Here is a 136,074-nt window from a genome sequence, read left to right on the forward strand (position 1 = left end):
ACACGGCGGCATGATTGTGGCTTCCGCTGGAGGGGGAGAGTCGAATGCTATCATCACTCCTAGGGCCATAATCAATAGTGTCAGTAATGGCGATGGCGGGAGGAGAACAGTGGATTGCTGCGGGGTCCTCAGAGATCATATTGGAGGGCTTTGTCTTTTCTCTGGCTCTCCCCACACTCCTGTGAGATTATTCTGCAGACATTCCCGATGTCAGTCTCACTCCACTGAGGGCTGCAGGAGGGGAAACACTATTTTGTTCCAGAGAGTTTGGAGATAATGTTGCCTGTTGACATGCTTCCAAATATACAGTTTTTAGCAAAGGTGCGCTACTATATCAAAATACGTGAATTTATACCATGACTAATTTCAGCCATGTTACGGCTGTATTCGGAACTGCTGTTAAGGCCAAAATGTAGCATCTACCTCATCTACTGTATCCCACAATGCAACGCGCTGGAACGGCATAGCCTATGATCACAACAACAGTGGCCAAAAACCATTAAGTATCTTATAGGTTTAAAATAAACAAACAATGGTCATAAACAAAAAATAAATAAAAGCTCAATAAGTTGTATTTTTGGATAAAATTGCAATAGTGGTATGAGTTTGTTTTGTCCAGTGTTAATACTGCATACTACTGATGAACACAGTATGCAGCATGCACTGTATACTGCATATTTAAGTAGTATCTAGTAGACGGTTTCAAATACATGTTTGGTCAGAGATGCATTCCAATATTTCCCAGTTAACTTTTATTAACATTCACTAATTGATGTAATTTTTTTCTTTTTACTGGCATAATGAGCATTTTAGTGCAGCCTGCAGTACTCAACCCATACGCGATGAGTTACTATTGCTCCTATAATCACATAAAAATGCACTTGCTGGTGTTATTACCACATTTTTTAAAAGGCTACAATATTATGTTTCACTTGCAGGAACGATCCTCAGAAACATTTTCATGGGGAAAGGATTTATAGCAGGCCGTATGTCTCACCAACATTCTGTGCTGCAGAGAAAGTAAATCACAGGAGAAAGACACAGCAGTGGGCTAAGCTCACACTTTGAAAATCATTCCAGGTGGTAAATCAGACGAGCCATAATAATGATCCATGCTTGACTTTGAACCTCAGTTTTAGTGCTTTTAGTATATAGTGCTTTTAGTATATCACCACAGAAAAAGATGACTTCCCAGCTGTGTCTGCTCAATGTTCAGCATTTTAGTTGACCTCTGATGTCACGTCCAGTGCAGAACTAATTGAAAGCAGCAGTCGTGCCTCGAGCAGTCAGACCGTACAATACAGAACTGAATGGAATGCTGACGTTCTACAGGTTTGTTGTTTGATTTTCTCTTTTTAGTGTGTTTGCGTTGTATACGTTGACTTTTTTTTTTTAAATGTATGCATGGTTGTATTTTGTACAATAAATTATTATAAAAATATTATTGTATTTGTATATGTCTATGTACGTGTATAAATATATATATATATATATATATATATATATATATATATATATATATATATATATATTAGTGCTGGGCAAGTTAACACGTTATTATCGGGTTAATGCATAAATTAATTAATTAACTTCCTTAAAAAATGCAATACACACCGTTGATGCCAGCAAATCACCCAAACAAACAAACGGTGGAGGGAGGCTTCGGCAGACTACGTTGGATGCAGCGTGTGGAAGAAGTATAGATAAACAAAAACAAGACAAGCTAACAAATGCCACAGCGAAGTGGATAGCTACAAACTGCAGGCGTTTAGTATTGTGGAAGATGTCGGTCTGAGGAATGTTCTTAGGATCGCAATGAATGACGGCACGTATGAGCCTCCCTCAAGACGCACCATCACAAGAAGAATATGAAAAGGAGAGGACTACAAAAGCGACGGCGTTACAATGTGCACCAGCTGTTGCCCTCACTGGAGACTACTGGACATTGCTGGGTAACCATCATCACCTCGGAGTTACAGTGTATTATATTGATGAACAGTGGGAGCTGCATTCACATGCTCTGACCAAATCATGTATCGACTGAGAAAGTTGGTGGCACCAGTACTACCAGTGGAAAAGTAAGTCTGGAGCCCTGCAAAGGCTGATTATTGACTTTTTTTCAAATTAACATAATGTGTTTGTTTGGCTGCACTGTAAACAGATACAACACAACACACAGCTGGTGCCGCAGCTTACCCCAGAATCTGGCACCAAGAGTATTAAATCACACTTGCTGTTTCCACCAGTAACCACGAGGGTCACCAAATCATCAAAGACTGAAATCTTAAGAATTATAACTTCAACCTGACCTCGTGACAATTTTGTATATATCACTACTGTGATATGAGTAAAAGCAAATGAAGTATGTGGCACGTGAGGAGGAGCCCTGTGAGTTATGTATTCCAGCGTTGTATGAGCCATAAAACTCCAGGCAAAGTGCTGCTGTCTTGCCCCCCTGGCAGTGTTGAGAGGTGTGGAAGAGCTATCTGTTCTCACTGGGGAAGCCAGAGAGAAAATAGGGCATGGGAGAAGCCACAGAGGATCTGCGTAGGATTAGGTAAGCAGGCCTCAAGCTGCCTCACTGCACCAGCTAAACATCTCAGACTTAATTTCAAAAGGTGCTCAAACTACCTCGTAATGTTAACAGATGGCACCTTTTTGCCATGCTTTCATTACGTCTCAATTCACATGTCCCCAGATGGGGCTTTTTAAGCTTTGTGTTTGATTCATTTCCTCTGAGTGCTCTTACAAGACGACATTAGCACAGTCGTCCGGTAACATGAGAAGTCAGCCACCTCGACTCGTGACAGCAGCGTACAGCCGTTGTTCTGCGGTGTCGAGGGGTTTCTGATCCCTTCATTCGTAGCTGCAGAACACAGAAGCAGGCACGTGATTATTAAGCTGTGGAGCAGAACGGCTTCACCTCACAACAGGAAGCATTGCTCCTTTTCTTTCCTTTCTTTTTTTTTAAAGCCAAAGAAAAAGGCATTTTGCCATCCTGTCGGAGGACAGGGAGAGGAGCTGGTGGGACGGGGCGGAGGGAGCAGAAAATATACAATTTCACAGCTGAGCACGCCCGCTTGGTTCTCCGGCATGAGCAGGAAAGGATTTCACACCTGAGGTAATAACAGAGCGAAGGTAGAAGATGGGATCACATTTTTACACCACTACCCATCTGTTTCTCTTCATCAGGGAAGACGGTGTTGCCCTTTACAAGGTCTTAAAATAGCACACGCTTTAAAAGAGCAACACAGTGTCTTACATTCACTTAACTCCATTTGTGCTCATTTTTCTCCCTGTAGACCTTATTCATCTGGTGAGATTACTCAACACAAAAGGCAGATTTACAAGTGTTTTTGTATCACTCTAATGACTGAATTTAATATCCGTGTTTGGATTTCAGGATGTTTTGTAATCATCCTTTACCTTTAATGACCAGTGAAGCCTGAAGCTTGTTGTTTCCTCTGCTCTTTGTCGCACAAATGAACTGATCAGATATTGTTCTCAAAATGACCACCAAGTGAGTTTTCAAGTCTGGAACAAAGTGGGAGTGTCACTAATAACACGTCTTGTGGCTGCATTGCATGGTCTACTGAGGCTATTGTTAGTGGAGAAATTCATATCTCTGCCTCTTCCACGATGGGGTTCTGCCTGTACGATGTCAGACATCTAACGATTATCTTTCAATCAATCTAATGATCAATTAGTCAACTAATTCAACAATTAATTTAGCAATTATTCTAAAGTTTACAATTAAGATAACATTTAATTTACTCAAAATAAATATAAACTTGTCTGAGCATATTTAGGATTTAGATAATCCTAAAATCCTTTTGATGCCTGATCAGAACACTGACCACTGACTTTACGAGATGAATTGATTTCATCACTGGAGTAATATGCGGTTTATAATAATCACTGGCAATGTATTTTTGCATCAGCGTGGCAAGGAAAATAACAAACAATTTATAGATGTAACAACAGTCCGTACCGTTAATTAGAGTCATCTACTCACTCTACACAGCCGTTTAAGTACAGAAAATAGAAAACAAATCTGATAAAAGCGTTCAATGACATTTTTGTGACACGTGTTTGGACGTATAAATCGAGGAACCGCTCCAGCCCTAATCAGAGAACCAGAGTCTATAGACAGGTATTGTGTTTAGCATCTTAACTATTTTAGTCTAGTGCAGTGGTTCTCAAACTTTTTCTGTCACGCCCCACTTTGGAGGAAGAAAAATGTTCATGCCCCACCGCCCCAACTAAATTGTAACAAAATGGTCCATGTTGAATTTTTATTGAAATAACAACATTTTGTGACTCCTCCATCTCTGCTTTTTCAAATAATAGAATAAAGAAAATTGCAATCACTTTCAAGTAAACCAGATTGCTCCATCAGACAAAAACAAATACAATGTGCAATCACTTTGTTAGAACAATGCAAATAAAGTTCTATCTGTGCAAAAAAGAACTAATATTTGGCAAAAAATAGCGTATTGTGGCTGCAATTAACCTGTTTTACACTGCATATTTTTTCAAAACAACAATAACGTACAACCTGTGCAAAAGAAAACAAAATTAGTGCAAATATGTGTGAGCCATCAAGTTGTATCAGTATTCGTAGCTGCAATGAGCCTGCTTTCTACTACAAATCTTTTTAAAATGGGGTTACAGACTTGATACGGCCACTCTCAATTCATGCTCAATGTTGAGCTTAGATCTGTATTTTGTTTTGAGAGAGGCAGAAAAGCTGATCTCACAGTGGCGAAGGGAAGCAGAATGCCCACAGCCCTCTGTCCGATGAGTGGAGCTCACATGTGAGTCGCCAAGGATCTTGGCCGTCGCGTAACCTGTTAACGGTGTAACGTAAACATTTACACGAAAGTACAGGCATTTTGCCATGTATTTATTAATGACTTAGTTTTATGTCCGTGTAATATGAATATGTGAAGTTCTCAATAAAGTTATTGAAATAAAAAAATTCTCCATTTCCCCCTGCGCTCCACCTGTAATACCACTGCGCCCCACTAGAGGGGCGCGCCCCACAGTTTGATAAATACTGGTCTAGCGTGGTCACGCTAACATTTGCTCATTAGGAGTGTTGACACAAAGTACAGCTGAGGGCCTAAGACTGATGGGAGTATCATTAGTTTTACAGGTATTTCGTCATAAATCTAAATATTGAAACATCTCGACTTGCTCACGCTAGATAAAAAGTTAAGTAATCACTAAACTGATTGCATTTCCTCCTGAGGGGAGGCAATCCATCCAATAGTTGAAGTTCACTCAAAGCACAAATGTGAATCTTCCTTTAGGTTTCCAACCTTATGTGCATGGTGAACTTTGAGCGACGACCTGAAGCAAAGAAACACACACGAACACACATGCCTGCACATCCATTCTCACCAACAATAATGCACTTATGACCATTTTCATATTTTCTGTTCATCCTGCGATGCTGCTGCCTCTCATCGTTATGCAGATGAAGCTCATTAGGTGTCAGTCAGTCAGGAGGCTAAACACAGTCCTCAGCGGAGGAATCAATCTGCCATTTCTACGGGCCCACCGGTGAAGCAACACACACACACACACACACACACACAGATACACCTTATAGCTGCGGTGGAGGATAATCAAAACCATAATTGCTTTTTAAATCACAACGCTAATGACAAGATCTCTCGATTGTAATGCATTGTAATCACGTCATTAATATGGATATGACTGCGGCATTGGGAGCCATCTGTTTGGCTGAGGCAGCGCTGGACGTTTTCCAACAGACACACTCATTTCAAGGACTGTATGTTGGCCAGCGATCACAGGCAACATAATCAATGTGAATGCCGCCACCGGTGCGAGGAAACGAGGGACCTAAATTGATCCATCAATCACCTATTCAGACAATGTTTATTCAGCTTTGCCTCACTTCGCGCTTATTCACACTCGCAGATGAAAGCTCAAAAGGCAGGGACTAGAGAGCAATAGCATGGCACAAACACAGGCGCTCTTTACACAGAGCTTTAGTGTTCGCTTTTGGTGGGGTAGGTGATTGCCTTGGGTTACCTCTGGGTGGAATCAATTATACAAGCTTTTTAAAAGGGCCCTCTTTGGTCTTCACAGGAATGTGCAAAGCGAGCAAGCTCCCGAGGTATCTAGCATTATTCCTTTTTATGTTCTTACATCAAACTTTCTCTTTCTTCTCAAACTTTTCCGTACTTACTGCCAGAGTGGAAATGTGGGGCATTTGAGTTGTTATTGCAAAACTTCAATTGCCCCCCTTTTCTGCCTTACCCTTATGACTAATGTATTTCCAGTACAAAAGCATATGTTGCTTTTAAAGAAGCTCTGCAGCAACTCCTGCATGCTGTCGCAGTGTTTGTGGTTGCTGGGGGGGGGGGGGGGCAAAAGTACTTATTTTGCCTCAGGGTATTTCTGACAGCTCCACTTTGTGTTTCAGCATTAAAGGACTGAGCGAGCCAAACCATTGCTTTGTTGTGACATGGGTCTCTCTCAAAAACTCTGGGGAGGCCAGCGGCTGGAGGCTCGGGCATGTGGGTTATTAGGGGCATCCCAAGGGGAAGAGAAAGAGTGGAGCCACATTTAACAAGTGGAGATGCTGGAGAGGAAAAAAAAAATGTAGGACTCTGCAGTTTAATCAAAATAAGAAAAGAAGCATGCGCTGAAATAAATCAACATATCAACAAGGACAGTTTGCCAGACAGAGATGCTTCATTGCCTCATTTCTTTTACTGAACGTGTACTGTGTTTCATTAATTCCAGAGATATAAATAGTCCAAGAGTCTAGACGGGGAAGACTGTGGGATGTCGATGTAACTGCTCCCTTGATGATGAATGCCAGACAGACTTTAGGGTGACTTAAATCACATTTCCCTGGTTCGGTTCTTTTAGTTATACATTGAAGAAAAGCTCATTTTATGATAAAAGCAGAAGCAATTGGGGCCCTTCACTTATTGCATACTGCACTTACAGTTTATGCCTTCCCTGCACCCAATTTGCTATAGTTTCCTGGAGTTGCAAAACTCTTGAAAGAGAACATTTTATTACATCTTCCGAGTGTAGCTCGAAGCACACAAGTATGCAAACCACATGCTACTTTCTGTCTGTTACATCTCCTGCCAGGCACTTTAAATTTGGGCCTTTTTACCTGCTGCAACATTGGAGCTTTGGGTCTCTTTTTGTCTGCACTTAATTGGCACGCCTGCCTACACTCCCTTAGAGCAGAAGACAGTCTGCAGGGGGGGCAACCAGCTCAACGCATCTCATCTCTCTGCAGATTTCTTCAGCTCTTGTAATTAATTGCATCTTTAAAAGAACAAAATGTAAATACGCCGCTGACACGCTGCCAATTAATTTGAAATCACCGTCTTCCTGACGTTTTTTCTGCTCAGCCGAATGGAAAATCAAAAGTTTTAGAGGATGTTACGAAAGCTTTAATAGTGTCCCTTTGTTCCTCGTGACACATTGTGAAAAATGCATCCAGGCCTGACAAAGTGCTCCTGCTACGTGTAATCAATTCTGTCAGCTTCCACCGGCCGAAAAGGACGGGGCGGAGGGAAGATCTGAGAGAAACTATCGTCTCACTCGTCTCCTCTTGTTCTTTGATCAGGCAAAACAAGTTTCTTTTCACATCGAAGAAATGTAGATAAAGAGAAAACCACCTCATCTGAGCAGGACAAATATTCATTCACTTGGTTATGTAGCTGGTAATTAAACAGCCAGTAATCATCAACCTCTGGTCTATCATCACTGTAAGATCAGCAAGCATGCCAACCAAACCTGTTCATGTTTTTAATGCCTTAAAGCGTTGATACACAATGAGGGTAATGGTGGTTTCACCTTTAACTAGATTTTGTACCCAGCATACATCTTCACACAGGCACATACACACTACACAGTGTTGTAAGTCCAACAGAAACCTCTACTACAATCTCAGCATTTGTTTAATCAACATATCCATATGGTCACCAATATTTTTGATTTGTTTGACCTGGATTGTCTCTATAAATATAAATCTTTTTTTTAAGAATGTCCTGGCCAAAATATCAGTACAATAGAACTGATTACTTTGCATCATGAAAAGAGGACACGCTAAGAAAAGACTATTGTTTATATAAACAATTTCTCACATTTCATAAACCAAATCAAATTTGCTAAAACCGTTTACTGAGAAGCGCGATGGATATCTGCTCAAAATGTCCCTGACTATGATAAGTAGATTAACTGTACATTACTGCGCGAGTCAGCTCAAATTATACTGAAAATGTTCTCATTTTTAAACTCTCATAAATGAATTAAATACATGTTTTTCTTCAGAGGTTTGCTGACATGTTCAATGTAATCGTGTTCAAGATGACCCAGACTGTGACCATGTCAAATCAGTCATTTTACTATCTCACTCTAAACTAATTAAAGAGTTGGCAGCCATAACTTGATACAGAAAAATGTGCTGTGTAAAGCACAATAAAGCACCATTCAAAATATAATGTTAGTTAGTTGAATGTTTTCAGCGTGCAATTGTTTCAGAGAGGCAAACCTAACTCAGCAAATTTGACATGTACTCTTTTGGATCAAAGATTGATCTGGGCTGTGTGAAAAGATAGTAGTGGTGTCAGCAGGCACAGTGGTAAACGGTCTACATTGATCTGCAGACGGCTGCGTGATCTATCAAATAAAACAGGCGCTTCTTATAGTGTCTGTCGTCCCTTTGTCCAAGGTGCTGGGGAGGTTGTGCTCTTGTCGCACTTGCCGTTACTAAGCAACCAAAACCTACACGCTGCGATGATGACGGAGTCACTGTAATTTAGCAGAAAGCCTCACTGACTAAACCAAACAAAGTCAAAACTAAGATAAATGGATTTCCAACACTGTAAATTTCTTACAGTAAGAAACGCGGCTCGTGTCCCAGTACTTAACTGTACGGAAACATTCTCCTTTAGCTCCATACATTCCTGCAGCAGGCAGTGGGACAGATGTCACATGTTCTTCTTATGATCCATCACAAAGCAAACCCTGCTGTGTCACATTTTAAGATATGACATATGCATTTTCATCTTGAAATATAGCAGAATTCTGATGGAATAGCAGGACTGATGTGATTGTACGAACTGCTTCACCAAACTACTTTTTCAGTATGCGTTTCTGCCATCAGTCGTACTAATTAACTGTTAACACCGTCTGCCTCCGGCGGCAGATTTGTGTGTTCACATCGTGCTGCTTTGCCCCATCCAAAGGCCAACGCTTCACTTGTTGAGCCGTTATCGTCATGCATCGCTGTGATTGGTTCAGCCGTTCCACAGCAATGAGGCCAGTGATGTGACTGGCTGAGAGCATATTTATTAATCACCTCTGATCTATATTCACCTTGATTACAGCCCATTTGCACTTCTTGCTGCTGCTCATGCATGAACCAAACTAGCGCTTGGAGATGCCCACATAATAATACTTGTGCCCTAGACCTCCCGCTGTGTATTTGTTGTTGCCATAGCACAATTAAAACAGGGCCCTAAGAATCTACTGACGCTCTCCGAGGCTAACATGCCGATGTTAAGCAGGTATCACTTCCAGTTTGGAAAAGAAACGAATGAGACATCTGGTGCTTTTCTCTAAGTATCATGAAGAAATATGGTGCCGAATGAGGGACCTTCCTTCCAAATTCAAAGAGCAGGTTTGAAAAGTCAAACACCCAAAGAGCACCAGAGAGACACACACTGTCCTTGTGGATGGCTTAGCAGTAGTCACAGCAGTATGTGGGTGTTTTACTGCATTATACCTGAAGAGCCACTGAGGGCCAACAGGGAAAGAAATGCTCTGCTAAACTCAATGACTCTTGTAACAAGCTGAAGTGGGATTTTTTTTTCTGCTGCCTCTCAAGAGCCTGTCTTTTATTACTAGCAAGTAAACAGAAGCAAATAGACCTGGAGTGTGATGTGAATTAGAAAAGCTGGAGGTAGTGTATACCTAGCTAAGTGCATTAGGAACACAATTTAAGTGCTTCCCTCTGGTGCTCATGGGGAGATTTCTAAAGAGGTAAAGGCATTGATGAGAAACAGTTGTTTTTCTCAATAAGGTTAGTGTTTACACTTCCTTGGCTTAAGTGCAAGGCCTGGGAAAGCAAAAGACTACACCACAAATAAGAGATTTAGCACAAACTCCACAGACTTTACACAGTCCACCCCCTCGCACTGAATCCCAATTACCACCACGTGTCTGTAGAGAGTTCTTAACAAGAAACTCTGTTGGTTAGCTCTGTAACCACCAAATAACACAATTCAGTTTATTTATAATGAACGACAAGAAATATTAAGTCACCTTTTGATCATAACAGACATGTTTCATATCCCTGTAGAATATTTAAGCACACTCAGTACGTCTTTTACACTTCCTCCAAAGATATTCATCGAAGACTGGGACTCTAATCAGAGAATGTGTGATGTTGTAAACAAAATAGCTGTTGCCAGAGATCTGACATGATATCTTATTTTAATATGACTTTAAGGGGATGAAAAGCCTCCTCGTTAGCTGTGATCCTCTTAGCTTCTTGTTCAAAAAACATGCAGTGAATCCTTTGCCAGCATGAACTCGCCACTTCCTGATTAGTGTGTCGTGTGTGTGACTGGATGCCACACTTTAATGTAAAACTTGCAGGATGCTCTGTGTCTATAGATAGATCTGCTGTTTACATTGTCAGGATGAACGTTCTGTCTCACATTCGTGACTTAATCAGCTCAGTCTGTTTGATACGTTGCAATGCAATCAACTTGTTAATGGACTGCAGCATGAGAGCTCGTGTCTAATTACAAAATGAATGTCATCAGCAGGTCTTTCCAAAGTAGCTGACGATTGTCGGCATCACACAACGAGCTCATCGTGTTTCGCGCGCTAGGTGCTTGGAAGGTGGCACAGCGGTGTTGCCGGTGAAAACAAAACTGCTCTGTGATTTCGCCCTCACTTGCTTCAGGCATCTCTCACAACATTGGGAAACTGCAGCAACATAAACTACAACAGAGCGCTTCATAAATGCCGCCACAACACAGACACAAACGAGGAACTTGGTTTTGTGGACGCAAGTCACTCACACCTCAGTACATAAAAGCACAGTACATATTATCTACCAATCTGCATGGTATCATTACCTCTTTAGAATATGAATGTCTCCCTGTGTCATTCCCTGGTAATTCTTTCTTATGTCAAGATCATTCTAGTTGCTCATACAGGAGTGAATTACTGTGTATAGAGGCAGGGAACTACCTTAAATGTTAATGTAAAAAATATTTTTCTCACAACATCTTACTATTTATTACCACAATCATAGACCATCTTCCACTGTAACTCCTGTAACAGTGATGGTTTTATATTTCAGCATAATGTGTGCAAAGCTGGAAAACTATGCTCAGGTTCTTCACGTGTGACTCTTGAAGGTTTATGTAATTAATGGGTTCAGTCTGACGGGAAGGCTCTGTTGTTTTTAGTGTGGCAAGACTGCCCTCTGGTGAATTACCTCAAGATGTCTATTACAATGTGATAGTAGCGGCACAGCTGTGATAATATGGATTCATATGTGGGGTAATAAGTGCAGTGAGTGAGTGGAATAAAAGAAAACAAGGCAGTCGCCTAAAATAAGGCTCTATAACAGTCTGTTAACAGTCGGTTTCAGTTATAGTAAGCCTCTATATCATACACCGTGGGTATTAAATGTTGAACTCAAAATCACAACGGGATTGAAAATACTTTAGGCCCTTTAACAATCTCTCCAAGTACAGTATTAGCCATATGTATAATATATAGTCAGGGGTAGTGTTGAATGTGAGAGAGCAATTGCAACAGAAAGCTGTAAGCAGTAAAATGCTTTTACGACATGAGCCACAAATATAAGACCAACAGAGGCTCTGTGTTTGAAGATGATTCTGGAATATGTACAGACAGCGAAAACAATTCTAGCTCCTTCCAAAGACTATCCATCTCTCCTCAATATGACAATGAGCCAAACCAGTGAATGCCTGTTACTAGCAGGGCTATAGGCAATACCAGCTAAGTATAGTAAAAATGAACCAGTCAAGACGGGACCAAGCCTGAACAAGGATTTTAACGGTGTCCATTTAATAGTGTTGTTATTCAAGAGTTAAGTGGTATTCAACTTAAAGAAGCTGAATTTAAACATGCAGCATCAGGAATTCACCAGCAGAGCAGTACCAAAATATGGAGCAGCCTCTAATTACATATTTGCTAATGTAGCTACTTCTACATAAATTCAACTGATCCCCTGGTTTACAGTGAGCATGCAGCGTGCAATGACTGCCATCTGACAGAACCACTCCAGGAAGTCACAGATCACTCACTTCACGTGGCCTCACTGGTTGCACTTGATGCCAATGACATGAACCCCATGCACAGATCAGAATCATTTCATATTCTCTGATCAAGGACATACAACTATAAAATACACTTCAGAATATTAAAATCTCTACAGACTTCCCCCTCTATTTCACACACAGGTGCACACAATCAGGGCCACAGAGCTTTAAGGACACTGAGGTTCCTACTGGGAATTTTCACAACCCAGTACTTAAATTGGATCATTTCAGTAGTTTGGAACTGCATTTCAAACTGTTACACAACATATAAATAAATAAAGTATGCAGTATTTCTCCATCAGCACTTCATTCCCACTTGAAGGGGAGAAGTCTTTGGAACAGCTTTTAGAACTCCATATTAAGAAATAAATTGGCAAAAGAATAAGACTTTGATTCTTTTTCTCTCTATATAAGTTGATTTACTTTGACTGAAATCTTTAGTAATGTAAGTTTGTAAGTGGGAGTTAAAGTGAAGGGTTTTTAATTCCAAACATGTGACTTTTGACGTTAGCAGCTTCACGCGCTGGTCTCCTCTCAGCAGACATTGGAGCGGTCTCTCTTCCTCGTTAGCCTCCACAGGCATGGATGCATTTTCTCTGGCTTTTCATTCATGGCCGAGTTTACGGTCGCTTACATATAGTGCGTTACCGACTTGTGGTCGTAACCTTAACACATCCGCTCCTCTCCTCCTCAGAGTGAACACGTGTCGAATCTAATAATGCTGGTTTGCAGTGACATTAGCTAATGCTAATGTCGAAATTATAGTAGCACAAACTTAAAAAAAAAAAAATCACGAGAACCAGGGACGGCGGGAGAAAACCGAGTAAACCGTGACCATAAGAGCTGTCAACGAACTCGTCCAGACCGGAGACTGTAACAAACTAAACCGGAGGCCAAAAACACGAGCGTCTGAGTCTGGAAACCCACGAGACCAAGACAAGCTTGAGACGAAATACAAAACATCTGGATACCAGACAAGATTTGGATTTCCAACCAAGTGATAGATGGACACAACACATGCATACATGATGCAAAATGATGACCCCCCTTTGTCCCAAATAAACCTCGTCAATGAAAGGGTTTCTTTGTTTTACTACAAACAAACAGTACAAAAGCTCTTCATACTATTTCAACATTTTCCATTTTTCAGTGGCTGAGTAAAGGTCACAGCTTAGAAAAATATGCCTGTAAAAGGTCAATAAAATGAACCCATTCAACATTTTTTGTATTTAACTTTCTACAAACTGGCAGAGCACATGAACATACATTTCTAAATAAATTGCAAATAATGATTTATTTACAAGGTGTCAAATGTATTTCTCAGTCCAGACTGAACATGGATATACGGTACAACAATCATACATTGTGTGAAAGCCAGTGACAAAGGGGACATCGGTCCATGTGTTCAAGAAGAATGAATGTGTGTGTTGACAATAGATCCTCTCAGCAATACGAATGTCTTTCAGAGGCAGTGTTTAGAGTTGTTGGTTTAAGTCCAGTCCCCTCCTCTTCCTCTAGAACATGCGTGTCTATAGTCCATGAAGGGTGGAGCTAATGATGTCCATGAACGTGGCCTCTACACAGTAGCAGAGCTGGACATCAGGGTCAGCTCCACCATGTTCCTCTGCTGTCCTCTGGGGTAAAGTCAGCTTGGAGAAACCTCCTCCTGGAGCCGCACCCCCCTGAGGCTTCTCCTTCAGATACTGCAGGCCTGAGGCAGGAACATGACAAACTTCTTATTAATGTTATTATGACTTAAACACTGTTAGATCATTTATACTATACTCTTTGTCATATGTCCTCATTACAATTTTATGATTCAGACTGATCTACAGTACAGAAATGGACATCACTTTTCAAAATCTACACGCTTTATACATAATATCTATAATTAGAGTTGTCCCAGAGGCAATCTGCAAGATCAGTATTTAAGGCTAATTAAGGCTTTATTTTTACATGAGATCCCTACTTGATAAGCTAGTATACTACTATCTGTACAAACAGTGTTTCTACACTGGTGGTCACAACGATGAAAAGGAATCGTTACAAATTGTATACTGATGAAAAAAGCCACCCAAGTGACTAACTATACTTACGGGCGATAAGAGGGTCAACGTCCCTGGCTTTGGTGGCAACATCGGAGGCACAGACCTGGCCAACTTGTACTAGCAGACCTGCGACGTCGTCATAGAGTGGAGGGAAGGCCTGGCAGAAGGCCACGAGGCATGGCAGGATGGGCATGAAGAAGGAGAAACGCTTGGCACGAGTCAGCACTAAAAAGACAGAACGCACAGTACACAAAAGGACCGCATTAACAACGAAATGCAGTGGCTGATAGGCTGGTACACAGTGTGCACTTATGTAATGGAGAGAGGACGCTGCACTAACAGTCGAAGGACAGATGGTGGCAGCCAAATATAGGGATAGAATTATGAAGACATACTGTATCACAACAGCCGACACGTGTACAGACTGCACTGTGATTTACGGTATACAGCGAGTCTACTTGGAGCAAATTCAATGATGGGGACACAAAAAGTAGATACAAAAAAAAAAGAAGTATGATGAGTAAAAGAGGCCACACCCAAAAGCATGAAACAGTTCAGTTCACTGACCTGTGAGGAGGGTGCCCATGACACTGATGGCCAACCTGGCCACACTGAGAGACTTGGGTAGAGCGTACTGGGTGCACAAGTACGACAGCAACTGGATTGCGAAGATCTGTGTGGACACATATATTTTTCACCACATATTTATGGAGCAAATATGCAAACAGAGAGCACCCAATAGAGCTACTTTAAAAAAAAACTAAACATGTATGTGTAAGAGAGGCTCTGGCACAAGCCCAGGGCCAGCAAGGATTCAAAGCCAGGAAAAAGAGGGGAGATGAGAGGGGAAGGGAGGGCTCACCTGCTTTTCCAGCTGGGGCTGGGCCAGCAGCTCTGGGATGAAGTCCAGACAGATATGGATGGAGGGGATGCCTGCCACAGTTAGAGGCAGCAGAGCTTGAGGGTAACCCTGACAGACAGAGGCACAGAAGACGGAGAAAGCAGGAAATATAAATCTTAGAATGAAGAACAGAGGGATAAGGAATACACAGTAAATTCAATCAAGTTATCATTTAAGCACACAAGTACGTCTAAATGGAACACGTGTGTGTAAATACAAAAGCACACAGCAGCTTCTGCTCGGCAGTGTGGATTGGATTGGTGGGTGGGTGGATTAGAGTGACAGAGGGGGATTGGATTGATGAAGTTCACCATATGGCTGTCTGCTACTTTTGGGAGTGCTGCAGTCACTTACCACTAATGCCATGGCAGAATGTGATGACTAATGGGGTCAACATGACTCAGAGGTATTTTCAGTGATGGGGCACTATCCACTCACACAAAGGGTATTTGCATGATCACATTCATTTCTAACGGCAAAAATTTGGAGGGGAGCAAGAAAATCGAAGCACGCAGTAATGTGAGAAGAAAGAGCCTGAACAACACATCCCCCTGTTAGCTTTTGATTCAGACCTGTCACAACACCCAATTATCAATTCAACTGGCTTTAATGGCATGACGTCTGACATGTGCTGCCAAAGCACAATTACGATTATGAAATACAGTGAATAACATCAACAAAAGCAAAATAAAACAGAGCGAGAAAAAAACTAGTGAATAACAATTTTATACAATAGAATAAAATGGAAAATCTGGTACTTCTGTATGCCTCTTTTGTTGCGGAAGGAAAGGAACTGACATATTTAGCAGCAAACACTGCACATTCTTTCTTTTGAGGGGTAATTTCTCCCTTTCTGCCAGACTTTGGAAATCAGGGAAAGTGTAATTCTGTCTCTACAGCTCCCTCATCACAGCCTGTCTTCTCTGTGTCTATGGTCACTTAGTCTGTATTGTGCCCCAGTATACTGTCTGTTTAGGGACTTCTATGTTTGTGTTGTGAGTGTGTAATATCATTCCAAGGGATGATTTTTTTGTCTAATCATCTGAGTGACAGTGTAACTGCTCTAAAGGCATTTTGAAAACTTAGCACAGCCTATCAGCTTAATTCTGGCCTAAAGGGTTTTGGGAATAGAATACTTTTTTAGAATACTTTTGCAGAGCTCTGCATGCAGGATTTCAAGTGAATTGTTGTCCAATCATTTTGTAGTAAGGGACCCCATACCTCACTGCCATATAATGCAATCGATACTATAACTGATTTAAATATTTTGAGCCGTGTCCTAATTGGAATTTGGATATGAACTGAACACTCAACGACATAAAAAGCCCTGTTTGCTTTCTCTTTGAGTTCCTTCACGGCAGAGCAGAAGTTTCCAGTGAAATCAATTTGTAAACTGAGGTACGTATAGGTATTTGTCTGATCTATTATAAATGTTGAGTTATTTCTCTGTAACCTTGATCTTTTCTGGAAGATCTCTGTTCGTGACTCTGTAAACCTGCCAGCCTTCTGACTATCACAGTAAAACAAAAAAAGATCAAGTGTACGGTCCACTTCATCGTCCCCCCATTGCGTTACCTGAAAGTGGACCAGCTTGGCAATGTTTGGGTCGGCAATGAACATCTGATGAAGCAGACAACAGATGAGACATTGCACCTCCCTCAAGTCACTGAGTAGGCCTCCCTCTGGCTTGGCGTCCTCCACGCCCCCTCTGGCTCTCGGCCCCAGGCTTCCCTGTTTCAATTTCCCGGTCAAGGGGGTCCTAATGCTACTCAGCAGGCTCTCTGTGTTGGCCCCCAGCTGCTGCTGCTCTTCAGAGGTTGGCAGACACACTTCCAGGAGAATCTGGACTGCTGCACTGTCCTGAGGTTAAATAGAAAAGAAATGTTACCATGGTTGGATGTGAAAGATAATCTCTGACATATTTGTTTGGTGCAATTTCATGCCATATCATTTCTGCACCATGCTTCACAAAAACCGAGTGTGTGAGAGAGGCGAAGTGTGCCTGTGTGTCAGTTGGTGGTTGAAATACCTGCGCAGCAAGAAGGGCGTTTTTCAGCTCCTCCCTGGTGACCTCGGGTGTGTCTGGCTGTCCGGGCACGCCCAAGTTTGAGACCGTCTGGCTCTGTCGATCAAAGTCAGCCGTCTCCTTCAGGTGGCAGTGTAGGTAGGCTTTTGAGGCCAGCAGGTAGCCATTCAGCATGTGAAGCACAATGTCCATCAAAGGAGGACACCTAGCAAAACAAAGGTTTATCATTGACCCTGCAATTTTTTAAATAAAAAATAAAAAAAAACACTACCTTTGTCAATTCCATTTGTCTTGGTAGACGATTACAAAATCGAAACACATACCGACATACAGCTACAATCATTATTTGATCGCTAAAATTTTGAAAACTTCTTAAATTTAAAGTTTAACCATTTCTTTCAAGCTATCTTAAATATATCTTATATATCATGAAAATAAATGCAAGCCATTGGTGTGGCTCCATGTGGTATACATTGTGTCATCTGCCCATGTCTTTGCTGATTGTACACATGCAGTCCAAAGCATCTGACCAAAAGGAAATGTGTGAACAGGTCTGTGTATATGCAGACATCCAATGTAGCGTAAACAGAAGTGCCTCCATGTGCTGTACGTGTCTATGTATGAGCCGTAGTTACCTGTACACCCGCTGATCACAGCGCAGCACAATGAGAGGGTCCACCATAAGGTCGTTCTGAGTGTATTGCTGCTGCCTGAGCAGCTTAGCTGAAGGTTGGAGGGCGTTTACCGTCATCACCCACAACCTGCAACACAGACACCAGTTTCAACGTTTCCCCCTTATCACTCGTTTGTTTTTTTTGCCCAGTGCTTGGAATAACAAAGAATTTCATTTAAAATTGAGATGTCTAACATTGGTTAAGTCTAACATGTGACAAGAGTGACAGACATTATTGCAATTTTTAATAGATGATCGTAAATTGCTGGTTGACAAAATATCGTTGTTATCCATCTTAACTAACCATAAACTGTCAACGTTTTTTTCCAATGGATTTATTCTATTTTGACGCTACTAAAATATGAGACTCACTTCAGTAGGGGTTTGATTCAGTTACTCACAAATTAGCCTGTGGCAGCTTTTCACCCTCAATCTCTCTTATCAGACCGATGCTAAACTATGAACAGCGGGGTACGATTGGAGCGCCAAGCCTTCCTGCAGCTTACCGCATTGGCATAAATCAGTGGATCTGTGTGAAATTTGATACTGCTCCCTTGCTGCTGGGTAAATCAGAGCCCAGCCCTCTGCAACATTCAATACTATGAGAGGGAGTGAGGAGGAGAAGAGTGGAGGGGGCAACAATCCCTTACATGTCCCTCATGGAGAGTCTCCCTCAGCTTTCTTGCCCTGAGCTCTTCTGCTTACAGAACACTTTTGGATCGATAGGATGTCTGCTCAGAGCTTTGGTAGCTGTGCTCCTGTGGGCCCCGGGGCAGAGTGAGGGTCGCCCTTTTCTGTCCAGAGAGTTTGCTCAGGCTGACAGAGTTGTTTGGCTCAATACCTCTGATCTATTCACACAATAATCGGTGAGCGAGCAGCCTCGGGTGAAGGGCAACAACTCTTGTTGCACAGGTCTCCCTTTAATCCATTTACCTAGTCTCACAGCAACTTTACACAGCCTTGGGAGAGATGCCACCAAGTCAAGCGCTACTGTTTAACCTTTGACTGAAAATACATACAATTATAAATCTAACCAGCAGGCGACAATATTTATTTATATATAATAATATTTATAGTTTTCTTATTACTTTCAGCAAAATATCTCAAATGCTAATGAGTGAAGACAAGATACTAATTTGGACTATTTATTGATTTTGAGCCCCAATACTCAAGCGATGTCATTAATGTGAGGCCTTAGGCAATTTGCACCTCAAGGTAGAAAAACTATATCCACTAGGTATATCAATTATCTGGATCTTATGTGAAATTTAAGGTAAACTAATTTAATTTCCAATTACCACAATGTATTATTCCCATGTGACATTCAGTGGTAATCTCACTTGAGGCTGCCACTGTAGCCTTTTCTATCCTTTGTCACAACATTGAATCGTGTCCAGAGCACGTACCTGCGGGGCATCACAGTGTTGAGGCCCATCCAGAGCTTGTTAAGTGTCTGCAGTATTCGGCAGGGCACAGCGGGCTCCAGCAGCAGAGCCATGCTGGCTGTGAGGGCCTCCGCATAAGGGATCAGGTCTCCAGGTGAAAGCAGCGTTAAATGCTCCAGGATCCGCATCAGCCTGGGACTGCTGGATGGTAACTTCTGGAAGGCTGGGGGGGGAATGACAGTTTAATTAATCTTCAAATTTGAAACAAATGTGCACACTGAAATTGAACAGAAAAAAAAACAGAAAAAGGAAACTTCTGGAGCAAATAGACAGTTATAATGTCTGGAAAACACTTTTTTATTAGTACTTAATGGTGGTGAGAATAAAATTAAACTACAGCAATGTTAACCTTAATCTATAAAGAAAGTGTCAATACACAGTTGTGCATAGTTCCATAATAACAAAATATGAATTTGTAATGGTGTGTGTGTGTGTGTGTGTGTGTGTGTGTGTGTGTGTGTGTATGTGTGTATATATATATATATATATATATATATATATATATATATACACACATACATACACACACACACACACACACACACACACACACACACACACACACACACACACACACACAGGGCTTGTGTTGTTCGTTCAATTCACACACACACACACACACACACACACACACACACACACACACACACACACACACACACACACACACACACACGTGTGTGAAACCGATTATCCGTCACACGTTTGCATTTTGTCAAGGATCTCTCAAAGAAAAGCCAATTACAGCATAATCCTCTAAACCTGGAAGGATTAACCATTGAGATAAGATCTCAGTTTGATAATGGCTTGCACCTGTAAATGTATTACACAATATTAAGTGTCTCTTCCCTGTTACACTCAAACACTGCTCTCTTACTTACACAACCCTTACCATCACTGCTGTTTGACCGGCTTTACTCTGAGAATTCTCTTTTCAATCTCAGATTACATTTGAATTGCATCTATAATCCATAAAATAATTTGTTTCTATTCACCTTTTGCAAGGTCAATTTTAGCAAAAGCATGGGGGTGGAGAACTACCAGCCTGAACCCTATTTCTTTCATCCATTATTCCCATCCTCCTCACCCTGGTGGAGCTGGCTCTCAGTGTATCTGCAGGTGTTGCTGGGGAGCATCATCTTCCTCAGCAGGGGCAGGGTACCAGTCACCTCCTCTTCACACACCCAGTCCTCCACTAGACATAGATGGGGGTAGTTGGTGGCCAGCAGCCTCAGCAGGGAAGAGTGCAGACCTGGGAACAGGGAAAGAGAAAGACGGGTTATTTGTAAGTCTATTACCCACAATATTTGTGTATTTTACGTTTCTTTTTTGTGTGTTTTTCCAAACATAAAAGTCGTATTTGTTTCCAACAAGGGATGATCGTTCACAATCTTTATCACTTCCCACAAAACAGATTACAACAATTACAATTACAGTTGAGAGTAAGACAAACAAACCGGAAGCTTTTCCGGTGGAGTTGTGATATTTACTGTGATATGTAATGCAGGGTTATCACTGCAACCTTGGTTTGTAACCTGTGTGCTCCCTATGCAATACTATAATAGTAAAATAAAATGTGGATTTAAGTCCATGTCTCACCCCCTAGTTCCTGCTGCAGTCCTTGGGCCTGTGTAACCAAGTACTTAATGGGGATCTGGTCCATCAAGGCTGCAGAGTACGACTTTGGCTTCTTCTGCATCAGGGCTTAAAAAAAAGAAAGAGGAAAATGGTGAGTGAAGCAAAGAAACTATAAGACAGGAAATAGAGAGGGTGATAACATAAAGCAAGAAAAGGACAAGACGGAGCATAAGTGTTTTATTTGGCAGTGTAAGGACGCCAGAGCCACTGTGCCGATGCGTTAAGAGGAGCGGAGGTGATTTTTCATTGACGTGGGTTCATTACCACTGCTGATGGGCTTCATTACTCCTTCCTTGAAGGCTGCGGGAGCACTTGGGTAAACACAGCAATTAAAGAGATGGGCATAAACTCTCACATAAATCTGGCCTAATGAAGGGCAAGAGGAGAGCTCGTCATGGGAGAGAATAAACACTGACTAGGCTAACTGCTAATGCTCAATCTAACCTACAGCTGTCCTAGTTAGCTCAGTTCCCGCAGCCATTGTACTTGGCTCTTTGTCAGCCCTCCATTTATTCTCTTTGAAGCGGCCAACATTCAGTGCCAAGAGAGAAAAGGATGAATGACTGCACATCCAGAGTGAGAGCATCTCCTACAACTTAACAGAGGACAAAAGCTGCCTTTCTCCTCTCACTGCCTGACAAATTCCCTCTATCTCACATACAACGCCTCCTTCATTGGAGGAGATGACAATGAATGCACTTTAGACAGGCAGAAGAAGAGAAAATAAGAAATGGGAAGGAAGTGAGCCAACAGCACAGAGGGAAGTCTGGCACAGTGCGGTGGTATATGGGACACAGTTATTGTCTTGTACATACCCAGTTGTTTGGTGCTCGCCAACAGGTTCTCCTCATAGGACAGGATGTAGTAGAGGATAAGGAGTCGGGTGGTGATGGAGTAGCGTTGCCGTCCTCCTCGACTACCCTCCCCTTGCTAACCAATGGCGAAAGAAAAGCAAAACAACAGCTACAGGTGAGGGACGGGCAGCAAAGCGGGGCTCTGCATCATCAGTGGATGAGTGATGGATACATTCACAACAATTAATCTGCGATATAAAACCTGGAAGGCTTGGAATTATACCTGGAATGCTTGTTTTTAAATACAAAAGAGTTTTAAAGACAAAAACAAATCTGATAATAAAGGCAATATTCTAGAGCCACTGAAGAGAAGGGACAAACTCCAGTCATTCTGGTCAAGGAAAATGTTATAATACTTACACACACACACACACACACACACACACACACACACACACACACACACACACACACACACACACACACACACACACACACACACACACACACACACACACACACACACACACACACACACCGTCAGATATCATCAAAATAGCATATGAAGTATTAAGAACACACCACTGAAAGAAAAAACACTTTGAGTTTCAGGTTTTTGCAGTTTCTGTGAATCCCTGAGGCAGACTCACCTCAGCTGAGCTCTGGAAGACATTGAGGATCTCCTGCTCAGTGATGGGCTGGTTGGTGGCCTCTGGGTTGGCCTTGGATGCTGGAGTGAGGATGGAGTTGATATAGGCGTCAATGAGGGGAATCAGTTGGGTGTGCATGGGGGTGGTTGTCTCACAGAGCTGGCGATAGATCCAATCCTGGAAGACGCACACAAGGAAAGCACCGGATGGCAAAATAAAAAAATAATTAAAAATAGACATCTACCCATCATTGAGTGCACATTTCCTACCTTGATGGACACTTTGTGCTTGGTGAAGGCTCTGCTCCGGAGCAGCTGGTAGATACAGTGAATTGGAAGGAATCCTGTGATGATGGCACTTAAGTTGTTGGTCACTGCAACCCTCACCGCATGTGCTGTAACCACCTGAACACCAGAAATACAAAAACAAGTTATTTAAAAAACAACAATGGAAAATAGACAAAGCACAGCTACAAATCCTGTACAGTTCAACGTCACATTTTAGTGACAATGTGCACAAAAAATATTTTTTTTCTTTTTCTGGCTGCTTCACTGCCAATCTCCTTTCGATCTTCTACTGAGAGTATGACAAGGTGAACATTCTTGATCGCTAAATACCATGAGCAACATACATGTGCACAAACATAACTTACAACACCATATATGATGATTATATGCAGTGAGATTTTGTTATACTGAAGTATCTATACCTTTACCCAAAACTGCTGTTTAGTGTTAAAAAAATGTACATGAAAGTGATTTATGGCCACTTTCAGTGGAGCATTTTGCTTAGTTTTACAAGTTGTTGAATCTTCTTAGAGAGTTTACAGTAGCTCTCATTAGGGAAAATCATTGAACGTTGATGATAAAGAAAGACCAAAGCCCCGAGAGGCAAAAAAATGTTTTTATTTTTAAAACAACGCAAATTATTTTTTTTGGTTACGATAATTTTTCTTATTTCTGAACTAAAATCCCAGACAAACATACAAATAAATCACTGAACACTAGAATTAGCAGGAAGAAAATGTGCAGGATTTAAGGATGACACCTTATGTACCTGTTCTGTGAAGATCTCCTGTGTGAAGATCGTCTTCATCTTGCTTAGAGAGCTGGGCTTGATGGCAATCTGAAGAAAGTTGAAAATTGACAAAAAAATATATATATATATTTATATATATGTGTGCAACATCAACAGTGGTAGGTTTACTGTGAGTGAAAACAACCTGCAGGCAACAGTGCTGGTATTTTGTAATTCCCTCCTTTCATATTTCATAAGAAAAATTCTACATGGCAGGCGCAACATTGAATTGAGAGGATTGCCCTTGGGGTGGAAACAAACAGGCTCTAAATCCAATTACATTACACATCTTAGTGGAAATACACTGAGACAGGAAAACTACTTAGCACACAGGCAGGAAACAATAGTGCACTTAATAAGAAATAAAACAGCAAATTGGCCATGGGGTATAGAGTGTTTTGGTAGATATGTGTATGCTGCAAGTGTTTCATCAGTGATATGGTCTTTCTATGCTTCACTGCTGCAGTGGAGGAGTCGGGCCAGTAGCTGGTCTGCCAGACTGATGTATTGATCGCTGCCCCCCCTCCCCCTCCCACCTACCACCTTACCTTCATCCCCAAAGTAGAGCACACCAACTCAATAATGGAGCTGAGCTGGTTGCTATGGAAATACATGGCAACCAGTAATAGCATCTCTCCAAAAGAAGCGGATACGCCTGCAGCGCTGTAAGGAGGAGGACACACATAAGCATGCGAGGCTAGTGAGAAAAGACACTTGGGCTTGTCGTTAATCCTGCATGTTACAGGACAGAATGTTAATAAACTGATTAAGCTAGTGGCATCAACCCACACACGTGCACATCACACCTTCTATCAGCCCGCATCCCTTTAATCGCCCGTCAAGTCACTGAAGACTGATTTATGGCGTCACAAACTAACAAACATTCATATGTACTGCTGCAGTTATAAGTCGTTGTTAAGACAGGCCATATTAACTTCATTTTAACAAACAAAAGCTTTACTGAATTTATGAATCCCATAATAATAAGACATTTGCTGAAGACGCCAACAGAATGCTAACAAGATCAAACTGTTTTAAATATTAGATGGGAGTAAAAGCGTAGAAATCTGACAAATCAAAGTGTTAACCAAGTAATACACTGCCTGGCCAAAAAAAAAGTCGCCACCTGGATCATCATGCCTAGTGCCTACTGTACAAGCCTGTGGGGGCAGTGCTATGATCTGGGGTTGCTGCAGTTGGTCAGGTCTAGGTTCAGCAACAGTATGTGCTCAAAGAACGAGGTCAGCTGACTACCTGAATATACTGAATGACCAGGTTATTCCATCAATGGATTTTTTTCTTCCCTGATGGCACGGGCATATTCCAAGATGACAATGCCAGGATTCATCGGGCTCAAATTGTGAAAGAGTGGTTCAGGGAGCATGAGACATCATTTTCACACATGGATTGGCCACCACAGAGTCCAGACCTTAACCCCATTGAGAATCTTTGGGATGTGCAGGAGAAGGCTTTGCGCAGCGGTCAGACTCTACCATCATCAATACAAGATCTTGGTGAGAAATTAATGCAACACTGGATGGAAATAAATCTTGTGACATTGCAGAAGCTTATCGAAACAATGCCACAGCGAATGCGTGCCGTAATCAAAGCTAAAGGCGGTCCAACGAAATATTAGAGTGTGTGACCTTTTTTTTTGGTGGTGACTTTTTTTTTGGCCGGGCAGTGTATAAAGAGCCTTGTCAAAATGAGCACGTCTGTCAGAACTACAAATCATTTCAAAAAATGCTAAAGTTGCTTAATGCTGCATTATAAGTCACTAATTACAAGGTACAAAATGTATGTAGGACATACCTCTCAAAGTATTCCTCCTCTTTGATCATCCAGCTGAGCCACATGACCATCAGCTGTTCCTGCTCTGGAGTGCTGGACACACACACACACACACACACACACACACACACACACACACACACAGAGAGAGAGAGAGACAGAGACAGAGACAGAGAGAGAGAGAGAGAGAATAATGCTCACACTCCATGTAACAAAGTGACAGTGTTCAATTCCAAAAGCTACAGAAAAGAGTTCTGGCTGGCAGCTTACATTGGCAGAAGATCAAAACTCAAGACCACTGTTAATTGAATAGGGTTTGTGATCCAAACCTAATGATTTATTTGTGTTTGCCGAATAAAACAAAAGACCTCAATAAGACAGTCTAGCTTTATGTACCTGACCAGCGTAGGGAAGGCCAGCAGCTTGCAGAAGGACAAAGAGACAAAGCGGACGCCGGCAGGAGTGGCCGGGGGCCGACTGGTCATCAACTGAAGGAGCTGCTCTGCCTCTTCATCTGTGGGTCTGTAGAGGGATCACATTGAGAATACCATCACATGAATGTTTTAGAGTTAATACTTTAAACAAACTCACTGACGTGGAACATTTCTAATCCAAAAACTAAACTCTTGGGGAAAAAAAAAAAAGAAAAAAAAGAAAAAAGAAAAATGTAAATCCTGATTTTCCGAATCGCAGATGAAATATCAGGAGAGCCTCTGCCTCCTCTTTGACTTACCTGAGGCCGGCGATGCCCATGAGGGCACAGTAGAGTCGGAGCAGAGCGCTGGCCTTCACCACATGCTCCTCTCGGAGGCCAGAGTAGCCCGAGCTAACCTCCTCTTCCATACCGCCGTCATTGGGCACGTGGGTGCTGCGTGAGCGTGGCAGGATGGCGACAAGCTCCAGCAGCAGCTGTCTGCGCATCTGCCACAGCACCGAGCTGCTTTCTCTCTTCCGCTGGCAGCACAAAAAGAATGACATCAGTTAGCTGCTGCGCCTCCACGCCAGTGCTTACACCTGAGCTCCGACCAGTGAATGTTTGGCTTTGTTTATGATAAATGACAAACGTATAACAGGTTAACAAAATTGTCAACAATTCATTTTCTGTTGATCGCTAAAAACACCAACTTGGATGCAAATCATGTAAACATGAACTAGTTTAACTTAACCCCATTACATCCAGCAGACTCAGAGGAGGAGTCCGCTCTAACATGGTGAGACTCATGTAACGTGCACCATAAAGACACCACAACATCTTGTCCTGTCAGCTCACACAGACTACTTTTGCTTCTGCTCAACATGCTGAAACTAAATGATCTTAGTGGATCTCACTGCATTGCAATCTTCTCGGTGTTAACTTACCAAACTTCTTCTGCGACCAGTTTAGTGTCTACAAACTGGAGTGTTTGTGTGCGCGCGCCTAAGCAAACTATTACTGGAGTACAGAACAAAGCCTGCTCCCTCACCTGTTGTCCGTTGCGAATGAACATGCCGAACCAGGTGCGCACTTTGCTATTGGTACCCAGTAGCAGACCACTGACATAAGAGACTAGCGGACTGACTGCCTCATCTGGTGTATCTGGTCTGTAGTCCAGAGTCAGAGCCACCCCCAGACCAGGCAGGTGACACTCCTCTACCTGGGAATACACAGAATAAACAAAAACACTGTCAATTATATAATTTTCTTAGTAAATGCTTCTGATGGCATACGATTATGTTGAAAAACAAACAAACGACACTCCACACTGAAAATTGGCATCTGTGTTTTGTTCTACAACCCACTCTTTTTGTTTATGTCTTCTAGTGTACTCCAAAATCAAAGTAATACATCATGTTTGAGTTACTAAAACAAAAAAGACTCCTCAGAGTGCAGTATGTTGAAAAGCAAATATTTGGCATTTTTGCTTGAAATATGACAAATAATGAATTGAGTACCACAACATATATCAGTGAAAACCTTTCCAACCCATGTTTGTGTGAAATAACTAGAGAATATAATGTTTCTGGCTAAACTGAGCCAATCACTAATCAATTAATGTGCTTATTATTTTCTTGATAAATCGATTAGTTGCTTCGTTGATGAAACGTCAGTAAATTGTAACAAATGCTCGTCTTAATTTCATGTTTAAGACGAGCATGTTTGTTGTATTGTCCCACTAACAGGTGAAAACACAAATATATTAAGTTTTCTATCACAAAAGACAAATAATCCTCAGTTAAGATGCTACAACCAGAGAAAAATTGACAGCCTTGCTTATAAAAAGCTGAAACCATTATTGCCGTCGATTCAGTTTTTCTGTCGATTGGCTAATTGATTAATCAACTAATAGTTTCAGCTCTAGTTGGTGTCAAAAAATAGTCTTTGTGTGTAAGATTGTTGTTCTGAAATAACAACTCAACATTGTTGTATTTGTTTAATCATTCTTAAACAAATCTGTGTAACACATGGCGCTGAATTATTGTACAGAATATAAATCAATTCTAACATTAAGAAGATCAGGTTGATGACACTACTCATGTAAAACCTGCAAAGCTGATTTTTTTTTATTTTTTTGGGCAACTTGGGGAAGAAAACAACATTGACATATCATCATTTTTTAAGTTCATCTGGCAACATTATCATTCATTGATGTTGTGTTTGTATCTGGCTCTTTAGCTGCTAAATGCTCCACTTTGGTCACTGTGTCTGTCTGCTGTTAGGTGCGGAGCATGTAGTGTTGGTGACAATAAAGTTGTGGGTCTAAATTATTGGCTGAAAGTTGCTATAAAGCTTTGTAAAGGTGCGGGGAGCTGCAGATCTAGGTGATAATTCTCTGTTAACAATGTTTCAAATAAAAATGTGAAACCTGTGACGATGTGATCATAAAATATCAATTATAGTCCCTTTAAAGCCATTATGTTCAGCGTTTGAAAATTCACAACCGTGGCACTTTTGAGGAGGCATAAACGGGGAGGCATGGCTCGAATGCTGACTTAAATGTCTTAGGTGTTAAGAGAAGCTGCGAAATCAAGAAAATTAAAACACGTTACAGTAAATACTTGTGTCGAGATCATACTTACTGTTTTTATGCAACCACGTTTTTGCAAATAATTGACAAAATTCTAAACAAACATGTAACAAGTATTACTTTTAGTTTACACATGCATAATTAATGTGAAAAATAGAACAGAATAGCAGGAGAAATTCAGCGCAAATGCATCTCAAGCCGAACACAGCCGCATTGATGGATTCTCTCATCTGAAATAAATCAACTTTGGGAGGTTATGTATAAAGTAGGACGCTGGTGTTAAATTTGTGATTGTATAAATAGTGTGACTGACCACCATAGCTCTGATGTTGAGGGCCTGTGAGGGGTTCATCTGACAGAGCTGCCTGAGGGCTTCGGTCCTGCGTCGACCACCCACACTCTCCTCATCCTGACGCTCTCCATTCTTTATCAAACCTCGACAAACTGCAAAGACACACATGCATATTTAAGGAAACAAGCAGCATAGATCACCCTCAAAAATAACATAATTTTTACATTTTGATACTCCCATTAACAACATGCTTACTGAGTTTTTCCAGAAAGTAAGGGAGATACTATACAATCAATACATTATAATGTTATGTTTGCTTAAAGGCAGTAAGATTGTATCATTTCTCCAATGTCCAAGTCATGTTCCTCCATAAATACCCCGAACTGTAGAATCATGACTCATTTATTTGTCTGTAAATAAGATTTAACAGTCATCCCAAGACAGCATTACCAGACCCTTATCTCATCTCATTTCTACTCGTACTTTCCCACGGCTGACAGCTTAAAAGGCAAACTGTTCATGGTCGGTTGGGACTATGGCATGCACTGAAGTGATTTTAGTTCCCATCTCTGCCACTTCTGGATGATGGCATATGCCACAGAGGAGCCGGTGCAGTTAGGTCTGGTAACCAGCTCTTGTTCAACATGACAAACCTTGATGCTTCTAGACAGAGACATTTCCCACACTTCACCCTGAGATCAATTCATTTCACTTTCAATTCAATGAAACAAAGTCTTTTTCCCTGTAACAGAGCCAAAAGGATGTTGACTGCTATGTAGCACACACAAAAACTACCGACTTAGATCTGACCCTCTTTGTGGTCAGGAAGCACTGGAGACAGCGGGCGTTTTCTTATAACGAGTCTCTCGTTATAAGAACGAGAGACCGCGCACAAGCACACACACACACACACACACACACACACACACACACACACACACCCGTCAATCAAAGACAAATACACACACCCTTGGACCAGTGGCATTCCTGGAAACAGCTAAATTGGGAAAGAAAACATGTGATGGCAACTCAATAGTGATCTGCCTATGACTATAATGAAGCGATCACAGAAAGCTTCAATGGTAACGTTAAGTAAAGCCTGATTTCTGCCTCAGTAGGAACACTCACTAACCATATGAAGCTCGTACTGGCAATCAAACAGACCCTCTACCTCACATTATCAGCAGAAAGTATGTGCAGTGTTATGAGACAGATGAATTATTGTACCTTCATTGAAGCTGTCAGGGACGTTGGCAACCAACAGACACAGGAACCAGTCTCCATTGCGGACATGCAGCAATGCCTCTGCCACGTCCACAATGGGGAGCAAGGAAGGCAGCTCTAAGAAAAGGAAAAATAAACACATTCAAGACATTCATTTGTCAACTGCAGAGGACAAATATCACCGAGGTGGGATATTTTCAGGCTGGCTTTACCATTAGGTAGTTTTTCCTAATATACAGCTAATGATGCAGCTAATGTTTGCTTGTATAGATAGATATGTATATGTGTACAGAAGCCATTATACTCAGCACCATCCCACTTCCACAGCACATTTAAGGTAAACTACAAAGAAGATAAAAGGAGTCGGGTACCTGCTTGTAAAATGCAGAGGACATCAGCGACCTCGTCCAAGTAAACAGGGCTTTCAAATAGTTCAGAGGACTTTAAGAAAAACTCTCCATTTGAGTCTACAACCTGAGAAACAACAAGGGAATGGGAAACATGGTGTGGATCAATCATCCGAGTCATCCTATTAGATGAAGGAGCAAGTGTTGAAGGGCAATAGCAGTACAAAGAAACACATAATTTGTCAGTCAGTGTGAGAGCAGCTGCCAGAAATGTGGGAATCATTTCAGATGCAAACTTAAGCTTTGATGAACAAGTAGAGGAAGCTGTGCAATCCTGTTCCTTTCATCCAAGACCCATCTCAACAAGTAGCATATTTTCAATCATTCGGTATTTTGTTCTAAATCATTCGTGCTTTAATTTCCTTACATTTAGACAACTCTGTCTCTCTATATTCAGGCATGAAAGACGTCTCCTCCACATCTCTATACTATACAAAAAGCAACAGCTCAGACGGGCCACTGAAACCACCAAATTTCCCCATGTCTTGGTAACCTATCATCAGTGCTAGTTGTCTGGGTAGTTTAGGGTGGCATAACCAGAACTAGCTTTAAAAACAATGGTTAACATCCTTTGGTTAGCATCATTTTGCACTTATCTTTGACTTTTCTTAACATGGTTTTGGTATTCACTTCATAAAAAAAATACGGTAACCATTTTTTTTTTTTTACCATTCAAGCTAAATTCACTGATGTTTTCAATATCCTTTGATTAACTGAATCATGTGGGGACACCTCGTACCTTATTCATGATAGCCAACAGTTCACTGAGGGTTAGACGGAGTCTCCTGAGGGGATCACTGTGTTCAAACTCCAGGGTCAGGCCGTGCTGTAGCTGTGACACCAGGATGCTCTCTCCATTCAAGCCGCCTGCCTTGTGCCTGGCGGAAAAGACAGCACATTGTGTATAGTTGGACAGCTGTATTGACTTGAACAACAGAGGCACCTAATTCTTAATAAGAGACTGTAGTAATACTCATGTCACCAGGTATATGTCGGATATACCTGAGCTGCTGCTCTTTACGTGCGTCCTGCTCCAAGGCGTGAAAGTCCACAGACAAAAGCGCTACGATGGAGTTGACAGCTTCCACCCCGGAGAGAAGGCGGAGAATGAGCTTCTTGTCTTGTGCCCAGGACTGGCTCTGATCAGCTGGGGCACACAGAGCCATCCTCACCAGGCAGGGCAGCAGCAGCCTCAGCTCAGGGTCACTCAGGGCGGCCAGCCGACCCACATCCACCTTCTGCATGGCTTCAAAGGCATAAGAGCTGACAAACTGCAGCCCTGCACTGTCTGCCATGTCTCTGCAACTTAGCCTGGATGGGACAGGCGGAGCAGACAATTTAGGAAGGCATCTGATGGCATATGAAGCAAATAAAGTAGACAGTCTTCTAGTCTGGGCATCTTGAGTGGTATGAACAGATGCACCGATAGCATGGTTTAGCAAACACTACATAGACACTACACAAACACTACATAAACACTACATAGACTCTAAACAACTCAGAGTTCAGCTGACAGAAGCTCAGTTAACTCTGTTAGTGCCAATGCATTCATTTCTCATTTTACTAACGTTCGTAAATATCTGAATCGTACGTAATGTCAAGTTAGTTCATGTTCCCATAGTTCTGGTTAGTCATTTGCTACATAATGTAAAGGTTGTTAATATAATTATAACGGTGCTAACAAAACAAAGTGAAGGCTGGCTATTGTGGCTAACTAACGCTAATGTTAATGCTAACTAATACTGGGCAGGTAACACAATAACTTACGAGCAGTCTTCCCACCCCAAGTCAACACATTATTTCGATTCATGCGTAGCACTTAGACGCGTTCAAAAGCAGAAGCAATATCGCAAGATACACCCAACTCCAACTATTAAGCTAACAGCTAACTGGCAGTAGCTAACACTCATTCACTTATCAGCTGCTGTTTGAGCGGCGCATGCTACTAGCCAGCTAGCAGCTAGGCTAGGCTAACTGGTCATGAGATAATACTCGCATGTGCTGTCTGGTCCGTCTCTGCCGTGTAAACATTCAACGTAAATACAACAATACGACAATAATCATCTTACCTCAGTTCTTAGGATGATACTTATAACTAAATTTCACCACAGAGGCCTCCAGACCTCGGGCTCTGTTGTGTACCGTCAGCCTCTAATGTTATTGGGGAGTCCAAAGCCAATGACTGAGAGAGAAGCTCGTCCTAGCTGTTCCGGTAGCTTTATGGAAATGTGTTTGTTTTTGCAATGCTCAGTCTATTATGGTTTCCGCATATCCACTTGTATCTCATCTGTAGTTACAGTGAGTACTATGTCAGTGTGACAGTGAGGGAGCCGGTCTAATGGGCACTGTGGAGCAGCACTGACTGGAGGCAGTAACGTTACAACACTCCGGCGCTGCCCCGACTGCAGGCGGTGGTGCGATCAACATGGGCTGGGCAACGTTGACACATTATACGAGTGTAGTAGAACAACTTATTTCACATGCACAACAAAACAGTGGCTCCAGTAGAAAGTTTCAGTTGTTCGGCTCTTTAAATAATGCAAACAGACCTCCCGCTGGTGACAACGTGTGAAGATTAAATTCTGCACCATAAATAACACATGGAAAATAGACAATGTGGATACCCGTTGGTGTGTTATCTTTTCCCCAAGCTCTTGTGGCTGACAGACCTGATATCTATATCTGGTTACGGTGCAGATATGAATATATTATATCATTCAAAGGTCATTAAGAGTGTTGTATTCAAGTACCTTTTCTTAATGATATCTTATGTGACGTGGCATGTTTTACAGTTATAAGAGAGGCCAAACAATTACCTCCGTCTGATTACATTTCTCTCTTATATTTTTCTCTTATATTTACCCACCCAGTCACTGACACATCAGGGTAAATTCCATTACATGTTCAAGGGCACATTGACAGAAGTTGCAGAGGGATGAAGGAAAGCAGAGCAGGACCTCTGGGTATTTAAAGGCCGCTGACGGCAAAGAAAACTGCAGCAAATTCTCAAAAGAATGAATTGCCAGCTGCTTCAACACGACCTCGGGGCAATTCAGCAATTCACACATTAAGATATCCGACTCTGTTTATTATGCAGGATTATTCCGCTGCCTTTTTCCACTTGTGAATACAAAAATGAGTGCGATAACATGCTTGCAGACCCACTGTATAGTAGAAGCAGATGGCTACTGCAAACATCCATGATTTCTCAAAAAGAAAACATGGCAATGGACTGAAAATTAATTTTCAGGGTTTTATTTCAAATTGAATGTATTTTCTACACTCAAAAGAAGACCACATACATTTTGATGGTCAAATATCTCAAGCCATATTGGCAAATATGCAAGGTTAATAGCAATAGCAGTGGATCCAATAATCAAAGCACAGCTTAACCTCTGAACAGGAGAAATTCAGACAGTAGATGCTCCTCAGTGCACAAACACTGTATATCCAATGGGCAGCCATCCATAGCTGGTTAAAGTTAATTTACACCACACATTTACTTTCACACTGAAGTAAAATGGGATTGGTCTAAATGTATCCAAAACCAATCAGAAGCGGTGCCAAAAGAGCCAGACCTCAGCCAATCAGAGTAAAGAAGAGGTACAGTATACTTAAGGGATGTGCTGAAAAGGACACTGCATGTCTGCCATAAGGCAACTGTTCTCATTTTCTCTCACCTAAAAAAAAAAAAAAAGGTCACATCTGAAGTCAGCTACCTCCAAGAGATGCCAATAGTTCTCCTTCCACGCCACTATTGGTGTCCTTGTCCAATTGCACATCACCGTCGCCCTCCCCAAAGCAATAAACACAAGCACAGGAAAATAAGTTGACGCACTTTATTCCTAAAACAGAAGCCACACCACCAACTGCTGGCATGGCATTCATATATATTTATTTATATATATATTGCCGTTTGGTTTTTGTGTCTAAATGTGTGGTATAAAATACTATATACAACAATGTACCTCTTTATTTGAACACAGTGAAGTTCATTGCTGTACAAGTCCTCTGTAGCTACAGCTTTGCTGTAAGTCGTCCATGCTCAAAGGCATGGAACATAATTCTCCACTCTCATTCTTCTGTACATTGTGACAATACAAATATTCTGTCTCCATTACAAAAAATAATACTCTAAAAGCAACCTACTGGGACCTTATTTAATTTTTATGGGATTTTTTTTCCTGGTTGTTTTTTGAATTAAGACGATTACATATATCTTAGACCAATTGCTTTAAAGCAGGAAGGTGATATAAACCTTCTCCATTTTTTATATATAAAAGAGGTTAAGAAATAAGACAAATTATACATTTAAAAACTCACAATAAATAAGATAGATGCAGGCATGTCATTTGGATACTATTTCATCCAAAGGAATAAAAAGGAATTTCAGATCTTAAAATCAAAGATCAATTTTTTCCGCGATCAAATATGTCCCTTTTCTTCCAATAACTTTACAAATAGACTTGTCTCTCCGATACACACTGGCCAGTAACTGTGCTGCCATGCTACATACCATGACAACCAATCTGTCATTCTCTCACGTTCATTAATTTGCGACTCGACTTCTGGTTCACCCCCTCATCTTTATTCCCTTGTCACTTTGTGCATGTCTTTGATTCACACGGACTGGACCGTCTCAACCAGTACCAGCCGTCTAATCCCATCTTGGTGCAGGATCCAGCTCCGTACGCCCGTCTGGTTCTTGCAGTTTTCTTCAGTCTTGATGAAACCTCCCTCTTGAGTCGTCGCTTTCCTTTTTCTTTGTAATGTTTCCCCTACATCCCCGCCAGCAACAGGTTGTTGGCTACAACATGTTCATGATGAAGTTGTACATCTGGTTGAGCACCACAAAGTGAATGGGTAGGCATGATCGTCGGTCCTGTGTAGCCGGGTCACACGTCAGCCAGGAGAGGGCGTTGTACTGCTCCAGCACATATCTGTTCAGGCACACAGAAATGCATCTTTAAATCGGTATTTGTAGGGTGACACGCTGGGTTTAAAAAGATTAATAAATAAAATAAGCCTTTATTTTTCAAAATGATCCACCCTGGGCTATTATTAACCCAATGCATAAGAAACTAAGTGCCCATTAAGCATTTTAAGCTTAAAAGCTACATCAATGTCAATTAGTCATCATTTGTATCAAAAAACAACTTGAGTCTGAATAAAATCTGCAATACAAACTGAAAACACAGTTGTAGTTGGTCGTAGTATTGTGTGTGTGTGTTCCAGTGTCGTTTACCTGAGTACATCTGAGGTCTGATTGGAGTCGAGGGGATGGGAGTGTTTGCTGTGCAGTAGTTCATCGGATTGCACTGAAGACACATGGAGGTGCAAAGAGGCCTGAGAAAGGGAGCGAGGGGAAAAGAGGTGGTGTGAATGGCATCATAACAAAGTTATTAACCTTTTATTACATCTCATGTAAATAATTACAGTTCTGTTCACAGAGCGGTGACAGCAGCAGAGAGGATATCATTGCAAATCAAAACTCTGTCGTCCTCTTGTATCTAACATTTTCGGTTACAGGGTTCAGTTACCTCAATAACACTTGCTGGGGCTGAGCTTCAAAATGCCACAGAACAGGTTAGCGGTTCATTTACAGCTTACATATTAATAACTGCATTGTTAAAGGACTGTTGTGGTTCAATGGGGAGTTGCGTGCTGGACTATTTCTCGGTCGAAAGCAATGGCTTCCTGGAGTCTTGTTGTCACAGTGCTGTTTTCCAGCAAACAGTGGCGAATCCAAGAATCCCTCATAAAACCATATGTGCCATTTTTACACAAATTAAACAAACAAGACATGTTAATAAGTGAGCTTTAAGAGGGGCTGACAGGAGGATTTTGTTAACCAGGCTAGCTGCTTTATGCTAAGCTAATTAGATGCCAGCTGAAGCATTACATTTAACGGACAGACATGAGTGGTATCAATCTAACTCTCAGCAAGAAAGCATACTTCTTAAAAGTAATGAATATCCCTACAGTTAGTTTTTTATTGTTTTGTAGTGCACCGTGACCTACGTTAATGTTTCCATTAGGGTGCCTTTAGTTAAATTTAGTCTTCACTGTGTAAAAAGGCAGCACTAAACGGAGCCCATTAAATAAAGACGTGAGAGGGGCGGAGCCTGCTACCTTGAGGAAGAGTGGACACTGGTTCTGAGCCTGCGGACAGGCTGACCAGAACCAGTCAGGTAGTGGGCCGGCTTTCGCCGTGGAGACAAAGTAGCCAAGTGCCAGAGGCTGCTGCAGGAGGTTAGGAACCTCTTCATGAGACTCCATACGGTCAGTACTCTGGCCCTGCAACAGGGGAGAAACTCAAGGTTAGCATTGTGTCCATGTGTCATATCACAAGATGTACTGCACGTCTTTTGATAGGACTATCTAATGTTGTTGTATTCTGATTTAACAACATACAGAGGAATGGGAGACATGAGGTGTGACATCAATCCAAGGCTGCTTTCAATATTGCAACATAGAAGTATACAGAACACACCATGGCCTGTGTGCATGTACGGGTTGACTCACCTTACTGCCATCACCCCCGTGGTGGTAATGAGAGCCAGGAGAGTGTACTGGTGAGGTGTTGGGCGAGATGTTGATGATGTCGGGGTCCACCAACTCGTTCTCCTGGTCCAGCAGGTCAAAGATCCCGATAGCATCGGACCCATCTGAGGACAACAGGAGAATAATTCAACAGGTCTGCAAGTGATGAAGTGGTGGGATTGTTAATAAACAAATACACTCCATGTGTCTCTGAAAGTATCAAAAATAACGAAATGTCCTCTCCCACATATCTGTGGCAATATACAGTTCAGAAGATATTATTTGGACATTCTGCTATTTACTGAATATGGAATGGGAGTGACCATGCTCAATATTACTATCATTAAATACATTTGCACTAAGGAAATAAGCTTAAGACGCATGAGGTGCTGTAGATGCACTAAGTATGTAAGCACACACTACTTCAAAACAGACTCTTAATAGACTGGAAAAGTAAACAGGAAGGATTTGGGGAAAAAACAGTACGGATTAAAAGGGAAACACAGTAATGGCTGCATTTCCCTTTAACATCTGTGGCTTCGCTTAAAGTCCAACGACTGCAAGACAGATGAAGGAGCCCTACTGACCGTTGGTGGCGTTTAGAATGTCGATGTTTGGGTCGATGTTGGTGTAATTGGAGCTGGCCACTTGGACAAAGGCGGACGTGGGGAAGACCAGGATGTGGGTGCAGGAGGTGTCCTGTGGGGTGTTCAGCTGGGACGTCTGCATGTTCAAGGTGGTGCTGCGGCCAAACACTGAGCCTGTCGACACAGAGTCTAATGGGAGAGGAGGAAGGAGAGAGCGACCGGTCAATAAACAGTGCAGCTAAGAAGACTGCAACAAAATAAGAATGCTTGTCGAAATCCTTTTACCTACTGCGGTAAAGATCTTTAAACTGGTGAGCGTCATATAACTCACAAAGGAATATAACTAACTCTGCTGCCAAACAAATATCTAAAATGTTACCCTTCATCAATCTATATAGAATCAGTTCTAATAACCATAGTGCTAGGTTCTATAGCCCTGAAAAGTGATATCATGGCATGTACTGTATATCAAATGGGAATTTTGGGCAAACAAAAGCAGATGATGAGAGATTCCTCCATAATGACCAAATGGAGGCATTAAAAAGTGTACCGAAGCTAATCTTCATATTTAGTCCTTTCACTGGTTTTAATTGATTCAATGTCATTGCAATATACTAACGAGTATGTTAAAGGTGCAAGGTCCAAAGATTGTGAGCATTGTGAGCAGTGACCGCCTTATGAGAGCGATGCAGAGCAGCGACCGTGAGCTAACCAGTGGGGCACGCTCACATGCACTAACATGCACATCACTCCACTAGATCTATACATAGAAAATAGTTGTCTACTGCTATATTAATGTTCAGAATGTTACATACAGCTCCTTTAAAAATATACAAGTACCATATTCAACCGAGCACCAAGTGACAACTTGCCAATTGTGATTAAAATAAAGTCATTTTCAACTACAGCATAACATTTCTGTTGAAGTATTAATGTCTTAATTTTACAATTCACATAGGTTTCCGCATATGCATTTCATAATCATAACAGAAACAGCTGTTACGTCTCGAGCCAGCAACTCTCCTAAGTTTCTGTTCCAAGTTACAGTGATGTAAAACCCCCCTTGTCATAGCCATCTGAGGCTAACACAGCCATGCTAATCTCTTTCAGTTTAAAGAGCTTTTTTAGAAAGGAGATGGCCATCGCTCAACACAAGCCTGGTATGATGCACTGACAATCCCCCACTCGTTTCCCAAAATAAACCCATTGATCTGGCTCTCCATCACACCGCATTGAGATCAATGGGCATCTGAGAGGTAGTGCTTTATGAGCAAAAGGTACATGATCTTCCCTGCCATCAATCTGCTCAGGACAAGGAGGGGACATGCATTGTGATATGCTGCTGCCATCCATCACGCCCCAGACTCTCACCCACCCACCCACCCACCCACCCACCCACCCACACACACACACACACACACACACACACACACACACACACACACACACACACACACACACACACACACACACACACACACACACACACCTTTCTTGGTGGAGTAATCGACTCAGATGAGAAGTGCATGTTAATACAGATAGTAAGTGTACTGATAATTTCTGTCATTTGCACACACACTGCACCTGGCATGATGATAAATGATCCCTGGGGCTCCATGGCAACCAAGCACACGCTGAGGATGCTGGGAGTATCCGAGGCGGAGATGCCACACATTCGACACATTTCCTTTAGCCGGCGACTCAGTGACTGGAGGTTTCTCCTGCTCAGCAGAATGCTCCAGTCTGGAACATCAAGAGAGGAGCGCAACAGGGATGAATAAACATGCGACGCGCTGGTGTAACAAACCCGAATGTCTTGAATGCTGTTTTCTTTTTTTTTGGTCATGAAAAAGCATTTTAGCATCATTTAACTAGTCCTCTTTACCTTTTAACTCTCCGTGTCCTATCCTGCCCAGTCGGCCAATCACCACCCTCCAGGGGACTGATGTCATCTGCACCAGCCCCAAGCACCAATCCCACAGCTTCTGCAGGCCGAGCCGCCGAACAGAGCCCTTTTTCCTCCGCGCCCTGCAGGGCACGCGTCGACTCACATGTCAAAACCACTTTGTATGCAAAACAAACATTAACGGACATGCAAGACATGGAGTCAAGTGTACATACAGTGTGCTTAGCTGCTAGCCACTAGAGCTGGTTTAACATTTTGTGAGGCAGGTGAAGGTGAATCTCTGGAATGTGAGGACCTGTGCAGAGACCATACTTGACTGACAGCTGTGTGCTTTGCCCCTCAAACCATAGAGAAATGTGTAATTTGACAGCTGGCTTGACATAACTGATGCAAAAAAAAAAAAAAAAAAGACATCACAGTTTTGATTTCACGCAGACACATTTAAAGTGTTGGTGACAGCTGCCGTGCACCTTTTTGTAAGGTCACACAAAAAGGTGCAACTGTCTGTTGTGCAACTGTGACTGAATGAGGGGTATTCACTGAGAAAAATGAACCGGTCGGGAAAGTGGAGGATGATGGCAAATGGGTTATTAAAAACCTCTGGTGTGAGTGCTACAGGCTACACAGACAAAGATGGACCAGATTGTTAAAAATACTTTCACAATAACTACACTATGAACAAAAACACTTGCATGACATGTTTTCTGTCAGCTGACACTTTGTTAGATGACTGCTCATACGCACAGGGGATATGACTCCATCGACAGGCGACTAAATAAAACGGACCACTACCGTGAACTAAATTATCAAATTTCTCTAGGTTTGAAAATAGCTGGGAAAATTTGGGATAATGCAAGTACAGAACTAAACAAAATAGATAACATAGCTCTCGTAGTTTTTATACATTTTAAGGTGGAAAAGTTACATGATATACCTTTAAGGAAAGACAACTTGAAACTCTTTCTCTACTTCTTCTAGTATACAGAGTTTAATAAGCTCAGTACTAGTGTGAGGGTTCAGTTGTGTTAAGTGATACCTAATGATGGTAATAAAAGACTTTGAAGCTGGTAGGTTTAAACATCGTGCAGGTGGAGGGTGTTAGTCATACCTGTTGGGCACATCGATGTTGATGATGCATGTCTCCAGGAGTTCCCCATACATGTCAGTGCATGTAGCCAGGATCCAGCGTTGGTCGTGGGACAGACAGTATCCGACAAACAGCACGTTGTATTTCTGCGATGCCTCCCCAAACGTCTCTCCGAGCTCCGTCTGCTTGTCCTTTACCGGTGCTAGAATAAACGGGGGTGTATACAGTCGCAAACACTCTGGCCTCTGCAGAATGGAAGGGGAAGATGTCAGGATAAAGGATTTAGTATAAATGTTCAGCCCTTCCAAACAAATGCAGAAAAACTGGACATGCTCCAGATGTATTAAGTTTGTGAATGCATGACTGGCTGCTGGACATTCACAGGAGCAGGGCATCTTCTCTTTCAATCCTAATTTCTGCTTGTTACACCCAAACAATTCACATTCTAGGCATCTTTAGAAGCAAATATGTTCCTTGTCACACTCAATTATCCTATCCATATCCCAGTCCTCCCAGCCAGACAGCTCAAGGTTCGCCAGTGTGTCAAAGGGAAAGGGTAGCGCTGGCTGGAAGGAAGGAAGTCCACTGAATAAGGTCCTGATCTTAAGTGCCCCTTTGTCTAAACCTGGAGTTGAGATCCCATTATGGAAGGTCTCAGGGAGGTAGCCAAGCAGATAATGGAAAGAAAACTCTGTAGTAGCAGAGGGGTTACAAGTTCCCTTAAGTCCTGTTCCAGAAGAAAAAACTCTGAAGATGGTTAGCAGTAAAAACTCTATCTCATTGCCTTCTTTCTTTTCAGTGGTAAAGTGAACACAGCCGGGGGCAAAAGGCTGGGTCACACCAGGTCAGGTTCTTTATTGGCGTGAGAGCTGAACAGAAATGAACAGAAATGCTGTTGCTAGGGCCACAGTGTCAGCCTCTGTTTACTTGCCTATCGATCAGAGTACAACGCTAGCATGTTGCTGATCAGCTACAGAGCTCAACTGCACGCAACACCTCTGTCTGCTTTACAGATAGATTATGTCAAAACAGTCAAAGTGCAACTGCTACAACTTGACTATGAGTTGCATTTACCTCTGGGCTCTTCAGTGCAGTGTCGATGGCCAGGCCCGGGCCGAAGCCCGTCAGCGACTTGACATTGGTGGAGGTGGGCAGCGGCCGTCGGCACTGAGCGAAGACGGAGAAGGCGAGAGACTTGAGGTGCTGGGCGTAGATGTGACGGTCTTCACCTCGTACTGGCTGAAGCAGGTACTGGCAGGGGACAATCTGAGGGGAAAAAAGACAAGTTGTTAGACAAGAGACACTCTCCAACAACGCTTCTATTAATGCGATATCTTGCTACTAGTTACTACTCTAGTACTACATAGAGAAAAGTGTCAAGTGTACATAAAAGAGTCTGGCAACATTCAAATTCACTTTGTGTCTAACTCTCAGTTGTGCATCTTAGAATACATTTATAATTTGCATAAACGTTAAATTAGGGCTGCCCCCTAAATGTTGATGAACTGAATTATTAGTCCAGAAGCTGGGTGAGTTAAACCTCATCTCGTCAGTCCAATCGCTGCCCTTTTTTTTTTTTTTTTGCTGCGTCATTGTACAGAGTAAAGCAGGATAACAGAACGACAACTTTTACAAACAGACACGTCTCAAAACGACGTAACTACAAAACTAAATAATGGAAACGGAGGCAGGGATGCAGAGCAGTGTGAATTATTTCGGTTTTGTGTGTTTTCTCATCACAGATGATGAGAGTCTTACAGATAAAACATGAGGACTTTAGTGTGGTGGGGCAGTTGCTCTTCAGGTGCGCTGAACTGCACTGTGACTGAGCGGAGGCAGTGAATAATCTATTTCTCATAACTATAGGTAAGGTGTATTGGTGAAGAAATATTGTAATAATCTTTTTCTTTTAAACGAGTAAGTATCTATTGATATGAAAAAAGCAGGAACCAAAAGCACTTGTGCTTCTTTCGAAGAATGCTGTAATGCAATAAGTCTACTTCGACAAGTCTTGCTGGGCTTAAATTCTTATGGTCAACAGAATAATGAATAGATAGGAAATAAGTGCCTTTCTTCCATAGATTTTTGTTGGAGGACCCAATGACACATCCGTGGGCCGAACTCAAATTTAACACTTCCAAATATTTATCAGTTACTTTTCAAAACCCACACAAACCACATTTCACATCGGCATGAATTAGATCCACCACACAGCACTTTTAAAACACAACACACACACAACCCATTTAAGAAGAAACCATGTCACTTTTAAAGCTGGTTTGCTGTCACTCCAGTTATTTCCTTCTTCTGAAACAGTGGTGACGATCACCAGAAGCGAATGCCATGGGTTGATTTTTACTGGTGTGTTAACTGATAGCCAAATTACACACAAATTGCCTCTTAAGTTTTCATATGACCACTGTCTGAAAATGAATGTGTCATTTAAATAGTATTTATTTTGTTTTTATCTTTATTTTCAGCGCAGTGCTTACTCCATATAAAACACAACAAGTCTACATTACATCACTTCCAGCAAACGTCATGGAGAACAATGTGGGCAAAACAGCATCAGAAACGTGTTTAACCGAATCTGGTCCAGCTCAGCGCAAAACAAATCCGTTGACGCATTAGCGTGTCTTTCACTACCGGGCCTGTTTGTAACCGGTACCGACAACATTATCTTCACTTCACTTGTCTCTCCTCTGCTCCGCTCTGTGAGTGGAGAGGTTTAGCCCCACAGAGGACATTAAATAGTGGCGTCCCGCTGTAGAATGAATATAGTGGAAACGTTGGGCTAGTACACTGCTTTTGTAGCTGGAAGAAGTCATCTGAAGATAAATGTATATGTGGCAAGAGGAGAGTGTGTATTTTCGATGGTAATGTACATACCCATAAAAGGTAGACAAAATATGAGAAACATCTTTGAATTTGATGCAGTCAAACACAACACTCCCAAAATACAACCATGGAACTCTATATACAAACTTGTAGAGCATTGGAAGTTTGGTAGTATCCATTGCTATTGCATTGATTTCCATTACATTACATTGTTAAGCCGTTTCTATTTTCTGGTCACTCAGGGTATGACGGTAATCATGGACAATTTACTGCTTTTGATGATGATGGATATGTCGGCAATGATGCCATTGAGCATAATCTACTAAACATTAAAGAGTCATTGACACGCTGACATTGAATGACATGATAATGAAATACAATATGGTCAGCAATAAAAACATGGCTCTCCTGGGAACTTCGCTTACCTGTACAGAAATAGAGTTGCGGATGTGTGGGGGCAGGAACTGAAGCATCTCAAGGTAGCAGCGCAGCAAACCCAGCGTCCACACACTGGAGTGGGCCGGCACCGGCCCCGGGCCGCCGTCGGCCTCCTCGTAGCTGAAGGGGTCCACAATGTAAACAACTATGGCTGGTGGATACGTGATGGCGTGGGACTCCCCATCTGTGGGAACACCTATCTTCTCTCGTTCCAAAGTGCTGAGGAAAGCACAGGGAGATCACACACACAGTATTATGAAACCAATCTAGCATCGCCTCAGTTCTTCGTGATTTTTTAGAGTTGAAGGTGTCCAGGCTTGTGTGTACTGCAGTACCTTTCAAGAGGCTCTGTGGGCCCCTGGGCCTGGCTGCTGGAGTTGTCCCCTGAGGTGCCAGTATTCTGGGTACCAGCCTGCTGCCCCAGCTGTCCACTCTGGGGGCCACCTCCCTGGCCCTGGGTGCCCATGTTCCCAAAGGGGGGAAAAGAGCTGGGCTTAGCAGATGGTATCCCGCTGCCAGCCTGGCCCAAGGATGTCACCAGACTGTTGGATGACGCGGAGCCGTTCCCGGGCCCACTGTTGCTGCTGTTGTTGCTGTTGTTGTTGGGAACGGAGGAGCCCGCAGCGTTTACGGAGCCCTGCTGGCCAACTGAGCTGGAGGTGGAGCTAGACAGTTGTGTGGATGGGGACTGGCTGGACGATGGCAGGAGACTGGGCTGTGTGAGGAGGGAGCTGTCCAATGGCTGTGATGCGAGGTATGGGGCTAAAGGGAGAAAGCACGGCATTGGACTTCCATTAATACCATCAATCACCATTTCAGAAAATGAAAATATACTGCATTGACTCTACATTTCAACTTGACCTTCTCCTTCACTGACTTCAAGCTCTCTTTCAAACAGTCAAGGCACTCCAGCTAGGCTTTGTAAAATAAACCAAGTGGTGTCGAAGGTGGAAATCCAGCGACAAAGAACTGCCTGAGCGGCCGTGTAGAATCAAGAAATGCAACAGTGACCCTGCAGGCTGTAAATAAGCGTACCGAGGTTGTGGCGGCACACTTGTGCATAGAGTTTGAGCTTAGTGAAGGCGTCGCTGTTGCTGCTGGCAGCCTTGAGGAACCAGTCACTGACTGGCTGATCCACCAGGTTCTTGGCCCCATTGCCTCCGACAAGGACAATGCCGTCGGGGTAGCCTTTGGAAATGGGTCGGTGCTGGCCCAGTCGACATGACTGTAGAAAAACAGTAGAAAAGAACATGAGTGTCTGAATCAAATCTCATAAAACCATAGTGAGTTACAACTTGAGTGTAGCTGCAGTATTTGCAGTGCTTTTTCATTGATTAGGTTACTTAACATGTTTCCAATAGACAGTGATCACGAATGATCTGGACAATTACTAATTAACTGCCAAACCTGCGATGGAGAGTATTGCATTAGAGCATTGTAACATTTGGATAGCGTTATGTTTGCACCCTTCTTCAGAGGCCCTACCTCGTAGACGGCGGTGAGGTCTCGGAAGAAGCTCTTGGCGCCGCTGAGCAAGGCCTCGTTGTCAGGACAAACCACCAGGTACCCAATGTCCCGCTGGGAGCCGAAGGGATCCAGCAACAGTTTCTCCCAGTAGGGCAGTCCAAACGGAGAGAGCACCACAAAGTCATACTCATAACCCACCAGGAAGGTGGGGATGGGCAGGGGCTCTGGGGACTCGTCTGTGCCTGTGGTGGTGGTGAGATGGAAGGAGGTCAAAGAACCAAAAGTGTGGAAGGAGGTAGAGAGAAACACAAAGAAGAAAAGAACAGTGAGCGAGTGCTGTTTACAGGTGAGGTGTCAGCCACCCTCCCTCCTTTTTTCACTCTCCACTGTGCATCAGAATGTGACGTCGCCAAACCATCTGACAGCTCCTCCCAACAGAGCTGACATCTGGACCACAGCAGAGGGACCACACTGTCTATTCACCTGACAAAAATCTAGAGTTTTTCTACCCCAAGACTCACATTCCAAATGTCACACACACTAACACCAACTGCTGTTATCACCCTCATAGTTTCGCGAAGAAATGTGGTGCAAATCACGGATTCACTAACTTTTATACAGCTAAACTGAATGGTAAAAAAACATCAGTCAGAACTGTGCATAAGTGGATAAACTTCCACAGCTTTACCGTAAGAGCCCCGTCCAGCCATCTTGTGGAACTGCTGCCAGGTGAGGGGACCCTGAACGCCCCACGACCTTATTGTCCTCTTCTTCTGGATTGCGTCCTGGAGTACGGGTTGAAGGGACATCAGCACCCGCAGCACATCCTGAGAGCACAGCGCACTCACGTCCACCGCTGGAGAACAGACGGGCAATGTTTACAAGCATTACAAATTTGAAATCACAGCATATAAAACACGAACAAATTTTGTTCAATTTAGTTGGATAACAGATGTGAAGTTAGGGAGACTTCTGATGTTACAAGTGCTGTTTAATTTTTTGAAAAATATTTTCAGTTGTTGAATAAATTATTTGGAATATTGCTTTCTCGCAGGCAGCCTCATTCAACTTGAGCTTTTTTTATCAGGCGAAAAAACCTGAGAAACGGCCTGAGAAAACATAATTTGGCATGCATGAAAACCTAGACTGCCACATCTCTCACCATTCTGTTTGGCCCAGTGGTGCAGGCAGGTGCTCTTGACCAGCGCCTCGTCCACCTTGCCGCCCGACATGTTGTCCATGAACTGCCTGCCGTGCTCCAGGGCCATGTAACAGTCGCTGTGGTAGTCCCTCTCCTCCACCCTCACACAGGGCGGCACGGGGGCCCCACTTGGCCCCCGTGTTACTATGTCATGCTCTAGGATTGAAATGGGCGAAAAGGGGTTGGTGCACTGGTCCTGTAGGAGGAGAATAACCTCATCTGGGACACGGTCACCCCTCCCTACTCCAGTTCTTTCCAGCGAGGAGAGCCGCAGCGCCTCAAAGCGCTTCTCCGCCTCTCTGCTGACGTCTGAGCCGCGGCCGATGATATCCAGCTCGTCCTCCAGGAAGAGGCCCGAGCCGTTGCCGTAACGCCGGTTGACCACAGCGCTGAAGCCGCAGCTGCAGGTTTCCTGAGCCTCGCCGACGGGGTCGCTCAGGTACACGCCCACATCAGCTCCTTTTATGTTCATGTTACACACGCAGATGCAGCAGCTGTCGAAGTTGCAGTCCTTGAAGAGGTTCATGACCGACTCGGAGAGGATGAGGGTGACGTAGAGGCTGTGGGCCTCGGGGATGGAGGGTACGGTGGCCGGCTCTACCGAGTTCAGCGGTCGGCAGGTGGAGGGGGTGGACGCTGGCGAGTACAGGTCGGAGTTCTCGTATTTGAGCGAGCCCTGGACGCTGGAGGGGCCCCGAGGCGTGCGTGGGGTGCGTGGCGTTCGTGGGGTGGGGGCAGAGAAACGTGGGGTGGCAGGGGAAGGCAGGATGCCAGCGCCACTGTTACTTGGTGGAGCACTGTTGGACATGAAAGGCGTGTGGGTCTGAGGGGTGTAGGTCTGGCTGTAGTCCTGGTCCATGGTGCTGCCCACACTGGGGATGTTACTGAGGGCAGAGAGACAAAAGGACATGAATTAGAAACTAAAGAAAGTCACTATAGTATGTCCGACAGTGGCACATTTTAGGGTATGAAAATCTCCTCCTGTGATACCCAACAAAGCTTTGTGGACAATTAGAAATGATCCCTATTAGACAATGAATAAAAAAAACTCTAATCTCAGCTTCAAATATCAACACTGTTAATTTCCCATTACAGTAAAAAAGAAAAATGGAAAAAAAGAAAAATCACGCCACAATTAGATGTACCAGAACATCTAATTGTGGCGTGAAAATGGAAGCACTGTACACAGACTTCAAACAACAAAATACCGTTATCCAACTGTCTCACAGCATTTGTGAGGATAGTTTGAGTAATAAGGCAGTCGGCGACAACGTTCACTACAAAAGCAATGCAGAGTGAGCTTAGACTGCACACATGTTAACACATGAGAGAACAAGAATGTGGGAGAGGGAGGGGTAGAGAGAGAGAGAGAGAGAGAGAGAGAGAGAGAGAGAGAGAGAGAGAGAGAGAGAGAGAATGAGTAACGGGTAGCGAAAAAGAAGCAGCAGAGGGAGGGAGAAAGGCATTCAATAAACATTTCAACAAGTGGCCCTCTGAGGTAAGGGTTATTTTAGGGCTGGCAAGCAACAGTGAAGAAGCAGGGAGAGAGAGAGAGAGAGAGAGAGAGAGAGAGAGTGCAGGAGAGAGAGGGAGAGAGAGAAGGAGAGAGGGTGAGCACATCATGTCCCTAGCTGTATGTGGGGAACAACTCCTGGCACAGACCCATTAGAAGGAAGTCCCAGCACAAGGCTCTCTCTCCTGCAGCCAGGCCACGTTCAACATGGGATGCAGACACGAAGGCAGCACCAGCACAACGTTATAACATCTTTGCCAACCGCTTTCTGGACATTTGCCAAGCTTAGTCAAAGTACAGACACCTCTCCTCCGCCTGCACGAGCAACGCGTTTGGCTTTTCTCAGAAGTCAAAACATTTTCCAAACACTACCACAGCTGAAGAAATTAGTAATTACTTGAAAGGGCTTGTGTTGTTCGTTCAAGAATCGAATGGTTTGTAGTGCAATTTATGCAATGAAATTCAGCCACACACACACACACACACACACACACACACACACACAAAGTGAGGCTGACACTGTTAATAATAATTAATAAGACGTGCATCATGGTGATCATCACTGTTCATAGCAGCAAGATTAGATAAAGATCACTGGTGAGCCTGACAAATTCTATATTCTCTGCTGGGTAAATTAAATAAAGTAAACATGTACATGCTGCGTCCAGTTCCCACATTTTTGTCTTAATTCCTGTGTGTGTGCATGAAAAGTAGCAGAGGTTAATCTGTGTGTAGTTAAGAGGAACAGTGACAGATATAATGGAGACTCCAAGCTGCCATGAGCAGTGAGGTGGCATGGAGCCGCAGTGGGGGCCCCCATCTCACCACTTCAGTGATAATCCTCATCTTCAACCAAGACGGCATTTTACACTCATTTCCCTGCTCCGCCTGAGGCAGCCATGCATAGGAAATTGAGCAGCCTGCTGAGGGGGTGTCCGGGGAGAGACCAGAGGGTGTGTGGACAGAAAGGGAGCAGAGTAGGAATATATGCTTCTGTGCACAAAAAACGTAAAAAAAAAAAACAGCACCAGGCAGCACAGCCTTGGCTTTTCTTCTGCAAGTCTAAATTAGAATGCCTCAGTAACCAGATCATCATGATAAAATGATAAGGAATCTTTGAAACGAGCCAGATAGGAATTACACAGAAACAAGGCATGTAAACGAGTGTCAGCATTGATATCACTGGAGTCACTTGACGTGCTTCTGTTAAGCTGCGATTTAAGTGGATCATTTCACTTGTTGCACGGTACTGCCTACCCAGTTATTAATACTCTCTTATTAAAGCGGGGCTTTTTTCCTACATACAGAATAACAGGGCTGACGTCCACCATCAAATTCCGTCCCGCCTCCAGCTCTCAACAAAACTCTGACGGGTTCTTCAAAAATATAGTGAGATCAATATTGTTGAGTTAATTATATTTTGCCAGTCGAGTCAAAATGTTTTACAAGATATTTAGCATATCAAACATCGCTTAACCATGTGATATGCTACTTCAGTACACTTTAGGAACAAATACTACTGGGACCACTACAGTACATTTCACATTCACATTATTGACACGACCACGGACTATAACAATTTGGCTACAATCTAGCATATTGACCATTTACGGTCCAGGACGGTACACGTGCACATGTGTGCACATGATCAGGATGGTAAAAAAAAATCTGGTTAAAGATCTCCGCTGTGTGTTAACAGCAACAAGTGAGGACGTGTCTGAAGATGCCAAACAGCCACTCATTACGAACCTCATGGAAAAGCACTACAGCAGCATACCTGTCCTTGTTGAGGAAGGTCATGACAGGCACAGGGTTGAGCATCTCCCTGCCCATGGTCCAGCTTGGTCGGTAGATGCAATCCTCTGGTATTTTGACCGGTGGGAGACACTGGCTGGGTAATACCTTCAGGGGGGCAAACATGGAGCAGCCGACGAACGGCTGGCACAGATCTGGCTTGTACACAAATGAATAGTCCTACAAGATGGAAGGAAAATAAGACTTAGGAAGGCAGACAAATAATGATGTCTTGTCTGGTGTTTTGTATAAAAAGTAAACAAGGGAATATGCAGAACAGCATCAGGGCATCCCTGGCTGAGACTTTGCTGCCTTATATTCCCATAAACACAACATCGTGGCAGCTTCTACTCAATAACTACAGAACTGGGAGGGGTTTAGCGTGTTTCTGTACTCCTAATCTGAAGAGCAGCCTCTGACCATGTGGCTACTGAGCTGCTTCAAAAATGAGCACGGTGAAGAAAACCCATCCATCACTAACTCGTTCACTTAGACTTCTATAGACCATCTATTGGTTTGGGCAGTAAATCCGACCTATTGGTTGAGCCGGTTGTAATCTGACAGATTTACAGAGTCTAGACCCACCTTGATCTCAGCTGGCTTGGGACTGCAGAAGCTCTCCTCCACCTCGATCTTGAAGTGGCCTCCCAGAGATGAGGTGCCATCCAGCGTGGTCATGCCCGTGTTGTGCTCCATGCTGCCGTACTCCTTGCTGCACATGTTCATGGGCGAGTAGCCCATGATGTGCTGCTCTAGGGAGGGAGGCGTGGGAAACATCTGGTGCAGGTCTGCCGAGCCTGACGGGAGAGAAGGACAAGGGCCCATCAAAATATGACATCGATTATAAAACATTTGAAGTGTAGAAGACGTTTTGAAAGACTATTCCAACACCCACAGCACACACAGCTTCCACTGCTAAACATGCTGATAATGAGATACTCGTAGTTAAAGTCTGTTTTCATTATACTAGATTATATTATATCAAAACAGCACTGTGACACAAACTACTTCTTAAAATAACAATATGGATGACTTAATGTAAGATGGGTAAGCTTAAACTGTTGCAGTAGAGATGCATGCTGATGTATGTTTTCTTGTTCTGCAACCACATATGACAAGCAGCCGTCGTTATAGACGGCTACCATGTAAATACAAAACAGATGAATAATTACTAGACACACTTTAAGTGTGCATCTCACCCACGACTGATAACATGTTTACATATGAGCTTTGTCACAGTTACCCTGGCATGTTCTTTTCTTTATATATATTAGAGAGAATATTTACAGGACCCAGCAGAGCTGTTTATGCAGAGTTGAAAGGTGGGTAGAAGCAGGAGCGCCTTCTTTTTATATTGCTTTCATTTCTACTAGATCATTCTGCTCTACACCAGCATCTGGTCATTAAAACAAAGCAATATGGTTGATCTGAGACCAATTTGCTTCACAGTAAATTATAGACTGTCCTTAAATTCTCTTAAGCTCTACATTTGCGTCCCTAAGCTCAAACCTAAAAATAAATAACTAACTGACTAAACACAAAAAATAATCTCTGGTTCAGTTGTGTTCAAGTCAACAAATAGGGTGGAACATTGAGACTGTGCTGTTAGCATAGAAAGCTCACAACATAGTCACAAAGCAGACGACAAAGACAGCAGGTAAAGGGAGACTCAGCTGAACACTGATGCACTGTGAAGTTAATTATAGCCATACTTTCCACCACTAGGTGGCCAAGCCCAGGGTGAGCACCACTGATGCTTGAGTAGTGAAAGCCTTAATTTTATTTAGTGGATTAAAAGGATATGATGCAGTTTCACTTAGCTGTAATTGTGAGCAGAGGGAATACTACGCTTCAAACTGAAGTGGCTTCTGGCAAAATCCCAGCGTACCATTCTTAATGTTCAAGGGGCTAACGGGTATGACAAATCTGAATCTAGATTAACATTTGAGCTAAATCCATCCTTGTACATCGAGGAGACACGGCACATCAGTGTTCAGGGAAAAGAGAGAGCGAGAGACATCAGTAGACACAGATGTAGCGATACATACTAATGCAGGAGACGGGGTCCAAAGTGGATGACTTTGGTTCCTTGCTGCCAAATTTGTCATCCGTTCCATTCACTGGTCGCCTGGAACCAGGCTGTGGACAAAAAAGGATTTTTTTAGCACCGGACCATTTTGGTAACTCAAAGTGTCAGTTAATAACACTGCTCACACCTGTGGGGCCTCCAAGTCAGTATCACACATGACAACTTCTTGGAGCAACTGGTAAGTGGGTAGTGAGAATTGTCAGCTGGTGATGGGCAGAGTGAAGACACCGCTCTGGCACATGCAAGGACGAGGACACGAACACACACACGGACACACGGACACACACACACACACACACACACACACACACACACACACACACACACACACACACACACACACACACACACACACACACACACACACACACGCTCTGTGTCATGAGATATTCATGGCACTGGAAGCAAAGGTCTCTACTAACCGCCAGATCATCCTCGTCCGAATTGAAGAGGTTGTCCAGGTCGTTGATGGACACCACCAGGTCTGTCTCATGGATCAGGCTGGTGGAAGCCATGCGGTTGTGAGCGGCCGCCCGCTGAGCATCTGCATGAACAAACACACCGACTGTTAACACTTAAATATGAACAAGTAGATATTGGGGGCTTGAGAAGTCAATGGAAAGGTGGCTTTAAAAAACTAAATTGAAAGTGTAACCAAAGTTTAATTTAGGATGCAATGTCCCCGGATCGGAACACTGAGGAGCAGCGAGCCTTTGGCCACACAGTCGGTGTCTTCTGAGGATAACAGTATGACTATATTATAACAGTTACATAAAGAAAACAGAAATCACCAGTAATTGGTAAAAGAAACTGAAAGCTTAGCATCAAAGTGTCTGCAGAATTTAAATATGAACAGTTTCCCGTTTCAGTGTACAATGCAGCTTATAACAAGCTGGAATATCAATAGGCAACGTGTTGCTTTGGCAAAGCTCTTCTTCAAACTTCACAATTCAGAAGGTAAATGTTGGCTTATCACTATTGGAACGGGATCATCTCATGATGAACATATAATGGACTGATAAATCACAGTTTGAACCTCTTCAATGTAACCACTGAGTAGCCCAAAGAAAAACTGCGTAAATATTTAGAGCTCAAGTGCACCGTTGTGGTTCAAGAATGATGTGTCATTCATATATTTTTAGACGGGAACACAAATTCAAATGTGATGGGTATTTGGGGATGAAAGCAGTATTCTTCCCCGTGATGCAGCAATGTAGAGATAGTGACTAAATGTAAGTTTTAATAATATAATTCTTCTTTTGGGGGGGAACTCATTTGAAATGTAAATAATTAATTTATCTCTGCTTAAATAGTTATTATTAAAGAAAAGAAGAACAACATTAATATCACAGGTTCCTTACCATCTGACGGACCAGCTCCTCCATCTTCACCCTGCGAGGAAGAAGAAAGGCGGGAAGGTTAGGAGTGACGTACCCATGCAACCAGTCGGATCCATCACACAGTGATTATTTCATTAAACAATGCTCAGAATGTACGGTCTAGACAGACCCATTGTTTATAATAACATGACACCAGTCCCATGTCAATGAAGCTTTTTCTTGCACTTAAAGAGGACCCGTTAGTGAGCAAAGTCTGCTCCATTACGGTGTTAAAATGTGGGTGTGTGAAATCCTTTGAGCCCACAACTGTGATTAAGAACGAGACAAATACATTTGACTGGACCTGAGCTGGGATTAATCGCAAAACAGAATAACACAAAAATATCAAGCAGCCAACTTAGAAAAAGGGGGTTCCTTTCTCCAATAAAGGCAAACATACTAATAAAATATAATAAATAATAGCCATAATAAAAGGAGAAAATTGGACAGGAACAGAAAAAAGAGACAGCTTGCCTCTGCTGTGGCAAATGAGGTTTCCAGTGTCGATCAGAGTGAAATCATGATCCAAGGAATGGCCTCTTAGGCTCCCACCCAGACATCAATATCTGGGAGGGCTGGCCTTCTGTGTGTGTGCGCGCTCTCTTATGACTGGTTGTGTGAACACTGTGCGCTGAGCAGTTCTAGCTGGGGAACAGGAATGTTATGTCCCCGCCATTGATTTCATTACGCTCCAGGGCTTTTCTCTGAGTAACGCAGGCTTTAATCTGTCTCCCTTAAAGGACCAATCCACAGCAGCGCACAACATCTGCACCAAGGCCACAATCTATAGGTGGTAATGATGCCTTAACCCCTTATCAATAACCTGGCCTTGGGTGGGGAAGTGTGCACGTGTGGAGCCTTTACATATTGCAAAAGCTTGTTCGACTCCAAGGCTGCCTGCGTGAAGGCCTCCCATCACCCATTTCCTCCATCTCACCAGCTTCCCTCATTTATCCGAGGCTTTTTTTTTTTCCCCCCCAAGTACGTATCTAGCACTTAGATAATACATCAGCAGGCTCTGACATAGGTGTACCACTTCTGTGCAGTGGCATATGATGACCCTCCAGCTCAACACGTGTGTCACATGGCCCTCACCAGTCTGAGGATGTTATAGTCTGATCGCTGGAGATGCTCATGCACGGTTCACACTAGGTTTCTGTACTCTACAGTGAGACACAGTAAGTGGTTTAAGAGTGTGCTGAGCAACGGCTTGTCAAGCTATAAACACACTTACATAAAGGGGCAAAGTGGTAAGGAATAAATACTGGAATCTCTAACCTTTACCTTGATATACTAAATTCATCAAGAGGAAATTCTCTTGGTGCTCCAGGTTTTTATTCTGCATCAGCCAGGCAGGAGGTTAAGTATCTTAAATATAAAGTTAGAGAGGAATCTCTCTCTCACACACACACCCCACATAAAGCAGACAGTGGAACGGCTCCGCTGCACAGACTGCTCTTCTGGGACTCCCCCCTCCACTGAGAGCTGCCTTTACCCTTACATTCCTGCAAAGACCGGGGGGACAGAGGAGAAGGGAAATATTTGAGTGTGTTTTTTCAGCTTAATGGTTCAGCGAGCCAGGTTTTGTTGCCGCGATTAGGCTCCAGGCTCTGTGAGGCTTGCTGCAAACATGCAGCCGAGGAATGAACACGCATTCATCGAATCTCCCTTTCAGCGCTGCGGGTGTTGCGTGGCTAACAGGTGGTCCTCGTCTGGAGTCGGAGCCAACAGCCCCAGAGGCAGAGGAATACGGTGGGAAGGGGAAGGAGGAAGAAGGCGGCAGATCAAATAGGAAAAAGACTTAAAAGGAAATTGGGCAGGCAAACTATTTGGTGTTCCTCTGGGCTCAAACAACAATAGAGATGCAGGGATAGCTTCCTGTACTGTTAGACTTAGGCAGTGAAAGCGGATGTATGCAGAAAGCGTCCGTACTGTTTATTATCGCAGAGGATGCTGATGGCCCATATTCTACCTCGCCTGCTCACTGATCTTAAAATCAGCCCTCTTTACCCCGTGCAACTAGTGAGGAAGGTGTGAATGAAGTGGTCACTCTCCACGTTGCCTCTCAGCAAGACTTGTCACTGTCTTTTTGTTATTAATTAAATCCAACGGGGTGTGGCTACCAACTTGGTACCGGCATTGTGTGTAGCTTATTTGTTGGCATAGCTGAGTTCAAAACAGCAGCATCAAACATTTAAAATATGTGGGAGCATCAAAGCCTGCGTGCAATGAAAGATCTGAGTATGTTGTAAGAGACGCAGTTAAATGAGAGTTGTACTAAGGTAATGTTTGCCAATACAATGAGGTACTGTACTGCAGTTTGTTTACCTGGAAACAAGTGGCAAAACCTGTTTTCATGTAGTTGATCATACACACGTAGGAAAACGTATAATAACTCTTGTCCAGAGCAACAATAAGCACGAGGGATCATTTTAACAAGGAGGTACAATACATCCATTAAATACTGCAAGGCTTTGACGAGTGGCACTCCACAAACATTCTTCTCCCCTCTGCTTGGCTTACCTTGTGTTTCTTGCCTGGCTCCCGCTCCCCGCCCGCCTTATCCTTCTTGTTGGAGAATGTGAACTTGACGTCTCCTTCCTCGAAGGCGTAGGGGTCCACCTCCGGCTCGTGATCTCCGTCTGTTATGGCAGCCGATAGGTACTGGTTCCTCCTGGCTCGATACATCTGGATACGTTCATCAGACACCTTAAGGGGCCATTTAGATGTGGACATCACCCTGGGAAGAAGGAAACACAAGAGGTGTGAGGACTCTGCAGTAGTGTTAGACCACCACCAGAGATTCACAATTCACAGGCAACAGACACCGCCCAGCAGTGTTCACCCAACAAGCTATATTGCAGATAATTTGAAATAGATATGCACCGGTCCAAACAGAATCTCTTTCAAAAATCCAATTTGTTCTCCGGACAAATTTGCACACCATGTGGATTTTCCACACACACACTCACTCACTCACTCACACACTCACACACACAACCCAACTATGTTCACACCCACTGTGTTCTCAGAAGACTTTGCAACTTTAGTTCTTAAAAAGTAATTTGGCAACGTATTCAGACCATCAGTGAAAAAGCAAGAAAACTTTGAAAGAAAATATTGAAAGAAATATTGAAATTCATTCCAAGGATGCTGCTCAGACTAATTGCAGTGACCGGCACTTCTCCCCCACTCATCGGTCAGTAGGTGGGAGTTAATACAATACACACACCTTTATATTCATGTAAAAAAAATACTCAAGAGTCATGAATATTTAGATAATATATAGGCTAGTTGACCAAGGCCTACATAGGCATATAGAATTATATTTGTTATGACTCTTCTGATATGTATAAACATACAATTGAATTTTCCATTAAAGAAAAGCTACAAAAAGTTTTGTGTATGTTATCAATTATAATTCTTAGAGAAAGATAATTGCATCTCTTATTGTAAGAGGTCAGTCTGATCAGTTACCAAATAATACAAAGAAGAGTTGTAATTGTGTATAGAAGTAGAAAACAACTACTTAAAAAATGATTCTTGCTTTTAAATTGGCCAACAGGAACATTTCCTCAGCGGCTCTGTTTTAGCCTCATGTTGCCGGCTATTATGTGTCAGAGCTGCTACCACGTTTATCTGCTGAAACAAAAATGGCAGCGGTTGCAAACAACTCTGACAGCTGTCAGGCAGCAGAACTGGATGCATCATGTTTGTTGTCAGACAATTACATTTCCAGCGGATTCCTGGAGACGTTGGTGACTGCAGCACTGAGTGCTCATACACTTACAGACTGACACACATCTACCTTGTTACTCTGGTTTGACTCCTTTAAATCTCTTATGTGGCTATGACTGGGGCCTACTTGTTCCTTCTATGCAACAGGACAGGGAGGGAGGGGAAAAAGAAGAAAACTACTGGCTGCTCTGACCCAACATATGCGTCCCTCCCCTCCACTGCCTCCTATATCCCCCCCTGCACCTCTGTCCTCAGCAATCCCAAGCGGCTGGCCCCTTGGGATTGAATAACCCCGCCAATAATTCCCTCTCTGGCCGCCCCACGGCCTGCTGGTCACTCTGCCTGCCTTCACATTGGACAAGCCCCCCATGCTCTGTCCGTCTGCGTTCCTCGACCTTTCTAGCAGCTTCTTCTTGGTGCAAGTCTCCCTCCAGTGCCTGCTAAACTGATGCTCCATGCCAACTGACAGTACTCATTTCATCTCTAACTGGTTTACAATAGCAGGTTTATCTTCATCTAACCCTATCATTACACTTCCGCTCCCTGAGGTCCAGTATATATATGTGTGTGTGTGTGTGTGTGTGTGTGTGTGTGTGTGTGTGTGTGTGTGTGTGTGTGTGTAGGAATCGATGAGTAGAGCTGGTGTATGATGTCAAAAAGTCACGTAGTAAGAGATTAACATGCTGTATGCAGCTAAGCGATATACTGAACATTCTGAAGCTGACGGACGAGGAGCGAGGCGGGGGAATCTGATAGCAAGAGAATGAGAAAGAGGGTTTTGCATGATTACTCTGTCAAAACATTCTGGACTATTTAAAGTGGGCCTCTCTGTTAACAGAGGTAAAGATGGGAAATGGAGGGTTTAGAAAGCCTAAGTGCGAAGGGCTTTATCGCCCTGTCTATGTATGTGACAGAGGGCATCAAAAGTGTGATCTAAAAATTGGCAGGCATCACTCACTCTGTGACCGACACCACGTTGTCCTGTGATGCTAAGGGCTCGTCCTTCAGCTTGTCCCATGGCAGCAGTGGTGTGGGCAGCTCGGCTTCTTTCCTGCGGGGTAGGTTGAATAACCGCCACGGTGCGTGGGAGCCGTCCTCCTCCAAGTTGACCGCCGTGCCTACATACACAGTGGGCTCCTGGGGCTCGGAGTAAGTCGAAGCTCTGGGGTGGGAATGATGGGAGTGGAAGTGCTGATTCAGGCCCTCTGGCCCTCCGGGTTCCTCGCCTCCCCCTTTCACCCCGACAAGGCAGGGCTCCGGAGGCGGCTGGTAAAAGTGTTGGCTGTTGGGGGTTGAAGGGTTCTTCATGCCCTCCCCTGACTCCTCGCCACGCTCACAGGGGTGGGGGCTAAGTGGTGGGGGTTGGGGAGAGTTGGCCTGTTCTGACGGCCCAGCGCTGATGCCACCACTGTGGAGCTGGGGGGCTTTTTGGATGTCGGACACATCCGTGGAGCGCATACTAGGGAATCTTCCTCCGTCCTGGCCCCTCATGGTTAACCTTTGGCCAGCTGTTGCCTCGGCCTCTATTGACGTGTCGTCGCTGGTCAGACTGCGATGATGGAAAGGTGTCTGGGGTCTTTTCTGCAGCTTGTCACCTTTCTCTGGCTTCTCTCCCCCCGCTTTGTGCTTGGTAGGCGTCTGGGAGGGCTGGCCTGCCGACAGAGTTTGGCCTGGGGTGCTGCCTGTTCGCTGTTTCACTGACTTGTATCTGCAGAGAAGAAGACAAACAGGAAAAATGGGGAGACTATGAGGCACCGGTGACACCAAGCAAAACGGCAACAGAGACAGAGATAATACACGAGAATGTTTCATTGTCGTGATACACAGAGATCTTGTGCAGCTTGTGTAAAATCTCCTTCTAAACCTCTCACATCTGCTTCGTCTAGAAAACAACAAGTAACTTAATCCTCTCACCTGCAACGGGGCAGCCCCACTCATTCATCTCCAATCAATTAGCAAAAAAAACCTCCAACAATTATTGTTGTCTGCAACATCTAATCCACTATGTGGATGTGTTTACCTTTTTACAAAACATCCAAAAAGAAAATGAATTAAGCAAAAAAAAAACAAGTGCTGACAGAAGAAAAGAAATACCTCATTCTTAGCTCTACTGCCTATTCGAATGAGGCTGATCTGATGATACATTACACTGGAACACAGTATAACATCAAGGCTTCGCCGTGGTCATCAGGATCTGCTGGTTGCCCTGTGGACTACTTCACCTGAGACCACCTGACAAACCGAGCCAGTTGGCCCACCTCCTCTTACACCTCCTGTAAGAGGAGGTGGGCCAACATTAGTGTTTCTTTAGCCTCTCCGTCGCCTGGTCAGATTGTACATCAGGGTGTTGATGAGAAAGCTTTGTCTCTTTGATGGCCAGGGCACTAGCGTGTGCTGACAATTAGATGTTGAGATAAGCAGACACACAAAAGGCAAAACAAAGCTAATGGCCAATACAACTGGCAACGCACACAGCTTCCCTGTGTCACCAAAGTGTTGGGTGGCTTCCAACAAATTAGCATGCTCCAGCTGACTGGCCCGATCCACTCTGCTCTCCCAAGCCGGCTCTCCTCTCCCTCAGTGGGGAAGAAAAAAGCCTTGTGCAAAGAATTCCTAAATGCAAGTATGCCCACACTTACAAAGTATCAACCAATCAGAACACACAGAAAAATTCTGTTAAGATAGTATTTGGTCATTAAACATGAATCTTAACTGCGTTTCAATCTACTGGATTTCGTACAGTACAGGCACCTTTTATTGACTGAACAACGAATCGATTAATGGAGAAAATGATAGATTATATATATATATTTTATATTTATATAAATATAAAAGATAAGATTAATCATCAATAATTATGAGTTAGTTGCGGCCCAACTGAAGGCTGAAGGATGCAGGTTACAGCTGATTTGCCATCTCATTAAAGAAGGCCTCAAAGAAAGTCGTTGAATCAAAATGTGATGAACAATAAAGACAAACATAATGTGTGCAGCTGAATGTAGAAAATTATCATGCTGAATAGAGGTGTGAAGGTGTAAGCATGCACGACAAACAAAGAATATCATTAACGGTAAGGTGTCAGACTCTCGTGACATTTAAACATTCAACATGTTTTGAGCCAATTTGTCAACGCTAAGAGCATGATGCAACACGCGTGGTCCTTTTTACACCGCAGCATCCCTTGAGTGCTCCATCAGAGGTCAAGCTATTCTTTCTCCCTCACATTACTCCCATCAGTGCAGGAATAAAAATGTCTGACTTACAGAAACACAGCACCCGACAGAGGTTTCAGCCCCGGCAAGGCTGTCACTTAAGACAAAATAGTGATGAATTGAAAAATATGAAGAATAATATGCTTGTCAGTCTAGACGTGGCTATAACTGGCAGATATTTTGCTGACTATGGCCCTCTGTGCCGGTGTTCAAAGCACCATAGGCTGTGTTTAACCTCTTTGAAATGTCTTTGAGCACACGTATGAGCAATACCTGCACATGCTGTACAATATCCACGTGGTAAGTGACTGACCTGGAACAGCTGCAGTACGACCTCTGCGAATGCTCCACAAAATCCCAGGCTCCCGCTTTCTCAGCCCGCTCCTCCTCACAGGTACCGTTGGTTGCGGCTGAGAACTTTCGCCTGAGGAAGGACAAAAGACAACACAATTCTTAAATGGCTAATTTCCTCTGTGAGTTATGGCAGCTCTTTAGTCATGTGAACAGACCCATCCTCTTTTTTTTCTTATCTTTTTCAAAACACAAATCCTAGAATTGCGACACAAAATCCTAAAAAGGTGCATGACCCTTTCGGATGTTCCTTTGGTATACAGTGGTGATTGGTAAGAGCTTGGTGCTGAGGTTGATTTCATCACCCCGCTTGCAGCAATAATATTTGGGCTGACAAGCCCAGCGGCTAACTCCAGCCGACATTCTGTGCTTGGTCAAGGGGCAACAGATCCCGGGTTGCTCCCAATGTGTCAGATTCACTGATGGTGAATAATTCAAGAGACCATGTGACAAAACAAACCGTAAGCGAACCCCTATTTTAATTACTAGAGACTACTATTTCCATGTAGCTTTCTCTGGTATTTTTGGATGGTTTATATATGTGTTGTAGGTGTACGACAATTACACCGAAAGGCAACAGGGTTGTCAGGCACACAGGCCAGTGAAAGACGAAAAAATAAAATGGACTAATTCAGGGAAATGTTCAAGTATCGACCAGCTTCACTCCAGTGCAAAACACACACCTCATTCAAAGTTCATTTCGATTTAATTAACCAGGCATTGGCATCCGGGCTCGTGTTGAACCCTGAACCAGTTCAAGTAGTTGTGTTAATTGTATTGTTTTAAACTGAAAATGAGATGTCAGACTTTCGAAGAGCACTTGAACACTGCCGCACAAACGCGCTCTTCTTTACTCGCCTTGTTACACCAATAACTTGTGAGTACTCATAAAAAAAAAAAAACAAGTATCATCAGGAGAGGCTGGCTGGTTCTCTCTACTGAGATGAAAGACTCAGCAAATGGTTTCAACATACTGCTGATGATTTTACAGTGCATCAATTAAGTGGGAAGACGGGCGAGTAGCTGTTCTTATGGAGGTTGTTTTGGTATCTTATTTGTGTGCTTCATTTACATAAACCATAAACCTCCCACCTCATTTTTTTAAACTCTCAACCACTGCTCAGTTTGTGATGTTTTCCCAGATACAGGGAACTCTCTCAGCCCGTTTAATCTACCGCAGCCCCGATCAATACACAAAGACAATCGTTTGGGTTCAACTTTCATTTATAGCATGGCTGATCAATCCGCACTACTTTCCCCAGAAAAAAAAAACACAGACTTACTTGTTCTGGGCTCGGTTGATATTGCACTCTTGCCAGACGCGCTCCACCACCTGACTGGCTTGCCGGCGTGGAATCTTGCCTCCGTGGTGACTTGTCCTGTCCACGCTGAACGCATCAGACGATGAAGGCATCTTAACCCACTTCTGGGCCGAGTGAGAGTCCACTGGGGGAGGCAAAGAGCAGGGTTAAAAAGACATTTGACAACATTTCTTAATGATGGATGAAATCAAAAGCAACCCTGGCCCTTTATAGTCTTTGTAGTCATAAAGGCACTGTACATTTACACTGTGTTTACACCACTACCTGTCTGTGCCTCCTCAGGCGATGTGGGAGGGGTGAGGGTCACCAAAGACATGGCGGGCTCTCGCTGGGAAGCAGGCACTTGGTGGCCACCAGGGTAGACGGCAGTGCAGTGGGAGGACCCCACAGGGGCCACAGCGGGGATGTCTGACTGGGGCACCAGCACGAGGCAGGCTGGGTACACCATCCGTACACCACCTGCACGTGCAGAGGCGAGATGTTCACGACACCAAAGCAGTCAAAACCAACGCAGTGACATCTACATTGAAAACAGGTCACCTCACAAAAGACTCATCTCAAATAACATTGCAAAAACTGACCTACGAGGACCTCCACAGAGGCCAGAGAGTCATCCTCCCAATCCATGTCCTCCGCTTTGTCCTCCGACACGCCATCTTTGGCGCTGGAGCTGATGGGATAGAACTGGTTCCACTCCTCAATCAGCTTCTGGGTGGGCGGGTCTGACATCTTGTACGACTGACCGGTCAGTGTCCCGTTCAGGCCGAAAGGACTCAGGATCACTAGTCCGAGGACAGAGAGACAAGACAACGTTAGTCAGCATGAGGACATCTGAAACTCACTCACTCATCACTCTCACAGGAAGAGATATTCTTAAGGTGAGAGAGTGTCGTATGCTATACAGATTCTAAAACCTCAATTTGGGATACTTCTTTTGTTCAACTCTGTATCCTTTACCTCCTGCACTTCCCTTTTCTCATTTCTTGTTCTTACTTTCATTAATCTTCCCTCTTCTCCTTCCAGCTTTATATATTTTTTACATCCTTAAATCACTTCCTTTAAAAAAAAAAAAATCCACCAGCATTTTTTGCTCGCATTTTCAACCTTTCATTGCACAGTCCTCATTCTGTCTTCTTCCATCCCTTCTTTTGTTTCCTCTTCAACAAACTTTATTTCTACCATTTCACTCTTTACTTCCTCCTTATTCTCTTATCTTGTCCAAATTCCGTTCTATCATTAGTCTCTCCTTATGCCCTTTCCTTAAGTTCTGGCCTTCAATACATACCTTCTTACTTTGCATATTTTATTCTTCTTTCCAGTTTCACTATTGCAACAATCCCCCCCCCCCCGTATGCTTTCATCTCCAACGGAATCGGCAGCGACCTTTCCAGAGCGCCGCTGGACCGAGCCGGTCCTGTCTGACACGCCAAATGCTTAGAGAGCAATCCAGACGCCAATTATTGGCAAGCGGCGGCCTCTCAGAGCCCATAAACAGAGGCTTATAAAAAAGGCCACTCCTCGGCAAACACACTTGACTGCACAGACATATGAGAGCACACAGAGAGCCCATCAGACCGCCAGTGGAACAGCCCACCATCCATCAGGGAAGGCAGATAGTACCATAAACTAGATGCATAACGCATGCATATGAGCACGGAAACCATATGCATATCATTCTTATATATATTGTAGATATATATATAAACACACATGACAAACACACACAACCTGTCTACGCATCCCATTCTCTTTCTCTACATCATGCATTTGAATGGGGGGGAAGAGAGATGCATTACCTCCCAGATCCTACAACACTTAAAGTTATCGCAAAAACAAACATGGTATGCGTGTTTATATCATGCACTCATTATATATATATATATATATATATATATATATATATATATATATATATATATATATATATATATATATATATATATATATATATATAAATTTAGCAACTTCCTTGTTATATAGTAGTTTTGATTGGTCGTAGTTTTGATTGGTCGTGGCGGAGTCTACCACTCCCAGGCAGGATTCCGATGGCCTTCCTCAGCATGAGGAACTCACAGGGGATCAATCCAGCGCAATTGTGTCCGTCAATAAGGGCCTCGATGTTTACTGTTCACTCTCTCACCATACTCACCATATCAGAACTGTATTATTAAAGCCAATAACTACCACTGCGTCACATGTAAAACATTCAACTGGCAAAACACAGCGAGGCTGTATTATTGTGAAGCACAGGAAACAATGTATTAATCATCGTTCATCAACATCCACAAACACGTGTCATTTTTGGAATTTGCCCTACTATTGTGTGGAAAACCACTCGCAGCATGAAATGTGATTACAATTATTATTGGCTGCCTTTAGAACAAGGGGAGTAAGTTGGACTGCACTGGAAAACGAATACATCTCTCCCGTTGTATTTCTGACAAATTCTTTGCTCGAGCTGTAGCATTAAACCACACTTGTTGTTACCATGGCAACCACAGGTGTCACCAAATCAACTAGGGCTGAACTCTTAAGGATGACAACATTAGACGGGGAAGGTTTGGAAACGATGAAACACTTCTGGGGGTTGTAAGGTAGTGACTGGGAGGTGTAAGGAGTGGTGGAGTGAGAGCATCACCGGGCAAAGGTTGGTACTTAGAGACACAGTGCATCCTGGATGCCCCCTCAGAACAACGGTTCACCCTCAGAACATACTGCCTCAGCAAAAATTAACCCGCAGAAGGAAGAACAAAAGGTTACGTTGCGGTACACAACAACATCCAGCTATGGTCGATCATATTAACCTTCATTTAATTCAACCCAACTTTTTTTTCCGTTTCATTTCTTGCTGCGCACACACATGTACGCACACACACACACACACTCCTAAGACCTGAGGCCAGTTGTGGAAGAGAGATCAAATTCAGCACAATTATGGAAATGTTTTACCGGTTGCCCCCATCACATCCCCACCGCACCCTCTCCTCCATCCTCTCTGGTTATCTCTCTCTGACTGTGAGCCTATCTCTGGCTCCCTGAAGACATGTCAAATGTGCTCAGATCAGTGTAATGGGCTGAGAGTTCATTACATTCACTCTGCGCCCTTTTATGAGGTCACATCCTGGAGAGGTCTGCCTGCCGGAGCACTCTGCCGCGTAGTAAACCAAGCTTGGCAGAGGCGAGGGGGAGGAGGAGGGGGCTGGATGGATGAAGGGGGATGGAAGTCAGCCCTTCCTCGACGCTATGCTTGGTTAGCCAGGAGGAGATGCACTGCGGCGGTGAAAACACACACACCTGTGTATTGACACTCGGCGTACTCAATGACAAAACACACAGACGGTGCTGAATGTAATACACACACACTATAGAGATGCTGGTCTGCTAACTCTCAACGTTGGGGAAGGGATGCCTCAGTTTGTCCCATCAAAATGAGAATTTCTAGAATTTTTAAAATTTTAATCGTTAAATTTCAAGATCCTCAAGCAATTTTACTGAAGCAATGTTATCTCACATTGGACTAAGAGGAGGTGTGTGTGTGTGTGTGTGTGTGTGTGTGTGTGTGTGTGTGTGTGTGTGTGTGTGTGTGTGAGAGAGAGTGTGTGTGTGTCTTTGTGGAGGAACTTGACATGAAGATTTTAAAGACAAAAGGACATTCATTGACCAATAAAATGAGCTCTAAGTAACTATCTACTAGTTGGTGGCTGGGGAGCAATGTGATCATCTTAAATGTCCAGCAAACCCCATCACCGTCCTCACAGCAATCCATACGCCAAGATCCAATAATCGGTTTATTTTTATCCAAGACACCGGTCTTTAACTAGACGGGACATTATCACCTCCCTTCAGGAGAGCTCTACACAGTTAATGGGTGGGCTATAGAGGAATTACTGTGGTGAGTGGAGGAAGAGATCACTGTTATTACTCTGGAGGGGGTGTAAGGAGAGGGGAGGGCTGAATCCCATCTATTTAACTGAAGATGAGCAGGTGAGAGAGGACAACATTTTGCGTCGCTAAATTTAGGACACAAAAAATTAAGGAATTTTAAGATTTTGATCGTAAAATAATTGTCTGACTCAAATGAAATGTCTCATGAAGTGCTCCTTTGAAGAAGAAAACTTCAAGAAGCTAAGGTGTGAGTAATTGATGTACAAATGGTCATTTTGGGGGCAAAGTACTCCTTTAAGTCAACGACAGGGTCTTTTTCTGTGACATCGGCTGCAGAGGGAAGGATCAGGGGAATTGAGCACATATACAGCCAAATAATGCATGAGGGAGATATTCATACCTCACTCCGTTACAAATACAATCAGGGTGATTGTGTTGTTCAGAGAGCTACCTATTTCCTCCCCTCCACAAAGTAAATGGTTATGACATTAACATTTACTTGTGTGAGGGGAAACGAAAGCAAACAATGGTTTTGAGATTATATAGTGTTTGGTTTAGGGCGGGGTAATGAATTTAGAGCCAATGATGGAATATCATTAGAGCCAAACATTTTTATAGCTTCACTCCACCATAATTTAAAGTGACTACAGTAGTAACTGGCTGCAGGCCAATCCGTAATGAAAGACAGCCTGACAGAAGATTGTATATACATTATCTTGGCAACAGCACACACACAGCTTACAAACATAATTCATTAAAAAAACCTACACTCATACATTTGCGCTGAGCATTTAACGTTAACATGGAAATATTTTTAAAAGAAAAAAATGCCTCTGAAAGCATAATTCTCTTATCTGCTCGAGTATATTCCACCTTATCTGCTTGAGCCAACAGGCAGTGTGCTTTGCTAAATAACAGCCTGAAGTTATTTGGAGCTAAGTGGGGTCCTTGAATCCTGAGGATTAACTTGTGTTTTAGAAGATGCTATTTCTGAGATTAATCGTAAGCAGTAATGTGCGTACAAAAACATGTTGAGCTTTTCTTTTTGTACCGTATTTTCCGCACTATAAGGCGCACTTAAAAGCCTTTAATTTTCTCAAAAAACGACAGTGCGCCTTGTAATCCGGAGCGCCTTATACAGTTGTGGTCAAAAGTTTACATACACTTGTAAAGAACATAATGTCATGACTCTCTTGAGTTTCCAGTTATTTCTACAACTCTGATTTTTCTCTGATAGAGTGATTGGAACAGATACTTCTTTGTCACAAAAAACATTCATGAAGTTTGGTTCTTTCATGACTTTATTATGGGTTAACAGAAAAAGTGACAAAATCTGCTGGGTCAAAAATATACATACAGCAACATGAATTAGCAATTTTGGTGACTTAGAAAGTTGTGTCAATGAAATGAGCTTCATAGCATGGCCTCTTAACTTCTTGTGAGTGATTATGAGTGACTACAGCCGGTGACTTCTCTGAGGCCATTAAATAGGGCTCATTGGATACAAACGCCCACAAACGCTACAATGGGAAAGTCAAAGGAGCTCAGCATGGATCTGAAAAAGCGAATCATTGACTTGAACAAGTCAGGAAAGTCACTTGGAGCCATTTCAAAGCAGCTGCAGGTCCCAAGAGCAACAGTGCAAACAATTGTTTGTAAGTATAAAGTCCATGGCACTGTTTTGTCACTGCCACGATCAGGAAGAAAACGCAAGCTATCACCTTCTGCTGAGAGAAAATTGGTCAGGAGGGTGAAGAGTCAACCGAGAACCACCAAAAAGCAGATCTGCCAAGAATTAGAAGCTGCTGGAACACAGGTGTCAGTGTCCACAGTCAAGCGTGTTTTGCATCTCCATGGACTGAGAGGCTGCCGTGCAAGAAGGAAGCCCTTGCTCCAAAAGCGGCACCTTAAGGCTCGACTGAAGTTTGCTGCTGATCACATGGACAAAGATAAGACCTTCTGGAGGAAAGTTCTGTGGTCAGACGAAACAAAAATCGAGCTGTTTGGCCACAATGCCCAGCAATATGTTTGGAGGAGAAAAGGTGAGGCCTTTAACCCCAAGAACACCATGCCTACCGTCAAGCACGGTGGTGGTAGTATTATGCTGTGGGGCTGTTTTGCTGCCAATGGAACTGGTGCTTTACAGAGAGTAAATGGGATAATGAAGAAGGAGGATTACCTTCAAATTCTTCAGGATAACCTAAAATCATCAGCCCGAAGGTTGGGTCTTGGGCGCAGTTGGGTGTTCCAACAGGACAATGACCCCAAACACACATCAAAAGTGGTAATGGAATGGCTAAATCAGGCTAGAATTAGGGTTTTAGAAAGGCCTTCCCAAAGTCCTGACTTAAATCCCATTGAGAACATGTGGACAATGCTGAAGAAACAAGTCCATGTCAGAAAGCCAACAAATTTAACTGAACTGCACCAATTCTGTCAAGAGGAGTGGTCAAAGATTCAACGAGAAGCTTGCCAGAAGCTTGTGGATGGCTACCAAAAGCTCCTAATTGAAGTGAAAATGGCCAAGGGACATGTAACCAAATATTAGCACTGCTGTATGTATATTTTTGACCCAGCAGATTTGATCACTTCTTCTGTTAACCCATAATAAAGTAATGACAGAACCAAACTTCATGAATGTTTTTTGTGACAAAGAAGTATCTGTTCCAATCACTCTATCAGAGAAAAATCAGAGTTGTAGAAATAACGGGGAAACTCAAGAGAGCCATGACATTATGTTCTTTACAAGTGTATGTAAACTTTTGACCACAACTGTATATGGATCAATTGGTTAATTGGTTGATCCATACTGGTTGTACACGGCGCTCTGTCAAAATGTTTCAGTACGACTGGTAAACTACAAAGCCGCACCGCTTGCAGCATTACGGCTGTCGTAGTCAGGGGCGTCGCCGAAGTAATAGCGGTAAACACCGGTACTGTGCTGTAGTAGCTTCTATTCTATGCGCCTTATAATCCGGTGCGCCCTATATATAAAAACAGTTCTAAAATAGGCCATTCATTGAAGGTGCGCCTTATAATCCGGTGCGCCTTATAGTGCGGAAAATACGGTAGTTAAAAGTGGCTTCCTGAAAGTAAACGCATTTGCAGCACGTCCACTAGATGTTACAACGTTACCTTCCGATGTCTTATGAGCATACTTTTTTATTTTGTTATTTAGGCAAAGCCATATAATTCACAGCTGATTTTTCAAAAGTTTAAAGTTCATACTCAGACAGCTGCTGTGGTGCCAGCATGAAAATGATTCCCATATTCAGAGTTTGGGTCTGACTGAGACATTCTGCTTGTCAAAATAAATTAATGTTAACGTTTGGTAATTTATCCCTAAATGTATTTTTACTAGGTCACAGTGTGTCAAGTATCCTCCTCAGATAACCCTACATTATAGCTCACATTGGAAATCACAAAAAATAAATAAATCAATAAAAATCAATAAATAGGCTAAAGTTTGAATGCACACACACGCATGTGTACAAACATGCAAATGTCAGGGGGGCTTCTACTGGATTCTGTCAACTGATTACAGCCTTTTGTTTTGTAATGAGGAAATTCCAAGGCAGTCTTAAAGCAAAGAACTAAAGAGAGAACAAAAAGCAAGACAGAGTAGCTGTATTTATTCCCTCCCACAAAAAATCACTCTGTTTATTCATCTGTCGCGCGCATACTTGGAGGGTAATGTTGTGTCTCACCATAACTGTGTGGCGCTCCGCTTGAGGGTCAAATCAAAGTGACACATTATAGCGCAACACTGTCTGTGTGTTTATCCAGCCACTGAGCTGCTGATCAGCTTTTCAGGAAACATGTGGCTATGATGTGTACCAGCAACAAGCGTTCTTTTTTTTTTTTTTTTAATGACAACCCAAGGCACCATAATTACATATGAGGTTTAAGTCACATTCTGTGTTTGTTTCTAACTGGCCCAAAGGGGGGCTGCAGAATTCCCCGAAGGATGCAGTGTTTGCTGTTGCCGTGTTGTTTGCTTTAATTGTTTTAGCTCCAACAGTGCATTTGGACTTTTCCCAGTGGATTCTGAGCCGCTCACAAAGTGACGGCAGTGTACTGAGGACTGAAAAAAAACGAACAAAAACCTACCTTGGAAGGGACTGGACGCTTGCTGAGCCAGAGTGAGGTGCTCCTCCGTCAGATGGTACACGGGCTGGTGCTGGTTGATCTCCACACTGGTGCACACGTTGCTCTCGCCGTGCAAGAAGAAGGTAAAGGCGCAGGACAGGTGCTCACTGTGAGGGCGAAGAGAGAGAGAGAACAGAGATGAGTCGTTTTGGATCACGCTACTTTAATACGCACCTTTGAAAAGAACGACTACGTGTGCAGAGATTAACTCCGATAGAGTGCGAGGTGAGGTGGAGAAGTGACTGCCGTGGGGAAAAGGGAGCAGATCAGATCAGTCTAGTTCATGATGCTGCTCACAGGGAGAGAAAAAGAGTTGGCAGGGAGAGGTAGAGACAGAAAATATGATGTAAAGGCCTGACTTTTTTTTTTTTTTTGGAATCTCTCCTCTCACTCTGTTTTGACAAACGGAGACTGTTGATCAGAGAGATGAAGCCAGAGATAGACACAAGGGAGCAAAAGAAGACGCTACTAATGTGTGTACCCTCTGGTGATATAAAGACGCCTCATGAGTAGGGTTGGGTACCGAAAACCGGTGCCAAAATGGTCCAGTGCCTACCGGACCGAAACACAACGCAGATGTCGGTGCTTCCTTTCGGTGCCTGAGCCAACTGAAATACGTTCAGTGCTTCCTTTCGGTGCCTGAGCCAACTGAAATACGTTCAGTGCTTCCTTTCGGTGCCTTTCGGTGCCAAGGCAAATATGCTCATATTTCTGCAAAAGAATTGCTGAAGTTTATTTATATTTATTTAAGTATACGATAAACTGTTGTTAACAGTTAATATATTGTTCATAGTTTGATGTTAAAAAGTTTGAAGCTGTAGTTTGAAGTCAAGTGTTTTGTATTTATTTATATTTATAGTATACTTCAAACAGTTAATATATTGTTCAATTTGAAGAAAACAAATTGCCTTGGCAATAAAAAAAAGGCTTTCTTTAATGTCGTCAATCGTCATTTTGTGTTTGTTTTTTTAAAGTATCGGTTCAGGCACCATTTAGGCACCGGTATAGTTTTAAAAAAGTATCGTTTTAGCACCGGTATCGGGAAAAACCCCATCCCTACTCATGAGCCGGCGTCAAATTGTTCTGATACCGCTGCAGACAATAATTAAGAGGTGCATGCTTCCAGCGGGATGTTAAATAGTAATCCCCTCAATAAATGTCACACATGGGTGGGAAACTTGAGTTTAGAGACTTAAAACGGCCAAGTAAGTCAACCAAGCGGTGCTCGCAGGTGGTATGAGCGGGTGTGCTTCTGTCCTTCTGGTGTGGATAGCGCTGTGTGTGTCTGTAAAACAAAGGGGCAAGCCCGGACTAACCCTGGCTCTCTCGCCAATACGCTCAGCTTCTCTCTCTCCCTCTCTGTCTCTGCTTAAACAACGCTTGTCTGTGCCAGTCTGACCTCGACAGCACACAACAAAAGTGACAAGTTGAAGAAGAAACGGAAAGCAAGGACGAGGCAGACGGAAGGAGAGAGAGGGACAGAGCACAATGCAGGCCGTTGTCTGCAGGCCTTCCTCTCTCCTTCAGCCCGTCCTCGTCCGTCTCACACACACACACACACACACACACACACACACACACACACACACACCCCCGCAAAAACGCACAAATGCAGAGAGACGCCGCAAGTGGCGGATGAGCGAATGAAAGTGAGCACTGTGAATTTGGAAGTGGATCAAAGAGGGTTGCCTCCTCCGAGGATTTGGTTAAGCAAATATCAGTCTTCTCTCTCTGGCACACCTACTCTGCAGAGGATTAAAGAGAAGGAGCAGAGTGGGAGAGCGAGGCAGAGAGAGAGCACACTTCAATAAGATAATACCACCTACGTAGAGGAGAGATGCCCTAAGCCCCCCAGAGCTTCACATTCCTCTTACACTGCCACTTGTTTTTTTGTGTTTTTTTCTGTCAAAATGAGGTGGTGCTAGTTAGTGAATGGCTGTGAATGTATGATATTCAAAATTGGACAGCTGGAAGCAAGTCAATGGCAAGGCCAATGAGGGTGAGTGAGAGCGAGAGGGGGGATTAGATATTCAGGTATCGGACTGCAACTGCTGTGAAATTTAAGGATAGGTTCAGATTTTTTTTCTGTCATGATACAATATTTACATGCCTGTATGTGCAGTGAAAGCTCTACTGGTCGTTGTTATCATTCCTAAGCTTTACACTAGCCATAGAGTGATCCTGTCATCACTACAACCTAAGTCACGGCAGACAAATCCACAGTCTTCATCCTGTACAACTGGTCGGAAAGCAGCCCTCCATTCTGCGGGTTTCTGCAGAAGCCAATATGAGTCTCAATTGGGTGTCTTTTAAAGTTATGGTCTTTTTAGTGCTAACTTCCCTCTTTGGGTTTCCACACAGTGTTTCCGTGCTGAGCTGCACATAAAGGGACTACAGAAAGAGAGCCGGACACTAAAAAGACTAACTTTGGAAGAAGTCCACTTAATTTGTCAATTTGGATGACATTACCGCTGCATGAGAAAGCACAGCCGCCTCATTCATTTGAATGAGTCCACTGTGTTGATGCACAGTCAAATAACGCAGGGTCGGCCCAGCAGAACAGTTGGACCTGACTCCACTTTTGCCAGACCACAATGTGGCATCCTGGACGACCAAAAACGTTTAAGCACACATTCCTGCTAGATTACTTAATCACATGAACGGCGTCTATCTACCGCTTGCCTCGCTATCGGCACAATGAAAGATGAAATTATTGCTGCCGTGATGAAATCCTGTCTCGTAATGGTATAAACTGCTCTGCAGTGTTTTTTCATCTTTCAGCCTGAGGCACACACCCCCACCAACATTGATGACCATTGTTGGTACAATACAATCCTCCAAAGTCATTATATTTGTGCCACAAAGACTGTATCAAGTAATTACTCATCTCATCTCATCTGTATCCGCTTAACCAGGATTGGGTCGCGGGGGCAACAGCTCCAGCAGGGGACCCCAAACTTCCCTTTCTTGGGCCACAGCTCTGACTGGGGGATCCCGAGGCACTCCCAGGCCAGTTTGGAGATATAGTCCCTCCACCTGGTCCTGGGCCTCCCTCGGGGTCTCCTCCCAGCTGGTCGTGCCTGGAACACCTCCCTAGGGAGGCGCCCAGGTGGCATCCTTACCCGATGCCCGAACCACCTCAACTGGCTCCTTTCCACGCAAAGGAGCAGCGGCTCTACTCCAAGTCCCTCACGGATGACTGAACTTCTCACCCTATCTCTAAGGGAGATGCCAGCCACCCTCCTGAGGAAACCCATTTCTGCCGCTTGTACCCGCGATCTAATTCTTTCGGTCGTGACCCAGTCCACATGACCATAGGTGAGGGTAGAAACAAAGATTGCCCGGTAGATAGAGAGCTTTGCCTTGCGGCTCAGCTCTCTTTTCGTCACAACGGTGCGGTAGAGCGACTGCAATACCACCCCAGCTGCTCCGATTCTCCGGCCAATCTCACGTTCCATTGTTCCCTCACTCGCGAACAAGACCCTGAGGTACTTGAACTCCTTCACTTGGGGTAAGGACTCATTCCCTACCCGGAGTGGGCAATCCATCGGTTTCCTGCTGATAACCATAGCCTCAGATTTAGAGGTGCTGATCCTCATCCCAACAGCTTCACACTCGGATGCGAACCGATCCAGTGAGTGTTGGAGGTCACAGCCCGATGAAGACATCAGGACCACATCATCTGCAAACAGCAGCGATGCAATCCTCAGCCCACCGAACTGTAAACACTCCTCCCCACGACTACACCTCGATATCCTGTCCATGAATACCACAAACGGGATTGGTGACAAAGCGCAGCCCTGGCGGAGGCCAACCCTCACCGGAAACGACTCTGACTTACTGCCGCGGACCCGGACACAGCTCTCGCTTTGGGCGTACAGGGATTGGATGGCCCTCAGAAGTGGCCCCCTCACCCCATACTCCCGCAGCACCTCCCACAGTATCTCCCGGGGGACCCGGTCATACGCCTTCTCCAGGTCCACAAAACACATGTAGACCGGATGGGCGTATTCCCAAGCCCCCTCCAGGATCCTTGCGAGAGTGAAGAGCTGGTCCGTTGTTCCACGGCCAGGACGGAATTCGCATTGTTCCTCTTCAATCCGAGGTTCGACTATTGGCCGAACCCTCCTTTCCAGCACCTTGGAGTAGACTTTACCAGAGAGGTGTCCAAAACATACGGCCTCAGATCCGATGATACGATAACAAAATCGATCGACCTTCGGCCTAGGGTGCTCTGGTACCACATGAACATCCTTATGCTCGAACATGGTGTCCGTTATGGACAATCCATGACTAGCACAGAAGTCCAACAACAAACGACTGCTCGGATTTAGATCAGGGAGGCCGTTCCTCCCAATCACACCTCTCCAGGTATCCCCATCATTGCCCACGTGCGCGTTGAAATCCCCCAGCAGAACTATGGAGTCCCCCACTGGAGCCCCATACAGGACTCCAGTCAGGGTCTCTAAGAAGGCTGAATACTCTGAACTGTTGTTCGGTGCATATGCATAGACAACAGTCTTTCCCTCCCATAAGCCGCAGGCGTAGGGAGTCAAGTAATTACATTGTTATAAAAACTGAAAGAAAATTTAGACTAGACTGTCAAATATTATCTGCACAACAAATATCAGCAAATTGTTTTAATGGAATAATCTAGGAAAAAGACTGAGGCCTCAGTATAAAATCTTATAATAGTGTTGGTTCTCGGCCCTTTAAGAAATGACGGTGTTTGTGCTGTGCGTTTTACACAGAAACAGGTAACACTGCGGAGCAAAGTCGCCTTTGTTTGGGAGGCGTATCATGACTGCTCCAGGTGCTGGAGTAGTCAATGACACTAGGCTCCTGCGGTGTGTGTGTGTGTGTGTGTGTGTGTGTGTGTGTGTGTGTGTGTGTGTGTGTGTGTGTGTGTGTGTGTGTGTGTGTGTATGTGTGTGTGTGTGTGTATGTGTTGCATACAACACCGTCCAGTCCTGGGGCAGGGCTTGTCACCGAACCAGCTGGAGCATGTGTGAGAAACGGCAAGTAGAAAAGTAGAGATGGAGAGTCGAACTGTAGCCAGGCATGAGTCTTCCTCATTAGCAAAGCATGGAGCAGAGTACTAGGAGCAGAGTATTAGGAGCAGTGGCAAACTTGGAATGAGACGGACTGGAGAGGGGTGCTGGGGCTATTTCAGACTCACTTCAAAGTAATAAACCATTTTTGTGGGCTGGTTATCCTCTCGAGCAATATCTACGTTGCCATTACAAGAACGTCAAAGCTGACCAACGGAGCCTCGACAGCGACAAGGGGAGGAGAGGAAAAGCAAGTGCCACCGAGAATACAACAGAGGAAGAGCAAATGTGTTGCTAGTGTTCTGCAGACATCAACAGATCTACCGTTCTCCTCTCACACGCGAAGCAAAGCTGACGCTACACATTCACACACACATCTGCGTTTGCAGGTCACTTGGAAGCTTGAGGTGGAGGGCTGCCATCTGTGGCTCAGCAGGCAGTAGTACAACCCAACTCACTCACTCACTCACACACTCACACACAGAGCAGTCTGTACACAATCATTAGTTAAGAATCGATTTAAAAGCTGCTACAATACTGTCGGTGTCAGCTGATTGGTTAAGAAGATTATCAGACATGCAAGCTGTTGACATGACATGCTAAATGATCACGTTACCGCCGCGATTAGAGGACTACGTGTTCTATATGAACGGCTCACTTTACATCGCCAAATGTCACCTCATGTCTACACAATTTTGTATTATGCAACTGTAATATTTCAGGTCACATGGACCACTGGAGATAATCCTGGATGCCAGTCTCTTTATAAGCTGTGATTTGTATTCACTATTGACCCGACCGAACAGCTGGACACTTAAACCACTACCAGAGTGATTGCCGACAGAGCAGGCGTGGTTCAGAAAGCCAACAGGTGCTCGGTTAGCACTTGGCCGAGTAAGCAGCGAAAACGGCAACAAAAACGGCAGCACATGACACGTTTCCTCACCGCCGCGTCTCTCAGCGACACACAAAGGCAGCAGGATTTAGGGAAGCTTGTGCTGTGACAAAACTGCAGCGCAAGCCAACCGGATGAGTCAGTCTGTCCGTGCACAGGAGTGTTGTTCACTGCCCTGTCCACACGCGCGAACACGTGCACCATCGTGCTAAATTCATGCACAGTAACACAACATGTGCAAACAACAGCTGGAAAGCATGGTGGGAAAGTGTGTGTTGAGCAGGTCTAGTGTAGGCACAGGGAAAGCCAAAACACAGATTTAGCAAGTATTTTCTTTTATAGTACTACAGACGAAAAAGTCTATTTCAGTAACCTCCAGAAAACTGAGAATAAACAATATACACATCTATTTTTGTTTATGATTAAACTATACGCTGAATTCTTTTGTAAATTAGTTGAAATCATAAAAGGAACCACTCAACATTTTGGGGAATATATTCATTCCCTCTCTCTCTCTCTCTTGCCAAGTTAGATTCCGTTTATTATCCTTTCAGAAATGCATTTTAACAATCTTATCAACTTTGTTCTTGTCAACTACAGACAGTAAGAAATATCAAGCAATAAAACAGAGTTAGACATGATTGATATAAGAGAACCAGTGTCTGACTGTCTCCTCTAGCGCATGAAGTAACTGAAAGCGGAGTGGACAGCCCCAGAGCTGAGACTGCAGCTAAGCTCACCCAGCTAGGACCTGAGGCTACGCCACCACCCAGTCTGCTCCTGGCTGATGTCCGGCTGCAGCCCAATTCGGGCTAATCCAGCAACGGGAAGTCGGTGACTGTTCTAACAGGTTGTGGCAATGTGGACTCTCGGATCAAGCCGTACTGGACAGAGCGCAGGATGAAAAGATGGACGCCACTGAGTCGTAAATATGAAGTTACAGCGAGCAGCCAGTCTCGGCCAGGCGCAGCGACATACTGCCCTTCTGCCTCAACTCCAAATGAAACCATAATGAAATTATGGTTTAATTTCAAAACTGTGTCTTACTTTACCTAAGGGTCCACAGGAACCCCCTGAGGGACCCCTTGGGGCCTTTCTCCATCGCACATTGTCTGTTAAAGTGTCGACCCTGCCTCAAGACTCAGGGATTTTAGAATGTAGTCTCCCCTGCTGCAAGATACTGCTTACATTACAAAAAAAAGGCCAAAACCCAAGGCTAGTGTTGAGTACCACAGAAAACTCTGTGTGTGTGTGTGTGTGTGTGTGTGTGTGTGTGTGTGTGTGTGTGTGTGTGTGTGTGTGAGAGATTAAAATACCACCTGTCAGCAGCACGTTGTGCATGAACTAATGGACGGATGCAGAAATCCCTCTTTAAACACTTTCTCATCTTGTTTGTTTGCTCTATTATTAGAGGAATTAAATGCATCCTTTTAATAATAGAGAGAAACTATGAGACAGTGTACCCAAAAACAGCCTTCAAAACAACTCAACACTTGTCAGACTGCTGTTCATTAATGAGATGTGTGGCATCACATGTTATCGTTGTCTCTCAGTCATGTTGAGAGAGAACATAAAGGAGGGAGGGTTACTGCTGGAGCAGGAAAAAAAAAAAAAAATGTAATCACCTTTTCTCTCTCTGTCTCCACCTTTCCTCCCACTCTCCTCTGCTCTGCTCTTCCATCTATTAAATGGCAGATAGACCGGCCTGCTCTCTGATCTGCTCTCCTCGCCGTCGCTCACTCGCACGCCACTGACTGTCCGCTGAGGGTACGCCCCGCTCCACCTCTCGAATGCAAATGGCCAGTGGCCTTTGGCTCGGTAAGGAGACAATAAGATAATCCAGTGAGGATTTGGAGCGTGGCCCGCACACAAAGGAGGGCAGGTGGGCACATTTGCCTTCAGCTGGCATGCCATGGAAATGAGGTGCCAAAGGCCAGCGGAGCTCTGTGCGGCGGAGGTGGGGGAGTGACAGCCTCCATCAGTGTCAAATGGGCGGTCTGCTGTGTAGCACACAAACAGATGACCGGGCATTTAATCGTCCCAAAGTTGTGATATGACATTTATTTACAAAAAGGTATTCATACATTGCTGCTTGTATTATTGGCAGTACACTAAATGTACCTGTATCTGCACCAACTGACTGCATCTTTGTCCTCAAACGTCTGTAAGTTGCACTGGACAATATATTATGCTTGTTTGCCACAAATCTGAAACTCTCTATGGATGCAATTGAGGATTATTTTCACATTTTTAACTAATTAACATTTGTAAAGCAAAAAAATGTATATGTATTCAGAGTTTATAATACCGCGGATAATGTATTAATAAACACTCATTGTTTAATGAAATTTGAATGATACAGATTTCGGCAATTATATGAAATTCAAACTCTTGAAATAAGATGCATATTCTGCTGACATTGTGGGTGAAGGTGGATTACATGTGTTTAAATAATTAACTAACTATTTACTCAAACTTTCATTCTTGGAAGAATTATTCCTCACCTAATGACATTTGTATTATTTGAAGATGGTGGCCATGATGGAAAGAAACAGGATAGTTCTTTCTGAATAGAACAATGACTATGAGCGACATCATCTCATTATCTTCCGTGAGTTATCTGTGAGGCTTGCCGGCGGATGAATTTGTGGCTTGTTGTCGCACTAAATGGCAGTAAAAGCAGTCGCCCATGTAAATCTACAGGGACAGGGCATCCCAGTTCATTCATTTATGATCTGAGCTGCTATAAATCCATGAACACTCTTATTTTTTGGATCACAGGATTATGATGTTCCTGCCAATTGTTCATGCATTAATGGTTTTTCCGTTGAGGTTTATTTCCCAAGTCCTGTAAAGTTGTTTCTAAAATATGTCCTGTTCTTTGTTACCAAACACAATTCTGTCCCGGGTTGAAATCATCTTTTCGTTGTCTTTCTGCGTTTGCTTCGCGGTGAATTGGTTTTACAAGCCTCTCTGACATTTTTAACTAATTAACATTTATCCTGACATACTCACTTATCGGCATTGTGGCAGTATTTTATTGCTGCGGTTTTAAAGGCATCAGATAGATGCGCGCGCACTCAGTGTATAGGCACAGAGTTCCAGAGGCAATAGGAAACTTTATCGAAGGTGAATCAAAAGTCAAGTGAAAGCCAAAGGACGGTATGTGAAAGACACAGAGAGGCGAGAAATAGGAAGGAGGCTGCCGAGCTGTAACATTCCACAGATGTTTGTTGGACTTGGCCGGCGGCGCTCGGAGAACTGAGCTTCCGTTTAGCTGGTGTACACTTCCTCAGCACAACAACAACAGCAGCGAGTGTCCCGACTACTGGGAGGATAATAAGAAAGCATGGAGCCTTGTACACCAGCTGCTATAACAAAATCGATCTGCAATCGGCCAATAAGATTCATCGACGATCGGCAATCGTTCGGTGGCAAAAAAACAACAGGGGCATCACTAGAAGTTATGTTAGCTCTTTTTATTTTCTGCTGATCCAATCTGTGTCTCAAACCCATGACACAACCTGAGGAGTGAGTTTTGGGGATCCGACGTACCCTAACCTGTCAGCAGATTATTTCAAGGCAGTGCAAATTTGACTTTCATATTAAAAGCCACAAAGACAAGAAACATGCAGAGGCATAAAAATGGCAAATATATTTTTCATTTGATAATGAGGTGACATTCAAGAGTGATAAGACAAATAAGCAAGGAGCGATAGAAAAAAGAAGGAAGGTGGTAAAAAGCATTGAATTAGAGGACACATATCCAGGGCGATAATATCTTCCCTACGGTCTGGCCACCTGGGAAACAACAACAACAACACGGTCTGCTGCTAAAGTAACACACGCACGCACGCACGCACGCACGCACGCACGCACGCACGCACGCACGCACGCACGCACGCACGCACGCACAGGGCCCTGCGAGACGCACCAGCTCCGGCTCTAGCACGCCGTTCACACAGGAGATTAGGTGCTAGAGAAAACACTGAACCGAAACTCTTAAGGCCAGCACATTCACTTACGCACACTCGGAGCTCTATTACTTTGAATTGATTTCCCTCTGCCACAAACGGAGAAGGGGTGAGCCTCTTTATAAACATCAGATTAAACTTGGGAGGGAGAAATGGAAAGAGATAGAATGACGAGAGCACAGAAAGAAGAGAGATCAGATCCTCTGCAAGCATATCATAGCCTCACAGATACAGCTGGAGCCAGCTCAAGATAATACTGACATAACCCCGACAACAAGTCAGGTTCCAGCTGCCTCCCGGTTTGGGCTACGTCTCACTCTCACTCTCATACCCCCCCCTCCAATACACCTGCTGTCAGCTAAACAGCAACCGTCTCGACCTGAGCCAGATACCTTTGAAAGAATATTTTCAGTAATTATGCTCATTATCATGTTCGCATAATCACTTTGCAACTGCGCCGTGATTGTGATGCCACATCTGTTGCTTCTCGTGAAAGAGGCACTTAATATATCACTGCAGTGAGATATGCATTTAATAGCCAAAAATATGATTTCAAAGAACATAACAGAGCTGCAAACAATGTTGAACTGTTTAGCATCCTACAAACGTGATAGTGGAAAAACTACTTTTATGGTACAGTAGTGTGTAAAAGAGACGCCATTTGAAGCTCGTCTTAATAAGCCTTGTTCCCGTTATGTCATCGTGCCCTTAGTGATATGAAATGGGCAGTTGTAATAATAAAAAGGTTCATTACCCACAGCCATGGCTAATTAGTCCGCCTCATCCTGGATTAAAGCTGGGATTCTGCAGTGAACCCACAAAGACGAGGCCTACTTCTGCCCCTTTTCTTTTAAATTAGCTGAAACGCTTTTTGAAAAGCATGTTATACCGTAGTTACTGTGCTTTAAAGATCGACCACCAGCTGTGACACAGAACTGTGACTAAATGCCATGACTGTATTTGTGGCTTTTCCTAACTGTATCCCAGAGAAACGAGGAAAGGTTAACAGGGCGACATAATCCCTGTGTTTTACTGAACAAATTAATTAACCTGCAGAAAGTCACAATAAATACCAGCGGTGGGGACTCTGTGTAGTCACATTAGACTTCAATAACAGCTCATGGTGCATGCAAACATTTACTGAATGGATGATTAGAAGTCTCAAAGATGACCAGGCATCATGTGCTTTATTTCATTAAATATTCAGCTCAATTTAAAGATCAGTTTAAATAGGTGGATATTTAAGCAAAATTAAAGGGAGATTACAAACAGTATATTCCCATATACTTTTTAATAGTATTAAATAGCAACATTAGCGCCAGTGGTTAAGACGATGTAAGCTTTTTCCAAGTAAGTCAGCGATGTGTGTTGGCCTCAGTACAATGCAAGAAAGGCGACTGATCAAGTGTCTTTGTGGACAAATAGGACGTTCTTCATGCTCTGTGCATGGCAGTGGACGTTCACTCGTTCACGCTTTGATAGCATCTGTTACACCAATCACACTCAAGTGATGCCAAGAATAACGCAGTACAGAATTGAGTGTGCAACAGAGAGGTAACAGCATCAGAACCACTACCAGCAGTACTTTTATGTTGTTTTGCCAAGTTCCATTAATGAAGCTGGAAAACATGTGTGCAATGAACTCAACTCAGCTGATCAGTTTGAAAGCCACAAAGTTGTGTTCCAACAGGCTGGATGTTAAAATGTATTTCGGATCAATCCACTGACACTGCAGGACATTCACTTCTTAGATATTACTTCAAATTAAACACAAAAAACTTCAGAAAATGGAATCAATCTCAGCCCACTTTTATAAACACTGAATATGAATCCTACGTTAAAATCAATCGAGCTTAGAGGATGCATCGGGAGCTGTTTTGGCTGATGGCTGCGCAGTGTTGTCTTAACAGTGAGAGGAAACATAAAAACGAGATCACTTACAGCCCCCTGATCCCCGGCTCTAAATCAGGATTATGTATTCCGCAGCCCTCAGGTGTGTCTTAAGGACTCTTTAGTTGCATTATCAGCCTGTGCAGTGAATCTAAACTGTTTGGAGTAACTTCACTTCAAGGTTTCTCTGGCGTTCGCCGTACGCAGTGGCGAGGATCCTGTCAATCTGTTAATACAATGCAGTCACCTTGTAGTCTCCAGTGATGAGGTGAAAGGTCCAACGCCACATGAGGGATTAGCTTTAAATGTGGCCATCTGTCTGAACCTCTGGATTAAAGACAGCACCACAGCAATCACAGTTACTTAGAAAAGGACAGAGAGGAAGGCAGAGGGAGGGACGCCTGACGGATTAACTATGACGACTTCTTCAGAAATTCGCTCGGCCCCAACGCCGCCATAGCCTCTGGTCCCATAGGGAGGTGGGAGGAATGGGAGGAATGCAGGGGCTGTGTGAAGCGCGGGGGAACAGAGAGGAGGCGGAGGAGATGTAAGGACACAGGATTCCCCTCGTGAAGAGAGAAACGTGTCCCTGCTGCTACCCTTGAATTCCACAATACGGGTTTCCTTAGTGCTACAACACACAGAGAGACCGTGACGCCTGTTCACTTTGGTAATGAGAGATAAAACCCTTGTTCTCTTGAGGCCTCTAGCTGGCATTATAAGCCGTAAACAGTGGTGAGAAAACATGATCGTTTTCTGATGTTCTCTTGCATCTTCACACTACTTGAAACACTTTGTTCACTGTGCACACGGTGTCGCGAGATAGAATGTCTCCTTGTCCCTTCGGAGTCCTGCGTTCTGTCAGCATGGAACACGCCGATCCCGGCTGTGGCGATGGGAAAGGGCGTCCACAAGATGTGAGCAAAACACAGTCTTTGACCTCACATTGCTGGGCCAGCGCAAATCCTATTTCATCCATTCCACTTTCCTATGACCGGACATCAGCCAGGTCCAGCTGGTCTGACTCTCTGGTCAGAGGATGCCATGAGCAGTGATTGACTCAAGGTCCGCTGCACGTAATCCAATCCCCGGCGCTTCTCTCTCTCTCCGATGTTGATGAGTGTATCACTGTCCCAGCCCATATGGGCTCCAGTAACAAAAGGCCAAAAGACAACAAATCAAAAGTTCATGGGAGCTACTGGCAGCTGCATCTGCCAGTAGTCAGTCACCATGGCAATTTTTCTTTTAATTTTTAACCAAGCCATATCATTTCAGTTTAGTCTCTCTAAAACATACATTATCCTTACTTAGTTTCAGTTCCGTACATTTTTCACACTGCTTATTTTCATAATTTACGATATAACCCTGCTTGGAAATGCAGTTCCTTGTTCACCATGATAGAAAGATATAATCCATCCTCAACTGAGAGGAAATATAAGAGAAATTATGACTTATTTCTGTCAGGTAATAACATAATGAAGGAATACTTTTTGAACCAGTGCAGTCAACATAAATAGCATGGTTGAGTTCAAAATGGGGGCATACGGTTAAAGTAAGTGCATTGGCAGACTAATTAAAGGGTCTTTGTAAGATCAGTGATGCAAAAGACTGTGCTTTAAATCATAACACTAAAGAGAAGCAGTGGGAAATGGGCTATTAATAACATAATTGTGCAGCAATTAAGGAAATGACCCATGCCAATGAGAAACATTGGTATTTTCCTTTAAGAGCCACATTTATCTTCTGGACAGGATCTCTCCAGCAACATGATATATCAAGAGCACCGGGTCACATGGTCCCACAGCCCAGGAGTTCCTGCTGCTAGAGAGACTGATGAAGTCTAGGGGAGACCAGGGGGTGTGTGAGGGTGAGAGAGAGAGAGAGAGAGAGAGAGAGAGAGAGAGAGAGAGAGAGAGAGAGAGAGAGAGAGAGAGAGAGAGAGAGAGAGAGAGAGAGAGAGAGAGAGAGAGTGTGTGTGTGTGTGTGTGTGAAATGGGGCTGTACGCCTACGGCCCTGTGTGTGTGTGTGTGTGTGTGTGTGTGTGTGTGTGTGTGTGTGTGTGTGTGTGTGTGTGTGTGTGTGTGTGTGTGTGTGTGTGTGTGTGTGTGTGTGTGTGTGCATCAGCAGTACCCGTCCGCATGCACACCACCTATTAGACACGCAGTTTCGTCTGGCCGCATTTCTCGTGTCTCCCGCCAATAATTCCAACAAAAAGCTCCTCGACTGCCCTCAGTGTGGACCGGCTGGCATGCCGATTGTTGACGAGCATGTTTGTGTGGCCATCTCCCTGTGTGTCTGTGTTGTGCTGGGAGCAGGGACGGGATAAATTTAGCGCTTTAGCCCCAGACTGGAGGCAGTGGCCCTTTATCCTGCACTGTCCTACTTTGCAGAGTGCTGCGCTCTGCTTCAGCCTGCCACAGCGCACCAGGACTCACACACACTCACCTCCCAACGTCGGGCCAAAACAATAGAAGAAGAATGCGCTCAGCGACAACGCACGGCAGCCCTGCAGGCGAACGCAGACAGCCGCATGTGTTTATGCAGGCATATTTGTTATTGTATAACTATATTATCATTGGCTCTTGTAACATGAGCCGCAGCACACTGGCCTCATTTCATACCAGCTTGATTTGTTGATGATGCTTTCAGTCAGACAACAGCAACTAAATGCACAGCCGGCTACACATATTCAAGTACAGTGGAGTAGTAATCTAACTCTCTCCTGATTGCAGCGCAGCGGGACCACGTTCCATGTTGTTTGAAACGGAGCGCATATCAAGCAGATAAAAAAGAAGCAACGTTCCTTTTGTCCCGATCAAACTGAAACATCAAAGCAGGCTGGATTTAACGTTGCTGAGAATTTTGAGAATGCAGCCAATTAGGAGCAAGTCAACGCCTTAGTCTGCCTTAAGCTGACCAATAGAGCGTGGGCATCCCGCTTCACCTTGGAAACACACGATCCCGTGGTGCATTTCCCTGCTGCCATGACAACCAAGAGGAGCTCTGCCTCGCTCGTCCCCCCCCCCCTCCCTCCCCTGTGTTTTCTCCCGCTCTCTCAGTTTCCTGAAGCCAGTCTACCTAGCAGCACAAGGTTCACACAGAAACAACCACGCTGCACAACTTGGAGCCGCCTGCACTCCAGACAAAGAGAATTACTGTCAGCTGTAATCAACATACACTGCTGCATTTGCAGTCCACATAAACAAACAAAAGGCTTCAACTGGTCAATGTGTCATTGATCTATTTTTTAACATATATTAAAAACAGTTCATTTGTTTTTAATATTTATTTTTAACTCTCAACGAAATGTAAAATATGGCAGATTCCTTATAACTTTGATATGAAAAGGCGATAAGAGCAACTGGAGGCACTAATGGAGATTATCGATATCAAAGACTGAGAATTCAGTTTGCTGCCTGCTGCTTACCACACACATCAAGCTAAAACAGAGAGCAGTGAGAGAGAGAGAGATGATGTAAGCATTTTAACACAGGCTGAGGTCTGGGGTTGAAGTTATGAACACTGTCAGCTGGCCACAGCCTCCACCAACTGGAGACTGTGGATGCTGCAGAGGAGTTGCTCAGAACGGTAGCCAGTGTTTCCCAAACGCACATGTGATCTGAGCAGCCTGAGTGACGAGTGGTGCATTTTCACATCCATTGATCAAATTGCTCTTATTTAATTTATTGATAGATTGTTAGGTTCAGAAAACCTGTATTATTGTTTGTCAAAATGACCTAAAGCCCAAGGTGATGTCATCAAATCTCTTGTTTTGTCCAAGCAACTGTCCAAAACTCAGAAATATTGAATTTACTACACTGTTATAAGATAATTGACTAATCAATCAAGACTCTCTCCAAAACCAACATGTCCGATGTTGCACATAAACAACGGACTTAAATTCTGAACTACTGTTATTGAACACTCACCATACAGGCAATGCTCGTCAGAAAACAATTTCATTATACAAATACATTTAATGACAATTTCGAGGTCACATGTGCGTTAAAGCCATGTCGATTTTCCTTGCTGTTCATCCATTTGAGACAAAGAGCCAATCCTGACCTGACCTTCGTCTCAATGAGAGGTAAACAAAGTGCTTTGAGGAGAGGTGATGGCAAACACTGTTAACTAATCCATCTAATGTGTGTTTCTGTGTTAAGGGAGGAAGGAAATGTATCCAGGAGTGAATAGACAATTAAGTTCGCTGGACAATAACAGTGGAAATTCCCTGGAAAATGCTCAACGGCATTCCCTGTGGAATCAGCGAGTCATTGAGACTGATGTAAGATCTGAGCACTAAAAGTCTCTTCAAGGAGGGAACACCGAGTTCTCGATGGTGGCACTGGTGGGACAAACGTGAGCATCTTTATGTTGACAAAACGCATGGAAAAAAGAAGAGGACCTCTGGATCACGTGCAAGCATAAGACCGTGGGAAAACAGCATTGCTAGAGTGATTTAATAATTGCAAATACCACCACCCCACATCAATAACAGCTCAGGAAATGCTTCACTGTCAGACCAGCTGGTCTGAGCGCAGTAGCCGGCAGATATATAAAAAAAAAAAATAAAAAAAAAAACACAAAAGGGGTCTTGTAAATTTCCATCACAGTTTTGTGGCGCTTTGTTTGTCGAAATCCCAGCGTGGCTGGAGCCCAGCGGAACACACCAAAGGGAGAGGAAAAACATCCTTGACGACAACTAAGATTCAGGGTGGTTGCACCACTATTTATAACCAGCCCAGTCTGCTCTGTGACAGCAGAGGGGGACGAGGGGGATGAAGGGAAGGAGGGAGAGACAGACACACAGACAGAGAGTGGCCTGTGAATTCCGGTGCAGAGGAAAAGACCATTGTTTTGTTTTTTTTCTTCCCTTCACTGGGGCCCTCTGTGATCAGCGTACTGGTTTAAGAGGCAGTACAGCTCAAAAACAAGCCATGAATATCGCTTAAAAGAGAAGTGGCTTGCTCTCCAGCATTATTTTGTCTCAGCGTTTGTCTATTATTCTGCCAGTTAAGTGGAAATCTATCACACTTGTCCTGACAGGTGAGAGTCATTGTGGACAGATGCAGGGCCGACAAAGAGTCTGCATTAACGCTGGCGGCTCTGATCTTCCACCTCTCGTTGTGGGTGACAACACAGACGAGCTGACTGCAGAGAGCACAGCTCTGGCCATTTCCATCCTGGACAGAGTAACTGGCCCGCAAACAAACATGTGTGTGTCCATGCACACGCAGGATTATGTCGCTGCGAGGCCCCCGCGGTCACCTGACTGAGAAATCTGGCAACAACTCCAAAAACAATAACACCGAAAAGTATGGAAGCTATCAACTGCATTTAGAACGGCCTCTATGATTCTAGAGCCTCTCTCTCAGTTTAGAAGCTGCTGTCTGCTTCCTCATCAGACACAACCCTGCAGGTGCCACACAATGCAACCACAGAATCTGTCACACTACCTCACACTACAATTATATATTTTTTGTACAAACAATAGCAGTGTGTTAAGTGTGGAGACGGGGTGAGGTAGGGAGAGTCGGGGAGTTGGTGGAGGTTAAAAACTGCTGCGGTCATTTTCTCCTCACTACCCGGCGTCTCCGTCTCTTATCAATAAACCCAGACACCAGGGGAGAAATCCAGCTCAGCCGATAGCACAGAGGAGGTGAAGGACGTCTCCACTGTACACAGACACACTCAGAGGAAGGATAGGAGACAGACCGTGCTGGCACAACAGCACCTCATATCACAACTGTAACGTAGTGCACAATGCAGGGAAGTCCCGAGCTGATCCGCCGGTCAATCCAGACTTTTTTTGTATGAGACATCAGTAATGTTGCATAAAAGCTTGATCCGTTTACAATCCTACGTTTCTTCGCCTCGGGTACAGGAGCTGTCAGAAGTGTCTAATTGCTCTCCACTAAAAAAACTAGATGCAAAGCAAACCTGCAAGCAAGTGAGGGCACCCGAAATAAAAACACAGCAGCCAGCAGTTTCAACTGAACTAATGATACGGTGATGTGCAAGAAAGCTGTGCCGCTTTGGGAATAAGAACAAGATCATTGTGTTGCGCTACACCTCTAAACTCATGCTGTTGGTTTGAACTTCCATATTGTTATTATGAATTCTTTTGGCAACGACAATCGTGTAGTGAAACTGATATGGTGACAGCCCTACTCGAGGCTCAGCATGCACTGTGCAGCTTAATGTTAAAGAATGAACACAAATAAAGACTGCATTGGACTCATCGCATCATAAGATACTTGAATCAAGATCAGAGGCACATTAAATATGATAAAGGAAATCCCTGGTACAATACATGCTGTTTAATATCTGCCTCTTTCCAGAGCATCCATATGAGCACATATATTTGTATGTAGTGTGGCCAGTGGGAACAGAACCCCTAACCAGGAAGTGTGGGTTCAATAGCCTCCACATAAAAGCTATCAATCCTGCGTCTGTTGGAGCGCTGCTCGGCCAGACCACGTCCCACAAGAGACATAACGTGCCTAAAAGAAAACAAACACCCATTTCCAAAGTGCAGGTCCAGGTGCAGAGCACTGCCATAAAAGGAGGGACAACATGGAGCAGAACCAGTGGAGCCAACGTACCTCTTGTTGATGGGCTTCTCATCCTTTTCGTAGGGTTTGACGAACCACTTGCCGATGCGAACGAAGCTGCGGTTCATGAGGCAGCGCTCCAGCAGGTTGTGGATGGCTTTGAACAGCAGTGTGCGACACTCGTAGGAAAGCCCGTTCTCCCACAGCCCATCGTCCTCGGCTAGAGAGGAAAAGAAGAAGGGAGAGAAAGAGAGAGACAGAAAAAAATGTGAGGAGTGGAAAGCTTTCAGGGTTTTGGTGCCATTTTCACAAACCTGTAAGAACTCTCCAAGGCAAACAACGTCAATCTTGACAGCACATAAAACTCAAATCACTGCTACAGCAAGAATGGTGCATGATGCTGGTGGCTGTGGTAGAGGCGTAGCATAAAGCAGCCTCACACATCAGATGGCACAGTCACCAATAGGGATATCCAATGTTTACAAGATGAAGTGTGGAAGCACCAACTGTCATACCAAACATATTGCAACATTACACTGTATCACCAATATCAAGCTGTAAAGTAATACATGTTATTTTATCACCAGGCTTCGCCTTTAAATTGAGAACAAAAGTTTCACTTAGAAGTAAACAGCAAACATCACAAACTCTTTTTTTCTATTTTGAAGAAGGCAAAACAAGTTCAAGCATTTAAGAAAATTCTCTGAATAGGCTCTTGTGCTTTCACTCGCGCTAACAATCACTGAAGGAGAGTTGTGACATGGTCACCCTCTGGCAATTCCATCAACCTGCCGGTTGAAACTGGACACCTTGATTGGACCACATTTCCTGGAATGCAAAACAGTAAGTCATATCTAAAGTGACATCTGGGAATGGCATCACAAAAAGATTGTACTCGGGCGATGAAAATGCAAACAGGAGGAAACCTGCCGCTGCCTGCTTTCATGTTGTGGAGGTTTCAGGTGCTTTCGGCCCTTTTTGACACCGGGGGGTTAGGAGCTTAAAGTTTCACAGTTCAGTAGTGCCCCGGTTTTGTTTTGTCAGCGGGGAAAACCAAGATCGTATTTCTATTTATTTCACCGTAAATATCGACATTGTCCTTTGTAAATGTGTCAAAAAGACATGTGGAATTACACAAAAATAAATCTTTGTGCACATGCAGGAACATTGTATTGTGACTGGGCATGCAATGCATGAATACCATTTTTTTTACTAAACTGATAATGATAACATTTCCGCAATTGTGTAACGGTGCTTCTCCCACCGACAATGTTGCGGTTTTAGCGAGTTGCTGCTAAAACACCATGGGGGAGAGTTTGATGTAGCTACTTCCAGAAACAAAGATGTAACCGGTTTTTAGTTGACCCTTGGTAACACTCAATGAGTACCCAGTGTGCCAGTCATTGTCCAGTAATACTATGATTTATTGGGAAACCATGATGCTTTCAAACAGTGAGTGATATGGGATGGTCTTTACTGTCCCAGCCTGTATAACGGCGCATAAGAGAAACCGAACCAGCAGGGTTCAGCCAACAGACAGAAAGCGACAAACTGCCAACACTCGGGCACAACTTACACTTCTGAGTTTCTGTTCCACACCTGCAAAGAGTTACAGTGTAATTAGACTGTTAGGCTCACAGGACTGTAATTATTTGGTTCATGTGTCGCACCGAACCTGCACCGAGCTGTTCAGGATGAATAAATGCACCGTTGCACCCATATCAGAGTCACTGTCTGAATCCCATTCTGCACTAGCCTGAACGCTGCTCTAATCTCATTAACGGCCACTGCTCACATCCTACAGCACTTAAGCTCCTTTCAGTCAAGTCTCCAGCAAACATCTCCCCGAGTGTGCCGTCTCCGTCTGAGCACAGCCGAAATAAATACCGGGTGTGTGAGTGTGACCCACCCATTGTGTCGGCTTGGAGGGCACCGGGGAGGCCCACGCCGGTCCAGAAGCAAGTCAATCGAAACCTATTTAATTATTAAGAGAGTCCTTGGCTTGCTGCTGTAATGTGATAGAAGATATAAAGATATTTTAAATTTGGATGATTTCAGGGCTATCAAAAGAGGAAATTGCATTGATTTCCTTCCTTAAACAAAAGAGACACTGTGAGCCCCTGTGCCAGCCTTGCAGGTCTGAAACGCTGGTTTGAGGAGATGCTGAGAGCTTTTATGTTCTCCTGAGTTAGAGCAGACAGACGGCAATGTTGCATGGACGCAATGTAGGTGTTCAACTAGCCTCTAAAACATTACATGCAACTGAGGGAAATCAACCTCAGGCTAGCTGCCAAGTGAAGAGGGCTGCATGCCCAATAATATTGAGAGCAACAAACTAATTCATCAGGTGCGCGCGCACACACACACACACACACACACACACACACACACACACACACACACACACACACACACACACACACACACACACACACACACACACACACACACACACACACACACACACACACTGTGGGATAAGATCAGGAACACAGAAAGCAGGGCAGAGGCAGGAAAAAGGAAGGAAAACATAAATTTCCCATAGAAAATCCACAGCAACTGCAGAATAAATGTGAATCGACAACAGTATAAAAACAGTTAACTTTCTAGTAAATGTGGATGGGATACAGTATGTACGAGATCAAGAACTTTTTTTTCCCCTCCCCAAGTTTGCTTTGAGTGATTCGGCAGCTGGTCTGGCCATCCTGAGAGCCGTGGCAGGCAAGAGGGCAAAAAGTCAACAAGAAAAGAAAGCAGGAGCACTGAGGCACTGACAGCAGATTAAGAGGAAGGACGAGAAAAAAAGAAACAAAATAGGATTTAGGTCAAACTACTGCTGGCTGAAGAGACAGATCAGTGTGACTGATAATGTTTGAAAAACGAGAGAAAATGAGGAGAGCAGCCGGGCTCAAATCTATGGCGAGAGAGACGTCAACCCTGTTTGCACTTTGCAATTAAACCTTCAGTCCTGCTTCAGTACTCTGTGGATGATGGCTCTTCTGTAAAAGTGGCAGATATCTGCCTACGCCTACTTTTACATCAAGTGCCGTGGTGATCCCATCTGCTTTCCTCTGCCAAGACCACACCTCCTCCTCCTCCCCCCTGTCACTTGTTCCTGCTCAGTCTCTCCCTCAAGCAGCTCTCAAACATGCGTCTGGTTTACATCAAGTGTTCCTAACGACCTCACGTTCATCATGCAACGCCTGCTGCAACACTCCCCTCTTCAGACAGACACAGACAAAAAAATGTTGCAGTGCAGGTCTGTGAGTCCAATGGAAACACCCACACACTCACTGGGATTAGTAATGCAAAAAAAAAAAAAAAACATCCTGGACAAGTAACAGGACTTGAGGAACTTGCTCTCAACATTACTCTACATCAAAAAAAACATCAGCTTCTTATGACTGAATTGAAAACCATGTGAAGTACCGAAAGATTAAAGATAATCAGCAGATATAGGGAGTTGAAAAGGAGCATAATTTGTACCGTCGTGCATCACTTGATGCAAGCTGTAAAAAAGTAAAGAGCAGCACAAAACTATTCAACAAACACAACGGACCAAATCCTCCGTTTAACCGTCTTATCTTATCTGAAAGTGATCGCTATGGATGCAGCTGACAAGTATTTTCCAATATAGGTCATTTCATATTAATATTGGTTTGCTCCTGTGTGGAATCAACACTTGAAAAATACTTAGTATTTTCAAATTTTACTGGAAACATTAGTGCAAAATTAACAATTAGAGAAAAAAATAAATAAATGTATGAATTAAGGCCATATTTAATTTATAAATAAATACACATCTTGTAACATTAAGTGTATAGCCTCCATAACTTCACTGATGATATTATTATTAGTATTATTATTATTATAACCGAGGTTAGCTGTAGAGTAGTTTCTTTAGCAGCGTTTAGAGCTGCTTTGCTTACATTCGGTGTCATTGTGATTGACAAGTAATGAACATGTAGTGTGAGAGCGTTTACAGCAATCCAAAATGTGCCGCTGTATATGTAATCACCATCGCATCATTTTAAAGTGTCATCTGTGGTTATAATGAACACTTCAGGTACCCAAAAATATATAAATAAATAACCCGTGACCCGAAATTCCAGCTTGGTGATGGATCTGTGAGTTCACATGTGCTGTGAGGCTGGGTGTGCGGTGGTCAGAGCGCGGAGCGTTAAGATGAGCGGCCTCATTTGGACAAAGATTTATGAGCTCAGCTGATGGCAGGGACACTTTCACGTCGCTGCCTCCCGGTGCAGCAGGCCCGGATGAGCTGCCCTTTAGAAGAGCTCTGGAGCTCAATTAAGAATACTCACATATACCTCCAGCAGGGAAAGTCCTTCAGACACAGAAGCACACAACACCTTTCCTATAACATCTACATCCAATCAGTGCTCCGCTTGTCATGCACCTTAATACCACAAAATGGCACATGGGTGTTTCTGGAGGCCATATAAACTAACAAGAAAGTTATGAAAATTAGTAAACGCAAAAGGAAAAAAATACTTGAGCTTGAGGCCCCTTGAGCTTGAGGCCCCCCCCCCCCAGTTGCTCATCTGTGTATAAGCAATTAGAGCAGCAGTCGGTCATTAAACAGCAAGATTAATGCCTTGTGATCGACTGAGCTCAGGGGGATTCTACCAAGCCTGGACAGAAGGTTTTCTCCTCTCCTCCACTTCCTCCTTATCTGCAAGGGGGGAGAAAGAAAGAAAGAAAGAAAGAAAGAAAGAAAGAAAGAAAGAAAGAAAGAAAGAAAGAAAGAAAGAAAGAAAGAAAGAAAGAAAGAAAGAAAGAAAGAAAGAAAGAAAGAAAGAAAGAAAGAAAGAAAGAAAGAAAGAAAGAAAGAAAGAAAGAAAGAGAAAGAACCAGAACCAGAACCACTAGTGCTCTGTAAAAGCTCCATTACTAATTAATGAATATTTCTCAAGCAAGAGAGAGACGGATAGCGAGAGAGGAGAGGGAGACTGCACCCATGGGCCAGAGCTGCATGCATGGTGGAGTCCCTGCGCTGTGCCGGTCAATGGAGATCTATCAGAGAAAGCAGGAGACGGCGCTGCAGCAGGAGCAGAAGAGGAAAGCGGAGGGTGGTTCACAGGAAGGAGATTAGCCCTGGAAAATTGATCCCCGAGCACAAAAGCCATCGGCCTCCTCTACTTTTTTCTCCTGTGGGCTGCTCTGGGTTTATCTATTCATCATTCTCGACGTCGCACACTGAAGTTTAGAACCATCTTTGAAGTGGAAAAAAAAAAGAGAGAAAGCACCATAAATCCTAAGCCAAGTGTATCACTGACTAATTATCTTTGATACACATTCATGGCCTCTGTGTGACCACCACACCAACAAACCTTCGCCAAAACTACTAGAGATCAAATAGTATAGAAAATAACAACGTGCCTGAGAGAAGAGCTAAAAGAGAAAAAACCCTTTCACTGTATTAACAGGATCTTTAAATGTCATTCCAGAAAGCACTGTTTCCTGCCCCAATTATGTGTTCTCAGTCGGTTTGTAATTGGTTTTAGCCACAGCCAGGATTTCACGGCCGAGACACTTTCCGGTCCAATGTTTACAGCGAAAGCGCGGAGATTCCAAAATTCACTTTGAATTTCTCGGGCTGTCCAAGTCAATAACATTTGGGGATTCTAAAGAGCGCGTGGCGTTTCTCCACTCTGAATCCTTGTCTGGGGCCTCCACTGCAGTGTTACTGTGGGCCTCACATCGCTGTGGGACCGAGTCTGTATCGCACTCGTTTCTGTGTGTCATCGCTCCTGTCACCATCCAAGAAAGCAGACATGCTCTTACAGTCTTTTAAATAGGATTGCAAGTGCAGAGTCAGACAACCACATAACTGAAGGCTTGACATTTTGCTGTAAGAATATGGCCCTGTAATAGACAAATATGAGCCCACATTTTCATACTGTCAGGATTTGTCAAGTCATGAAGATTACGGTCCACAGGCAGGTTTATCAATGCAGACAAGTGGAGGAACAGCAGATACTGTTACTGATGGGCTTATGACAACAAGAGAAGAAAAAGAGCGGCAGCAGCACCACATATCAGGATTTATTGACTTTGAAAACAACTGGTGTTTTAAAGTCACAGCTGTTTAATGAGGATTATCGAAAACAATTTTTTTTTTTAAAGTATGTGCAACAGTTCAGCATGCCACACAGCCACTAATCAGCCTGCTGAGTCATTTTAAAAGGATACTTGACAACCACTCGCTGAATCTTAAACCGATCGCATGTCGGGAAGATCGGTTTGCATTTCTAAATGCATTTTGATGTTCAGCGTCACATAAACTTGGTAGTAGTTTCATCTGAGTTTTATTTTTTTTTTTTTCTTCATTAGACGGGCTACTTTAAAAAAACAGGGGCAGCAACTTGACGATTTTACAGAAAGCGTTAAAAAGTCCACTGAATCGCAAACACACTAAAACAGGCCATGTTGTCAACGTAACAGGACTGTGTGGAAAACACAAGCTATGCCTGAGCCTCTCAATTTACAGCTTAAAATGTCCAAGAACACTTTTGTATTTCCTGCCATTGATCATGCAAATGATGCCCAAAATTAAAAAACTAGATATGATGCAATGAAATGATCAAGTATGATGACCGTGAAGATGAAGACGACTAGAAGTAAAGTTGATTCATAATATTCACCTGATTTGAGTCGAGTGATTCACATGTTTTGCTGTTTGTTATGATTTAAAACCAATAAAAGCTAGATAAGACGTGGCATTATAAACATGTTTTTTCACCAGTAAAATTAATTTACCATCAACATCATCTTTTTTCCCTTTAAAAGGTTTAAGTTCGTTTTACATACAATCAACAGATCAATTCTTTCACCACGCAGGTATGCAGTTACAGACAACAAGACTCAGAGGTACTGAAATAAAAAGCAGACATAATGTCAACAGATGTTTTGGTTGTTGTTAACAAACATCTGTATTGAAGCAGTGCTTCAAACGGAGTACAGCTCACAGGTATGAAGGCCGTTCAATGATTTTGAAGTTGTGAGCTCCTCGCAGAAGACAGGAAAAAAAAAAATGGTGAAACCTTCAGCCAACAGGGCCCTCGCAGACTACTGAAATATGCCCTTTGGAACTGGATATTCTGCCCTGGGGTGCATAGCAGGGTTGTTTTTATTTCACCGTTGATTTGAAAAGGCACAGAGGAGAGAGCTAAAACAAGAACAGAACTTGGCAAAGCTAGAAAATAATCCAAGAATTACTGCATACCAGCAAAAAAAAAAAAAAAAAATGGTCAGAAGATCATTGTGCAAAACAAGCTCAACTAGAGCTGTTACATTAAGCTTTCCCTCCATCACTGGATGGATCCCAAACAGAGTGTTCATCAACTGGCGGAGGAGACAGACCATTTAAATGCAGTCCTCTACTTCCATCCCCCACCGTTTCTCTGTCAGTCGCCCTCTAGAGGTCCGACCCGACGCCCGGTGATGAATAGATGTGCGAGCTCCAGGGAGCGTGGTGGAGATGGCTCACTGATAACCTGTGCTGGACAGCAGATGACCATCTCTCCCTTTTCAACCTTCCCATTAGGCAACTAATAATCCCAGCCTTGATGCTCCAGGAGAGCAATGTGCATGGATAGATGTTTCACTCGCTTACAAGCAAGCAACACCAAAATGACTTTCATGAAAACAAATGTTTGCCGAATTCTCCTACGTCCGTGTTCTTTGAGTTTCCCCTTTCGACTTTATTAGAAAGGTAACGAACGACTGCAACGTGAAGCCCATCACTCTAGAGTCACATGCAGCTGAGGGAACAGTGAACTAGGAAAGACCCAAGAGGGAAACATGGCGCCAGACTGTCAGCGGCGATAGCCCCACCGGGACTCGTACTGGGAGAGACGCTATGGGAAAAGAGACCAGGACAGACGAGTAAGAAATGTACGACGGAGCAATTAGCCTCACAGACAGACATCCATTCCTTATTTCTAACAGCCCAAAAAAAAGAGATCTGATAGGAGGTAAAGGCAACTGTTTATCCTTCGCTTTGAATGCCTCTGATCAGTTGATTCCACCAGCTTTTGAGGCAAGATGACGATGAAGAGAGCATTGCATTTGCATAAGAATGCATGCCTATACTCAACCAGTGGGAGGGGGGGAGGCAAGCCGTTTAATTCAGCAGCTCACTTGTTGGGAATCATTTCTGTACATGGCCAGGGGAAGATTAGAATTGGTTTTTACTCATGTGTTAGCACGAGCAAGAGGGAGTTGTCCAACAGTGTAGAGCGGGAGGGGCTTGGTCGTTACCCTTCCTTCAATGGTGATTAAGCAGCAGACATTAAAAGATCCCTCAAGTTTTTCCACCCTTCACTACTCTTCATCTCTCCAGTTCACTCCTTCTCCTCTCATCTCCCTGGAGAGAAGGGATTACTGGCACGCTGGTATACAGAAATGGCACTTGCTCAAAATTAAAAGACTTGCACAGGCCGCTAATCTAATGAGGGAGGAAGGGGGGGGAAGGAAAAGAGCGGATTTTCATGTTTACCGCCAACATTGCCATAAGACTAAAAAGAGGCTGAATACACAAAAGGAAAAAAAGCTTTTTAATCCCAAGCCAGGACAAAAGGCAAAAAGAAAATACATTGAACCGCTGGAAAATAGTGTGTGTGGTGGTTCAAAGGCAACAACAGTTGTGACATTTCAGTTGAGCAGGTCCCGTCATTGACTGCATGGACAACGCTCGCTGGTATACAAACGCATTGTGTGTACAGTAGCATCGTAGTACATCTCACAGCGCTGTAAAAAAGCTTTAATGCCTTCGTGCAGAAAGCACTGAACTGAGCGCTAACCGCGTTTTACCGGCCAGAAGACAAGGCATGCGAGGGGATCGGTGATAACTTGCAGTCCTCGCTCACAGCACAGTTTATTCCCTCCAATCTCCCGCTCAAACTTTTTCATAATATAATGACTATTTGAAAATTCGATATCATGACCCATCCCTACAGAGGACCAAGAAAACCTAATTCTATCAGCGTTCACGTGACATCCCCTTACTCCCAGTTAGATGGTCAGCAGGAAATAACGTGGCTCTTAGATAGCGGTGCAACGGATCATAAGACTCACAGTTCGGATCGTATTACGGATCAGAGTCACGGATCGGATGAAAGAAAGAGAGCCAATATAACTTTTACAGATCCCTGATCACGTTTTTTTTAGTGCAGTCTACTGCACTATGGGTGGAATTATTCTAGAGCGAAAGACCTGGTTCGCACGACGTGTTCTCGAACCACGGCTGAAGGCGGTTCATAGCGGGTCAGAACAGCCACACTCGAAGGCAGGGTGAACAGCTGATCGTCACAGAGAGGAGGAGACGATGTTGACACTGTTTAAATACGGGGGAAACGGCGCATAGTTTTTAGACAGTCTCTCCTGACAGGCATTCATAGTGTTGTTCTCAGGAGAAGTGACAGACAGAAGTATGAGAGAGAAGAGAGAGAGAGAGAGAGAAGTTCAAACCCTGGCTCCCTTCTCACCTCGGCATAGCAAGCCAATCACGGCATGAAGTGGGTGTGAATGTCAGATTGACAGTTTGGGAAAGTGACAGAAATTGACAGACAGAGGGTTCAATAAGCTATTTAGCCATCTAACAAGCAGTTCAGAGTGTACTAGCGCCTTAAAGGGCCCTGGAAGAGGACAGCAGCGTCCCCTCCCCAGGTGCACATACACAGGTAAAGCCATCCAGACAGAGGTCCTGACATTCCTCCGTCCCCCGTCTCAGCTGTGTCATCAGGTCTCAGGACACACCACTCTGAACAGACTGATCAGCAGCTGCAGAGTGGAGGTTAGAGGAGAAAAAGAAGCCCTCTGGCTGTCGTTAGATCCATCTAGAGAGGCTGCTCTGCTTCACTTCACTGACAAAGCAACACAGCAGCTACACACAGAGCAGCTACAGGAGGGGGAAAGGCTCAAGAAGTAGGAGGAAGACACCTTCCACTGGAGAGAAGGGAGTCACAGCTTCCAAAACAGGAAACATGGATAATACCACCCATCTGGGAAACATTCACACCGAGACACTGTTGAGCCAGGGTGCAAAACACTTGACAAACACGGGGAGTGGGGAATGTGGAATGTGGAAAAGCTCATCAGGTCCTCGGGGTGCACATCTCTGTGGGTGTCCACGTCAACATCACCCTCAAGAGAAATACATGTGCTCTAGGTTTGTGTTTTAATAAAAAATTCAAAGAGAGCCACATCAAAAACAAGACCTGCAAAAAACATGATTCATGATTTTGTTTTTAAAATAGCCCCAAGGAAAAACGCAGCCAAGATTTCCTGGTCAATATTCAATTATGTAATTTCTATCTCCTGACACACAAACAATATCACGTTTAATCTCCCCAAAGCCAGATCAAGAACACGGCAGCGACTCCAACATCGTCCAAATCCATACCACCCTCGCCCACTTGAAATGTAGCACACTCTATTAGCGGGCCTGAGCCAGATGCTTCAGGTAATTACCAGGACCCGTTAGGGCTGAATGAGCGGACCGTCGTAGCCTTCGGTTCCCATTTTGAGTCCATTTCAAGCACAATGTCTCATAATGAAGGAGGGTCACAGGCGGGCTGTGCTTGGCTCGGACTCCAAAGTTCAATTTGCATGGCAGAGAGCATGAATAAAGATGTCCTTTCCCTATCTTCCACTGCTAAATGTTACCGTTACTGAAGGGGGAGGAGAGGAGAGGAAGGGGGGATGCATTTGCCTCGTTTCTGCATGGGTGCTCCTGCATGCTGCGTTTCTCACTCCAGTTATAAATCGGACTGAGCCCAGCGTTTTATACCTTTACTCTTCATCCTTTGTGGAATGCCACCATGTGACTTTAGATTCCTTGTTCTACTTGTTCAAAATAAAATGCACGGTGTTGCCTCATCTGCTGTCGGGCAGCGGTGACTAAAGATACGATGCCGAACTCGAACACACATGATGAGACTGTGTGAAGCCCAGCGTGTGAGAGGGAGTCACCGTACAGGTGTTGGCACTACCAGCCTGGCCGGCTAGCTCATCAGTCAGAGGAGGGTGCGTGTATATATGTGTGTGTGTGTGTGTGTGTGTGTGTGTGTGTGTGTGTGTGTGTGTGTAGGGGGTATTAGATTACACAGATTTGAACACTTCCCTGAGGCTCTCACTTACAAGGTGCCTCCCCTGTGCCTACCTGACAATCAGGCAGCAGAATCTCTATAATTTTTCATTGTACGACCAATAACGCATCTTGACAGGGTGATCGATGTTCAAGTGCGTCTCTTACAAAAGCTGCGAGCCCTCCACACTTCCTTATTATCTTTTACAGCCATCACTCTTTTTTCTTTTATAACCTTGAGAGAATCCAACAAAAAGATGCAACGGAATGGGGAGGTGATTTTCATATTCATGGATTTCTAGTACAGACTCAAACATAGAACAGCAGTCCTCTCTCGCTCTCTCTTTTAAATCATTTCAATTTGCCAAAAAGCCCCCACCTGCGAGCTCGTGGTGGATGAGGTCAGCGAAGTTCGGGTCGTCCCCCCACCAGAAGAGCCAAAGCTCCCTCCGCCCCGGCCGCTGACTGCGCCGCCATACGCTTAGCACGTCGGCCTTCAGGCAGCAGCTGAAGCTGCATAGGATGGGGTCCTCCTCCGTCACTGGGAAGAGGATGGGCGCGGAGGTGGGACCCTGCCACACGAACCTCTTCCATTTGATCCCTGTTAAGTCAGCCTGCAAGACAAGAGAGGAGGGGGAGAGAAGGAAGAGAAAGAGACGGTCAGTGTGCAGAGTCGCTGCTTCAGGATCCACTCAGCACCTCGGAGTAAACATGTGCTGAGCACAGTGTAAAGAGCAGGTATTAATCCTCTTTTATGGGGCAGTTCACCCACCAACTACTTCTGACAATAACACACCTGGGCTGTCAAAACTAGGGGGAGAAAAACAAAGAGAAAGGGAAAGATTGAAAGATACAAAGTAAATGACAAAACACGAGCCCCATTGTGTGTTGATGAAAAAGAAGAAAGAAAAGAAATTGCCCTTAAAAATTGGGACGTTTTTTTGTTTCTGCAAAGAACTGTGTACTTGTGCCTCAGGTGCTTTCAATATCACCACGAACAACATGTCCAAAACACAAATAGGAAAGAACTAATGCTGGTAAATGTGCTCTCTCCACCTTAATCCTCATTATTGGTGAGTGCTGGTGGGGTGCTTTGCCTTTCTATAAACGCTGTCTGGCTTTTATAGAGAGAACAAAAAATGCAGGAAAAAGCCTCATAGGCAGTAAATCACCGGCGGGGTTATTAAGTGTTAAAGCAGGAACATTACGCTCCATTGCTAGCTAGCACTGCTGCTAATCATCCAAGCGCCGACAGACAACCCATGTCGACCTCAACATGTAGAAACGCGCGCACACACGCACACACACACACACACACACACACACACACACACACACACACACACACACACACACACACACACACACACACACACACACACACACACACACACACACACACACACACACACACACACAGGGCCGTAGGCGTACAGCCCCATTTCCGCTGGCAATCTTGGTCCTCTATCTGTCCCTGTAGACATTTCAAGTAATCTGTGGGAACATGGACTGTTCATTTTCATGCCGTTTAAACCTATACCGTTCAGGCTGAGTTGGCAAACTGTCCCCCTGTATATTCAACCAATTAATCCATTACAATTCAGGGGGATATCTTAACTCAAGAGCAGAGGCACTGAGCCTGAACAAGTGATTACCCGTGGTTGTGGCGATGCGGTGGTGTTTCGCCTGGCTAGGGATAAGCTGGGAGATTTGTGGTGGGAGGGGGGCTGGGGACTGTCAAAACAGAGCATTGTGTGGCGTCAGCTGGAGCAGAGCGGGATCACAACAACAAGTTAGTAAGCAATAAAGATGGAACACATACACACACACACACACACACACACACACACACACACACACACACACACACACACACACACACACACACACACACATCATTAATAAGCCTGAGGTTGGAATAATGTTGACTATATTTATGACTCCTGCACATGTCCAATTAATACACCACAGCAGCATACAGGCAAGCTGGTTTATGAAGTATGCACTGTATGCATCATCAAAAACCACAAAGCATGTGTGGAACTTGTTCTTCACCACTAACTCAAGGGAGGCACACAAAAGCCCAAAGAGTCATCCTAACTTTATTTTACTGATGTCTAATCGGTGTTGATGCTAAATGTAGTCGATCAAAGCATTGAGTTCCTCGGTGCACGCTGTATTGACCCAGAAAGCTGAGTTTGCAGGTGAAAAATCTGTTGTTCTTCCTGCATCCAGCGGCGTCATGTGACGCGGCAGTGACAAGGAGGAACTACAGGCTGCTATCCCAGCTTTGATTGGTAATCTCCGCCTATGGGATATTCAGCGTACGTGGCCGAAGAAAGTCGGCGCAGAAAGGCAGAGGTCGCGGCTGCATTAGCCGTGCAAGAGGACACGGCCGGCGGGAACCTTTCGAGCGTCAGAGAAGCTCAGAGCAATGCATCCTGGTACATGTAGGCACCGCCGGCAGGGCTCCGCAAGCAGAAGAACTCTGCTTTACAGGTCAATATAGCACGCACTGAGGAAGTTATTGCTTCGACACCGATTGGACATCCACATATCTCCCTTAAACACAGCATTTGTATGGATGCATGATCAAAGCATCGTGAGCTCTGATGAACACCCTTTTGGACCCTAGACCGATTTTTAGGCCCTCAGCTCGAAAATAGCATACCAATACGATAATGAGTGTAGCGTTGCAACTTTAAGAGCTATTTTAATACTGTTGGTAGTAAAATAACCCTAACACTTGTGAGATGTGTTGATATGTGTAAATATCAGTATATATGTTACTGGTTAAGAGTAGATTAAGATGGCACACAGCACAAATTGAAAATTCAAATTTTCGAATGGAAAGAAAAAGCAATTTCAGGATATTTCTTTATTAGAAATCATGTAGGTCCAAGCTTTCCAGCTCTCCCAGATCATAGAACTATATGTTGAGGGTCTCTAAACAAATTTTTACTTTGATAAAGTGAAGCTTTATCGAGTACATCTTGATCTAGTACGGAGAGATCAAACGAGGTCAACCAAAATGTAATTTTGTTCCAGCTGTTTCATTGTAATTTTATATACTATATAATTATATATTTCACTTCTTTTATCATTAATAATGTTCAATCTATCCATATGCAGCAGTTTGGCATCATTTTGAGAGCCTGGATCCTCTCTGAGACTGTTAATGTTTGTCATCTATGGGATTTTATCGTCTGAATTCAAGTTTTTTTTATCCTCCAGGGCCTTTCAGCCTGTGTGAAGGGCCGATTTGACCCAATGAACGTTCCACAGACGCGTAACAGCCTGCTCTGTTGAAACAACCTAACGTGACTTTGATTGACAGAATCCGTTAGCCAATCAGAAAATAAAAACTAATAACCCGAGTGTCAAATTTCTCAAATCCGATTTGCTGAGACGTATAACCCTGCCCCCTCCGCTAGCAGGCACACAAGGCACACGACAGCAGCGCCAGCTTTGAATTCAAACAGAGGATGATGGGATGAACAGATGGACAGTAAACATGAACGGATTAATAATTTTTTTTGCTGCAGAACTTCTCAAAGTAAGGAGCTGGTTTATGATGTGATCGATTATGCGGATTATGATGATGGCTTTGTTTTGTAAGTAAATCTGCGAGGATGTGTCGTAGCGGAATGTGAAAAAATGGCTGCCACCGTCTGGTCGCTAGCGATCTCCTAAGCTAACGAGTGTTAGCATTGAATTCATTTTTCAAAACGTTATTGGCATAAATGTGGCGAGTGGGACTGCCTAGGGGGAGCTATATCAATTGTGTTACTTGGTATTATACGTAGCTTTGTCATATGTTGTGTTTGGAGTGTGTACAAACAGCTGAGATGACTTTGTAGCGCAGGAGCTGCAGTTTGAGCAGGTATGCGGCATCATTATATTCGTTACTGATGAGTGCACGTTATGAGTGGATTCATTTTTGGATGCATGCGTCGCCCCCGCCGGTGGGGGCGCTCGGGCCAGATTGGTTAAGGAATTCAAGAGGTGCTACACATGCTGAGGACAGGCTCCAAGGGTGCAGACAGCAGAGCTAGTCCGTGTGCATCGACAGAGCTGCAGCAGTTAGGCTGCTCCTTCCTGCTGGAGTGTGAGAAGCACCACAGTACACCTGCATCTCGCCAGGAAACATCTGTGCACACAATGCAAAGGGGAGGGCGGGAGTGATGGTTAACTGTGAAAGCAGAACGTAAGCAGTGCAGATGTGAACACCCCCCATCATCTTACTGACCAGACTCCAGCGGTAAGGTGTGTTTCATCATGCACAGGGCTGTGTTCAGGAGTGCCTCGCAGATAATATTACGGGCCTCTTCTCCTCATACATTTTAGTATCACACTTTGACATGATTATGTGCTGCAAGCTGTCTTGAATTTGCATCATCATGAAGTCCTATGAAACTGCCTTGACACATATAGAGTGAGAGTAAAGAGTTGAGAGGCCACTCGACCTAAACATTTCCTGCTGTATCATCTTCCAAGTAGACGTTACATTTACAAGAACAAAAGAATATAGGGCAAGGCAAGCTGCTCTCTCTCTCCAATCTCCAACTAAATCAAATTTGAGTACAGCAATTAAGCAGTTACAATCTGTTCTGAAACAATTACTATAGTCAATCAAATGAACATAAGCCCAACTGATGACAACTAATACTAATCAATTAAGTGTGTTTATTAAGTAAAGATAGAATTAAAAACACCACATTTGACAATGACACACAGTTTCAGCTGACAGGTGAAAAAAAAAGGCAATCTCCGAATTCAAGCAAACAAACTTCTCTATGTGCACGTGAACAAGAGATGGTTTAACAGTTTGATAAACGGTCAGCCTGGTGTCAGGTGACTTTTAAAAAAGGCACACAGAGAAAACACCATCACGCTTGTTGTTATTGACCACAGTGACTGCGGTACAACTGTTCACGCAGGGCAACTTGAACCAACCGACCACATCCTGTGGGCACGGAAACTTTGACCTGCCTCCTCTCTGAAATTTAGCAGCTGTAGTAGCAGTCGCAGCTGGAATACTGATTAATGCTGCCGCCGCCGCTGCTGTTAATGTGCGGATGAAATACAACGGTCTACGAGAGCAGAAGGCCAGACGATTCATCTTACATTACAGTTCCATTCATCACTTCTTTCTGGGACTGTTTCTGCCACCATCGGGACGTTTGCATCTATGCTGCAGTTTCTCTGCCAAGTAGGCAATTGAATACATTATGAATCTTTCCTTTAGAATATATGGCACAATGCAAACCTTCACTACAGCAACTGTGCTATAGAGGTGTGTTACTGTCAGCAAGAAATCCTCAGTAATAAATGACTTATTGGATGCTTTGTGTCTATTATCTGAAATGAGATAACTAGATCATTATTAAAAGCATCACATCTACTTCAGTTCTCTCCAATCATTTCTCTGAAATAACGATCACTGCAGGTGCATCTCACACAGCACAGTTATTACAATTAGGGACATTTAAATCAACAGTTTTCTGTTCAGGGGCTTCATTGTTGAAATTGCAGCAATAATACTGAATTTCACTGAAGAAAAGAAAAGGTGCTGCAAACGTTTTGTTACAGTGAAAGAACAATTTATGCGATACATGATGTGGCCCAGCTGCAGTGTGGAGCTGAAAAGTGCTCGCTGACATTCAGAGCGCTCTTTTCTCTTCTGCACTGCTTGGATGCGAGAGAGCAAAAAAGGCCAACGAGTTTTACCTCACAATCCCAGTGAGATGCTGAGCTCAATACTGTGTGAATGTGGGGAGAAACTGAAACTCTGTGAAGTTCAAAACACATGACGTTTGTGGGGTTCTGGTCAGTCGGTAGTCTCACCACGTATACAGTACGGCCGCACGCTTGAGAAAGTGAGGATCGGAAGCAGCTCCAGAGAGTAATGCGTTCGTATTATTTATTATTATTATGAATTAAACAAAAAATGTCTGAAGACACTTTCAACGAAACAGTTCTCTCGACCCGCTTTGTTTACACAGGGGAAAAAAGCCAAGTATTTGCACTGCTGATTGTTCAAAGACTAGACGTTTATCTTTGTGTTTGCACATCATCGACTGGACGCAGAGATGATCTGTTAAGGCATGTGTTGCACCGCTCAGTTCTGGGTTTGAAACAGGGAAACAAAGAGTGATTGCAAGGATTGGAATCAACTTACAATTAACTCTAGTAACACAATGCATCTACAACTTCCTCCAGCTTTAAATATGACTTTAGAAGTCTTTGAAGAGACTTCTTCTGAAACAAGCCATCTCTCTAGCTGGACAACAGGCTATATCATTTAAGAAGTAAACTGACGTTAAACTGCATTTTCAATAGCACTCCAAAAAGTCAGAAGTTTTGGTGTAGAAAGTCACACTGCCTGTAGTTTTGTCCCCCTGCTCTGTGATTGTGTATACAACCTATGGACAATAGATATGAAAGTGATCTTCTGTCTTTAGGTATTCCTGAGCCTGAAGAGGCAGAACTGAAGAGCCCCTCTCTCAACAACTGGACCCGTCAGCACTCCGCTCCTCACCAACAATATTCACGAGGCAATCTGCTCTGCCAAGGATGACTGTGCCTTCTGCAGTTGTTCCGTCTGTCCGTTCAAAATACACGAGTGACAGCCTGTGTGCAGAAGCAGACGGTGCCACGGATAACGGCCAAGCTCTGCACGAGTGAGCCTCGAACACACGATTCTCTTCTATGAAACTTTCAATTTCGCCACCTGCCTGCATCTTAGCAAATACTTAAGTATGCAAGCAACTGCTCGTGGGTCATGAGAAGTTTTATCTTTCAGATTCGAAAGCCAAAAACAACGCTGCTGTGGAATCTAAGGACGTAGGAGCTGGATACAGCGCGGAAGTGCTCCTTCCTTGAGGTGACACGTACTTGTGTGTGTGTGTGTGTGTGTGTGTGTGTGTGTGTGTGTGTGTGTGTGTGTGTGTGTGGGGGGGGGGGGGGTTACGACCCCTGATTATCCCAGCTGCTCACCTTCCCTCTGGCCACTTAGGGTTCTGGGTCTCAGTAGGGAGCGCTGTGTTCAAACAGCTGCCTTCCTGCCTTTCACGATATGAGACAAGCAACAGGTGAAGCCCCTCAAATCATGCTGCAGATGCTCCTCTCCTACCAGGTCTTTCTTCCTGTCTGTCACCTCTCCCTCAGCTTTACCCCGTCACTCAGCACACATAAGACTAAGCAAGTGTGTGTTGGCATTTTTGGTTGAAGAAGATTCAAATTAAAACAGAGCTCTTGTCACATACGATGCAGTCACCAAACAGATCACTTCTGCAGAGTGCTTCTTTAATCTGAGAACCTTCAGGGCTGAAATGCATGGAAGCTCAAACTACAAATGTCAGCTACGTAGGTCCATAATAATACAGAAACAGACTAGACTGAATTCACACACCAAGTTAATTCCCATAAGCCCACTTGAAATGCCAAAAAACTAAAAGTATGCAACAAGTAAAATCGTACTCCAGAGAAGACTATCCACTGAAAAACGAAGAGGGAGAAAAAGTCCCACAATGTGTTCGCATTCTTTCACCATAAAACCACAAAGTGGAGTCTGTTCAGTGAGTGAGTCATAACAGCAGTGGTGTTATGCTTAGTCTCAGTGTGCAGGAAAATGTCAGCCAGACAGGCACAGCACCACAACTACCAGCCTCTACCTCTGCTGTCCACTGTGGCCAACGCTGCCTTCAAGTGCCGTCGTAAACATTGTAATTACGAGTTCAGCACACACAATCGACCCAACTAAGTAGTATTGAGAGAGTGGGGATTTTTCTGCAATAAAATGTTACCTTTGGGGGGGGGCGGACAGCTTGGAGGCTTTGTCAATTTGAGGCATGAGCGGTGTAGTGCTTCATTATGTTGTTATTATATTACATTTTGTGTCAACATTACTATTGAGGCCTTTCGAATCCTGCCGCTCACTTTACGTTGAACAACATTTCCTCTGCATACACATTAAATCAATCTAGGATCAATGTACTTTGTGGTCTTTCACTTGTGGCACTGTACCGCAAAGTGGTCCTGTGTCATTTAATCTATAACATAACTCTACTTTCTGGAAGGGTGACATTTTAGCCTTCGAGAAAACACATCTCCAGCTTGGGAAGCAGGATGTTCAGAGGAGCTCGAGCAGGTAGGCATTACACTCTTCAGCTAACCTACAAGTCAAAGTGTGGTTAAGCCTGCTCACAAGCCTATTAACTGCAACAACAAACGCATTCCGAACCACGTTCCTGGTTATACAGCCACAAGTGGAGCTGCACACACAAGCAACACCTTTCCATATAATGCCAGGGTGACGACTGAAGACTGTGGACTACACGGTGGATGCTCACTGCACTACATATCCCATGTGTATTTAGGTTAATGTCAGCTGGCCACAAGTGACAACATATGATAAAGAGATAGAGAAAGGGGAATACAATGTACGCTTCATCACAACCTATAGAGTAGTAGACAGTGTAGCTCAGACATGTAGTTACCTAGATGTCTGTAATGCCCAGGAATGCATGTCACAGATTATATAATCAGCCTGGCGGCCAGTGCCCTAGTTGGTGTGAATACTAGAAAATGAAGTCCGAGGAGATTAAGCCCGCACTGACAAACAAGATGATGAGATATTACATCAATAATTAACGCTTGCAAACCAATACTGTTACCACAAAAGATCTTGTTGCATGCTTGTTGCAACAACAACATCAAAAAGAGCTTTCTGGGCAAAGCGTAAGGGGCGTGTTTTTATCCTCAAGGTGTGCAAGTTAGGCATTGACGTTCGTCCCTCCAGGAGTTGTCAGTGTTGTGCAAAAAAAACAACAACACAGTATTCCACAGCTAAAGCTCAGCGGTTCTCTTAGTCTCCGCAAACAGAAGTTAAAGTTGCAAACTGAAGTGCATGTGGTGTTTGCTTTAGCGGGTCACCGCTTGATAACAACATAGTGGAAATGTAATGAGAACGAGATGGCAAGTTAATAATAAACAAGGTGTCGAGGAGAGACGGAGAAAGTGCTACAACAACTAACTCACTGGGACACGCAGTCGGGCTTTTTGGCAGTAAAATGCACAACATTGTATTTCCGTGCTAACAGGCGATATGTTGACGTTTCTAACCAGAGAAATGTAGTAAATGAAGCTTAACAAGCGAGTGGCGTTAACCTTGAATGTTTACTTTAAGAATAGAAAAAAATGGAAATGTAAAAAGGAAGAAGATTGTAACAGACAGACCGTTACAGCCAGGTTAAGCGACAAAGTGTTAAAACAAGGCAACACGAGCGAACTGGGATGCCTTGTTGCCCTGAAATGATGTCAGCTCGACAGGCCGTAAGCCTAGCTAAGCTCCTATCAACTGATGCCTGTGTGGCTAACGTTAGCTTAGCCCCCGTTCAGCTAGTTAAAAATGGCTGCTTTCCTTTAGTTTTAAATCTCTTACCAGACAGAATAGATTGGAATGGCAATCCTCCAAGCTGGCCCCGTTTGGTACATAACAAGAACTCATCCTTCTTCACTGCGAGATCCAACTCTCCATCATTTCACTTCCCAGGAAAAAAAAGAACAATTGGCGAATTTGTGTTTTCAAAAGATGTTCAGGCTCAATCAACGAGAAATATTTTTTGGAACATTTGGCTGGAGGATAGTTAATTCAACAACCTTCCGATTGCAGTTCCCCCGCCGGAGCTAAAAGCGCATAAAAGAGACTGTGTGGGCTTTACGTCGACATCTCAAAAGCACACAGTAAATACTAATTAAAGCCAGCGAAAAATGTTCATAAAACAAAAAGAAAAGGAGAGCAAAGAAGCAACTCTCCCCCTCCCCCTTAGCCCCAAAACGGTCTCTGCTTAAAAAAATAAAGACGTCCTGTCTTACTCTTCCATCGCAAAAATGAGTCTAAAAACGAAATACATCCTGTAAAAACCTCTTGAAATTATATTTTAACGATTATTTCGGTCATAATTTCTGCCTCGGTTCCTGTTGGTTTCCATTTGAATTCATGGATTCCTTTCTTTAATGGCGGCCACAGGGACAACTCTGCCTTCCACAGCCTATTGGCTCATTCGTGGTCAAAGCTTTGTCAAGTCACCCAAAGACATACAGACACACGTCAGAAAGTAGCCAACATTTCCGGCAAAGTAAAAGTACGGCATTGTTTTGTTTAATATTATGTCTAATACAATGATTATTGCTATATAAAAACATGAAGCTGTTAAATATATTGAATGGCTAAATAATATATTTTAGTTTATTGTACTACTTTATGTCATACAAAGTTGCTGCTACGTGCAATAAACGGTGCACGTTTTATTTTGACAGTCCTGACAGCAGGTTCCGTGTTTTAGTACGGCTAACTTGACACTGTCGTGGTCATGAGGGCTGTAATAACACAAGACTGATAGGTATTGCCGCTAGGCCAGCGCAAGTGGCGCTACTGAGCAACAGATTTTGTTACCAATGATCAAACCACATAAACTTGCTCACTTACACAGTGCACCACCTAGCGCATGTGATGTTGCACTTGCAATTGGAATGTGCAACCAAGATGCATTGATGCGCCCTTTGTTTTGTTTAATTTCAATCACATACATTCACTTGACCCCAATTCCACCGAGTGTGGCTTGAGTGAGATAAAAGAAGCGGTGATATCAAGCATTCATTAGGAATAAAACAAATGCATATTATTGAACACAAATTTAGGCAGCAATTGAATCAAGAGGACAAACTGAGTTCAACATATAAATTAATAAAATGTGTTTGTTGACACGTTCACAGAAAAGGATGTATGAGTGTGTTTCAAAGCCTTGCAATAAAAACGCCACATCAAATACAGTTAACTGTGAATAAAATACAAGGGCAAAGATATGAAATAGACAAATATACATGTCAGTGTCTATAAGTGTCTCAACAGACAACAGCTTTTCACTGACTTCAACACAGTATGAATTACTTTGTCATTAAAACTTCTAAAATACACACATTTATTTAGATGAAGAAAAAATAAAACCAAAATGCTTCAGAGTAACATCTTTTTCAAATTACAACTCGTCCGTATACTGTATATATACTGTATACTGTAACTGTTATGCACAACAGAAATCAATCCAACCAAAATTGGTCACTTTGCTTCAATTACAGCTGTAAACTGTAAGAGAAATAAGCCAAATAAAAACAGGTTTTTTTCAGCATTAAGCTTCAGGCTAACTGACTTCAGAGGGCCTCTGTGTCCAGTTGGATTTGCGTTACCACCGGGTATAGTTTTCCTCTGTGGGCTGTGCATGCAAATAATTGTTACAATGCTATTGAAGCTGACATTCATAGCTCTTTTCAAAAATGAAAAAAAAATCCTTTCACTGTGGATGCAATACTATTACAAATTATACTTCACATACAAAATAGTTTAACAAATTCTTCCATCACTATCACTCTTATTTATTTATTTTAGTTAAAATATTCTGTTTTATACAATTAGTTACTCAGGCAACCCAGGAATTTGAACTAAATTCAGCCAACAGAACTTTCCTTCCATTTTTACCCCGGGGCACACTCTCAGCCAGAATATTACTTCCTCTAATTCCTAGTGTGAGTGCTGTAGGTTTAATGAGTTTTTAACAAGTCCTTGTCTCATCATTGTGCAAAACCTCCTAATTATAGTACAATGTAAGCTGTCTTTAGTCAAGGTAGTTTCTTTTTAATTCATTCTGCCATCCCTTGATACACTAGTGCATAATCACCCTCCCTTAAAGCGCAACTTTTATTTAGTAGTTTCTACTAGTAATACCTTTGCTGTTATCATGTAATCCCAGCGTTACAAAATGTCTCTGTTGTCATAAACTTTTATTCTTATGAAGTCATTGCTGCTTTGTAATGTTTTAAGTCAGGGAAAAGCAGTATATGGCAGTGTTCCCATAAATCAGAGCTGCGTGCAACAATGTGACAGTTCTTTTCTTCTGTGCCCAGAATTAAACACTGCCATAGAATCATAAGTGGCATTTCCTGTTTGTAAAACTAAAAGTGAGAGCTGGGAAAACCAGGCCATAAAGGTGGTGATGACAGCAGGTCCTGGGGCCAGAAAACAGCTGGCTGCTCCTGAAACGCTGATGGAGTCATAAAGGTCTGCCAGCCTAAAGAGTGATAATACTGTACAGCAACAAGTACAGTTGTTGCTGAGGGTATCCTTCACCAACATGACTTGCAGAGGATGAAAACATTGCGGACAGTTGAAGGCACAATTGTCCTTAACTACAGTCCACACTGTTCCAAAACCAGAGAAGCATCACATGAAACAGAACACAGGAGACATCCCTGATCAAAATGATATGATTCAGTATAGATATGCTAATCATTAGATCACTTTGAACTAATTACCAACACAATGTATAACAAGAGTTTTGTGCTTGTATCGTGTCGTCTCCAAGGCTCTGCGACATGAGCTTTGTGTCTTTCATCTCATCCCAAAGGATCAAGCAGCTTTCTCAACCTTAAATCTCCCCATAGGAATCAATGATAATCTCACATTCGGTGCTTCCCACGCTTTGTCACCACTGTCCTTGATACAAAAGAAACAAAACAAAGGTGGTGTGATACCATCTGTATGAGATCGTTTAACAGAAAAAAAAACATTTTATAATAGCACGGCCGATGAGCACAGTTGTCACAGTAGGGTAACTAATGTGGATCCCAGATTGCTATCATATCTGGTGATAGTTTTCTCTCACTTATCTCCGGCTCCGTCTTATCGAAGTCCCATAGAGACATTCTGTCGTGTGTATATTCTATCCCTGAAGCACTCAAGAATTTTGGGGAAATTAAAGCGTAAGATAGTTTGGAGTTGGCCCAACTGCTCTTTTGACATTTGCTTTGACGTGCTTTGTGGTCCAGAGAGTCCCACTGTTGTGTGACTAAATCCTGCATGAGAAAGGGAATAACAAATCTGAGATTTAGCCAGAAAGAGAACATGGGCTGACTTTAATGAGTGCCTGTGATCAGATCAGATAGAAGAATATATTTAACATGCTCAAATACTCAAGGTGAGAATGTAGTTTGAAGCAATGTGAGGCTTCACCTTGCCTATTTGAAAAGCTTTCTGCAAATCAATACAATTGACCAGCCAGACAGGAGAGGTTTTTCCCCTCACTGGCAGACTCAGCCGAGGCATCCAGCGGTTAAGAGCGCGACTCAGAGGTCCATAGTTCAACAGTTTAACTTGTGTTTACAGAGGCTAAGTGGTTATATCCCATTCTCGGCCTCTGCAGAGGAGGAATAGTTATGAAGAGGGTCAACAAGCGTGCCATGTTCAAATAAAGCAGCCCTCCTCCCAGCCCCCATGTTGAAGCACACAGAGATATGTGCTCTTTGCTTCTCTGTCACACACAAACATATACTATACACACTGCTTATTGAGCACCCACAAACCTAGTCAGCAAAGATGGATTGACAAGAGCTTTTAAAAATAATGAGAAGAAGAATTCATTTACTCAAATAATTGTTGTTGGCCTTGACTGCAAAGTTATTCAAATGTGGAATAAAAACATCATGAGAGCCAAGGTTGAGCTTAAATTATAATGATGATGTTTTAGCAACCACAGAGGGCTAATATGAAATATAAAAACACATGAGACTCCAGTATCCACTCTATTTGGTTCATATTCTCTTAATGGCAATTAACCCCTTTGCAAATATACTGCTTTTTTTTTGTGAAACAGTGTCTTCTTTAATTTAAATAGGAAATTCACTTTTAATTGAAAATAAAAGCACAAGTTCTAGAGTCTGCTGAAGAAGTTTCATGTGGGAAAGAGTAGAGTAAATCTAGCTTGTACTTCAACATAAAACATAATGATGCAGTTGGCTCGTAAGCCAGGCAAGGGAAATAAAACTTGACCTGTGAACTGAGGGAAACAGAGAACATCATGCACAGCATTTAATTGGCTCTTGTTTGGCTCAAGTTCAAAGGTATTTAAAATTGTATTATGTTTCAGTGAACAGGTTTCCTGTAACCAGGAACAGAGCTGGTGATGGGATATTTGTAAAGTTATCAAGGTGTCAGAGTGTCACTATTGATATAATATCTTTCGGTATTGCATTGTGTTCAAAATAAATACAGTTATTATTTTAGCTCACATAAATTTGAGAAATATGCAGAGGAATCGTAGAAATATTCCACTTGTACAAGCCTCAATAGGGAAATTCAACTTCTTTCCTTTTTTAAGTTTCAATACCTTTATAAAGATGCAGTCATCTCCTCTTGATGATCCCTACAGAATAAACATTGCTCCTTTTGAATGACTTAACTATAATTCGATGACTAAAATGTAATATCTGGCACCGGTGGCTGTGAGCTGGAGGCCTGCTGGTCCAGTGGCTGTTCCTGGGGTGGTCTGATCTCTGTCAGATCAAGTATGTTAGGAGGCGGCTGATTGGCTATAGGCAACAGCAGGTTCTGAACTTACTCTCGGAACATTCCTCAATCTGCTGCCACCGTAAAAAGGGTTGTCACCACCTAAACATGAGCTGGAACCTCCCACACACAGACGCGAGCACAGAAATGGCACGCTGAGAGTTCTCCGCATGACAAAGTGGGAGCAGCCCTTGTCATTAGCTTGAGAGGGCTGCAGAGTGCTGAGGATGCAGAGGGGCTGGCTCCGTGCCCTCAGCCTCCATCTGAGCAGCCGGGTGGAGTGTGTAAAGCTAGCTAAGTGAAGGGTCAGGCAGAGCAGATTGTGAACCAGGAGTGCTCCAACAAAGATAAATAAAATACTAATCTCCTGGCAGTTCTGCGGGTCAACAAGGCATTGTAACAAGAACAAATAATGGCCGTCTGCTTGTAAACTGTCCTCACAAGGGATGTGTAAACTTCAGTTCTCTCTCAGCTGACACCTGCTCAAACGCCTGCAGCCTGCCCTGTAACAGGACCACTGTGCTACAACATGAGTGTCTTCAGAACGACGTCAAACAGGGTCATTCAGAGGCAGTTAGGCAGAGAGCGGCTCTTTGTTGAGTCACTTCTCTAGTGTGACGTGCTTGTCAGCTCAGTTGTTGCTACAATTCTTTGCCTCTCAATCTGGGGTGAGGTCTGGCCGAGGTTAGCTCCATGTTCCCTCCCTTGATGGAGCTGAGCGGTTGGTTGTTCGGCTGCTGCCGCTGTGCGCACAGGGACATTCCAGGCGCGTAAATAAAGCCATAGCTGTGCCTTTGTTGCAGTGCTGACTAGACAAGAGCCTTTCTGCAGGGCTTCTGCCTTTAAAGAGACGAAGTCATGCATCCCCGCTGGTAAATGATCTGACACACTTTTTTCCCCTGCTGCAGTCTTTTCACAAGCCCTTGTTGTTAGGGCTGTCGTTGTTATTCTCCCTCTTCCTTCCCGCCTTCTTGGTTCCTTTCCTTTCCTCCCCTCCCTCCTCTTTCATACACTTTTGCACACACATTGCAAGCAGATGGAGGAAAAAGGTGTCTATATCGAAAATATTTCCCCCCATCTTGAGCTGCCCCCACCCTGCAGAACCAGCATGGGATTAATAAATTCAATATGAATTGAAAGCTAATGAAATGTGCTCCCCCACCGCTCCCCCCTGACTGCCAGCCGCTGGGAAGAAGGCTGAGCACAGAGCTCGTGGAGACCAGGCAGGGAGAAGGAGAGAATGAGATCATTGTCACAATTACACCATCAAAAGCAGCAGTCAGCAAAACCATAAAACTGGCCCGCTGTCAGGAGGCTGACCTGGGTGACTGGCTACAACATGCCCGGCATTCCTCTGTGACATGGTGCTTTGTCATTTTCCTCACAGTGACACTGAGGGAACGGGCCCCATCTGAGGAAGCAGCATTCACACGGTGTTTCAAGGTGGTGTGATTATTCAGGTTTACAACGTCTGCTTCTATGTGGAGATATTTGTCACGGTAGTTTCTATCTTGGAAAATAGTTTTTCTAAATTTAAAATTACACATGCAAGAGGCCATACACTAAGATATTGGTGCGGTGCACTCCTGAGTCCTTACTTTTAGATTACAGCAGCTCGTGCCGTAATAAAGGACCCAGCAGCCTCAGGAAACACACCCAGGTTTGCAGACACTGCAGTTTTCCCACCATCCATATGGACTGCTGCAATTAGATCAGAAAGAGAAGCAGAGGGAGAGAAAGAGAGATATGCAGACAGAGAGAGGAGGAGCAGGAGGGGGCAGTGAGACAGAGAGCACTGGGGATGTTACAGTTCAACCCAAGGGCATGCTGAGTGGCATTGGAGTAGGGTGGTCAAAGGAGCTGATGATGGAGTGGAGGCCCTTGTGCAACAGGACCAGCCATGTTTCCAATTAGAGCAGCCTCGGCCCCTAATTGTTTAACTGGAGGCTGTGTGTGGGAAGGAGGAGGCTCCAGTGTTCTCCTCTCCTCCTCAGCTGATTGATATAGAGGCCTGTTTACCACCCAGTAGGACTCCAGTCCTTATGATAGGATTTCATTGCCCCATCAGCAAAACATCAGCAACCCCTGTCCCCCTTCCAACCTCGCCCCTTAGCTTCCTGCATTAAGCTCATTACATTAGTTGAGGGAAAAAAATTGCAACACTTGCAGAAACGTGTAAATTGAAGTAGCACTTTGATTGATGGGTATCGCCAGAGTTCCATTTCAAACAAACAACAGATACGAGACACGCCTTGTTTGAGTCACTTAACTCATCAGGTCCAGATCTCAATCTAATTCCCAGCTCATGAATGTCAAAGTGTGAGCTCCATGTGTGACACCCTAACTCAAATCAACTCACAAGTAGGTTGTGAAACAAGTGGGGTCAAATCCAGTCAATATATTGCATACATGTTGATACATGTTTCATAAAAAGTTCAAAACTTTTATACTTGTCAAATCAAAGTCTTCGTCACGTGACTTTATTGCTCATGTCACAAACTATGTTACGTGCTTAAAGGTGCATTATATAGGATTCAGAGCATTAATAAGCAGCAAACCATCTGCTGTGTGAAGATATTGTGGAGTAATGTCTCCCTCTCTCTTCCTGTGTGTGTGTGTGTGTGTGTGTGTGTGTGTGTGTGTGTGTGTGTGTGTGTGTGTGTGTGTGTGTGTGTGTGTGTGTGTGTGTGTGTGTGTTGTAATCTGAGTTTCTGTATGTTTTGTTTACATAGCCAGGTCGGAACACTTGCTTTTAGTGTTTGTAAGCGTCCCCGACTGGTTAGCTCACAGCCGCCGCTCTGTACTGTGCTCATACGGCGGTCACAGTTTAGTTTCTCATTTTTCTCCCACTTTGTTCTTGAAATCTGATTCATACATTTATATAATTGTAATCTTAATTAAAAGTTATTAAAGTCGAATGCTGAATGACCTTTACTAAAGTTGTATTTTTGATAGTTGTTTGAGCAGTTTGCTTAGTCACATTATGTTTGAAGTTTCAATGATCTCAGTGAAAGCTTTGCTGCATTAATTAAATTCACCAGATATTCAGGGGATACTTCAGGATTCATTAGGTCTGTAAATGAAGATTACATTTTGAATAAACATAAACCATTGAACCATTAAATGATAAATTAAATGTGAAAAGAAATTAGGGTTTTGCAAAGTGTTTTCAAAAACTGTTCTTATCACACACAAAAAACCTATTCTTTTTGTTTTAATTGATGTTAGTCAATATTCATGAGCGGGGTTTATTTGAACATGTTACTTACTGGTCAATAAGTTTACCAAGTGCAGCAGCCAAGGCCTCTGTGAGCAGCCTTTTCCCAACAGAGAATACCGGCAGATATAGTATCCTCCTCAGCTCAGTGATCAATAGATGCAGTACACTAAATTTGTTCTGGATGTAAAGAACAGCATAGTAATAACTTCTCATTATTAACACTGAATAGCACTGACAGTCATGGCGAGGACTGCGGTGTACATTTCTATTAATGCATGCAATAATACAGTGTGTGTGTCATTACTGGCTCAGTGCAAGCCAAGCAGGTAGTTTGATACGGGTTATAAGCTGCCAAGAAGACATCCGTCTGTACTGGCAGCAGACACTAGTTTGTTCAGTGTGTGTGTCTGCAGCCGTGTGAGCGTTGGTGTACATGTAAATGTGTGTGTGTTTGCGTACATGTGTATTTGAGCCTTTATTCCCAGTGCAATATGCCATAAATACTCTCAACATAGCATACTCACATCGCAATGTGAACACTTGCTCAACACTCATGCATTATGCATGTCTGCATCTGTGTCTTACATTTACTGTGTGGAGTGTCTTGTTCTGAGGGGCAATATGGTTGGCATACTGTAATGTGTGTGATCAGCTTGAACCATTTACTGCACTGAATGGGATTTACTGAACATAAACTCAAGAGTCCCCGCTTCGGTTGTAGTGTCTCGCGTCGCTATTTTACCAGAAATGATCAGCATCTGAAAAAGAGGCACGTTAATTTCAAGAATGCATTTTTTCAAATGGTCAGCCTTGATCATGTGAACTTCCAGTTTATGTACAAAAAGCAGAGCGAGGAAATTACAGCATGATTACAGCAGCAATATTCTCTTTTTTGAAGCGTCCCTCACCCTGATCTCATTGAATAGACATGTTTAACTCCTTTAACTCCAGCAGCAGTTTAAAGCCTGTGTACACAGTGTAAGCAATATGATTTAGTGTCAAATGGGTTCTTTAATATACTCCACTGGAAGAGACCGTTTTTGGCTGAGGGCATTTGGTTTGCAAATCAGGTATGCCCTTACATGTTGGAGTGCTTTCATGATACCACTTACTAAGCCTGGGAGGGGCACAGTCAACTGAGATCACTTCATCATCACCGCAGCTTTGACTGGACCACTGCCACTGAAGCTCAAAGCTGCTCAGTCAGTCCTCTACTGCAGGTTTACACCCCCCCCCCCACAACAAGTAGCATGGACGTCGACAGCATATTTACAGGAGCCGTGCTGTAATAGAGGATAGATGATATGGTAGTGTATCCATCTCCTGGTGGACCAGCTGAACTTCTAAACTCACCTGCATTTGATAAGTATCTTGTTCTTGCTCTTTAAACTGTACTTAGGCCTGTTTTAAAGTAACCTGCTTTGAACTGTCTCGGTAGCTGTACTTAGGCCTGTCTCAGTGGCCTCAGTTGTGAAGTGCTATCTGAGTTTCTGCTTGTTTGAAACGGCTTGTTTGATCAAGCCTGGTTCACTGATTGCAAAGGAGGAGCTTCCACTCCTGGCAGACAATGAGCAATTAGTAGATAGCTGTACTTAACCACTGCTGGAAGCGTCAGCTTTTAAACCAGATACACCCGTAGGTCCCCCATTTGGACGCAGAGTACATCAAAACTTAGAGAGTTTTGTGTTAAAAGTAACTGGCAGAGAATCCACGAAGAACGAATATAGTGATGTTATAGTTCTGCAGAAACCTCAGCGTCCTGGGAACAACATGAACTAGGTCACTTCTACATGAGACAAACACATCTCCCATCAGCCAAGCAAACAAATAACAAAATATCATAAATCATACTCGATATGACTGGGACAGACTGGAGAAAAAGGCTGCTACACTCCGTTAGCAACGTGCTACCTACGAACATGCAGCATGAAAAAGCACGAGCGCCTGACGGAGATTACGGACATAGTTTCCATTTCTCTCCCCGGTAAACCATCGCAGAGATATTCAGCTTCGAACACAAAAAGTCACACAGCTTTCATCGAATATTGTACTTACTTTTGGTCGAATCTCAGCGAAAAAATGGAATATCTCCGTACTTCCAACGCATGTTTGTCCAGCTGCTGGTGCTCCGTGTGAATCCGTTCGATTCGTGTCTCTCCGACACTCCTCGGATTCTTGGGAGGGTTGGAAGCTCAGCAAATCAGATTTCAGAGCTGGACCTTTTTGAGCTTTATTGGCTAATAGTGCTGTCAATCATCTAGCTTTCAATTCCAGGCAATTCTATTGGCTCCTACGGTTCGAAGGATGTCTCAATGGTGAAAATCGGAGAAGGGGGGGCTGAGATACAGCCCTGAACAGAGAGTCGAAGCAGGATTTGACCTTAAACTAAATAACTAAAAAGGGCATAGAAAGAGCTTAAAACACTCAAAAAAGGTCCAATCTTCGGTCTATTGATTCAATGAACATCATGAGTGATACATAGAAGTGATATAGAGTGTTTTTGAATTTTAAAAATACTTTTTTATTCAAATATTGGAGTATTTGATCAGTTTTCTAATTTGAAATGCTCTATATTTCATAAATGTTTCACTGTATCTATGTATAGCTGTGTATATAGAGCCTATATCAGTTGTTCTAAGAGCCCAGCATATTAAAAGTCTTGGATACCCATACTTTCCAAAAAACAATACCCTAAAAGTGCTGTTTTTCAAGATCGAGCTTTTGAGTTTTCCAAGTTCTGCTGTGTTCCATCCTTATCTTATGTGAACCAGTAACATGTATTCTGATAGTTCCATGATTTTTCTCATCTCAAAAATATATTAAAAAAAAAAAAAAAAAATGTATTTTTTTATTTTTTTATTTTTTTTTATACAATTAATTAGGTATTTCTTATCTTTATTCGAGCTGAGGCCTGCAAATAGGCCTCGTTTTTAAAAGGTTTTTAAGCGTCTGGCAAACTAAGGCTAGGGCAAACAAAGGCAACAGGCCGACTTTTTCAAGCCCGACTTCGTCAAGCTAAGACTTCTCGAGCGTGTACTACCATGTGTTTGCATCCTATTTCTGTCCGGTCCTCTGCCCGGTGGTCACGTAGACATTGGGCAGCTTTCAGGAGCCGTGACCCCACTAACCTCATCTGTCCTACTCTCTCAGCTCGGGGCGAGCAAGTGGTGGCGGGGGGGCTCTGGAACTGCCAGTCGGCAGTGCCGAAAGCTGAGTTCATCTCGGGTTACGCTTCCTTGCTCTCCCTTAACTTTCTTGCTCTAACTGAGACCTGGATCACACCAGAAAACACCACCACACCCGCAGCTCTGTCAGATGTGTACTCTTTCTCTCACACTCCCAGAGCTGGGAGGCGGGGTGGTGGTACTGGCCTGCTAATTTCCCCAAAATGGAAATACTCTCTTGTCTCTGTTCCTCAGTTCTCCCCGTCCTCTTTCGAATTTCATGCTGTTACTGTCACTTATCCAGTCAAGCTCACCATTGCTGTTGTGTATCACCCACCAGGGCCTCTTGGTGAGTTCCTGGAGGAGCTCGACACATTAGTCTCGCACCTCCATGACGATGGCTCGGCACTCATCCTGCTCGGTGACTTCAACATCCAGACCGACAAGCTTGAACCTCTTCTTTCATTCCTCTCCTCCTTTGACCTTTACCACTCTTCTTCTCCTCCTACCCACAAGGCCGGCAACCAGCTGGATCTTATCTTCACTAGGCACTGTTCTACTGCTAACCTCTCTGTCACTCCCCTCCAACTCTCTGACCACTATTTCATGTCCTACTCCCTCTCCCTATCCTCTGCTTCATCACTTCCTCCACCTTTCCCACATGGTTTCTACCCGGAGTCATCTCCGCTCCCTCTCCCCTGCTGATCTTTCCTCTTCTGTCACCTCTGCTCTCCCTGACTCTGAATCCTTCTCTCTCCTATCCCCTGATACTGCTACTGATCTTCTCCTCTCCACCCTTACTTCTTCTTTGGACAAACTCTGTCCCTTCACCTCCAGGCCTGCACGCCCAACTCCACCTGCCCCGTGGCTGTCGGACTCAGTACGTACTGATAGACGGAGCCTAAGAGAGGCTGAGCGTAAATGGAGAAAAGGCAAACTCCCGGAGGACCTTCTTAACTTCCAAGCTCTTCTTTCCACTTTTTCCTCCTCTCTATCTACTGCTAAAGCTGCGTTCTTCCGCTCTAAAATCCTAACCTCTGCTTCCAATCCTAAAAAACTCTTTGAAACTTTCACTTCACTCCTCCAACCCCCACCCCCTCCTCCTACTTCCTCCCTTCTCCCTGATGATTTTGCCAACTTCTTTGACAAGAAGGTAAACAATATCAGATCCTCCTTCTCTCAGCCCCTCTCTCCCTGTCCAATCCTGCCCCCACAGCTCTCCCTCCCATCTCCACGCCCCATCTTACCCTTTCTGGCTCCTCTCTCCCCTAACGAGGTCCTCAACCTTGTTACGTCTAACCGCCCCACCACGTGCTCCCTTGACCCGATCCCTTCCCCTCTTCTTCAGTCTATTGCGACTGAACTCCTTCCTTTCCTCACCCACCTCATCAACACATCTCTTGTTTCAGGATGCTTTCCCACGGCCTTCAAGACCGCCAGAGTCACCCCCCTTCTGAAGAAACCATCACTTGACCCCTCTGATGTCAAGAACTTCAGACCGGTTTCTCTTCTACCCTTTCTATCCAAAACACTTGAACGTGCTGTCTTTAACCAACTGTCTTCCTATCTCCACCAAAACAGCCTTTTGGACCCCCACCAGTCCGGGTTCAAAGTGGGTCACTCGACAGAGACGGCCCTCCTTGGTCAGGAGGATTCGTCCCTTCCTGACTGACGAGACGGCGCAGGTTCTCATCCAGGCTCTTGTCATCTCTCGCCTGAACTACTGCAACTCTCTACTCGCCGGAGCCCCGGCATCGGCCATCAGACCTCTGGAGCTTGTCCAGAAAGCTGCAGCTCGCCTGGTGTTCAATCGCCCCAAGTTCTCCCACACAACTTCCTTTCTCCGTTCTCTACACTGGCTACCTGTAAGAGCTCGCATCCAGTTTAAGACTCTGGTGCTAGCCTACAGGGCAGTGAAAGGAACAGCTCCTTCCTATCTCCAGGCCATGGTCAAGCCTTACACCCCCGCCCGACCACTTCGCTCTGCTGCCTCGGGGCGATTGGTTGCCCCGTCGCTCAGAGGTCCTGGCGGCCGATCGACCCGGTCACGGCTATTTTCTGTCCTGGCCCCACAGTGGTGGAATGAACTTCCCACTGACGTCAGGACAGCGGAGTCGCTGCCCATCTTTCGGCGCAGGCTGAAAACCCACCTCTTCAGGAAGTGCTACCCTGAGCCTTCCACTTAGCGCTTATTGTTTTCATACTAGCTTGTTGCACTTATTGAATTCGTACTACTTATAGCACTAACTGTTTTTCTTGTTTCTGCACTGTACTTTGGCTCTGAGTTATGCTCTGCTTCATGCTCTTAGATGCTTGTTTGGAAAAGGAAATGTACTTATGACTTCTGGTGACTAGTAGTTCTTTTGATTACCAATGTTGAATGCACTTATTGTAAGTCGCTTTGGATAAAAGCGTCTGCTAAATGACTGTAATGTAATGTAATGTAATGATAAGACTGTGCTGTAATCTCTTTGTGTTCATATTGATTAGAGATAAACATCTGCTCAGCAGTCAGTGCCACAGAGGCTCCGTGTTGATGTGGTTTTGAGGACAGATTAAAACCTTTTATTGTACTCCTGGCACCTCGACCAGGTGCCCACACACACACACCATTCACTGACTCATTTTTTCCCGGATTCATTACATGTTTAGAATAAGAACTAATTCAACATAAGCAGAACTGAACCATAATATGAAAAGTGGATTCAAATAAAAAAAGGATTTTTTTGTAGGTTTTCTATTGATCCATAACTGTGAGTATAAACCTCTATTACAAGGCTATTATAATTTAAAACTACTGCTAAACTAACAAAATTTAAATATATATTGTGTATATATATGACTGGCAGCCTGATTTTTACGTCCTGCCTGTGAAACATTTTGTACGAGGTTGAACTGTGCGCACATCAAGTTAGCCACACTCAAAACTTCTGAGTTGTAGTCATTTCAATTTTTCATGTTGCTGAAGCGCCACCCATAGGTGAAATGCCATCAAATATTACCAGGATCACTCGGAGTTGACAAACAGTCTACATGTGCTGTATGTAGTTGTAATTGTACAAAATACGTCACACCTCCACAAATTTAGTCACCGATAATATGGCAGATCAAAAACAATAATGAAAAGCCTTTAGGCTCATCAACATGTTACGTCAATATATATGTTATGTATCACATTTAGGATTGGAAGAAAGCAACAAAAATAGCTATTTTAGGCACTTAACAGTTGGGGTTTGCAGACCTTTTGGGATCAGACTGACAGGGAGGATGAAGCAGCTCCTTGTGAGCCTGTGAATGCAATTTCCATGTTTCTCCAACCATCAGTCACAGCAGGTGGGCCATGCAAACCGGATGCCCACTACCTGCCTTCATCAGGGTGCGCTCCAGCTTAGAGTCAGAGAGGCCTTGCTGCACTCAGCTAAAGATTAACCCTTCACAGAACAGGGACTGGCCTTGAGATAGAATTTACAAATCCTCGCTCACTGGCATTCTCAAGCCACCTTTGACAAGATCAGCAGTGGAAAGTCCAGTGCCAGTAAAGAGGGAAACAGTGGTAGAGCCTGTCTGCTTCCCCCTATCACTTTGAGAGATAACACAAAAAGGGCCCGTATCCCTGACTTCGGGGGTACGGGCCCGAAGTCAGGATTTGCAAAGTAAAGAGTTAGACCCACCCACACATGATCAGTCGTAAAGCTGCTCTCGTTTTCCTATAGGACACCCAACGAGGCAGAAGAGCTACCCTTGGCCTGTTCAAATTCATTCAACTGATCTTGGTTGCCGCTGTCCTTTCGAAGCCCCATCATTGAGATAACAGCTGAATGTGCCATTTTTTGAATGACTTACACCTGCACTGCACATTGCCTCTGCAAGTGTCGACAAAATGATCTGTACCTGAACTTCAAGGTGCTGAAAGGCAGATAATGTGATTCCAAACAGCTGTCTTAAAGCACCCACACAAGTGTTTTCAGTTATGTTGCCTGTTATCACACACACACACACACACACACACACACACACACACACACACACACACACACACACACACACACACACACACACACACACACACATTTTGCTTGATTGACTTCTCACTTATGTCTCTGTTCGGGCGGGACAACTTACCCAGTTATCATTCCAGTTAGTATAGAGGTTTGTGACGTCACATAATTCCTTGGATAGCAGCACCTAACTTCAGCCTTCAACGACTTTAAATAAGCCAATTTGACATATCCCTGCATTGCTTAAATGACAAATCCAACTCTGTAATAAAGGTTGTAGATAATGGATGTTTTTTTCTAATGGATGATATACAACACTTAGCTCTCTGCAGGGATTTAAAAAAATGTGTGTGTGTGTGTGTGTGTGTGTGTGTGTGTGTGTGTGTGTGTGTGTGTGTGTGTGGCAATGCATTTTAAATATTGGTTTATACTGTCAGCAGAATGTAGATTTTACTTCCCTATAGAAATAGATGAGGGAACGGAGTGAGTGCTTAATAATTTAGAGGAAAGGTTCTTAGCGTTCTATGAAGCTTTTTATTAAGGACAAGTGGACATTTTCTGACAATCTCGCATGCAACTACTTTTATAACTGCCAGTGAGTCAGGCTGCCCTCAATGCACACTGCAGGATTAAAAGGATTTCCAGCTTGCACCTGAAGCGATTACTGTAAACATAGGCTACCTTTTGGAGTGAACCTGGAACAATGTTCATGTAGTTCTCACAACTTTTGGAAATAAATGAACTCCAGACAGCTTGCTCCAAATAATGAGAACAAAACCATGCAGTCAGCAGTTAATGTAAATAGCCTAGATATTAAATTACATTGCGATTCTTGGTATTCCCTTCCGGTTGTATTCCCCCACATATTTTGACTCAAAATTAATGGAAAAACTTTCTTTCTTTGCACCAATAAGTTGGCATGAATAAGTTTCATGGTAGTAATTATTTTGGCAATTTACTGTAGGGATGACAATTTCTTGAAATCAAATACAGTTAAAGTCACATCTTACGAGAAGTCATGTGTGCCATAACTCAAATACTATGTAGAATACAATACATGAGACACATTTGGTCTTTTGTGAGAACACAGGATAAGTGATTTACAGAGAAGATATGTAATGTATGCTGTAGTAGACAACAGAAATGCAAATTAACTTCAGTTGGACTGGATCTGGCTTTGGTTTATGACCAAATGCCTGCAAATGTTTTCTCATCTGTTCTTTGTGTTTAGTGCCAATTAGCAATTGTTAGCATGCTAACATGCTAATCTATGATGGTGAACATGGTTTACATCAAACCGTACACCGCTTAACATCAAAATGCTATCGCAGCTTGTTAGCATGCTGATGTTAGCATTTAGCACAAAGCCTTACAGAGCTGCTAGCATGGCTGTAGACTACAGCTGAATTTATCCTTTTTTTTGGTGAATCCAGTTCCCTTTAAAATATGTCAGAGATTTTGAATGAACTTCAACCTGTTGCTTTCAGCTGTCGTTTTACATGAAGGTGGAGAGAGGAGAGATGGTGAGAACGAGAGACAGGGTGTTTCAGTGTCGCCTGTTATTCAAAAGTGTTTTGTAGTTTTCTTGCCTTCTGGGCAATTGAGGCTACTGCTGGTGGAGAAATTAATTTTAGTGCGTCTTCTATGACGTATTCCACTGTGCATGATTGTTGAATATTGATGCAAAATTATAATTCTGGAAGGAGGCCCAAGCTGTTTGAGTCTGAAGGATTAATCATTAATCTGTTAACTGTTAACGCGTCTGTATGTGTTTAAAAGCCACTTGAAGTTTGCCCTTATAAACGCCTCTGTTACGAGTCACCGTAGCACCTCTGTGATGTGTGAACAGGTAAATGAACACACGCTGGCAGCCTCTCTGGAAATAGTCTGACTGTTAAGCCTACATGTTTAATTCTGAATGCTATAATTAGGCTCAGATATTAATGAGAATTAGCTGGGTAGCTATGTGTAATCTTAGCTGTCACACATGCTCCAGTTATTTCACTCCTGGAACAGTAGCTCCAGCTTTTACTGGAAAGAAAAATCTGGAAGATTTGGGTGGTCCCATTCGTATTTGAAGTATATCACCTTATTCTTTCTTAATATTCAACACTATCATGTTTGATTAAAGCAAAATGAACTGGTTTGTCAGCTTTGTTTCTCATTACTGTCAGGCATATTCTCCTGTCTCTCTCTCTTTCTCTGCATGTCCCCCCCCCCCCCCCCCCCCCCCTCGGAGTATACCAACTGAATGTCAGTTCAGGGAGTGTGTTTAGAGGGATTTCTGCTGAAGGAAATACATATTTAATGACAAATCTGCAACTGTGCCTCTCTCAACCTCAACCATTCAGCCAGCTTCACCCCTCCCTCCTCCTGTACGTCACCTCTCAGGGGCTAATGTCCCTTCCTATTCCTCTCTCCATTCCTCCAGCACTTTACACTGAAACAAAAGGGGAAAAGAAATCATGCACTTCCTTGTGTTTTACAACTATAAAGCTTCAGCAGCAGTCGGGCTCACAAAAGCCAGGAGCATACGCCGGGGCTAAATTTGATTTGCATTGTGCCTTTATTTATTTATTTGCCTTTCAACAACTGATTAGTCTCCTATGGCCCCAGAGTTTCATGCTAGACTTAGCATTTCAATTCAACACACATCTAGTATTATCCTGGAGCCAAATAAATGTCTGTCTCCAGTGGGAGTTTCAGCCCACAAGAGCGCAACCACTTCTGTGAGTGGTGGAGGGGTGGTGAGGAGAGGCAGCGCACACTCACTCGCAAAGATAAAAAAAGAAAAAGGACGATGAGTGATCGCCGTGAGGGGAACGATATCTTCTGGTGTAGATGCCGATGCAATTACGGAAGACAAACCGGACAACACATAATAGCCGTTCTTTCTGTGTGAGCTACACACAGCTGGAGAGGCAGCATGGCTCCTCTCTTCTTTTCTTCTCCCTCCACTGCGCTCCACAACACAGCCCCAGAAGCAGCAGCAGTAGCAGCACAACTACTGAGGGGGCTGAGGGGGCTGAGGGGGCTGAGGGGGGCTATTCGTAACAGGAAAACACCTTACCAGTACATCTTAATGACAGGTGACAAATGAGCCTCAAGTTCGGCTGGGTTATTCCCTGTTCATAAATCAAGGCAAACTGCAGACAGGGGTGTATGCAAGAAGATTGGTTTACTCACTGCTCCAGAACAAACCTAAATGACACCAATGAAGCAAGCAATCTAGATCACATGTATGCAGGGGGAGGTAAAATTCTGCCTGTAAGCACTTTGTCACGCCGACAGTAGCTCACCTTTTACAACCCACAGAGTGCAGGCCCAAGTAAAACACTCGACATGACCACTGAAATGTTCTAATCACTGAATTGCTGCCGTCACTGTTTCAGGCTTCTGCTGGGATTGGCCAAAACTGTGGCCCATGGGCAGACTAAGGCCTGCTGCCTGTTTTTAAAGGGGCGGCTGTGAATTTTTTAAAACATAATATAGGATATGACTTAAGCATATTTCTAATAAATTACATTTTATGCACATTGCACATCATAGTACACTAAAGTAGACTAAGACCTCTGTCTTAACCTCTTGGTACAGAAACCAATATTTTACTATTTCGGCCTGTTCTTAATATTACATGTACATATATTTTAACTTTTCTTATCTACATATTTACACACAACATAATACTTGGGAACTTAGACCATGCACTCTATTAGACTTTGATAGAAAATGACTTTCTATGGCACATGGGGTTTTCTGATCAGGGAACACTTGTTTCCTTGCAGTGTAACTGATTGAAAACTAAGCCTTTACTATCGTTTGGCCTTACATTTTTCTGTATATTGTCCACAATCAAAAAAGTCTGGCCACCCCTGATCTAAAAGGTGACTATGGGACCTGAAATGTATTTTCAAGTGACAGGAATCTCTTCTGGATCACCTAAGATTCACCTCTTTAATCTGTGCACACAGGGATTGTGGGGTATGAGCATCTGGAACAGACTCCTCTCTAACACTTGTGGTTTAAGGCCTTTTTGTTTTGCCATCCATCCACCCAGAGCCCCATTTTTACTCTTGCCTTGTCCTCTTACTCCAGGCTGTGTTGGATGAGACGGATGCTTTTTGCCGGACTTTCCATTTGCCAGTGAGCTTGGCACAGGAATAATTACCTGTCTCTATGATCAATTACCTGATTACTCACCAGAGACGCACAAGATGTCTGAAGAGCAGAGCCTGGGCCAGTGCTGTGCTGGAATACGGGCTTACTGCACTGCCTGCACACACAGGACAGACACTCAAACAAAAGCATAGAGGCATTAAGAGACAAACATGTACACTAAGCATGAATACACACTCCATATATGCTCTCTCACTCTCACTCTCTCTCTCTTAAACGCATCTCTCACACACACCGAGAGGATCATCTTCTCCTTATGTTCTCTAGGCAGCTAAGCCGCCGACAGAGTCAAGGACATGCTGACTGGTGGGCCTTTGAGAACACTAGGAAGTCATTAAGAACGATCCTGACAAACATCTGAGCAAGAAAGCATCCCTGTGGGGGGCAAAATAATCCTCCTAAACTGCCTTGTTATGATGAGAAATGTTTACCTGAGGGCAATCCATGAGGAGAGAGGAAGCTGTAAAAAAAAAAAAGAAAAAAGGAAGCTCTCGTTATGTGATATTCAGATATTGTCCACACGGTATGAACAAACACTTGAGTCGATAGTCATCATGTTGTGTACGGCCCCTGCAGTACCCCTCATGATATAGAACTTGACCCCTAAATAACACCTACATATCAGCAACTACCGATCTACACACGGATCACACACACACACACACACACACACACACACACACACACACACACACACACAACGCAGGAGGAATCACCATAACATCCCCCTCCATCCGCCGCCATGTCACATCTAACATAGCACACAGACGTAGGTTGCTAATGCTTGGCTGTGAAGCGATGTGAACTATAAAGAGGCTTCCCCTGAAATCACAGAGGGAGAATTTTTGTTCTGCGCAGCATGCAACACACCACACAATCTGTTTTTCTTAATCACATTATAAGACATTAAACCCAATCTGCCTTTTACTGAGGCCAGACTTTACCTCCTCACAGGAACTGTTGGGGGGCGACTAGCTCACTAGGCTAAGAGGGCAGTCCGATCCTTGGCTGGGACGTGTTCTGAGTCGAAGTATCCTTGAGCAAGACACTGTCCCCCTAGCGGCTCCCCAGGCGCCTGTCATGAGCAGCCCACTGCTCCCTGGTACGGGGATGGGTCAAATGGAGAGAAAAATTTCCCCTCAATGGGATAAATATAGTGTAATAAAAAAAAAATAAAACTCACATGATACATTCTTTTGTTTTGAGATTGAAGGCCAAGTTACAAGGTCCACGTTTGGAGTTCCAGGGTTTTGACATCTACAGGGGGGTCACCAAAAACAGGGTGTCCTTGTTATATTTCATCCTCCTCTTCTGCATCGTTTGTGTACAAACGCACCAGGTGCAATCGAACAACAGCCTCAAAATCAACAATGTACCAACTCCAAAAAGTTGGTGGTGTGCTCAGTGAGTACATCTTGAGATGCACTCAACAGATGCTGGAGCTCTTGAAATAAAAAGGGTTAAAATCTTCAAATCAGGAGAAAATAGCTGAACCTGGTCTTTATATGCAATATTCCAGGGGTGTGTTCTGATTGGATAAAAGGGACCAAAAAAAAAAAAAAGATAAAAACAATCAATCAAGAACAAAATATAAGTAAATAATAAATATGGGCAGCATTTTCTGAATGAAACCTATTATCTCCTGTTTAAAAAGGCCAGACTCCAGATATGTCTCCTGATTGACCTGCCAACATTTTAAATTGTTTCATGAACAAGCCATGTAACCAATAAAAGCTTCCTAATCAAAACTCTACATCTACGTTTGAGTGCCTGAAGTTTGCTGTTTTGTTCATATTTAACGATATATTCTCATGTGGTCTTATTATTTTGTCCAGTTCCTGCACAACACCATAACACACTCACACACAAACATATATTAACAGATAAAGACTGTAAAATGCGAGACCGGCTCCCTGGGTGTCAGTTCTTTCACTCAAGAGAAAATAAAAATCTTTCCAATCAATTTACCCCGTGTCAGCCAGTAATGCAGTTTGGCAGGCTTGGAGACAGCGGCTGCCTTTCCGTCATTGCAAAAGGAATAACAATCCCAAGGTCTGCATGGGAAAGGTAGAGTAGCATTCTCAGGTCAGAGCCAGCAGGGCCCTGCTTTGTACAGATTCACTCCACTTGGTAGGAAACAAACTGTCGCTCTTACAGTGTTGAACAACCATCACCCCCGATTCCTAAAAAGAATTACTAAAAATTAATGAATTATTTAAAAATCACAAAAAATAATTCACACAAACACAGCAATTCCTCAGACATTGCATCTTGCGCAGTCTGGTAAGTCACTCACACAGACAAAGCTCTGCTTAGGGGCAATCAAAGCTATGAATAGCTCTGGTTAGTGCACACAGAGAGTGAAAAACCTTGAAGCTGACTGCTTTCATGAGATGCAGACTCTGAGTGGCAGGAAAGCACAAATACTACTCCACATTCCTTTCTTTTCTTCCAGCAGACACCACATTAACATAATATAGCCTGCTTGGATTCCTTCGTCGACGCACAATTATGACTCCCCATTTAGATCCTTGTGCTAGTCAATAAATCCAAGGAAGCGAGTCACAGTTACTCTCTCTGGCCCATAGATATGCAGATGTTATGATCCGGTGGTTCGCTTATTCCCCTCTATGGAAGAAGCCATTGACCTTTTTCCAGTCCCTGCATGTGTCACTGCAAATAACAACAAAGCAGGGGCTTTGCAAGAGAGGCACAGTGGCCCAAATATCATCATTCAGGTTACATACACGAGTAGATCCTGGAGGAGTGCAGTGCACAGGAACAGTGGGGACAGTAGTACATTGGTAGAGATGTTAAGTATATAAAATAGTGGAGTTATTAAAGCTGTTCCTTACTGGAGAGAGGAGCATCAGCAGACAGCAGGTTCGTACAGTCGGCGGGTTACTAGTTTGATTCTGAGGACCTGCTGGAAAAACGTGGCTTTGTCAATGATCATGTTCTCTTAATGAATGCAGGTGCATTTAAGGAAGGCACTCGACCCACAGTGGAGCTGCTCACTGACCAACTGTAGACTGTAGTTGTACCGGGTGGCTTCTAGGTGGGTTTGTACAGTTGATCGACAAAATAACACCACCCTTTAATGCAACTCAATGCAATGGCAAAGCTACTAATAAAAACTTAGCATGTGAAGCGTACAATGTAAATGTTACACTACCACTTTCTAATAAGACTTTTATTTTTATCAGCTGTAGAATGTGACTTTGTTAATGTTTAATTGTGTATTTATTGTTTCATGAATCAGAAATGATAAACATTTACAAATGCAGAAGAGATTGGTTATCAAAGGAAAAAAACATAACATATTAGTAAACTGCAAAATGAATAAGTATCATCCGCAATTCAGAACAATGGCTGCCGTGACTGTAAAAGCATTATCTTCTGCTATTATGTCATTGGATTATTATAATCGATTGATCAGTGTGTAAGTTTACTGTTGTAATTGGTCAGTATGGAGCTAATTTTACTTACGACATATCATGTTGTGTGGTCATAAGTTCATAACATGTTTGGTATGCAAACTCTTTTACAATCTATAGGAGAATCATGCGATCGCGTGTGTCTGTGAATATGTCCGTGAGTAAGTGTACTCCTTTGGGTCTGTCCACGGCTAATCTTGCATGCTGCTGCAGCAAACTGCATTATATTTTGAGTGGCATGGTTGCTGTGACTCACACTTTCTCAAAAGGTTTGTTTGGCAAAAAGCTTACGGAACTACCAGTACACACACTGCTGAGTACATCATCGCCACTCAGATGCTGCTAAGCAGGCAGACAGCTTGGTGAGATGAATTTTGTTTTTGGCAAGACTGCATGAAGTGTCTACGACGACTCTGAAACGATCGCCGATTACATCACCGCCTGTTTTTGAGTTTGAATGAAGTTTGTTTTATGACATTGGTGTCAAGAGGGGGGTTGGCCAATTGTGGGTTGTATACATTCCGTCACACAATACAGCAGTGGATGTTGCAGACACACCTGACAAAGATCTGCACTCTACCAAGTGCATCTTTCTTGTTTGTAATGTAACTAGTTTATTTACAAGGTGTCTAATAAATAAAGGTAAGTACAAGTACAATAATACAATCTGAAATAAAGAATAGTATAAGTAGCAGTACCTCAACTTAATACATAAGTAAATGTACTTGTTCCACCACTGTTGACATAACAAGTGTATTTAAGATAGACTTGTTCATAACTATCAATGAAAACGTTTTTTTCATAGTTTGGAGATAGTTTTCAATATTATTTATTTCTTAAAATGGGATAATAATTACTTTTGATCTGGATACTCTGCAGCTCTATGCAGATTTGAACTGTCCATTGGAGGTGTCTTCCTGCGTGATTAGGCCTATTTAAAAAAAAATAAAAGTTGCGTTCCAGGAAAGACACCAGCAAAAGGGATTTTTCACAACCAAGCTAAATATGTAGTTATACTAATCGATAACATATTCATATTTTTTTATTAACTATTAATTAAATCAGTGTTTAGTAAGTAGTTATAAAGAATGTCTTATTTTCTTATAAGACATTCTTTATAAGCACCAAAAATGTATCAGGCATCTTTTCCTTACTGTCTGTGTGAGACCAGCTGTGTTCAGGATCTGTACCAGGAATGCAGAGGCGGACACCAGGCTTGTCCAATGTCCTGCCCAGTTTGTATTCACTGATTATTTCCGACTTATCCTGGCGCAGTATAGAGAGCCATGTTATATAAAGAAATCCATGCTCCCCAGAGAGAGCTGTGTGGCTGTCAAAGGCTTGCGGAGTGGGAGGTTACCATTGCTCTTCAGTAATTACAGATCTTTCATTACTACGCCCCACTATACTCTACCAGTAGAGGGTGTACATTTCCAGACAGCTCTTGTGAACACGGCGCAGACACTCATTGGACAATTTCTGTACGTAGGCCAATGTATCATTCAATTACTGTCTTGGCAGCACCGCTTATTTTCTAAATGTAAGCTCTCTGCTTTTGAAGTGGTTGAATATTTGCTTTCATGTCATGCTGCACGGCACCACATCTTAACCAGTTTTTTTTTTTTATTTCTACCTGTCTTCACACGCACTCCAATAAGCGACCTCGCCATGAGAGATTGAAGTGTGTGTCAAATACTCATCTGGGTAGGTAGGGTTATACTAATGGCTGCTGTATCTGTGAGCCGTGTGAGTCATTGCAGTTCCACGATGAAGGTGGTGATGCTTAATTATACAGAGACCCAAGAAGGGAGGGGAGTTACACAGCACGCCATATGCTTTCCTGGGAGCTTTTCTGCCCGCTTTAATTCCTGCCAGCGAAAACCTGCCATCGGGGGAGAGAGAGAGAGAGAGAGAGAGAGAGAGAGAGAGAGAGAGAGAGAGAAAGAGAGAGAGAGAGAGAGAGAGAAAGAGAGAGAGAGGAGGTCACTAATTAGAGAGCTAATAGTGATCTAATTATCCCAGACTTTATTTGAAATATGACAAACGCCTCTGCAGAGAGCAGTGTCTGAAGCAAAAAGCAACGTAGTTCCCCTTACACTCGTCTTCGATGGCGCTGCGACAGTGAATACAATCAATGTGCACAGTTAGCATCCCTTGCTTATAGTCAGCCATGCAAGCTTAATGGCCTGAGGGATGCCAAGGTCTTTCTTTAAGTTGTTTGGTCCAGACTGGATGAGATATTAGATATTAAAAGGACTGACAGTATATTCTGTACAGACATTCAGGGTCACTAAAATGATGAGGACTAATGTCTTTGGTAATCCCCCAAATTACCCTCTAGCGCCACCATGTGGTTCCAGGCTGCCTGGTTGTGGTTCAGATAGAAATATCTCGAGGAAATTAGCTACATGTATTCAAGATCCCTAGAGGATTAATTAGAATGAATTTGGTAATTATCTGACTTTCCCCTGGAGCCACTAGAGGGTCAAAGTTTTCTCCTATATGGGAAAAATATCTGAGGGTCAAAGTTTTCTCCTATATGAGAAAAATATCTCAACATATAATAAATGGATTGGCACCACATTTTGTACAGACATTCATGGCTTCAAGACCAGCAGTGAAATATCTTGACAACAATTGGATCTATTGCCATGAAATTTGGTTCGGACATTCCCCAGAGGGGGCTGCACGGTGGTGTAGTGGCTAGCACTGTCACATCACAGCAAGAGGGGCCCGGGTTCGATCCTCGAGTTTGCACGTTCTCCCCGTGGCAGTGTGGGTTCCCTCAGGGTTCTCCGGCTTCCTCCCACAGTCCAAAGACATGCAGCTTAGGTAAATTGGAGACTCGAAATTGCCCGTAGGTGTGAATGTGAGCGTGAATGTATATCTGTCTCTATATGTGCCCTGCGATAAACTAGCGACCTGTCCAGGGTGTGCCCTGTCTTCGCCCAATTTCAGCTGGGATCGGCTCCAGCGCCCCGCAATCCTGAATAAGATAAGCGGTTTGGATAATGTAATGGAATTCCCCAGAGGATGATTTGTAAAAACTTTCATGTAGCACCACCATCAGTTCTTCCAATACTTTGGTCTGTGACCAAATAACTGCAAAACTAATGACATTCCAGGCAGCATTAGCTGTACTTTATGTTTAGTGCTAATTAAAAAATGTTACTAAACTAAGATGGTACACATTATAAAAGCAACATTCTAGCTTCACTGAGCTAGTTAGCATACAGAAGTTAGCATTTAGTACCCCTGTGAGTACAGCCTCTTAGTTTTGTTAAGGTTAACCTGTACTCTCCTGGCCACTTCTGCTCCAGCTGTTCCTGACAACCTAACAAAGCTGGTGTTCAGCTCCATCATGACACTGTGGCCCAACTTTGACTGGATAACTCTAGCAGCTGGGCTAGTGGAGTGTTTGTATGGTGCATGTTAGGGTAGGTGGGTGAGTGCAGTGTAGTCGGGTGGAGAAGATAGACGAGGGGGAAGTTGAGGACTGATTGCACAAGCCAGTGATACAGGCAGCTGCACAGGCAGATTCCCCCCTGGCACTGTTGGTTCTGCCTGATTATTTAACAGGAGCAACTGGAAGTGGTTGACATGGTTTCATGGGCTTTGTGCAGTGCGCACTCCTCAATTATGGATGGGAAAAGTGACACTGTGACAGCTGTAGCTCTCAGGGGGTCGGAGAAAGAGAGAGGGAGAGAGAGGCAACGTGAGAGACAGAGAGAGAGAGAGTATGCAAGGAGTAATTCTTTCCTCCTCGAGCGGGAAGATAGGAGACAGTCTTCAGCATAGACGTGACATACACACAAAGACACATGCACAAACACACACACATACATGCACGCACACATACACACACACACTCACACAAGCCCTCTTCTTGTTAAATTAAATATGCCCTGAAAATGACGGGAGGGGTGGGGGTAATGAGGAAATTATTCACAATCCTTGACATGCTTTAAATCAGATTATACTCTCCGCCTTCCTCACCGGGCCCAGTCTGAAGACACAGACCAATCCATTTCTTGCTTAAGGCACACCGCCTCCTACACACACTCATGCACGTACACAGACACACAGACACACAGACACACACACACACACACACTGAGAGGTATAGAAAAGCTCATCTGCATCCATCTCAGTTCGAGACAGGGGAGTGAGGAGAGGGTGAATTATCCACAGCTTTCTCTAAGGCTGGATGCAAAGTGGAAAGTAGGCACAAACCTGCTGCCATCTCCGAGAATCACTACGTCCGACTCAGGAGGGCGTCACGCTGCGAGTGGTGGAGACGAGCCAAAGGTGCATGGCTCCCCAACAGCAGGCCGCCTAATGAAATGCATATTAACCAGCTGA

The 136,074-nt window shown here is 43.6% G+C and overlaps 2 protein-coding genes across 5 annotated transcripts; both read right to left on the bottom strand.

Moving 5' to 3' along the window:
- Positions 1-13,445: 13,445 nt before the first annotated feature.
- On the bottom strand, positions 13,446-32,731 carry ints2 (integrator complex subunit 2). Of its 2 annotated transcripts, none has more exons than XM_068721341.1 (25): positions 32,412-32,731; positions 31,345-31,653; positions 31,082-31,220; positions 30,307-30,409; positions 29,939-30,052; positions 28,733-28,863; positions 26,878-27,048; positions 26,148-26,368; positions 25,811-25,936; positions 25,436-25,507; positions 24,172-24,286; positions 23,603-23,671; positions 22,816-22,950; positions 22,547-22,723; positions 21,918-22,032; positions 21,064-21,168; positions 20,552-20,716; positions 19,426-19,627; positions 17,982-18,107; positions 17,350-17,551; positions 16,896-17,180; positions 15,282-15,389; positions 14,987-15,092; positions 14,468-14,644; positions 13,446-14,082 (listed from the first exon to the last, which is right to left on the bottom strand). In XM_068721341.1, exons 2-25 carry the CDS (start codon positions 31,635-31,637, stop codon positions 13,901-13,903), a joined length of 3,639 nt encoding a protein of 1,212 aa, XP_068577442.1. In that variant the 5' UTR covers positions 31,638-31,653; positions 32,412-32,731; the 3' UTR covers positions 13,446-13,900. The 2 variants fall into 2 exon arrangements, with proteins under 2 accessions (XP_068577442.1, XP_068577443.1); XM_068721342.1 differs by lacking the exon at positions 32,412-32,731 and adding an exon at positions 32,110-32,230.
- A 1,435-nt stretch (positions 32,732-34,166) lies between these two features.
- med13a (mediator complex subunit 13a) lies at positions 34,167-109,350 on the bottom strand. Of its 3 annotated transcripts, XM_068721173.1 has the most exons (31): positions 108,980-109,350; positions 108,762-108,864; positions 99,696-99,930; positions 88,258-88,426; positions 69,803-69,948; positions 62,389-62,589; positions 62,069-62,266; positions 61,769-61,931; positions 60,448-60,558; positions 57,881-58,630; positions 55,708-55,924; positions 53,167-53,197; positions 52,228-52,349; positions 51,765-51,855; positions 50,302-50,513; positions 49,700-49,896; positions 46,371-47,293; positions 45,897-46,064; positions 45,227-45,450; positions 44,777-44,966; positions 44,077-44,503; positions 43,729-43,960; positions 41,540-41,731; positions 40,487-40,710; positions 39,358-39,500; positions 39,057-39,215; positions 37,473-37,661; positions 36,868-37,010; positions 36,475-36,639; positions 35,588-35,688; positions 34,167-35,282 (listed from the first exon to the last, which is right to left on the bottom strand). In XM_068721173.1, exons 2-31 carry the CDS (start codon positions 108,825-108,827, stop codon positions 35,150-35,152), a joined length of 6,522 nt encoding a protein of 2,173 aa, XP_068577274.1. In that variant the 5' UTR covers positions 108,828-108,864; positions 108,980-109,350; the 3' UTR covers positions 34,167-35,149. The 3 variants fall into 3 exon arrangements, with proteins under 3 accessions (XP_068577274.1, XP_068577275.1, XP_068577273.1); XM_068721174.1 differs by having other exon boundaries at positions 62,072-62,266; positions 108,762-109,350; XM_068721172.1 differs by having other exon boundaries at positions 108,762-109,350.
- Positions 109,351-136,074: the final 26,724 nt, after the last annotated feature.

This window comes from Cebidichthys violaceus, unplaced genomic scaffold, assembly GCF_023349555.1.
Source record: "Cebidichthys violaceus isolate CVI_PGR_0920_01 unplaced genomic scaffold, fCebVio1.0.p SCAF_27, whole genome shotgun sequence".
In the NCBI taxonomy this organism is placed as follows: domain Eukaryota; kingdom Metazoa; phylum Chordata; class Actinopteri; order Perciformes; family Stichaeidae; genus Cebidichthys; species Cebidichthys violaceus.

Excerpts from the sequence above, each read along its gene's own strand:
- ints2 (XM_068721341.1), bottom strand. The coding sequence starts at position 31,637 with ATGGCAGACAGTGCAGGGCTGCAGTTTGTCAGCTCTTATGCCTTTGAA. Across the intron at positions 25,508-25,810 it reads GCCTTCCCTACGCTGGTCAG|CACTCCAGAGCAGGAACAGC; the intron begins GTACATAAAGCT and ends GTGTGTGTCCAG. Across the intron at positions 22,033-22,546 it reads TCTTCCAGAGCTCAGCTGAG|CAAGGGGAGGGTAGTCGAGG; the intron begins GTGAGTCTGCCT and ends GCCATTGGTTAG.
- med13a (XM_068721173.1), bottom strand. The coding sequence starts at position 108,827 with ATGAGTTCTTGTTATGTACCAAACGGGGCCAGCTTGGAGGATTGCCAT. Across the intron at positions 49,897-50,301 it reads CCAAGCCAGCTGAGATCAAG|GACTATTCATTTGTGTACAA; the intron begins GTGGGTCTAGAC and ends TCCATCTTGTAG. Across the intron at positions 35,283-35,587 it reads CAGACCTCAGATGTACTCAG|ATATGTGCTGGAGCAGTACA; the intron begins GTAAACGACACT and ends GTGCCTGAACAG.